Source organism: Phalacrocorax carbo, chromosome 1 (assembly GCF_963921805.1).
Source record: "Phalacrocorax carbo chromosome 1, bPhaCar2.1, whole genome shotgun sequence".
In the NCBI taxonomy this organism is placed as follows: Eukaryota; Metazoa; Chordata; class Aves; order Suliformes; family Phalacrocoracidae; genus Phalacrocorax; species Phalacrocorax carbo.
This window is the reverse complement of record NC_087513.1, coordinates 143,674,869-143,819,047: the sequence shown is the minus strand read 5'-3', so window position 1 is coordinate 143,819,047 and position 144,179 is coordinate 143,674,869. Positions and strand designations below refer to the sequence as shown.

The 144,179-nt window shown below is 41.7% G+C and overlaps 4 protein-coding genes and 1 long non-coding RNA gene across 9 annotated transcripts in view; 3 read left to right on the top strand and 2 right to left on the bottom strand.

Annotated features, from left to right (window-relative positions):
* The window catches only part of CYFIP1 (cytoplasmic FMR1 interacting protein 1), a 77,970-nt gene extending 12,521 nt beyond the window's left edge, over positions 1-65,449 (bottom strand). The window contains exons 1-26 of one of the 3 annotated variants that reach the window (XM_064438151.1): positions 65,207-65,449; positions 62,835-62,940; positions 47,075-47,198; positions 46,829-46,918; positions 45,393-45,470; positions 44,229-44,330; positions 42,813-42,994; positions 41,313-41,409; positions 41,047-41,175; positions 39,669-39,773; positions 39,400-39,491; positions 38,052-38,169; positions 37,210-37,332; positions 34,574-34,699; positions 34,095-34,261; positions 31,975-32,122; positions 30,440-30,587; positions 28,606-28,762; positions 27,943-28,039; positions 27,515-27,591; positions 27,313-27,421; positions 26,594-26,713; positions 24,603-24,802; positions 17,023-17,110; positions 4,248-4,391; positions 2,603-2,693 (exon numbers count right to left, since the gene is read on the bottom strand). In XM_064438151.1, coding sequence (XP_064294221.1) covers positions 2,603-2,693; positions 4,248-4,391; positions 17,023-17,110; positions 24,603-24,802; positions 26,594-26,713; positions 27,313-27,421; positions 27,515-27,591; positions 27,943-28,039; positions 28,606-28,762; positions 30,440-30,587; positions 31,975-32,122; positions 34,095-34,261; positions 34,574-34,699; positions 37,210-37,332; positions 38,052-38,169; positions 39,400-39,491; positions 39,669-39,773; positions 41,047-41,175; positions 41,313-41,409; positions 42,813-42,994; positions 44,229-44,330; positions 45,393-45,470; positions 46,829-46,918; positions 47,075-47,191 — 2,905 coding nt within the window. In that variant the 5' untranslated portion in view covers positions 47,192-47,198; positions 62,835-62,940; positions 65,207-65,449. Of the gene's footprint in view, positions 1-2,602; positions 2,694-4,247; positions 4,392-17,022; positions 17,111-24,602; positions 24,803-26,593; positions 26,714-27,312; positions 27,422-27,514; positions 27,592-27,942; positions 28,040-28,605; positions 28,763-29,982; positions 30,137-30,439; positions 30,588-31,974; positions 32,123-34,094; positions 34,262-34,573; positions 34,700-37,209; positions 37,333-38,051; positions 38,170-39,399; positions 39,492-39,668; positions 39,774-41,046; positions 41,176-41,312; positions 41,410-42,812; positions 42,995-44,228; positions 44,331-45,392; positions 45,471-46,828; positions 46,919-47,074; positions 47,199-62,834; positions 62,941-65,206 lie in introns of all 3 variants that reach the window. The other 2 variants (XM_064438132.1, XM_064438141.1) reach the window with 2 other exon arrangements.
* LOC135310493 (fibronectin type III domain-containing protein 9-like) lies at positions 9,921-11,814 on the top strand. Its single transcript, XM_064438234.1, has 2 exons — positions 9,921-9,975; positions 10,570-11,814. Exon 2 carries the CDS (start codon positions 10,705-10,707, stop codon positions 11,371-11,373), a length of 669 nt encoding a protein of 222 aa, XP_064294304.1. The 5' UTR covers positions 9,921-9,975; positions 10,570-10,704; the 3' UTR covers positions 11,374-11,814.
* A 7,723-nt stretch (positions 65,450-73,172) lies between the features above and the next one.
* TUBGCP5 (tubulin gamma complex component 5) lies at positions 73,173-99,862 on the bottom strand. 3 transcript variants are annotated; one of them, XM_064438087.1, is made up of 24 exons: positions 99,699-99,862; positions 96,580-96,633; positions 96,393-96,501; positions 94,286-94,382; positions 93,580-93,690; positions 92,942-93,021; positions 92,310-92,445; positions 91,162-91,279; positions 89,127-89,216; positions 88,493-88,586; positions 87,951-88,197; positions 87,534-87,736; positions 86,689-86,804; positions 85,088-85,356; positions 83,916-84,114; positions 82,268-82,456; positions 81,156-81,338; positions 80,794-80,878; positions 80,570-80,690; positions 79,414-79,592; positions 78,565-78,690; positions 77,889-77,977; positions 75,299-75,399; positions 73,173-74,247 (listed from the first exon to the last, which is right to left on the bottom strand). In XM_064438087.1, exons 1-24 carry the CDS (start codon positions 99,860-99,862, stop codon positions 74,201-74,203), a joined length of 3,207 nt encoding a protein of 1,068 aa, XP_064294157.1. In that variant the 3' UTR covers positions 73,173-74,200. The 3 variants fall into 3 exon arrangements, 2 of the variants coding, with proteins under 2 accessions (XP_064294157.1, XP_064294165.1); XR_010370545.1 differs by lacking the exon at positions 77,889-77,977; XM_064438095.1 differs by lacking the exon at positions 93,580-93,690.
* Positions 99,863-99,898: 36 nt separating this feature from the next.
* Positions 99,899-131,137, top strand: LOC135310476 (uncharacterized). Its single transcript, XR_010370546.1, has 4 exons — positions 99,899-99,993; positions 104,593-104,630; positions 114,759-114,993; positions 125,084-131,137. It is a non-coding gene; the product is annotated as an uncharacterized LOC135310476 (long non-coding RNA).
* A 2,907-nt stretch (positions 131,138-134,044) lies between these two features.
* On the top strand, positions 134,045-140,900 carry CHST7 (carbohydrate sulfotransferase 7). The gene has a single exon (XM_064438111.1). The coding sequence runs from the start codon at positions 134,283-134,285 to the stop codon at positions 135,675-135,677; it is 1,395 nt and encodes a 464-aa protein (XP_064294181.1). The 5' UTR covers positions 134,045-134,282; the 3' UTR covers positions 135,678-140,900.
* Positions 140,901-144,179: the final 3,279 nt, after the last annotated feature.

Here is a 144,179-nt window from a genome sequence, read left to right as displayed (position 1 = left end):
AAGCAGGAATGCCATATTCAAATAGTAGAAAAACAGCATAAGAAAACGTCACCTCCAAGATGGAATTTCACGTTTAAACTCATAGGCCAATATTCCTTTAAGAGCTTTAGTGACTTTAAAAGGTCCCTTTAAAAATCCTTATGCTTAATGTATTTTTAGACAAATAAAGACTACAAGATGAGCAAGTTCCCCACTGCTTTTGGCTGTTCCTATGGAAACAAACCTATTGGCAAACAGGAGTCCTGAACAACTCTGATGCCACTGTCTGTACCCTGCTCCTTTTAGAAGGAATTAATCATCGTTTAGGAATCCACAGGTCTAGAGGGCTGATTATGTAGGGCTCAGGGAATTGCAATCAACAGAGTCCAAACACAGCTCTCCAAAAAGTCTGAAGTGCATGAAATAGCTAGAGGCTTACATACTTAAATCACTTTGCATCTGGACCCTGGACTCCGGAAATCAATTCTGAATTGATAAATGCATGTTACATCCAGACAGACAAGAATCTACATATCTAATCTGTAGATGAGAATCAGTTTTGCTCTGTATGTATAGGCAGTGCCAATTATGAAGAAATGATTTGTCATGAAAGAATATGGAACATGTCTGTATCCTGCTTCTAACACTCAGACTTACTACTACAACTACTAACTTCTGCAGGAAGCTTCTGGAGGCGGGGGGGGGAACAGACAACAGTTGGCATGTATTAGCTTGCATTTTCTGTGGCGAACCAAGTAAACAAAGTGTGGCAAAGAATGCTACAGAGGAGAATTTAGCACAGAAAGGAGAGGACAGGGATTCAAATCAAGCACGGTTTGAGCCTGCCCTTCTACAATCTGGCAGTTCCTCTCAAGATGCCAGATGAGGGCTAAAATCTACAGCAGCACATTCCCATCGCAGAGAACATTTTCCTTTATGAATCAGAGCTGCTCCAAGGGCAGCAGTTCCATGATGGAGAAGTGTCAGAGGGCGCAACGCAGTTGTGCAGTGATGTGAGAGAGGGATGGAGATGTCCTGAGCTTCCACATGTGTTTTCTGTCTAGCGTCTTCAGAAGCAAAGGGAAAGAAAGGCAGTGTGACAGTGCTATAAAGCCTGTCTCTGCCATTTCTTGGAAGAGACTCTCTGGGAAGTTAAGCGTCCACTGCAAGAAATAGTTCGGAACAGGAAAAATACACATGTCAAGACAAAACATGTTAGTAACCAGGACAGTGAAGGAGGACAGAATCAAGCTGGGTTTTTAGATCCAGTCCAAATCAGGTTACTGTGATCTTCCATCGTAACACCAAGAGTTACCCTGGTGTCTCTAAACATACGGGATTTCTTTTGCAAGAGTAAATATGAGGTCAAAGCAGTTTGTGATCTCTACAAAACAGGAAAGCGATGAAGGATTTTAAAATGTTTTAATCAATCCTGTGAAGGCTACCACTGCACAAGTAAAGTTTTGCCTTTCCTATAGGATAGATTGCCTTCTCACCTCAAGAAAAAGTTTCTGCTTAAGTCCCTTGGGCATCCCCTGCCAAATACTTACTTCCTTACAGGTGAGGATTTCTGGCAAGAGACTATGAGTTTCCTAATACCACCTGCAGCATTGCAGACCCTGGCAATGCATAATCTGTATTTGAGAATCCCTACTGCTTCTGTGGTCAGACCTTAATGAGTGGCTAAAAACCTCAGATAGGTTATTTTTATACTGCTAACTACTGTGATTCATTCATTTCTACGCTTCAGGGAGAAAAACAGGAAGGAAACACTTAGTAAGTCCTCAATTTCGTTTAACATTGGTAATGAGCGTCAAACAAGCTGTGGGAAGCAGAAAAAAACCAACCTCATTCCAGTTGGAGTGGCATTTAATAAACCTAAACGACTCTGGAAAAATGAAGATGTACTCAGGAGGTGGGCGGCACATGGAAGGATTAATTTGTGTTAATTAGAAGTTGTGGAGGAGGAATATTTTGGAGGGAGGGGGGAAGCAGTTTCAGAATTTCAGTGAACAATGTGATAAATACTAATTAGCCAATTATTTCTCCATAGTGGCAAGCAGCTTTCAAAGTAATTTCTTCTGCAACTGTCACACCTCCTGTTAAGTGGCTAAGATGAGACCCACACAAACCTCAGATGTAACTATTCTGGCAGGACTGGTCTGCCTCTCAGCAGTAGCACTCCTTTTATCTTACATTTCATAAGGGCAAAGGGAGAGGGAATAGAGGCTTTTCCAGAGAATCAGGGTTATCTAAATTAGACGTTTAAACACAGCAAGTGTGAGAGGCTAACTTGCAGAAGGAAAAGCTCAACACACTTATGAGAAAGACTAGAAATAGAAACTATTGTGGGCATCCCAGCTGAAGATCAATGTCATATGGCTGTCTATATACAGACTGTCATCCTTTTATTTGCCCTAAGCATAGAAGTCTTAAAATTTTAAGTACTTTCAGAAAGCCCAGTGTTCAATGATTTTTGTTATGAAGAAAAAAGACAAGACCAAGTGCTGATTATTGTGAGAGACAAGAGAGGGAGGGAAAGAGAGAGGTACACATGATCCAGAAGACAGCTATTAGTGTCATCGTATTCAGGCTACTGTGGTAACACCAAATGTGAACTAACCTGGAGAACCATACTCATGTCTTGGTAACCTACAGATCTTAGGCATCACTTCCATTAGGGTCTTGACATACTGAAGAATCGTCCCTTGTAACTAAGAGAAAACAGATGTGTGTAAACATGTCAGTGTTATTGAACTAAGAAACTTTACAACAAATTGCATTCAAACTACACATGAATTGCACAAGCTCTAAAAATCCTGCATTTAATTGTCAGCCATCATCTTCAAAAAGGCAAGTTTTTCAAATGAATACAGTTGCCCTTTCCTTCATACGGCATCAGCCTCCTTTTGCTGGAGGCACAACAGCTAATGCCAAAAAGGTAAAAAAGAAGAAATCATGTTGTTCTCTTGCAGACTGGCTCTATTGTCTAACCAACCTTTAGATTTTTGGTGAAAAAGATGCATCTGAACGCTTTCAAAAGCAACAATGGAAAAATCCTTAACATCAGGTATGTTTGTTACAGCTTAAACTGGCTATTCCGGACATACCAGTTAAGGCAGAGTCCCAGCCTACAGCCAGTCTGCCTTCATCCCATAAGACACCTACCTCATCCCCATCTCCCTACATCTGAGCACTTGCATCAGGCATCAGCAGGATGCCCACCCCCACCTTTTAACCTCCTTTATAAATGCCCAAGCATTCAATGCTATCTTTAATGAATTGAGACGATTTACCACCTAAATAAATAATACAAAAAATCCCCCCCAAACCAGCAAACCAACACTTGACCCCAAACCACAAAAAATATCTGTGTTTTCCTCTTTTCCTGAAGATTAGACCACAAAACCCCTTCAAGTAGGCTACAGCCTTGCTAGAATGTCAAAACCATACTTAGAACATTGTGGGAATTTCTGTAAACAAAGTGCCACGTGTCAAGTGTCTGAAGTGAGATTATAAAAACTACAGCTATCCCCCAGTAGAGTTGGATTATTTTGGCAGCATGCTCCTTACAGGCAGCAGGGACAGGGAGGAAAAGGCCATTTCTTTGGCTTAAACTTAACTGCAATGCCTTATGAATGTATACGTAGTTGTTAATAATGTAGTGAACAGCCAGCCCCTCAACCTCCTCCTAGCTACAGAAAAGGTCTTTCCAATACAGGATGCCCAGGCTGTATGGATAACTTCTTCAAGATCTGGTCTGAGCACTCTTCTAAATAGTCTTGGCGATATCCATTGCTAGATCAAGCACAGAGATTAAACCTTCCTCGTTATTAAGGCGTCATCTCTTGATGATGTTATTAATGAAAGCCCTGAAGTTAGGCAAGGCAGAAAACACATTCCAGTGGTTCTCAAAAAAATATCAAGAAAGTGAATTTACAGACAACCTTTAAGTTGAAATCAGCCAATTTGAAACATTCATACTTTTCCGGAGTTTACCCAGGACCTAACAGCATAGGTTTCCAGAAATTTAATTCATCTCCAATGCAGAGTCCAAGGTTTTCAAAACTCTGCTTAGGCTACCAAGGCGTACCATCTGTTGCTTTCACAAGACCTTCAGTACTCCCAAACACAGCTTATAATGAACTTCAATGGAAGTAACATTTTAACTAGTTTTATCTGAGATTTTACTTTCACTTTGTTTTTCTTGAGCTATTTCCTATCAGAAGCCATTTGGAATAGCAGAAAATGAAAGACAATTGGCATACCAGGCTCTTGACAACTTTCAGCAACTCCTCCATCACCACAGCAATACCCTGATACCCAAGAAGTCTACAGATGACTTTGAAGTGAGGAGGTCCAACAAAATTCCTGTAGTTGCTGTAGATACTGGAATATGCGAGATTCAACGCCTAAAATGAGAGAACAGATGTGATTAATGACAATTTCAGCTGACTGCATCTCTGTAATACTCTAATTTAAACAGCATTTTAAAGCATATTAAAAATAAAATTTTAACTTTATCTCTCTCTCTCTCTCTCTCCAGGAAGCTAAAATAGAAAGCTTCCCTTTTGTAAGGCAGGAACTCTGACCAAAATTTCTGTATTAGCAAGAAAAATTTGTGAACGTATTTTTTTGTTTTCTACCAGGCATCTTCCACTTACTATTTATAAAGCCATGAACATTTCCTCTTTCGTATTTTTCTATTTACACATGTATAAAAGGATAAGAGTAGTCAATGCCAATGTTCAGATCCCTGAATTTAAAGCACAGCTTCTATTCCTGTCATCCATTTTATGCACAACGCACTTTGAAAGAAGTTACTTCAGTTTTCATTTCATAATAGGTCCTTTAAGTCTCTGAAGACTCAACTACAGAAGAACAGCCTTCTGCAGGTCCTGTCTTTGCAACTAATTAATAAGGATCTCTCTTTTTCCAATCCCTTAGCTGTACCAAAGATCAAAGCAAATCTAAGTCTGGGATGTAACCTCATGGAAATTCTTCCAGAGCTGTGTAAATGGGATCAGGTGCTTTGCCATATCAATGACTATTTCTTACAAGTGAACACAACTGTACAGACTGATGCTGCATAGGGATTTAGGAACTGTTTGCTGAAGCAGCAGATCGAAGGGGAGTTAGCTAACTTAACATCCTCCACTTCTGTAAGTGGCTTGTTCTCCTAATACCCTGAAATTTAATTTTAAAGGGGAATCTTGTGAACCTTTCTTGCAGAAGGTTCTGTTTTGTTTCCTTTTCTGCAGTTTTCATTCTCTCTAATCCATGCATGAAAGACAGCATACTGCTAGACTTTCAACTCCACACACATCAGCTGTAACAAAATTTTCCTTCACCAGTATCCAGGAAGAACACTGACCTTCCCTCCAATGCGGATCTTAGAATCATTAAGGTTGGAAAAGACCTCTAGGATTATCAAGTCCAACTGTCAGCCCAGCACTACCATGTCTCCTAAACAATGCCCTCAGGCGCCACATCTACACGGGTTTTGAACTCCTCCAGGGACGGTGACTCCACCACGTCTCTGGGCAGCCTGTTCCAATGCCTGACCACTCTTTCAGTGAAGAAGTTTTTGCCCCAATTATCCATGCAAGTCGACACCAGATACTGTAATACATGGCATTGCACAAAGAAACTACTAGGAATTCAAGTCATGAAAGTCTACCACACTCTTGGGGGATTGTAGTCTCATTATAAAAAAAAAGTCTTACAAATCATCTTTAGAAGAGATTGGGATAAAAGATACACATTTTTATGTATGTTGTAAATCTCAATATAAACACCAGTTTCTGACATGTTTTGAACTGTGGACTTAGAAATTTTAAAATTGGATTCTAGTCTGACTTGGCATCAGGTTAACACTTCTTGGACATGTTTTGTGGATGCCCTAGATGTACTTCACAAACCCTTGTGAGTCAAAAATTGTTGCATTATGAAAGACATACACGAAAACACAGGCTCAGAAGAGACCATCTAGGTCGTAAAAAGAGAACTAGAGATCCAAAACCAACTTTCTGAATCAGGCAACTCCTGACCTAAGTAGGAAATTTTGCATATGTTATTAAAACACACACACAGAAAATTACATAAATTTTATCATGCTTTAACAACCACAGAAAGTCATAACCAGCAATTTATTTCTGCAATGTGAAAACTCAAGAAGTTGCCAGTACTGGAATTCACTTAAAGATTTAGTTATATTTCTTACATGCCTGAACTTCCATCCCCATCTACGTGAAAAACTATACTGGAAACCAGCCTGACCTGCAGAAGGTGGGTTTTGGGGGTTTTTTGTTTTTCTTGTCTTGAGGGACCTGGTGAACAAGAAGCTGACCATGAGCCAGCAACGTGTCCTCGTGGCAAAGGCAGCCAACAGGCCTGTATCAGGCACAGCACTGCCAGCAGGTCAAGGGAGGTGATCCATCCCCTCTACTCAGCGTGAGTGAGAGACACCTGGAGTGCTGGGTCCACTGTTGGGCTCCCCAGTACAGGAGAGACATGGAGACACATGTGGGAGAGTTCAGCAGTGGGCCTCAAATATGATTAAGGGACAGAAGCATCTTTCCAGTGAGGAAAGGCTGAGGGAGCTGGGACTGTTCAGCCTGGAGAAGAGGAGGCTCAGGGGGATCACATCCACATGTGTAAGTAGCTGATGGGGGCAGTAAAGACGACAGAGCCAACTCTGCCCAGTGACAGTTCAAGGGGCAACAGGCACAAACAGGAAATCCCATTTAAACATCAGAAAAAACTTGACTACTGTGAGGGTGGTCAAACAGAGAGGCTGTGGAGTCTGTACTCGGAGATGTTCAAGACCCAACGAGACACATCCCTGAGCAACCTGCCACAGGTCACCCTGCTCTGGAAGGTCCCTGGGCCTCAGCCGTCTGTCAGTCTGGGAAGGTCTGTTCTATGGACCGTGGGCTTGTGGTGATTTTGTGGAGGAGGGCTGTTTCCAAATACTCAGCCATCTTTTCTGTGAACGCAAACTAAAATAGACACTTGGCTAATTACTAGACTCCTAATACACGACACAGTCCTGCTATTAGATCAGAGCTGTCTAAAAGGCTAAACTCCAAACACTCCGCCCACGGGGTGGACAGCCTAAAGCTGCATCCCTCTAGTACACCGTGTGCGTTTGCGTACCTCTCTGCTTACAGAAAAGGGGTGTGGGGCATCAACAGGGAAGAGAACTGGTAAAACCTTAAGCAAATATGTGCAAGATGAATGTCCCGATCACAAAGCATTTATAGAGTTGTCCCTAAAAGGCGAGATTTCGTCTTTTGCTTTTGATGTTTCCAATCAGGTAGGTCTCCACGATAAATGCATCCAAATGATCTATTTAAGCTATAGCACAGGGAGAATTTTACTCCAGTAGGTTAAAGCATTTTACTGCTGTGAGGTTAAGGGGAGGGAACTCCTCTTCACACAGCATAAATTTGTCATAGAAGAGCAAGCCCTAAAAACATGATTTCAGTATTTAAAAACTCACCAATACATAACAATAAGAAGCCAGCCAATCTAAAAACACATCTTTCTTTAATGTAAGCCTCATGGGGAAGTACCTAAAATGGCCCACCTGTAAGCGCTGGATTAGTGGAGCTTTATACACTGTGACAAGGGATCACACGCCACCGCTGCTTCCCCCCCATGATGCACGAAAGCATAAAATGTGTAGGGAAGAAGCCACTAACAAAGTTGGGGGGGGAGGAAGGGAAGGAAAGAGAAAGGGAGCTCTGTGGGTTTTTTTTAAGCTATGCTTGCTCCCTCCCCTAGTTAAATTAAATTTAAAAAAAAAAGGGGGGGGGGGAGAGTTGCTAGTTACTGATGTCATCAAAGTGCTAACATTAATCACTCACAGCATCACTGGTAGAGGCACAAAAGCATATAACAGGAATGTTCAGGCAGTACACTGTCCAAGGGCAGGCAAGCAAGAGACGGGGGAAAATACATTATTTTCCCTCCTGTACATTCTTTGAAAAGCACGGCAACAGCATCTTTAGACAAGATGTGCTCTTGCATGAATTTAAGTGGAAGAGACAAAGAAACCGTGCCACCAGCAGCACTGCAGAAAAAAACTGAAAGCACCAAGCTATGAGAATTCAGTCCAGGGAATCAGAGGGGAAGAAAAAGCAAACTGGCTAGCAGAGATCAGTAGGAAATCACTCATTTGAAAAAATATACAGGAAATTAAGTGTTTATGTAATTTTCGCAGCAGCATCACCATATGAAAATTCTGTTCTGAAATTTCTGTCAGGAAGTGACGGTAAGTACTGACTTTATAATCTATAATATATCAAATGGGTTTTCCAAACATTTACATGCCAGTAATTTTCTATCTTCTAATAGTCGATGTTTTGTAATAATAAAACCTGGTATTATTGCTGTTTAATTAAAATACAAACATTGAATTTACAAAATGCTGTGAGGATGAAACTATTGTTTTAGACTGTGTTAGGAAGTGTTCTAGAAAAATAAATTATAATTTTAACTAATTGGGACCTACCAGCTGAAAAGAAGACAAATGAACAAGTGAAAGTTCTGATTTGACCAACGCGCCCGATTTTAATATCTGCAGAAGCTGGGCAGATGCCAAAATGTGTCTAATAAGTTTATTCGATAGCAAACTCAACTGCTTTATATTTATATTTATATCCAAAAGGGTGCACTTACCAAATGATTAGAAAGGCAGCACCTACCCAGATCAGTCATATCTAAGGTTTTACATTGTAATGAAAATGAACGCACATCTTTTTCTTCCCACTTCCCAATAAGTATAATCCAGAAGTCTTGAGCAGCAATTTTCATAAAGTCACAAAATTCTTACTATTAACGTAATGTAACAATCATGATCCCACTAAAATACGATGTATTTTGCCAGACTCCTATCTAGTATAAAATACAATAGAAGTATTACAAAATAATTTCAGAATATGTTATGAGCATATGTTATGAACTTTCTTAATCAGGAAAATTTTGAATACTAAATTTTTGCTTAGCCAAGAGTCTTAACAACATCTGAAACCTGTTCATAATAATAAAAAAAGAAAAAAGTAATTTTTATAACAAAGCCATAACAAATGACATACAGTGTTACTGTCATGGGAATTTGTGTTCATAAAAAAAAGCAAAATACTTTTACAGTGGAAAAAAACTGTCACACGAGTGCCACTAGAAACTAAATATTAAACTACAAGAGAATCAGATTAAATTGCCGAGGTAGGCTCTTTTGAAAAATTTATCCTCACACCTGTAAAATTAAAAAAAAAAAAACAAACACCCAATGAACAAAAATATCCACTGTCTTTTATTAAGGTTTGTTTTGTTATTAAATAAAAATTTTAATTAAAAGTCTACCAAGGCAGAAGCCAACCTGTTGTACTGAAGGGAAGATATTCTTTAACAGAAGCCTTTAGAAAATTGCAGAAAATAGATGTTTTCCTTACACTACTTACAGTGGCAAAACAAACTTAGAATCTCAAAATATTGTCAGGTTTTCTAATGTTAATTTTATTATGAGGAGTAGTATTGGTTCGGGGCAGACAGATTATGGAATTACATACAATCACGTAACACAGAAAAGAGTATTAGTTATTTTTTTAAAAACCAGTATCTATCCAAAGAGCATGCTATAGTGAAAGCTGTATTTCACCAGCTAAGCCTAGCTTGAGAAAGCTTTTCCAAGAGGCTGACTAGCATCAAGGCTAAATGCTGTGGTACCGAAGCCATCAATGTACAATCACCACAGCCACTGCTCTAGCGGAGGCTACAGGTGCGCTAACTCACCAGCAGAAAACAGAGTTTTGGCGAGTAAGAAACTAACGTAAAACTATATTGGAGACAAAATAATAGCTGGTGATGTTTCCACATCCTGTTTTGTTTTTCAGTTGACTGTGACAGGCAAAAATCAAGACTTGTGGATGGCCAGAGGAACTTATCCCTCAAGATCCACTCCTCACTGCCACCCCTCACTCGCCACTTAACGTAAGAAAATTCACTGCTCACAAAAGCCAGCTTTGAGATTACAGATGCATCTGTTTAAACTTCTAATCATTCCTTTTTCCCTGTGGGAGGGATATATATTTCAGATGTACAAAGCATATTCACCTCTCCCCTTTATAGTTTTGAAGAGGTTTTGTTTCCCTTAATGTCACCTAACCACAAATTCTTGAAGACAAAAATATCCAGTGACCTTATTCTAGGGACTGTCCCAAATACGTAGGCAGTGTGTATACCAAAGTTGACATAAAGGCAAATTTTGAATGGGATATTGAGGGCCAGCATCCCCTCGTTCCCAGTTGCAAGTGCAAAGTCATCTGTAAAAATTCTGTGAATGGAAGTGGTTCCCCAATTGCAAATTCTGCGGAACACGCCGTCTCCCACAGAGAAAAGATACAATGATCACCTGGACAGGCAGCAGCTCCAGTTGAATTTTTGTAAGCACGTATCTAGCCTTTCACTTGAGAAAAAAAGTACACAGTTTAAAATATTCCAGACTTTAAGCCAACTCTCACTTTGATGCAGCAGAACCAACAGTAGGAGCATAGTTTCTTAATAAACTCCTTTCCTAAATTACAGAGCACTACGATTAAGATCCACACGACATCTCCAATCCTGCAACTTCTCAGTTACGTCACTGGGAAACGAATATCTCCGACTTCCACAGCGAGATCGGCACTGGGAGAGAAAAAAACCTACCTGAGCAACATCCTGATGGGAATAACTGTCCAAAACATCACGGGAAACACGGCAATGGTAATTTGGCCAAAAATGGCCAGTTGTGCCGACAGCTTTTACAGCGTCATGTACCACCCTAACTGGAACAGCATGCTATCGAGTTACTCAAGAAAGAGCTTTCAGAAGGAAGAGAGAGTGCCCACCAGTCGCTCGTCCTTTGTTGTTGAAAACCTAACTCCACTGACAACATACATCGTGTGCGTGACTTGCCAGTCCGCAAACCCCTCCAGTGACCAGTGCAGAGTTTTTAACACGCTGGAACAAGACCTGGCATCCACAAGAAACACCAAGAAAGAGCTGGCACTGGGCATCTGGCTCACCAGCAGTGTCTTGCTCCTCATCATCGCTGCAGTCCTCCTCTACGGCTGCCTACACCTCATGTACCGCAGGAGACGTGAGCGTTTGCAAGGGCAAAACAGGACTTCTGAACAAGACCATGGGAAGGCGTGGACCAAAAGCACGGCATACGCCTTGGAGGAGCTTGGCAGGCAGAGCCAACTGATGCAGAACACTGAGGAAAAGCATCCAGGTGGCATTCAGCTGGCCACAATCATAGAGAATCCCTCAGCATGCAAGGAGCCCATCATGCCGACTTCCAAAAGCTGGGAACGAGTGCCAATGACGAGTGCCAGTGCTATAAATTAGAAACCTTTTGTCAGGGAGATTTTCACTACATATGCCACCCCAACTGCTTCAAACACACTGTATGCTTTGTCACCGTTCACATCAAGGAGCTCCTATTGCTCACCACAGCGCTCCCGGTTGTACCTCCAGTGTCACGTCCCTTTCCAACAGCCCGGACACAGTCAGAGGTACTCAGAGGGAAAGGTTCAGACTCCGAAGAACTGAGCACTTCAGCAGCACTCCATTATTTAAAAATGAAGCATGTAGCAAGTAATTGGTTTACATTTTGAGGGGATTTTTTGGTTGCTTTTCTTTAGTCTAAAACAGCAAACATAAAAATGAATCAAAAGTGACCAAGAGATATTTTGTTTTTACTAGCATAAATTAAAACTGAGTAGAAGTTTTCAGACGGCAACCCAGACTGTTAACGCTACAGGCACCTGGAACATACACCCCAAGTGCAGTGGTTTGCCAGCGTGAGTTTTACCCCCGCAAACCCGACTGCTTCTCAAGCTGTACACTACAAACTACTACACTCAGACTACGCCCTTTGACGACCCTGGCACTCTCCATAGCTCCCCCAGTCTCAGCAGGTAAGCTAAACTCACCAGGACATTAACGGTATCCCCTTTGTCTTTCAAATTCCCCTCTGTCTAAAAACATACGCGAGACAGTGACTCTGTAAGGACACTTCTAATAAAACTAAGGGAATATCCTGAATTATTGTATTTTGCACTCTGTGCTTCCACCACAAGCTACTTTCTGCTCCACAGGTGAGTGACGCCCTGTAGGGGAAAGAGACTTCAGACAAGCAACTTCTGACTCTTCCTTCTCTCTTTCTCTTTAAGTTTTAATGATAAAACTCATTCACCAGCTGCAAATTCCCATTCGACCACAAAGTACGCTTTCTGTAATGAAGCGGCAAGGAAGGAAAAACACACCAAAACACATTTTGTTTTTGTAACAAGCAAATCTGCCGATCATCTTTCTTTGCCTTGAGCTTCATGGCAAAGTGCCAGGAAAGGCCCTTCAGACAGAAATCTGTTCACCCTCACAACACGATGCGTCTTGTCTGGCTTACATGTATAAGTCATCCTGTTTTAAATCTCTTAAGTGCATTTGTGTTCCATGAAAATATAATAAATCTTAGTAGTGCTGTATAGTATGGTATGTCTAAAAAACAAAGATACACTGAGACTGCAGGCATTTTAAACTGCTATCGATATGAACTTATGCGTAAAGTCAGCTCTTGTTGACGCAGCTCGGCTGTACCAGTAAAGGCTGGAGAACTGCTGGCTGGGCAGCTGCCATCCCTTTCCACCGCAACCTGGAAGCTGAGGCACTGTACAATTTTGGCAAGGGAGCACCCGCTGAATATTTCACAGCAGGCAGTGGGTCTTTTCAGCTACCGTATTTTGACAACACTTCCCACAACTCGTGAAAGACGTCAGCTCTCATATTGCTGGGAAGACGCGAGTTGGCATAAGTTTGATGCGTCATCTCTACTTTTTTCTGCTAGGATAGGTACGACATGCAGAAACGTGTGCTGAATAGGGGTGAGTATTACTTTTAGAAAACACTTCAAAAGGCATCTTTATTGTGTTAACTTAGCAATAATGTGTATTCTACCCCTTACATAGCATTTCCTCCAGCTGACACATGCCCTTTGTCTTACACACCAGTGTTAAATAAACTGTGAAGATGACAACAGTTTACTGCTATTTCAAATGAAGGTGGTTCATGAAACAGACACTCTTCAGAGCACAAAGCCAACACTACAGGTTTACTGCCAAAAAGGGTGGCTGGGTAGCAGGGACAGAAAAAAATGCTTTAAAATGATCTTGTAATCAAATTAGCAGTAACACTTCTCTATTATTTCATCAAGGAGAGAAACAATGATTTTAACGTTAAAGGATGGAGCCAAGAGACATATATTCTCATCTCTGCCAACATCTTAGGCACCTGAAAACCTGTTACTTCTCCGCATCTCTTTCCTTATGTGGGTTTTAAGGCAGTACAGTACGTATATTTACATGCATTTATATGTTATACACACATGCATATACCATAGTGAGAACAAGGAGCAGTTCAGTCAAAGCAGTTCTGAGGCAATTCACCCACTGAATTTTGTTATTTATACACAAACACATATATACAAAAAGAGACATGTATATATCAGATTGAGAAGGCAAGAAGCTACCGCAGAAGTGCTCCCAAGAGTAGGATTTAAATATACAACCATTCCACCTCAGGAGTCTACTGTGCACTACTTAGGTAAACTTTTGTATCACCTCACGAGCAGCAGACCACCTCGCACCTGCTGCAAATAAGCAATGCATAAGGAGCATCATCTGAATTCTGCACTAGTTTTGAAGAAGTCATGTCATCGCACACTCACAGAGCTACACGATTCTTTGTCTCTTGATCAGAAAGTTTTACTACAAATTCATTCAGGTTCATTCTGGCAATTCTGCATTTTGGTAGTTCACCATCCAGTTTTAATAGTGATCTAGTAAGGGGCAAACATTATAAGTGATTACTAAACTGATAACAAGATGCAACACAGTGCAAACTGATGTTAATTTGTGCAATGTTGTGTAAGCCAGAAAGGAAGCTCTTAAATTCTGGTCTACACAAGCTCTATAAAACCAGGTACTTCATTAACTTGCGAAGTTAGCTTCAAATCCCCCAAAGAGACCCTTTCTTATATGTACGTTATGACGCATTTTATGCATCCAACCCATGTTGCCAAATTTCAATCTGCTAACATTCATTTGATTAACCCTACACACATTTCACCTGAGTAAGGGGATTTCAATGACTATGCGCAATGGGCTTTTAAAGTATTCCAAGTACTCCAGCTCACTTAAAAGCCTGATGAGCTTTTGCAGCTTGGCTCCTTTCCCCCTGACAGCTCTGCTCCCATGTCAGCCCAGAGAACTAAGTTGTATCTGTAGGTTTCCATTTGGCTAATTGGATGAGATACCACTCAGAAAACTTCATATGCAACAAAGAATGTGGACACAACTACGCTGAGCATCAGTTTACATTAATATAGACCAAATACTCTGATCCATTTAGAAATATCTGAGAATACACGAACACTTTGAGATTAAAATAAAAAATTTCCTGAATTACTCTTAAGCAAGAACATTACTTGTGCAAAGCTTCTGCACAGAAAGTGTTTGTCCATTACACTCCAAGACGTGCATGTATGAACGTACATTTGTACAAGAAACCACAGTACTCTTGTCTCGACCTAAACATATACCATGGATTGCTAAAAAAAAAAAACCAACAACCTGAAAAAAACCCAAACCAACCAGCAACAGAAAAGTCCAATAAGGAAAGTAAAAAGTCCTATACCTTGGCTATATGATCAATATGAAGTGCTCACTTGAATATCTTGGGTAGTTCAAGAACTCAAATAAGACAACAAAATAAAAACCACATAGCTACTCCATACCCCACTATTATCAGGTCAGGAGGCAATTCAACAATATAACTGTTAAAGGACCCAAACAAGGATGTGGTCTGTGACAAGCCTGGCTATATAGTCCACAGAATAATATAATGCCATTATATCACATACTAGAACATGTAGCCTTTACCATGTAAAAATTACTGCCTGTTACTTGCTATATACAGTAGAAGTGTCCTCCTGAAATTCCATTCGGATATCCTCAATTCCAAAACACATCAGATTCAAGAATAAAAATATACTCCTGTAAAAATTTAAAACTACTGAAAGTCAGGAATATTTGCTAATATAGGCATATCTAGTTATGAAACTTGCTCCAGCAATGCATCTAAGAACCCCCTCAATTGCTTCTGCTCATAAAGAAAAATAATCAGATTTCTGAAAATGTATAGCTCTCAGAGTAAAGATTACTAAACTAATTTGAATAATGTAACCTGACTGATAAAAAAAAGTGTTCCCCAGTTAATCCTCTCTCACTCACCCCACTGTATCATCACTTAGATAAATTAAGATAGCAATCTCTACTAAATTCAGTGGGATTTTTGCTCTTTACACTGCATCTGGTGAGTTCCTAAAATAGTAGGGAACACAATAACTCTAATGTAAGAAAATCCCACTTTCCTATAATTTACTGTTCCCTGTTGGAGAACGGTTATATAAAATACTATTCACGGTACCAGACAATCGGGTGTTACATTCCACATTAAAGACATGTGAATCCTGTTCCACCCCCTTTATATTTTAAAAGCATGGAAGTTTTACAGACACAGCAGGTATGTTAGGACTGTAATTTGTAACTTCTGAGCTATCTCTTCAGCTCTCAAAAACTAGCTTGCTGGGCAAATCACAGAGATTGCACTGTGTAACTAGGATATGATGTGCAGAAAATAACAGTAAGACAAGGACTAATTGTGCTCATGTTTAAGTAGGAGCTAGTTAATGAAAGTAGCTAGACATGAAAATGACACAGTGCACTTGTGTAAATTACAAGAATAATTGAGTACTTCACTTTAAAACATTTTTTAGTCAACAATCCTCTAATTCGATCCTTATATTTTTATTGATCTTTTCCATAACTTCATTTTGCCTCCCTGATACTCAACAAAACAATGCAAAATTAAGAGTGACATCTTGATGTTCTCAAATTATTTGCTGAAGGTACCACTGCTGGTTTTTATTGCTGTTGAAAGTAGATCAATATTTCTGACTGGATATTAAAAATGCAGATGTATATTCACGTGCTATGCCTTTAACTGTCGTTAAGGCTTGGGTAATAATTTTGAAGCATAATAAAATAAATCTGCAGTGATCAGGGAGAATAAATCCATCCACCCAACATACATACAAGACTGCACACGAGCATAGCGTTCGTCCTGTGAACACAGGCTAACTTTCCTCACTTGGGTAGCTCCATGAAAGCCCATAACTATTCTCTCGCGCCAAGTACCCTCTCAATTTGTCACCCGCGTAAGCTTTCCAACCTTAGTATTGGGCATTGCCTTAAGGCACAGAGTACGTGACTGCATATCTTGTACACCTCTGCTGAAAGCTTGTATAAACCTTACAGGCAAAGCTAGAAAGATGATGCTAATACAGGAGATGAGATGGCCACAAGACCAAGTTCATCACAATGACTTTGAGGTCCTTGGGTTGAAGATGCCACAGAAACATTACTTCTTTTTTTGCTTGTTTGTTTAATAACTTAAACAGTTTGGTATCTGATAGTTTAGGATGGTCAAAATCTGTATTCCTTTTAAGTCAGATAACATCTGAAGCAGTTTTTCCTATTTAATCGCTTTCTCCTGCCATCACAGTCCTTCATCACTGTAACAAGGGAGCATCTGCTCCCAAGACAGGCTCTTGTTCTCATTTCACCAGATGACTAATTAATCTTTTCTTTCAGTCTACTCTGCCACTGTAAGAAACTGTGCAATGCAAGGTGGTTGAAAGAAGGATTTATTTTTAGCTATGTCAGATAAGACTAACCATCAGACTAATCACTTGCACTTTGGCTGAAACATATGGTGAGCTTCATAGCAAAGTCTGGGAAAAAGCATATGTTGAATTTAAAATACTCACAAGATGTATATGAGTCCTTTTTTAATAACTTTCATATTCCATAAATTCTATAATAAAAAGATACCTTTAAACATTAGCAAACCATAAATATAAAGGAAATTAGATCCGACCTTCGATCCATAGAGATACTGTGGCTGTGCATTAGGCTGCTTATCTCTCTGAAACTCCTGAGAAAATGGTAGCACGGTCCGAACAAACCTATAAAAACAACATAAATAATTCATTAACTATACTTAGGTTACTAAGTGTGCACCTAATATACCTTACCCTATATAATACTGCTTTTGTCTACACATAAAATCAAAGCCAGACTGGTAGCCTTTCAGCCCAAGTTGAAACTGAGGAAGTACAGAGCCTGCATTGCCAAAAACCTCGACACAAATCACAATGCAATTCTCCATCACTTACTGGGACCTTGTTCTTTGGTGGTGTGCAGGGGTCCAAAATATTTCTCACCTCTACTCTAGCCTAGCCCAGCAGAAAACAGAAGCAACTAATAAAGTAGCAATAACTTCTCACAGAGAGCAAGGAAGTTCCTTATGCTTCCAAAATTAAGTCCTTGAGAATGAACTACACCTTCAAAGAAGAACAAGGCATTTCTATTTAATGTTTTGGAGCTTCTTCCCCCCAAAGAAACTCAAAGCAAGAGAAATACTTTAGGTTAATACCTTTAAAAAAAGGTCAGGAGGAAGGGTCGAATAATAGAATGGTTTGGGTTGGAAGGGACTTTTAGAGGTCCTCCAGCCCAACCCCCCTGCAGTGAGCAAGGACATCTTCAACCAGATCAGGTTGCTCAGAGGCCTGTCCAACCTCGCCTTCAAGGTTTCTAGGGATGCGTCTTCCACTACCTCCCTGGGCAACCCATTCCAGCGCTTCACCACCCACATTGTAAAATATTTTTTCCTTATATCCAGTCTAAATCTACCCTCCTTTAGTTTAAAACCATTACCCCTGTCCTGTCACAACAGGCCTTGCTAAAGAGATTGTCCCCATCCTTCCTATAGTCCCCTTTGTGTACTAAAAGGCCACAATAATGTCTCCCCGCAGCCTTCTCTTCTCCAGGCTGAGCAACCCCAGCTCTCTCCGCCTGTCCTCGTAGGAGAGGTGCTCCAGTCCTTGGATCATTTTTTGTAGCCTTTTGTAATCCTTGTACCAAAACTGATGTTTCAAAAGTTTGATCACACTTTAGCGTGTTCATGTACTGTTACAAATCATGTTTATCTTTACCTTTGTATATTGTTAAGAGGATGACAAGAGAACTACAAAGATATGCACTATTGCAAACGATAGGATCAAACAGCCCACTCCAAACTGAGGGCCCCAGAGTCTGAAGAACGGTGCTCGGGCAGAACTCTGCAGGCACGAGCCCTCTTGCCAACAAGCAGCACAGACCTATTCCCCTGATGTTGCCTGTAAACTGTGTAATGCACATTTTGCGCCACTACAGTTTTAGGGCAGAAAGTAGTTAATCAACATCTGCTACAATTCTGATTCTGCTTAACATTACTAAACCAAGCAAAACTATTGTGCTTGTGTTTACCGGTTGGATGGCTACTTCATTTTTTAAATTGATAAAAGGGATTTCCTGGTAAATGGTGCAAAGCTATCTATACACAAGGAAGAGGAAAAACAGCTATTTAAGAAGGGTACATCAAATGTTTATATCAAATCAGGCTGTTCTGAGTGATAGCCGAATAAAACAAATGCATCTAGGAAAAGGTTTCAGGAAAGGAAGTTTGCAGTACATCATAAAATCATAAGATACAATTACATCTTGATTTGTTTTTGTTTAAAATACATTTGAATTTAATCAATACACAAAATAAGTGAGTAATAAATAATTTTTCCTAGAAAGAACATAGAAATTCTTTTTAATACATCCATTTTCTAGCTGAAAACAAAAACAGCCATGCTAGTAAAAAATTGATTCACTCAAACATGTTGCTTACAATTATTACCACTGTGTTTTATTTCTGAGTAATCTGAATCATTCTTGTGAGAATCTATAACTTCTGGATAAGGTTTTCTGCGGTTTTTTAACCTGCTCAAAAATAGGTATTCCCATATTTTCAGCTATGTGTTCATATGTATTTCACCCCTGTCTTTCCAAAAGTACTTGTACTTGCTGAGGTCCAGGAAGTGATTGCACTTACAGATTTTGAGGAAAAAGAGATCATTTACATGTATTATTTTTTATTTTATATATATACATATAATTTAAATCTTACATTAAATTTCCTCAGTCTACAAGTTTTCCTCCTTCTCTTTCACTTACGTAGCAACTGAAAACTCTTGAGATTACTTGAATCTGTTGTCTGCACAGATATTTCATTAACGAGTTTACCAGAGATGATGTAAACATCTGATGGAATTCAAAGTAATCTGCAACATATGACAGTCCCAGAGATTACTCTGTTCTGCCTTCTTTCTCTCCAAATCCCATTCCTTTTTAAACTGACATAGATTTTCAAGTCCTAAGAAAACCTCCAAAACGAAAGAAATCAAAAGAGATACTGTGTCATTTGAGATAAGACTGTGTTTCAACATGCAGACGTACTGGGCAGGAGGTGATTAAATTAAAACCCTCACAAGGAAAAGAGTGTTTCAGAATATAAATGTGGGTGCATCCCGTGACTTGGGAAGCTGTAATTATATTTCTTTCTCTTTTCGAAAGATATTATGAATATATTTGAACTACAGTGTCATTAGTGTCTGGGAGCTAACCAGACTGTATTTGGACTGAGAAGAAATCACAGTCTCAGAAATCAAATACCAGAGAAATATTCTGAGACAGAGTCTCCAAGTTTCATTAGCTCTGTACAAACACAAGTAACTGTTGTGTGTCCCCCAGTGCTCCTCTACACTCTTGGGGGTTTATTCATCTCTAACGTTTCAGAACAGTAGCAAGATAACCGTAAAGGTTTCTTAAAGACTTGAAGCAAGCACCCATTTTATACTTTCTTGAGGGAGGTGGGAGAAAGATACCTAGAGAGGAAGAAAGAGGTTAAGAAAAGGAAGTAGGGGCAAGAGACACAGTCACTTGATATCTTACAGTGGGGCTATGGTAAGTACTGAGGATACAACAGGGAAAAGAGAGCGCACCATTCTAGGAGGTATGTGACTAATCCCAACATAACATTCAGCTAAATACTAGAGATTTCTTCTCTCACAACTAGGGGCTATATAGAAACCTTTACAGTTCAGCATCATCTGCTATTCTTCAAACTTTTTCAATGTGTGTGTGTGTTTTCTTTTTGGCATCCTGCTGGTTGGCTTCCTCCTGCTCCTCCTCCAGGAAACAGAAACATCTCTTTGAAGGACAGAAGCTCTTTGAATATGAGTGCTAAAGCTAGGCAAATTTTTACTTTCCCTCGGACACTGCTGGATGCGGGCTTTGGCATACTCCAAGATAATCAGTTGTTTTCATTTTTTTATCAGTGCTGATGATCTCACAGCGATTTATCCATTTTAATCAACGCAGGTTGTAAGCCATCAAAGTAGATTAAGCAGATGAAAAGCCGGCTGGCTTACCCAAGCTTTGCAACAGTGATTGCTAAAGGACAACATGAGCTCCAAAGTAAGTATCTTAGGGACCAGATAATGTCACATCAGTGTTTCTGTGATACCTACCAGGAAGGAGTTCATGGCAAGCACTTTACAAACTAACCTAAATGATTCTATGATTCTCATTACCGTGATATATTTAAGAAAGTAAGGAGAAATCTGAAAGAGACCACTTTGGTCAATGAACCTGCTGCCTTGCTACTGCAGGCACCAGATCAGACAGAATCTCATTCATAAACTTTCTGAGCTCCATCTCAGAAGCAGGAAGATATCACAATCCTCGCTTCCCTGCTTATACAGAAAGTGTCCCTCTGCACTTCCCTTGTCTAGTTGGTGTGAACACTTCTAACTTCCAGTCTCTCAAATTAGCTTGTCCTGTCGACCAGACCTAAGCGTAGCCCTACACCTCCTCTCTCAGTGAACGCTACATCTAACCCACCCTTCTGGAACATGAATATCAAAATACAGAGAACAGGGAGGTACAAACTGAAGTGGAAGGAACAGCAGACAAAAAAAGAGCATGAAAGAATACCAGATATCTGCCACTCCACCACTATCGATTTGGCAGAAAGACAGCTTTTTTTTTTTTTCAGGTGGGGGAAGATTAGGTGCTTGGTGTCAAATTGGATGGATTATTTGACTACTGTCACCCCTCCTTTCCATAAGCCTAAATAACTACACCTTTTGGCTCTTTGTAGCAGAAACTAGATAGTTTTCACTGCCAGTGCCGCTTTTCAGGTTTGCTCCAGCAGTGTCTGAATGGGCTGTAAGTTTTTCTGAGCAGTGACTATCACAGACTATATGCAAGACAAGACGACACAGCTGTTCTCTTGTGAAAACTAGTCTCAAAAGCAGTATGAGAGAGACAGGGAGCTCATGAAAAGAAGGGGGATGCAGGCAGGAAGACGGAAAAATAAAAAGCTGGTCTTTTTGTTCATTCTGTGGCAAATCTGTATCCTCAGAAGAAACATGTCATACTGCATTTGGAGGAGTGCTATACACATGAATTTTTAGCAGAGAATACAGATTTGAAAATGTGTTGAGAGGAGATGGAGCTACAAGTCTGACTACTGTCTCAGAAAGTTTGTATCATTTGTGTCAAGAAAGCACAGAAAACCCTCAATCCAAATAAATGTCTAGGCTTGTCTCACACTTACTCCTCTGTTAGCCCCGAATACAAAACATGCTATCATGGAAGCACAAGACCAGCTTAGAATTAGTACAGAAAATAAGGCAGGAAAAGGAACATTACAGATAGTGGGAGCACAGAACAAAAATCTGGAAGTTGTCCTTGCATCATCTGAATCCTCTGGCCAGCCCTAGTCCTCTTAACTCCACAAAGATACAGGGGAATGAAAAAAGTACCGGGGCAGGCATAAGCATGACAAAGATTCCTGGTGTGGAAAGACCTTTGACTTGAAAAAACATGCAACTGAAGGGCAAAATGAGAGAAGGCTCTTAAAAAAAAGAAACCCAAGCAGCACAGAAAAGATAACAAGTGGGAAATGTCTGTTGATGGTCACTTTCAGTATAATTGACAGGCAACAACTTAAGAGCAAAATAAGAGATAACTTTTTCATGCAGCACACAGGTTCACTGCAGACTCCTCACTACAGCACTTCATGAAAGCCAAAGACTCACATGGCTTTAAAAAAAAAAGAACTGGACAAAGCAATGGGGGAAAAAAATACCTGTAAAGGGCCTGAAATGCACTAAGATCCTACCATTTTTGTTTTAAAGAAAAACCTGATCATTGCTAGAGGCTGGCACATTTCCTGGGAGAAGAATCACCACAAGCCTCCCTCGTTTTCATACTTGGCCTCTGCATGGCTGCTACCAGCATCAAGACACTGGCCTAGAGAGGGCTTTGACCTCACCTGCAGTTCGTATACTTACGCCATTACCCAAAAGTTTGTTCTCTTTCTTTCTTGATTGACAACAAGTAGATTAAAAACAACCTTGGATTTCACTGCTAATGCCCATCCACAGAGGTTCCCTCGCTCATGTCCCCCATTCACTTCACAAACAGTTGCACCTGAGCCTGGACACAGTTGTGCAGCTGGCCAGCACTAATGAGACTAAATTTCAGAAAACTGGCAACTGCAATTATTAAATTGCTAAATCTTAATAGCAACCTCATTGTTTAATCTCAGTACATTATCAGATATAAAAAACCCAAACAAATCCGAAGTCCCAAATAATTAAACATGCAACATGTTTCAATACTTCTGCATGAATAGCTTTAGTCTTTCAACCAAGCCTGCAGGGTTTCTAAACACTCGAACTCTTTTACAAATGTTTGAAATCATCACATTCAAGCATTCTTGGAAAAACAGCTTCAAAAGGTACTGGGTACAAGTTAATCTGACCAAAACACTAACTTTAAAAGAAGGACCCTTACACCTAGGCTGTGGTCAAATTAATAAAAGGCAAGCCACAGGTATTCAACCCCTCACCACCAAGCAACCTCTCTGCTTTTCATCATACTTATTTCTCTTTCTTCCAGCCTTTCATTGTTACTTTTCTTCCCTTGTTTACACATAGCTTTCATGCAAGACATTAATTCTTGACTCTTGATAGGTAAACTAGCAGCTCTCACAGAGCTCCTCACTGTGTACTCCTTCCTGTATTTGCACAAAACAACCTCTACAGCTGAATACAGAGAGAGCTCATCAATTTAAAGTTCATGCTACCAGTAAGGCAGCAACAGATATAATGAATGTGCTTAGGAACTATAAAAGGGCTAGAAACTGTCCTCTCTCCCAGCAAAGGTATCAATGGGCACTGTTTAGCATGTGCAACACACAGGGTAATTCTCTTCACTCTACTGTTTTTGACTGAAACAAAAGCAATTCTGTGATGAAACTGGACACATGGCACACATACTGCCTAAGATCTGGCTCCCTTATCATCTCTTAAATTAATGATCCTGAATTACTTATCCAACAAACTTAAGGATCAGCATAATTCAATTCATGCATACAATTTTTGAACAGACCAGCAACAGTCCTACAGGATCCAGCTAATGTCCTTTGGCTGTCCACGCTCACTTCCCAAGCACTGTGGTCTGCAGTACGGCAGTCCTTAAAGCCAGGATGAACATGGGCTGAATTGTACAGGAGCTATTGAATGCCTTTCATTAAAGCTGACAGGTGAAGGATCTACGTTTTACCAAGATTTTCTTCAAAAATTATGCTTACACAATTCTTAATGCACAGAATATTCCATTACCGATCTCTAGATACATCAACTGCACAGTAGCTTCCTTGGAAATACATTCAACCCTCCTGTGCAGACAGATTCATGTAACAGAAGCTCCTTGGCTAAAACTTAACCACAAATTCAAAAAACCACTCCTCCCCCCCCACCCCAACAGAATTTTGCAACATAGCCAATATGGAAGATGTCAGGGAAAGCTCTCCAAGGCAACAGTGATAAATGACAACAGGCTTCCTCCTCTTCCTTCAGTTCAATATTCAATACCGTTTTACTGTCACTTCACAGCACTTTAACCAAAACCTGGGTAAAGGCTAAAAGCAACACAAATCCTAAAAGCAGCCCACAAGCAGGAAGCCCAGAAATGCAAAGTCCCAAGCACTGTGCCTTCCACTTATTCAGACTTCAGATACTACCTTTCTCTATTTCCATTATTCACTGTCCTTAAAGGCTGCAACTGTAGTTGCAGTGAATGCTGAACTCTTCCATTCTCCAGTAAACAATCCTTTTCTTCACAAGAATGAAGAATCAGGAATATCACTTTATTTCTATCACCGCACAGTTGATGATCCTGTTTACCAAAATACCTTCCTGATATGCACTTTGCAGTATTTTTGGACACCCTTTATTTTTCAGCATATCAGCTGAAAAATTTCAGCATTTAGGCTAAGTCATTAAAATGTCAGAATTTGGATGCTGTGGTTACATTTGACTTCTATTGTGAACATATAACAGGCTTTCATCCATTTGACAGTACTTAGTAAAATTACTCATGCTGCTTCACTTCAAGTAAAGCATTAGAAGTGAAAAACACACTAAATGAATGGAGGGACTTGTCAGCATTTGCTAGGAAAGAAGTTGCAGGGGGGTGGTAGAACAACTGCTGAGAACAAAAAGCTCCCCTGCTAACCTGTTAGTGGATCCATTGTAGCAGTAGTTTGGAAGGAAATCATAATTGAGTTCCCAAAAGACATGAAGAGTGATTCTTCCATAAGGGGCTGACACATTGTGATTGGCTTCCCTGAACATGGCATCGAAGCTGTCCAAGGTCATATATCTACTCAGAAGCTTGTGAGTCATTTTGTTTACCTCTATCAAGCCATCCAGCTCCTACAAAAAACAAGAGGAAAGAATGTGAGCAGTGCATTTAATAAAGTGGAGAAACTTATTAGTTAAACTATTAGTATCAGTTGCTTACTGAGGAAACCAAGCAGTTTTCAGCAGAAATTATTTTGCATTTTAAAACAAACAAACAAAAATCCCAAAAAACAAACTAAAAGAAAAAAAAGGAGTATAGTGGGGGGACACTACCTTAGCCCTGCCACTTCATAACTCAAGAGAGAGAGCCTACGATCTAAGAAATGCATCAACAGTTTCTGTTCACGTAGCTACTTAGAAAACCCTTACGTAACAAAGAGAAACTACATTTAATTCATAAAAAGGCTATAACACAAGCACTGAAAAGTCATGAAAAGCCAGGCTCCTGCACAGCTGTATGGCCTCAGTATTTACCTTCAGTAAAGGATGAAACAAAATCAAGGTAGTTAACTGCATGACACAATCTCACAGGGAAAAAAAACTTATTATGGAAAGACCAATGGTAAACCTTCTTGCATAACTTTTAATTTTGTTTCATTCCAGCAGAACTCAATGTGTCTGACATTTTTCTTGGGGACTGCATATTTACTTGTCAAATTCATGCTGTCTGGAAATTCAATTTATTTGTTAGCATTTTAATCAGGAAACTTACTCAAAAAGGCACCTCAATATTGCACAGATGCTCACCTTCCACAGGCACAAGTCAGATCTCATTCTTCCGCAAAAAAAATTATTATTATTTCGTCAACGCTACAAAACCAAGCTGCCTGGATAAACAAATTCATTTTGATTCTACCAGGCACAGGGCTGTTTTGTTTTGGTCTGCAGTTTACCTATATGCATGAACCAATGTGGGCATTTACAAAAATTTAAATCACAAGAATGCTCATTTTCCTTGTTTCCTCATAGCCCCTAGTATATGCCCTCTCTACAGATGCCCTCATTTGTAGCACGTTTATGTTTTTCTGGGCAAGGAAAGAACAAGGTTCTCAGTCTCAACAGGATCAGGACTCGCACAGTCCCGTGTACAGCAGCATACTCCAGAGCACTGCATTAGGTCAGGCCAAAGCATGGTTTGAACTGAGATGCAGGCTAAGGTATGGGGTGAAAAAATGATAGCACGTCAGAATCAAAGTCCACAATACACTACAATGGCAACAGAGGATTTGCCAGTATAATTTATGGTATAGCTGCAGGTGACTAATTACACTAGAAAAAAATGCCTTTTGCAAGAATAAGCTGCTTCTCTGGTAAGGGATTTTGTCAATCTAGGCCTAGTAAACCAGACAAACTTCAACCATAGCATCGTATGATTTCATGCTTACAGAAAAATGAAACTAAAACATCGTAGTGAACCGTTTTGTTATTTTTCTAATAAGACTGCTTAAATTCCTTCCCATTTGTATATATATTTAACTAAGGTTTAGGATAAAACGAGTTTGCCAGTTAGTCACTCAGCCTTTCCCTCCAGGAATGAATATACAACTATTCACCGAGAGACTGTCTAGAGGACATCTAGCAAAACCTGAGAAAACTTTTTTGCTTTGCCATTAAAAAGCAAACACAGCTTTATAACGGGGGAGAAAAGTGCTAGATGTCTATCAATCTCAATGCAAATAAAAGAAATTAGAAAGTAAAACATAATATAAAAACATTAAATTAAGTTTAAAATAATAATGATGATAATTATGACGATAATACTAATACTACTACTACTAATAACAACAACAACAAAAATAACAAGCACTCTAGAGTCCTAACTGCAGTGTTAGCGATCTGGCAAAACTGCAACACAACACTCACCACAATGGAAGTCAAATCCTCACTTTCAAATCGACCAATTGCCAGTTCCATTGACCTGTACATGGCTGCTGAAATTCGCTGAGTGATCAGTCGGTTCAGGTCTATTGACCTCCCGAGAAGCTAAAGCAAAAATGCCATGAAGTTTTGAAGTGAGAGTCAAGTTACGAGACAAACTGTACAAGGGCTATGACACTCCACAGATTAACAGACTCTTACATGGTAAACTCGCATTCCGAACACACAGAAACAAAGCAGATGGATAAAATTTATAAATGCATGAACAAATTAAGTATTACAATTACATCCCAATTCTCACAAAAACAAGTAAAACCACATGTTCCATTTATAACTAAGTATTTATATCAGCATTTTATGCTTCCATGACATGGTGCCAACAACATATTGAAAACTGGTGAAAGACATTATTAGGAAGACAACGCTACCACACATGACATTCCCATTTGACTTGTGTTTCCTTAACTGCAACAGACATTTGCATTAAAACAGGATCTTTTAAGTTTGGGGTTTTTTTCTTAATTTACTCCTTCACATGACAAAAAAGCTGATTCTCAAATGTCAGTTATGCCACTTACATGACAGGACAAAAAGCACAGAAAGAGTTTCATATACCTACATTTATGTAGGTATATAAAAGCTACATTTGCACCATTGGAAAATTGCCAAGCAACTTGAATACAACAAAGTATGAGTTAACTCACTTGGACATGTCTCTGTTTCAGCAATGTCTCGTAGCGGTTGGACTGTAGCAACTGGATGGTTGCTCCCTGATTCTTGCATTCTGAACGTAATCGTTTATCCAGAAGCAGGCTATTAAGAAAGGAAGAAAATGCTTACAGTATATTAGACAGCAAAGCAGAGCAGAAATGCATGAATAGAAGTTCTCACTAGTGGAATAGCTACCTGCCAGCCATTGCCTTGTAGTATGCAAATATTTGGTCTGCCAGCTTGTAGACAAATTGGTCAAAACATAGGTTTACCTTGGGGGAAAAAAAAATTGTGCATTTAGAGATACTTAAAATTAAAGGAGGGGACCTTATCCAAGACCTCCCACTGTTCATCAAATATAATTAAGAAAGTTAATGGATGCAAATTTCCCTATACACGAGAAGATGACGTTCAGTCTTCAACATTAACGTGAGGCATTTTGCACAGGTCTACAGGTTTCCTCACAACATATCACCCAACCAGTTACCCATCTTCTAGTCTTTCTTCCCAGCTGGTCTATTACCTCCAACTGTCCTGAATCTCTTATAATAGGTCTTGGCCTTTAGCATAATTTTCACATTCAGATACAGACTATTTTTCTCCAGTAGGTAAGGTTACTTTACCTCTGCCTCAATCTCATCATAGAGGAACTGCTTCTTAAATTTAGTAAGTGCATAATGAGCACTGTCATTATAAAGGTCCAAAGAATACAGAACATACCTGAATGAAAAAGAATTAAAAAAAAGTTACACCTCTATAGAAATTATGATTCTTTAGGATGGTGCAATCAAGATGATGTAAGCCAGTCAATATTATAACCGACATGTTTGCATGAACCACAGAATCATTTTTGGTTGAGTTTTATATATAAAGAATCACACTTTCTCCTTTACAAAACTCTTTTGTTACTTCAAGAAATTGTATAGATAAGTTTGCAGTCTGAAACTTGTTTTCTAGATGTAGCTTTCCATCAAAATGGAACTAGTGCTTTTACCACTATGCATATTTGACATCTTTGAGGAGTAAGTAAGGAGAACTCACTCAGGCAATAATATGTTTGGCTGGTGCAATGATACTTATATGAAAGGTTTCTTATTTCAATTACTCATTTCAAAAAGTAAACTTTGAGAATCTGTAAATCAGCAAATATAAGAGAAGAATATATGAAGGTTTATAATACTTTCTCAGTGTCTGCTTGTTAAAACCAATTAAAGCAGTAACATTATAATACAGAGTGACTATTGTTAAGAATAATCATTCAACTGAAGAGCAGAAGTAGGTCTTACTCCATCATTGATGCCTCTTTGGTCTCCAAAATATGGTCTGTCAGAATCCAAGGCATGGACATCTCAATGGGAAACTGGATTCTTCTGCCCATGGTCAGCTCTAAGAAGAATTCCCTGAACCACAGCTGGGACAGATCACAGCATTGCTGCAGGGTTTCTTTTGGAATAAATAAGGAAGAATTACTCTTCTTACAGAAATAGATTAAGAACAATACAACTGTGATTCTGATGATGCAATGTGAAACAAAAAAGCAGGCCTGAGTAACTAGAGCTACACCTAGCCCAAATATGTAAACCAAATTCAAAACGTAATGCCCATTACTTTTTCAAAGAGTTCTGAACTTCATGTTGGCCCACAAAGTGGTGCCTCATTACAGAAAAAAGTGTGGAAGTAAACCAGGCTACCAGTTAAATGGAAAAACTATGTACACCAATAAAGGGGGACTTCTAGTTTGATTTCTCAGCTGGGGGCTGAGAAAGCCGTACACTGAACTTGGGAAGCAGCAGGTGAAGGAGACCAAATTGTACCAGATCCACTAGTACCATCTCTCCCTCTGGAGGACTGAATCACTCCACAGGTTCCTGTTGATCAGATGGGCAGGAAATGACAGACAGACACATGAAGGAGGAATTAAAACAGGAAGTTTTTTAAGCCGCTGTCAAGGACACGAAGGTGTGCTTCCCACCTCTCCAGGAAACACTCAGCACAAGCCTCCTTTTGCAGAAGGCTTCACAATCAAAATGGGAATGAACTCTTTGCATTAAGATCTTCTGAAGGCCTTTTGAAGCACTGCTCCCCGGCAGCATTATGACTGACATTAAGAGGCTCCCCCTTCTCTGAGGCCAAAGGAGTCCATTAGCAAAACAAAAATGAAAGACAACACAGCATGGTGATGACAAAGACTAGGTACATTCAATGTCAGTAGGTGAATTCTTTAGGACAGCATGTTTCCGATTACAATTAACTGAATAGTAAGAGTAGTGAAATGACATCAAATTTACCACAACAGAGAATTTGTTTCCTCTGTACTTAAAACAGAAACAAAAAACCCCAAAAAACTCAAAGCACAAAAACTACTTCCTTTTCAAAATTTCAATGTGTATAGGCTTATCTGTCCCTTGTTTATATAAATGCATACATTAAAAAAAGGGAGGTAACATATGAAGTTTGACACATTATAAACGAATGTATAACAAGTCAAAATAAAAATCCCACCACAATACTGAATATCACTTCTCAGAAAAAGTTCGGACAGACCAACGCTTTTGATAAATAAACCAAAGGTAAGTTGGCTTAGGCAATCGGAAACATTTTCCAGTTCGTGTTAGAGGTGTTAGGACATGCTAAGCTGGACACTGATCATCTACATATCTTACCACTGAAATTTATCAAATGAGTGTAGAAGAAAGACTCGCGATGGAATTTTTCTATGTCCAATATGGTGGGTCCCTCAAGGCTACTTCTCAAGGTTTTCTTGGAACCACTTTTGTCAGCAATGAGGGACTCTAACATAGTTCTCACCATGTAAAGCTGTATCATTAAAGGAAACAATTGTGGTGGAAAGGGGGGGGAAAAAAGGAAAATACACATGGTACATTAGTTGAGCAACACTGAGAATTACTATCAGTAAGCGACTGCTCCACTTTAAATTGAAAAATGGCACTGTGTGGGTAAAAGCCTTTCAGGCAAGAGGAACAGATGCAACGCTATCCTATGCACCAGCACGAACGCCTACCCATGCCAAGGGGACCTCCACTGACACTTAGCAGCAGACCATTTGCAGTGGAACAGTTCACATCACCACAAAAGTAAAAGTAATAAGTAATGTCTTACCACCAAAGTTTAAAAGAGGCGGATAGATGTAGGACTGCCTCAGAAACTTGTGTGTCACATGCATTAGCTTTTCCAGTCCCAGAGCCTTGAGCTGCTTCAACAGCTCAGCAGAGTTTAAGGACTCTGTCATAGTGCGAACCATGTAGAGCTAAAAACCAACAGACAGGGGCAGGCAGGGGAGAGAGAATCCGTTAATAAAAACACATGGGTAAATAAGAAAGGGGAAACAGAAGCAGAGAAAATGTGTTAGTTTGTTAAAAACGAAAAGCAGCACAGTAAGCATGCAGAGGAGGACATACAGAAAGGTTTCTTCAGAGTAATCACTGCAATCCGGTGCTCCCTCAAGCAAAAGGAAAAAGTTCCCGTTCACTTCAGAGGACGCTCAGAGCGCCATTAGTTTCTCAACTGATTTCCATGTATTACCAATTCATACATAGCCATTTTAGAACTGCATAAAACTGAGAAAAACCTATCTAAAAATCTATATATTCGTCTCCCCTTCCTCCCGTCAGCCAAGACAGACAAGTGTGCCAGCCCAAGAGCAGAAAAAGCAGACAGAACCTTGTACTCTAAATAGCCTGTTGCAGCCAGTGAAACAAAGCCTTTAAACAAACCAAGCACAGGAGAAGCACCATGGTGGTGACATTTGATTTTTTTCCACCCAGAAAATTAGAAAATCAAAACATTTTTTTCCAATCCCCACAACAAAATCTTTATTAAACACATCTTAGCACAATTTAAGCAACTTTTTATTACCAAGGTTATTATCCATACATGCTCGCTTCCCCACAGCTTAAAATATACTATTTACAAACCACAGTGGCCTTAAATTTTTTACCCTAAGTGCTCAGTACCTCATTTTCTCAGATGAGCTATGAATACCAGATCATACACTCTCCAACCAAATTCACAAAGAAAATAAAAAAGATAATTATATGGAGGTAACAAGAACAAGCACCTAGGTATGGGATTTCAATGACTATCACAGAAAACACACTTGAAATACCTCTTGTTTTAGTGGCAGCAGCAGATTAAACAGATTTTAGGGAGCGGTTTTATCATTCATTACTGAATAGTAAGAGGGATCTTGTCGGAAGCCAAATACTCTCCCATATTTTACAGGCAATCATTTATATTTTAAACGTATTTTAAAACTACATAAACATCTATTGAACAATGGGGTTTAACAAAAAGAGGAATTACCAGGGAGTCAGTCAAGAGGTAAATCAATTAATTCAAAAATATTAATTAATTAACATTAGGAGCTCATTGAGAAAATATTTCTTCCCAGTAAGTCAAATTAAAGAGATTGATTCATAGTTTTTCCAAGTTTTCAGAGTAGAGAGTGACAGCAACCCAGACAGAGGATTTTGATTAAGTATATATAAATTTTGTAAATATAAAACTAATCAGAGTAGGTTTTGAACATTAAGAAATAAAAAAGACCCTGCAAATTTTAAATCGTTCAGGCCAGAGAGAAAACATTTCATGCCATAATTGTTGACAGGTATCACAACCACCAAACAGGAAAATACCTGAGTGCTGGAGGGTCCCACTGCACGCCTCGGGACCTTGATGTCAAAACCACTTTTGGGGTCCTTCTCTCCCCTTAGAGCTGGGTCATTGAACGGCTCGTGGCCAGCTTCCCAGTCACAGACTGTCTTTCTGATGGCCTGCAAAACACTGAACACAATTCACGCTACTTCAGACTGGCATGCATCCCATTGCATTGAGGAGATCATTTTACTTTTTATGCACTCTTCCACATGCACAGAAACTTTGCCACAGCATTCAGGAGCTCGGGCTAGCTCAGAGCAGCCGCAAACGATTTCGTCAACAACTTCAAGAATGCCACATCCGTGAAAAGAAATCGCTTTGCACTGTTATCAGAAAGGATAGTGCAGAGCCCTTCTCTGTTGGAAGAAAGCTGACCTCTGAAATTGGTTTACCAGAGACAAAAGTCACATGTCAAGACATCACCCCTGCAATCCTTAGCAAGCGCATCAAGCCATTTTGTTCTTCTAAACCACAAAAAGCAAATTATTCCATCAAACCAAAGCAGATTACTAACCAAAGAGAGACAATTCAGGTTTGAAATGAAAAGAAACAGTAAAAATCCTGTTTCCTGCAGAAGCCCAGAATTCAGCTGGAATTTATATAGCCAGCCTCGTACTTCTAACTCCAAATACTGAACTGGACTTCAGATGCTTGACAGAAACACAGCCTGCCATGTCCTCTGCTGAGCTGAATGATCAAGCAAACATATCCTCCCAGACCTGAGCAGGTATAAAAATAATAGTTCCCTATTTCATGAAAGTCCCTGGAACAAACTCCAAGACAGACTCTCCCTGCAAACTTGATAATTTGAAGTAATTTGTTTATTTTTAGCTTATGATGGTTTTTTTGTGGCAGCCAGAGCATTTAGCAATAGCCCAAGTAGCCAAAGACTTTCACCTCTGAGAGCTTTGCAGTGAAACATGGGAGTAAATGGTAAGCAAGTCAAGATTAAAAGCAAACAATTAGAGACAAAAGATAAGGTCATGAAATGCCAACAGTCCCTGTGGGAAGACAGAGCACTTGGAAGAGAAGCATAAGGCTAATAAGCCAAAAGCAGCAGAAACTGAGAAAGAAGACAGGATGCTAAGAGGGCAGAGATAAGACTGTGGGGTGGGGTGTAAACATGAGACACAAGACGACACACTGGAGTCAAAGAAGGTGGACAGTACACCCTTCTTCAAAATAAAAATACTAGTCTTGCTTTCAGTATTACAGTATGTACCTTTCCTTAAAATAAAAATAAACTACAGGCCACACAGGACTTCCTGTGGTAGTCCTAAGTGGCTTAAGACAGCCTGGACTCTTACGGTAGCCATGTTCACAGCCATTAATTTTTGACTCAACTTCAGACTTCTTCCACTTCCAATATATATTCAATCAAGCTAACTTTGAATACCAGACTAGTAGGGGAGTTGTCCTGGTTTCAGCTGGGGTAGAGTTAAATTTCTTCGTAGTAGCTGGTATGGGGCCATGTTTTGGATTTGTGCTGGGAACAGGGGTGATAATGCAGAGATGTTTTAGTCGTTGCTAAGTAGCACTTACACTGGTCAAGGACTTTTTCAGCTCCCCAGGCTCTGCCGGGTGCACAAGAAGCCGGGAGGGGGCACAGCCGGGACAGCTGACCCAAACTGACCAAAGGGATATTCCATACCATATGGCGTCATGCTCAGTATATAAAGCTGGGGGAAGAAGAAGGAAGCGGGGGACGTTTGGAGTGATGGCATTTGTCTTCCCAAGTACCGCTTATGTGTGATGGAGCCCTGCTTTCCTGGAGACGGCTGAGCACCTGCCTGCCCATGGGAAGCACTGAATTAATTCCTTGTTTTGCTTTGCTTGCATGTACAGCTTTTGCTTTACCTATTAAACTGTCTTTATCTCAACCCATGAGTTGCCTCACTTTGAATCTTCCGATTCTCTTCCCCATCCCACCAGGGGGGAGCGGCCGAGCAGCTGTGTGGTGCTTGGTTGCAGACTGGGGCTAAACCACAACAGAAGTACAGACTTAAAGAGGCAAAATTTAACAGCTGTGCAATTCTGGGACAAATGTAGTAAGATTTGTGAAAAAGAATACAGGAGAAGATGAAAACAGGAATGTTACCTCTGAATGACATTTTTCTTCTTTTTAATGGCTTGTCTTAATGGCTCTCTAAGTGTCACCTGGGCAAAGTCTTGAAGAGCTGCATAAATGGTATGGCGAATGGCATGATTGAAAACACTTTCCATCCTTCCCATCAGCACCTGAAGACCTTTGATCATGGCAATCACCTAAAAAAAAAAAAAAAAAACCACACACCAAAACACCACAACTGTATTTTTCTTATTTTGTTTGTATAATTGTTCAAAAAGCCTCTTTTTAAATACAGAAAGTTATGAAAGGGGTATTAACAAATCCCAAAAGAAAAAGGACAGTTTTCCTGTGCTGCTCCTACAGACTGAATGGAGGAAAATATGCTCTTTCAGAGTCAACACAGGGCATGATGTCTTTTTGCACTGGGTATAGAAAATGCTTATAGAGAATGTTCTCCTTTGTATATAATTAATCTTTGGAAAATCTCTATAAAAAAAGATTTATCTTACCTCAACCAAAGCAAACTTCTCCTCACTAGTGTAATTGTATCTTGTTGCTCTTTCATATTCTTCCGCATTGTCAGGACAATCTTTATTAGAATATTTGTCAGTTGGGTGTACCAGCTTCCACGAATACTGCAGTTCACACAAGAGAATCGGGAGAAAAAAGATTATATTTTTTTTGGGGGGGGGGGGGGGGTGGGGGGGTGGGGGGGGTGGGGGGGCGGGCGGGAAGAATGAGAGAAAAAAAAAAAGGCTTGAGAACCACAAAACATAGCTGGACCCAAATAACATGCTTTAAGAAATGCTCCAGTGTTTTCAGTAATATCTGAAAAATAATATTTGGTACCATTCTTAAAACCCACATAAATTTTGAAACGACTATCTAGCAGAAATGCCAAACAGTAATTTGCCTAACAAATTTTCTTGAAAGCCAGCGATCCTGCCTTAGCTCAAAAAATGCAATTCACACTCAGCAGGTGATGCACTTCAGGGTATTTTTCACTGAGCAAATACTAGCATAGGCAAAAGTTTCTTCTCCATTACAAGCTGCAGAAACACAGAGAGACCTCAAAGCATAACAAAATAATCCATCACACCTACACACAAAAAGTGGAGCTTCCAGCTTGGCCAAATGTTCACATTTAGAATTTAAAAGACAACTGGAAAACTAGCCATTCTGGGGCGGGGAGGTGTTATTGTTTACTAGGCTTAAAGGTGTGGAAGTAGCTTTATTAATCTGTGACAATATCAACTGCACAGCATGCATTTCTCTTTCATGCTGCCTTTTCAGTTCACTGCAAACACAGCTCAAAATGTTCCCGAGCAGTGTCAGGCTGATCTAATATCCATCAGGGTGCTTCTCGTGAAAATCCTAGTCACATTCAAATATAATTTTCTCACAGTTTGAGTTCAGCCAATAGTAAGGTCTGGTTGATACTATCTTTGCAAAAGTGTTAGATTACAGAGCAATATAAATTTAGCTACTATCATGGATTAATGTTTGCACCAATTTACCTGTGGTAAAGAATAGCATCATGCCCTGCAACCTAAGTGCTACAAAGAGGACACTGGGGAAATTATTGATCAAAGATGAAGTATTTTGGGGGCATTACGTTCATGGGGTTAGGCTGGACATCAAACGTATGCTGAAACTTTTTATCTGAACACGATGCATGTAACAGAGTTCGTGGATACTCATTGAACGCAGAAGACAGGTAAATAAATCGGATAATCCAGAGCAGAATAAATTCTCAGTAGGAGGACAGGGACAAGGTGAACATAAACTTATATGAGAAGTACTTAAGGGAACCTATACAAATCAGAAAGACAAAGAAAAACAGTGATAACAGGCAAAACAACCTGCTCTGATCCTCAGAGAAAGTTTGTTCTGGAACTGGGAGGACAAAAACAGAGCTAAGAATGACAGATGTTCTACAGGGGTATAATAAAATAGAATTTCTGCAGAGATATAATAAAATAGGAAGATTGCCACTGTGAAGAAAAAGCCTGAACGCAGCAATTTGTGATGACAGAAATAAAGGGACCAAGTCTGGGAGCTGCAGAGGCCAGAAATAGATGACAGCAAACTCTCTTAAAGAGAAAAGGAGAACAAGATTTTCGCTATAAAAAAACACTGCTGATTTAAATAGGAATAGGATAATACAGGAAAAAACATGACTCATCTACTGGCTTTTAAAAGAGGCAGTTAAAAATACAGACGAGAAAGAAAACTGGGTCTTTAGCTATGCCCACTGTGACCGCACTGGATTCATACAGTGCAAACGGCTTGATGCTCCCTCAGAGGCAGAGGAGGAGCAATTCTCGTCTTCTCTCATACAACATGTCATCTGTTTCAACCCTTCCTAGAACACGCACTGGTGCAGATAAGACATGCAGCTAAGTGTCGGCAGCATAAAAAGGACTCCTGCATCCTGGCTTAAGCAGTTTCTTATTGGAAAAAGAACACAGTCACTTTTCTAACTGGTGTTTTGTTTTAAAATACATTATTAAAATACAGAGAAACAACTCTGCAGGTTCTTTATTTCCCCTCCCTCATCTCCTCTTAAATTTTTCTTCCCCCACATCTACTTTCCTTTCGGCTAAAAACCTAAAGCCAACGGGAGCCTTCCCATTCATTTTTGTGCCTTTGGTTAAGGCCTTACATGCTTCAATTTACTAAGCAATGATGTCCAAACATAGCCAGTTGAAGCTGTACTGTCACCTCCTGTGTGACTGCATGTTGGATGGATATTGCTAACAGAACATAATTTTAAACAACATTTAGAGGAAAATAATGAAGCCTAAGTCTACAAAATGTATGTATCAAGAGCAACAAAAACACCTGGTCAAGGCTCACAGGTGATCACCTACTCATTAAATATAACGAGTTGAACGTACTCTAAGAGACTACATGCTACTGGATCTTCAAAGCAGCAACATTACTTCTACACTCTAAAAACTTCATGTGCCTTCCTCTGAGAATCTGGTTTGGAGCAGAAGGAGAAAAGGAGTGAAGGAAGAAGGAAAGAGGGGAATTAAGGGAACAAAACACAACATGCATTTTTCATTCTATTAAAGCAAAGCCTGTCCAACCTCACCAAGCCACCTCTTTTGCACCTGGTGTTATTCCCCAGATAACATACCACTTCCATGACATGTGCACTCCACTGGGAGAGAAGCTGCAGGCCTTGGAGAGAGAGATCAAAGAGCTTCCGATACTCCGCATCTGTTTTTTGAGCTTCTTGTCGACCAGACCCAGTCACCACCTAGAATATGATTAAACAACAACAAAAAAACCCCAAATCCACATCAGAACATGCTGCATCCAGCATCCATAGCCAAATTTTTAAACAGATTTATTCTGCGCATTAAAAAAGCATCGTGTACCAACTCCTGCATTAATATCAGCTTTTTTTTCCAGACACTTACACATCACTGAACTTCACAGATTTTGGTCAAGTGATGGAAATCACTGGTATCCCTAATCACCAAATTACTTTTGTAGATGAATTCATGACATTGATTATGTATATTATATATAAGTTATAGGTTCTATATATGTATACATGTGTGTATACATGTGCGTTTGGTTTTTGCTTTGGTTTTTTTGTTTGTTTTTCAGCTGATCTCTTAACTTTTAATTTAATTTAAACTCGTCTGAGTGCCCATTTGGAGTAAGGGCTAGACAACCTATTCCAAAAGACACATGCCAAAAGTTCTAGCATATATATCCTAGATATAGATATACAGATATATAAAAAAACGCAGAGGAATACTGCAGTTGCATAATGTATCATTATTTTAAATTTTAATAGCGTAAATATCATACAGAGACTGGGTACTAGCCTTGCAGCCAGCTTTGCTTGATTCAGGTGATCAACCTTTGTCATTTACCTAGCCTGAGGTTTACCTGCTCTTCAGATGCTTAACAAAGACTGTTAATCAGTGACGTGAAATTTGCGTGAATAGCTCTAATCCCACACACCTCACTGTTGCTGTAACGAGCCAGTTCTGATATGAAACGCATATGGTCTTCTCTGATTTGGATCATCTGCTCACATATATTGTACTGGGGACTGCTGCTGGAAGACGTGCATGTCCATCTGTTTCAGATGACAAAAAAAAACCACCTAAATCAGTTTAGGCAATAAACAGTACAACTGATACTGCAAAGAAAGAACCACAATACATCACTTTTTTAAAAAATCTTCCTTTCCTCTATTTGAAGCCTTTACTCTCCTCACAACTCTGACTCTGCACAATCCATTAGCATTGGATTGCGTTTCTGAGTTCAAACAGCACTTCTTCCAAGTCTTAAAAAACCCTTTTCTTTTCTGTATTTTTTTAAAGGCTGTTGCTATGAAATACAAACCGGCATCTCTCTTCTCGAGCACACACTTAGGGACAGGACTGAAAAGTACTGAAAGGCAGGGCAGAAGGATAGGTATAGGCTGCAAGGCACATCTAGCTACCTTCAGATTGTTTTTCATTATTCTTGTTTAACTATGAAGATCTTTCAGTATCCTCCCAACTATAAAAAAAGGCATTATTAAGTACTATCAACACGTTATCAAGAGGGACACAAAAGACATGCTACCAACTATGTCATGTTAAGTAGCCTCATTTTTAGTAGCTCAGTAGGCCCACCGCTGTTGATTTTCTCTTAGCAATTACATGCAGGTTATGTGGGTTTTTTTCTGCAGGAATTAAAATGCAAAGCACTACATTCTAAATTCATGTAACTGCATGGAGGGAAGGTCTTGGAGGAGCATGGAAAAGTTCACTAAAACCAAGCAATAACCATAAACCATGGAACCATTTATGTAAAAACTGGCTGCATTTTCTAGCCATTTTGCTGTGCTGCACGCCTAGCTAAAAAAAAAAAAAAAAAAAAAAAAGAGGGGGGAGACAAGCTAAGTTGCTGCTTCATATACAGTATACACATGCCTATTTACCCATGCACTACTACTGCTCACCTTGCTTAGTAAAATCCTTCATTTCTTTTAAAGAAAGTTTCATATTTAAAGGAAAAAATAAAAATGAAATTAGTGTAAGATAAAACTAATTTCCTCCAACCCAGGTGATAAGAAATGTTACAGATGCAAGAATGATCTCTGCAGCATAGAAAGGTCTTCAAACAACTTTAGTTAGTTATATCTATTACATGAAGTACATTAATAGTGAAATACCCACACCAAAAAGTAGACCAAAGTGAAAATCATATTAAAGTAATAACCACAGGCCCTAGACTAACATGATTATGAAAATATACTCCAACGGTCAGACTTTCCCCAGCCCACGCACTCCCTTCTTTGTTTCCTTCTCCCCCTTACCTGGATTTGTTTTCCTCGTAATGGGCACTGGTCTTAATGTATCTTGCAAGTTCAATCTGCATGTCACCAAACAGTGGGACAACCTGCAACTGCTGTACACAGGGAATAAATCAGATTAGATAAATTATTAAAACACAAATCTTGGTGAAAGGAAGCCATTATTTACCCATATTATAGTCCAAAGTGATCTTTATTCAATTTAATTATATTTAAAATGCAAGGGGAATTACCGTTGAAAAATCACATATTAAGATCACACCTTAACCAACCTTAAAGAACTTGTCTATTTTGGTTAAATTTATCCTTTTCTTTGCATCCAGCTTATAGATGTTACTGACATTTCCATCCATCAGGTACAATCCAAAGCCCATAACCTGAAAAAGGAAAAGCAAACCTCAACGCAAAAGGACCTCAGAGGCAAAAACATGCTCCAGTAAGACCATTCTTCTTATCATTACAAAAAAAAAAAGTAGTATTTTAAAAACACAGTCCTGAAACACCCACCCTCCTTCAAAGAGAATATATTTTCAAATACATACGTTTCTGTAGTATTCTTTTATTATATGTATATTAGTAGGTTTTATATTAACATTAGCTTTATAAGATGCTACTTGTTTGGATGAAGCGGTAGCATACAAAAAAATCTCACTGAAACTAGAGTCTGGCTATTTTTAGACAGGTTTTTTTTCACTTCCATTTTATTAAAATTCTGTATGTGCAAACTGATCTGTAATAGAATTTTAGATCTAACATCTGAGCTATAGTTTTTTATGGCTTTCAGCATATCTCTGAATTATACACACTCATGCTCCAAAGCATCCAAAAAACTCTGTTTTGTCCAAATCATTCATTAACATAAAGTTATAATTCAGTTCTTACAATAGCAGGAGCTGAGCATTACTCAATTAATATGTTCTAAGCACACATTTACCTAATAAAAGGCCTAAATATGAAAGACACGTTGGATATCCTTGCAGACAGAACACAAATGTTCCAGAGTGCATATATTGTGTCAGGATGGTTCCATTTGTTCCTAATAAACAGAGCCCTTCAGAATCTATACACTGTAGTGACTCTAAATATTTGTCATGAGGCAAATTTTCAATTCTTACCCTATACCTTTTCATCCACTGCAAGACATGCAGCTGATAGATCAACCACACTTCACATTGCCCGGCACTCTTATTACCTGTACATATTCCAGCTAACTAAACTTACCTACTTACTAACCCTAATTTTAAGCTACTTGTTCTCTGAAATCTCTGATACACAGCCTCACCTCCAAAAGCTTTTTATACAAACTTGCCACATGTCAAAAAACAAAACATAGTCGTTTTTCTTCTGTTGTCATACTACACAGAAACACAATTTCATAGAACTGGTGTCCTAGCAAGGCTGTATTTCAGTTGGGTCAACTTCAATTTATGAAATACAAAAATGGATTAGAAACTTTCTAAATAGATTTAAGATGCAATATAATAAAAAAAGACAATGGAGAGGAAAAAAAAGGCAAAAGGAATAATTTATTTAGTTAACCTGGTGTTTGTTTTTTTTAAAAAGGGCAAAGCAAAAAAAACCCAGGAATTCAGTCATTTGTGTCCTGCCTGAACAATTATTTTTTTCATTTTGTACCAGAAATAAACTTACTTTCAAAAGCATATGTTTCTCACTGGGCGTTAGATACATTTTGTTCTCATAGTAGTCCACACACAAATTTACAATATCTGCAAGCAGTTCTTCATAGCCAACGATCACCTCCAACTGCTGCTGTAAAGACTGGAAAAAAAGAAAAGGCTATTAGTCAACTAGTTATACTCCCTGGGGAACAACAGTTACTACCCAAATGGGAAGAGTTTTATTTTAATAGTTTTGTAAAGCATCAGGTATTTTGCAAAAAGACAATTAAAGCTTACTTGTGTTATCTTGTTGTGGTTGGCAAGGAACATGGAGAGGTTCTGGGATTCTTGAATGGACTGAGGATCTGCCATTTTCCGCAGAAATTGAGCGGCTCTTTGAAAACAAGAAAGAACAGTATGTCTCTTCAGCAGGACTGCTTGTAACCAAATCCGTCCCCTCTCAATAGAAACACACGCGTCCCCAAATCCACCAGGGGAACTCTAAGTTGTCAGCACATCTTGAACTGCCAGTACAATGGTGTAACATTTCACTGCTCGTACAGGACTGTCAACCTCAGCACATCTCCTGCCTCCAAACTCCTGAATCAAGCAGAAAGGGATCTTGGCAGACACAGCCAGTACTTTTTTGTCACAGCTTTATAAAAGTAAGGTATCCAAACACAGGCTATGGAGTCAACAAATCTGCGTCAAGAGGCTGTTTCATAAAAGATAAAGGGAAGGCTTTTTAGGAAAATAGCTGAAAAGAAAAGTGAAAATTCACTATAAGAGAGAGATGGACTTAATTTACACCAAATGAACCGTTTTCCAATCCCAAATCCCCCACTGCAGCCTAGTTAAAAGACCCAATCCAACCAAACCCAAAAACCTTTGGGTATATCCCTCAACTGGTGGGGGCAGCAGTGGCTGTATAGATCCAAGCCACACAACAACCCAGGAAAAGTCAGCCTTCCAGAAAACGGTTTGTCCTCCAGAAGCACACCTCCAAAGAAAAAAAAAAATGCAAACCGACTAAGTTTAAGAGGTCTCCAGGCACAACAACAACTACAAAAGGCAGCTACTGGTAGAGGTAGAATTTGAATCTCATTTAAGTGGAAGCAGCACAGATACAATTGGCTAGTCATTGCCTGAACGGTTTTCTTTATGAAAGACCACAGATGCTACAGCTGGCATAAAGACTGTCTTTCCCTGATGCTCTGACCACAGTGTTCGACAAAAGATACCCAACACCATCTGGCAGCTCAAGCACAAAACTTGGCCACTGATATCCCGCCTTCCTCCCCTCCCTGCTACACCTGCGGCCATGACAAACTTGAACGGCAAAGCTGAAATGTCTTAAGAATAAGTGTAACAACTCTCAACTACAAACGCCAAAAGTAGACGCCACAAATAGAATAGGACAGGATAGAACAGGACAGAATAGAACAGAAGTGGCACAAGCGACCAGAAAGCCAGTTTCCTCTCAGACTTAAAACCAAAAGCTTTACTGAGCAAAGTACATTCATTACATTCAGCGTACACCAAGACAGAAGTATTTGGCAGATTGGCATTAAAAGGCAGAAGAACCTTTTGCTGCTGGAAGAACAGCATAAAAAGAGCAGATTTATTCAACTGCCTAACTGCAGTCAGTGCATCCCTAGTTTCAAGGTTATCTGTCCCACACATGAAGGAACTACTTTTGAAGAGAAATCTGTCAGAAAAAGAGCAACTGCTGCCATCTCGTGGGAGGTCTGTACCCTGGTAGCAGAAAACCAGGTCCTGTTGCTCCTTGCCACTTACCGCTTGTAGGCTGAATGGTCGTTCTTCACACTGCACTTCATATTTTTCAGCTCATCCAATACCGCAAACATGTTGATGAATTTGCCCAGCGTGATCAGATATGCTTCGGACACAAAGTCCTTCCTCCTCTCCGCATGGCATAAGCGTCTCACCTCCCCACAAAATCGTTCAATTGCATTTCTCTAATGGGGAAAAAAAAAAAAGAATTGGGGAATAAAAGCCATGATGTTTCCAGGAAAAAAGTTTCATCGTGTAACTGGAGACAGTCCAATGAAAAGCACCACTGAAGCAGAGAAGTGTTTAAAGCATGTGAGGGTAACACGGCACCAGCACAAACTTTCCAACTCCACCTCCATGTACTTGCTGTATGCTGCATCACCAGTGATTTCTGCCACAGAGCTTGCCTGGCACAAAGTACAAGGTTCTTCTTTGCAGATTAAAGTAATAAACTTTAAAATCCCTTTGAAACAAGTGATTTCGTTTTCTTTAGTGAGAAAGCATATATGCATTAAAGGGCAGATTATAGGTATATTCTCTTAAAACAAAAAAAACCCACAGTGCACTGATCAATAGCAGTAAATTCCAACTTGTAAAATCATCCTGCCACATATTTATTTGAGGGCTTATTTCCAAGTGCAAATCAGGGCCATTTGAGATGGAGATTACAAGTACAGAAAAAAGACAGCAACTTTGAATGTAGAGAGGAATCTGTTCTGAGTTCAGAGCACTAATCTACTTGAACAAAAGGAGGTTGTTCGCAGTCAGTAAGATCTGCCAGTTGGGGAAGACAACAGGAAATATTACATTTCATTCAGTCTCCTCTTCCTGTGTGCTCCGGGGCTTGCAGGCTCTAGCTGCTCTGGCTCCCTCCGAATAATGCCTGGAATAATGTCTATTGAACCAAATGGCAAGCTGCCGGCACCGGAGGAGAAATCAAGACAGACTGCTATTCTCCAGGGCTCATGTAGCTCAAGTGGCTGGCAGGTCACAACAACTGTGTTAGCTTGACTCAATTATGAGTCTCTGTAGCAAAGTTGCACCTGCTGCTCTGGTGTCCAGACATGCGGATCCCTCACCCCCCAACAAATGGTTTCTGTGCCGAGATGCTTTTATATATGCACGTGAAACACATTCTATTTCTATTTCCTTTCTTCCTAAAGCACCAGAACTGTCCCCATGTGCTATGTAGGGATCATATGCAATAACCTTCAATTTTAAGCTAGAAGTCTTAATGGAGATCGCCTGAGGTTTTTAAGATAGGCATCAGAAATTTTCCCCTTCTGTGAGACAATATGGGGTTTTTTTTCAGAGTATAATGACTTCAAAGTTCAGTATCTGAGCACACAGTGCCAAGCATACAAAACAGGAATATAAAGATACAAGCCTACTGACAAATTTTGTTTCTATTCCTTTTACCTGAAAATACATAAAATTCATCAGTTTTGTGACTTCTGGCTCCAGAACTTCCACAGTTTTCTCATAGATTTCTACCCTGTTAGGCTGCTCGTTGCACTTGACCTGAGGACAATTAAAGAGATCATTATATTTGGGACTTTTCCTGATAAAGCCTCAGAAACTAACATCCCAATGACAACTTGAGAAAATGTATTATCATCCTGAAGAGACAAACTTAAGGTATAAATTGCTGTTTCAGTAATTTTATGTTAGTCTTCTAAAATTAACAATGGTAAAAAACAAACAAACAAAAGCGCCCACAAAAACTAAAACCCAAAAAACAAACAACTAAGATTTTTCTCCCTATGGTTAGGACAATATTCTTTCCACATTATTAAGCCACTTGCTGAAAGTCATGAACTAAAATAGGGCCAAAACCAGAAATTAAAATAGATTACCTGATTTCTACTCTAAATATTTAAACCACAGGATAAGCCTTTCTTGCATTTCAGTGCAAAGATAATTGCATTTCAAGCTCCTTTTAAAGCAGGCAGGTGTCAGCTCATGGTTATCGTGTTGTTCAGTTTTCTGATGCATGTTAATATTCTTCCCACCCCACCTCTGAACAAATATTCCCAGACACCTGAGGCTGCCTGTAGATTTCTCATCTATTCATAGGGTTTTAATTCGTGTACAGATCAATAAAATACTGCATAGCTCTGACAGTCAGAAAATTACTACTTAGGATGCTAGAAACTTAGATGTTTAAACCTGAATTGTAATTATTACATGCTATGCCACCTGCTAAATCTGTTCTGAACTTAAGTATTAAGTTGGGGGTGGGTCCATTCTCTTGAATGAAATTAATTAAATTTTTACCTCAAACAGATTTGACAATCAAATATTTTCCTTCTAGAGCACATTACTCCTATACTACTCTTGAACCAATAAGTAAGATTAACACAAACCCCATGAGGTATTGATACAGCTCCCTTAAAAAAGAGAGACCAACTGGTCCCCAAGTGCTAAAAGACACTATGGCATGCCCAGCTTGCCTGTTTGGGAGTCAAAGTAGACTACATTTCATAGCCCCTTGATAAAGCTATATCCATACAACTCCACACCAAAAGAAGATAGAATTTAGAAGTTCACATGATGAGTGACAGTTTAATTTTCATCCTTTACCTGAGGAATGGCTCTTGAGCAGCTTCTCCATGTGTATAACATGACTGCATATTCCTGACCCTCTTCCAGCATTTCATTCTGCAAGACAGACACTCAACATAATTAGGCATCATACTACAAAAGGGTCAAATCCACTTGTCTTCCATCATTCCAAACCCTTGCCCAAACAAACCCATTTCTCTTATCAAAATATATATGTACAAACACGAATATATTGCAAGCTGAATGATACATCATACTGAATGTATGCAAAGCAATATTACCATATTTCATAAGCTCAGCTGGCACATTACATGCATTAGAGCTGACCAGCTACTGAGGTCCAGCTTGGCTATAATCCAACGGCTAAAAAAAAAATTCATTTATTCTTAGTCATCTGTTTTAGCACCCAACCTAATTCTGAAAGAATTCACATCATCTTCTTCATATCACATAAGCCAACAAACACTATCACCAAATCACTATTCAACAACTGCAGCAATTATACCTACCTAATGACAAAAAAACCCTATCATCTCCCCAGATCAGATTGGTTTTTGTGTTGTTCTTTCTTCCCAAAACTAGAGACACTGTGATCTATCAAAATGCTAATCTGAAAGTGGGGTGGGGGGTGTTTGGTTTTCTTTTTAAACTGGGGTACGGCAGGAGGAATGGTCAAGGATGAAAGAGTAAGCACATGCAGAGCAATATCCTTTTTTATATGTCAAAGGAGAGGGCCTACAACAGCAAGACAGGCTGAGCAGTCGCCAGATAATTTTAAGAGTAAGTAGACTGGTGTAAATTTACATAATTTTCAGCAGCATGTAGTCAGGTTCCAAGCTTCCAAGAGTGCCATGAAACAACAAGTTCAGTACAGACCAGCATTTGCAGCCTGGAAGTTCTTTTTGTATCTTTTGTATCCCAAAACAGCAACACCATCAGCATAGGTGGATGGAGTTACTAGTATGAAGTCTTATCTTATATTGTGGAACTGTTAAAAACCACAAAATACCTTACACAAATGCATGCCAATAAACCACTAACATATACACTCCACAGTGAGGAAGCCAACAAAAACCCTTGAACACAACTAAACTGACTGAGTAGTAGTGAAAATTTCAGAGGAGGGAAGGTAATTTTTCACTCAAGTTACAGAAGCTACCTGTCAATACAACCAGCTCACCTCAGAATACTGAAAAAATGCACAATGAAAGCAAGAAACTTTTCAGCCACATCGGTTGATCAAGATGACCGACCATTTTTAAATTATCAAGAAGTACCTGTATGAATAAAGAAAAGGCACACACTCTTTCACCTCACTGCTTTCTGGAAGTGTTGTAGGTAACCTGATTTCTGGTTTTCTGTGACCATGGTTCTTATAATGAAATACAAGAAGACATGTTACTCTCCTTTTTTTCTAAGTTAACACAAAAGTATATATCTGAACATCTACTTACCATGCTAGAATGGACTGTAGCTTGCTCGATGTATCTTGCAATGCCAGTGACAAACGCATTTCTGTCCTCAAAATTAGTGTTGAAGTTTGGCTGCGGAGAAAGCAAAATGCATAATTTAATCCTTGATAGGAAAAAGAATTTTTATCTATATTGCAAATAAAAAAATACTTTGGGTTTGGTTGGTTTTTTATTTCCTTAACAGCAACTGGAAATGGAAAAACTCTTTTTCCTGCAATGACAACACACCTGGTAAAGCAGAGATGATGGTGGGGGTTCAATACACGGTTGCTGATCTGGCAATGGTAATTCTTCCAAGAGATCCACGTTGGACAAGGCATCTTCCAGTGTTACTTGAGCAGTCATTTTGTACCTGGTTAAAACACACATGCATACTTACAGATATGTGTACATACATACAACTTTTCATGTGTTATTACATACACAGAAAGCAAACGAGTAATATGAAGAGCAGGGAACTACTTAGGTTGTGGGAAATGTGCAGTTTCCTTTCAATCACAACAAAAGGGAAACAAGTCAAACGGAAACCCAGCTGGTTTTTGTATACAAGTTTAAAAATGACTTTTAGGACTAACATCCTCCTCCTTACTTTTCTGAGTTGAGAAATGTTTCTCTTCCCCCATGGCTGCACACCAGAAACACACAAAAAATAGAGGAAAGGATGACCTCTAATCGCAGTAAAGAAAGGAAATCTACTATGTAATCTCCTCTGGTTAAATTAGAAGGAAGGTTATTCCATGGTCTGCTTCAATTACAATAAACAGAAAAATCCTGTAACAAGCACAGGTATACAACTCCCCTGTAAGGTTTCCATTTTGAGCCAACGAGTCTTCAAACCCTTATCCACAGATACTACTGCCAGCCCATCTTCAGGAGACCTGGCTGCCAAAAGGTGCCAGCAGTCTCCAGTGTTTCATGCCTTAGGACATCCAGATCCGCTTTGAGAAGTTAGTGGTAGAAAGGCACAAAACCCCTCAGGGTCATGGTGATCTCTGTACATCTCTGACTGCTGTCACTGCATGGGGGTTTGAACCAAAAACAGCAAGAAGAAGAAATTTTAGGAAGAAAGTGTGGGTTGAAGAACAACTCAATCATCTGCTTCTGTAGAATGACCTACTCATCCCCCTCGGTGGAGTCATTCCTCATTTTTAAGGTAACACCTCTAATCAAGCTGAGTCTTTTTTCCCTATGGGGCTTTGCAAGTTATTTTCCCCCATTTACAAGAGCAAAACCATGCACCTACTATGAAGGAAGTGTCTGAGTGCAGCCCTTAGCTCTAACCAGGAGGGCAGGAACACCACCTGAAGCACAAGCACCCGCACCCCGGAGGGGCAGTGCCCTGCATGACACGTGTCACCCCCGTGGAGCTGTGCCACCTCCGTGTGCAGTGGGGGAATGAGCAGATCTCACTGCAACTTTACCGAAAGCTTACCCAGAGACACACCTAGGACGGGCAGGCAATCCCCCCACTCGCTGCTCTTTTAGCGGCCTGGCAGAAAAACCTCCTCACTTTCTCTTACCTAATTAAGGTTTCCTGGGGAAAACCCCACAGAAACAAAGGGCAAAGCTGACAAAAAACCCCAAAACCCAAAGCAAAGGGAAGTGATTACCTATCTATCTTCAGAGACCAACCCTGCATCCCAAGCCATTGCCACAAAGTTAATAACGCACCATGTACAAAGAGAGCTCGCCGACAACTTTAAACGGCCACCATCAGAAAGGTCCACAGGCTTTTTGCTTCTTGAAACCCCAGCCCAAACCTTGCTTCTAGCCTGAGCATCTTAGTTTTTGTTAAAATAAATAAATAAATAAATGCTCATATTGTGCAATTTGCAATCCTTGCTGAAAAAGGAGGAAAGACTGGACTGACAGGAATGCTGGCTGGCAGACCTGCACCGGGACACTTGCCCAACACCTGCCTTCACCCAGCTCAAGCTCCTTCACAAGAACCACAGTTATTCTCAAACTAGAGACCAGCAAAAACCTCCCTTCAATAAATAAACAAATGCCAAAAAATTTCCATGTCTGGGCAAAAGTCCTGTGAGGAGGTCAGACTCTCAACAGTTTTACCCTAAAGGAAATGGAAGAGAGTTGCTAAGAAGATGGAGCATTTCAAACAGACAGTATTTTAATTCTTGGTCTGAATATCTATAGATCAAGCTTTAGGTAAAAAAACAAAACAAAACAAAAAAAAGAAAAACACAACATTTTACATAGGTTAGTCTGACAGGCTCCTTCCAGCTTGAAACTCTTCCTCCTCTTCGCTTCCCTATCAAAGCAGAAACACCTGACTGTGCGGCTGCTCTGGGACATCCAGTGGTGGGACCCATGGGCCCACAGCCCTCCCCCCACTGTACCACAGGGCAGGCCAGCAAAATGCTGTCTCCAAGAAAGCACAACAGAGGCATGCTACAAAATACTGCTCCACCTGTGCTCCAAAATCGATAGTGAAAAATGGCTGCCCATTCTACACCAAAAATTACTGCCCTTATCCACGTAAAGGGGAGCTGCCACTGAGTGCCAGGAAAGTATCAACACCCTCTCCCCAATGCACACATCTTCCCTCTCCTCCTAAAACATGATCCATCGGTGACTCAGGTCCCTGGTGCAGGAGAGAGCCAGGCATCCACAAAACCTGACTTGAGCTTCCCCAGCACTACAAACAAATATTCTGAAGATAGGGCCCCTAATCCCCATACATGCTATTTAAGAAAGCACACCTGAACACTTTTGCCTCAACATTTATAATTGCGCAGGGGTTATTCTCCAGCATCAGCTTTCTATGTTCACACTGTCAGCCATTAGACTATGTGTGAATATTTTTTTTAATACTGGGAAAATAGTTTTAAAATAGCAACCAAAGCATAAGCAAAACCAAAATCGCATCTCACTTACACTGCCATCTACTTAATAGCACACATCTGGGAAACCCCCGTTAGCAGGCCAGAGGCACCAGCTATGAAACAGAAGCTTCCTGCTGTCCTCTGGGTTGTGAAAAGAAATACAGGAAAGTGCATTTTGCCAAGGCCTTCAGCACAATTTCCTAAAGACGGATCAGCATTTTTTTGAACCACGAAAACGTAAGTGATCGGGCACATACTGTAACAAAAGCCTTCTTGTTTTAAGGTCGCTTGCTGACAGCCCCACTTTGTAATTCTGCCGAAGGTATCCACACACCTGGCGTTTTGTTGGCCCAGTTCAACACTCCTGTTTCTCCAGCTTTTTACTCTGGTACCCAGCAAGACGTGGAGGAGAAAGCAGCACCTTCCTGTCCAGCTTTGACACATTTGCAAACGTTGCGATGGCATGATTCACCCTTCCCCCCTGCCCCAGGAAGCCAGCAGCAGGCAGCAGCGGCGGGGGGACAGCTGGAGCTTGGCCACACTCACACCATGTTAGCTGAGAGACAACGTCCCACAGCCAGGTGACACCAGAACACGGTCCGAGCCACCTCCTCACCTGATGCAGAAGCCCTGGGACCAGGACAGAGATTTCCTTTACTTTGGGGTTCCCCCCCCCCTTCTTTTCTGCTGTTGTTGTTAATAAAACCAGCTCCAGAAGACACCAGCTGTTTCTAATGTACAACAACGGAGGGCTGGCATAACAATAATTTTCTTTTCCCCTTAAGTCTCAGAAAAATTAACTGAAGAAAACTAACATTCCCAAGACACAAAATTGGATAGTTTTGCCTCCTTAAGATTCAGTCACTACGAGTTACAGGTGAAATTACTGGGCAGGAGAGCTAATGCTTTAACAGACTCCTTTATGGTAGAGAACATAAGAAACTTCAAAGACCTACTTAAAAAATTCAGAAGCTGCAGTCTGATTAGGAGTTTACCTAAATGAGAACAGCTTAAAACACTGTAGTCATAATTATAGTCATGTCAGTAAATTTATCCAAGCTATGAGAATTACCTTCTTACTAAAATCCTACAATGTTGTGTTTTCAGCTTTGCACCTACCTGAGATTTTCCAGGATGGTTTTTCTCAGGTAGGAGACATGTAAGAATTATTTCTGAAATAATCCTCTTTTTCTTTTTGTTACCTTTGTATCAGGACCCATCACTAGAGCAGTAGAGACAAAATGCACTCCAAGAATGTGTTTTTCTGGACATACACACAACTTAAAAACCATTCGTTACCTGACATCCTCTCTCCAGCAGAGAGAATCACATATGCAGGAATGCTCTTTTGCTAAATTTTGGTGTTTGATGAGCACGCCCAGCTTTCTAAGCAGGAGACAGCAGCATCTGTGCTGATTCTCAGCCACTTTTTCTGGATTTCAAAGCAAGAAAATCCCCGTCTCCTACACAGACAAGCTTCAGCCTTACAGTGCCAAGCCTTACCACGTCCAAGGATCAGAGGTATCAGGGATTTTAGGGAAACTGAGTAGGTTAGTGCAAGTCCACTGACTAGCTTAAATTCATATATTCTTCCTTTTCTTCAGTTCTGAAGGAGATCAGCACTGGCTGGGCTTGACCTGCTCAGAAAAGCTCACTGAGCCACCTTTATCGCACTTTGTCCATAAGAAAAACAACAAAAAAAGGCACCAAACCCTGAAGACCCTTTCGTGTTGTTTACATTTCTGTTTTAACTTCAGAGCTGGGTTATTATTGAAACATATTCAGACAAAAGATTTGCCCATCTTTTTTAAATGTCGTAATTCTGTACCGTTGTTCACAGCCATGTTGTATGCAGTGCCCTGCTTACAAAAATTGCTCTGGTATTTAGAGGAGAGGAGTGTCAATCCTAGCAGAGACACCATTTCCACATCTCCATCCTTGCAGAATAATGTTGAGGTCTGTGCAAAAGATCTATATTCTGGAGCTTACAGGATAGTGTTACAGAATCACTGCTGTAATACTATTCAGGTCTCAAGCTCAAAATTAAAAAAAAATTCCCCCAAATTCTAGGGAGTTAGGTAGTTATAAAAAAAAAAAGAGCTTTTAAGATTTCTTCCAGTGGCAGAGTTAAGCAGGTCAGATTGTTTATCAAAAAGAAGATCAAAAGATGACTCAGTCTATAAATAGCTAAAACAGGAAAGTTATGCTTGATGATAGGAGATAGTTCTTCTATGTGTTCAGCAACGGCGTACACAATCCAACAGATGTAACTTGTAGCTCACAACTAAGTTTAAAAAAAATAAACATGGGTAAAGCAAATGAACTTAGGTTACTGCAGGCTTCTTGAGACCTTGTTATAAATGCAGAAATTACCATGCGGTTCCTCTTTAGCCTCAGCCACAACCATTCGTCCAAGACTTCCCCAGAAACAGCCTCTAATGGCCCTAAGAATCTATCCAGCTGAGCTTTAAAAAGACATTGATTCCCAACATAAAAAGTTCAGCCTCGAATAACTGGGTTTGATAATATCTACTTACAGATGAGAAATAAAGCCCTTCACCAAAAAAATTATCAGATGAAATTCTATGGCTGTGTCAGACAAGACCAGGAGATGATGAGGATGGTATCATGTTATCACAAAACATAAAAAAAAAAATCAAAAGGTATATTGAGTATCCTGAAAATATATAGGTAAAGAACGGGAAGTAACTCCTTAGAAAGCTACAAGTACATATGCTGTTGCAAACTGGCATTATCCCCTGGACTAAGATTGTCAAGTGACCATTCCTGCAAAAAAAACAGAAAAATAATATAATTGAGCCCATTGGTTTAAAAAAAAGTAGAGAGTATCAAGCTCCACTGAAATCAACCTTTCTTCAGAAGACACTATTACTCAGCAAGCAGAGGCACTCACTTTGAGGCAATCCTTGCCTTCCTTTTTGGAAAAAGGAGTAACAATGTTAAACTTCCCTCAAATAAACAAAAATAATTAAAACCTAAATATAGCTGACAGGAGTTTTCTCCTTTCCATCACTCACTCAAAGATTTGACACCCTGGGAACACCTGAGCACCCTCACCTTGAAGTTTTAAGTTTCTAGCCCCACACAACCATCAGAGCAGTAAGCCAGCCGTATTCCCACTTGACACATGCTGGGTTGCCACAGGTAACAATCTGGATGTGGCAACAATTTCCAGGCGGTTGCTGAAAACTCCTTACACACAAAAGATGGCACATCTTTAGCCATACTGCTGCATACCGGAAAGGATCAGACAACAAACACAACTGGGTCTATTGCTACCACATGCTCATCTTGTGCCCTGGTAGGTAAACTTCCATGGAAAAGAAGAGTTCAGCTGAATAGCACAGCAAGGGAAAGATCAGGGGAGTCAGCAGGCAATGCTGCAGAGAGGGAACCCCTCCCCAGCACCGATATTGCACATGGAGGTGCAGCAGCCAACCTCACAGCACCGCCCAGGGCACTCAAGCTGATAAGGCGAGCAAAGGCTCATCTCATTTAGGCAACAGCTCAGCTCTTCAGTAACAGTGATTTCCTTTTATCATTAACCTCCGATTTTTTCAGCATACCTTCAGCTGAATTACCAGAACATCCCAATAGTCTGAGAGTAAAAGTCTTTGCTCAGCTGGCTCGTCAAGCTGCCCTGGCACAAAGGGCTACAGCAAGCTAATAGTGGTAGATGAAAAAGTGATGGATGAAATAATTTCCTGCACTCGTTCATCCCGCTTTTCAGATGGAGTCTGAAAATGGGTGCTGAAAAATGAGGTGCGTCCCACCTGCTCCTGAACAAACCGCCAGCCGCCTAGGCTGTCTGCACGGCAGCGATAGCAGAGCAAACCCCTCCGGAGGACCTGTCCTCTTTGGAGCAGCCCATCTACCACTGCTTTCTCTTTTGACAGAGTCCCTCCCTCCCTGCCCCAAACGCACACACCACAACCTCTGGCCGCACTTGGCCAGGCAGGTGGGAAGAGCTAAATGGGCAAAGAGTTAAGCCACGCTGAATCTCAGGGTGAGAAGAGTCAGACAAGTAACAGTATGGGCTGATCTTCCTCTGTAATTAAGGAAAAGCAGCAGGACGCAGAGGGAAATGGAAGGGCCCAACTTCACACAGACAGCGTAAGTGCTTTTCCTGGAACAAGGAATAAAACAGGGTCATCGTTCAAATGCAAAAGAGAGGGTTGAGCACTGAAATAATCATAAACTCTTCGTTTTCACAAACTATACAAGTCAGACCACAGGGACTCATTTTCTTCACCATTCTTGGATGCCAGTACCTTAAATACAGATCTCAAAAAACAAACATTTTCAGTCATTTAACCATGAGTTCCAAGAAAACTTAAAGTTTAAATGAAGCATGAATCCATTCAAAATGCACTTCAAACAGCCTGAAACAGGACAGGAAAAACATATCCTATGGCTACCACAAATGCATGACAAGTTCCCACTGCTCGAGAGGAGAGGTTGGGGCCTCCAGTGACAAATGGCTGGATCAGCAGTTCGGGGCTGCAGCTGGCAGCCAGGGGCCCCCAGCCACGCTGTGAGCTAGGATCAGCAAAGCCTGACCCACTGAATGCTGCTGTTCTCTCTTTCTCCAATGCAGGAAAAGCTGCCCCAGTTTGTTCAGCAACATGTTAGTGCAACTGCACAAGTGGGGCAAGAAGGGATGCTGCCGCGCACCCCACCTCCTGCTGCACAGAACGGGCCACAGTTCTGCACAGCATACATCCAACACCAATAAAACACGTGCAGATATTAGAGTGAGAATACAGCCCGTGAAAGCAGAGGTGTTTTGGGATGTTCAGGGAATCAGTTTTGGTAAGACCATGCTCTATGTAACCCAAAAAGGTCTCAAACACTGCAATTTATAAGTGGAAAAAATTATTTCACATCCAAAAACATGGAGAAGAATCATGCCAAAAAGTGAGATAATTAAGGTGGAGTCTAAACAGCTAATAAAAAATTGCTGGATTACAGAAATTTTAGACTATTTTATGACTTTGCAGATGAGAACACAGTTTCATTTGATGGAAAACAGGTGTTGGGAAGGGATGGCCCCTGTCTTTTTGCAGTCCACTGGACACATTTTTCCATTTTGCTTTTAAATAGATGCATTTGATATCCAAGTGCTTGTACATGTTCCCAGGCTCAAAATAAGACAAAGAGGAAGTCTGTCTGTACTTCAAACAGCACTTCCTTTGACATTGCCTCTCTTCTTTCCTAATTCTGCAAAAGCATCTTTGAAACTTAAATTAAAACAAAATCTCAAGCCTGGCCCGGAGACTGAAGATTGCAATTGCCATGCAATCTGTGAATTGAAATATGCATCCTGATGAGTTGTTTTGTCTCTTTAAAACAGGCATAAATAAATACATAAATACATAAAGCAAAGCTTACCCTACTTTACAGGACAGAATACCATGATGAAAATCAGGAAAATTCTATGTACAACAGTTAGAGGGACAAGAGAAGCATATCCTTCAAAAAGGCATTCCGCAGTCCATGCATAGAAGGAGACAAATTAAAATAAGAGATAAATTGAAAAAGATGACTGAATAGCCTGATGAACTGGGGTCTATGGGATCAATTTCAGTGAACTCCAAGGGATGTAATGACAACACTCCCACAGGAATAGGCTCAGTCTCCACAGCAGCAGAAGTTTTATTCCTATAGCAACACAACACTTCCAGGTTTCTTCTGTTCCATTGTATCATCCCTCCATGTTACTGGTTTGCAGAAAATCGATTAAATAATTTTTCTGCGAAGAAAATTCGATTAAATATTCTGTGTAATGTTCCTACTCAGGTTAAACCACGAGACTGATCACAAAAGGCCCTTGTAAAGGGAAGAGCTAACAAAAGTAATGAATCTTCCAAGAACAGCACAGCAATTACTATAATATCCACTTTTCTTTCAAACCTGCACGATCTCTCTCAAAATTTCCCTTTTAGTTCTATTTCAATTAAACCTAGCAATTCAGACTGAGCAGAAAACATTTTAACAGACTGATAACTACAGTGCTTCAGAGAACAGCAATGCACTGGATCTTCTCCATTCAAATGCTCTTTTTCCATGCTCTGGACAGCACAGTCTGCCTTTTTGCAAAAGGGATCAGCATAAGATGTTCCTTTTGGGACTGGAGCTCCTCTTCGTTCCTAAGCAACAGATTTGCATAAACTGAAGGAGCAAAGAAAAATGCTTTTCACATCATTTCCTGGCCTGCCTGATTAAAGTAAAAGACAGAAGAAAGCAAACAGCAGCTGACAGTCCTTTGTGCAACAGATTTGACATGCTGTTAAGCTTTCAAAAATACCTCTGTGACTGGAATAAAAAAGGCTCAATATGTGCAAAAAGGAAAACAAAAATTCCTGCGCTGAATTATGCCACCCCAGCACCACAGCAAGTCCCAGAAGAATGGCCACAAAATGGAAACAATTAATTTAATATTAGACTCCTACGGGGCAGCATGGCTCATGTTAACTGCTTTGCCCTGCCATCGGAGGAAGCAAGCTTCCAAGAGCAGACACAGATTTGGAGGAAAACATAATGCTAACGCACAGAAAATCTTTTTTTAGAAACTCTCAACTTCCCAAACTGAAAGCACTTTGCATTCAGTCATGTGTAAATCTTTCACGCGACTTTCTTCATTAAGGTAGCCTACATTGTTACCAGTGCAGCTTCTGTCCCATACAGGGAAACATCATGACAAGAGATTCCCGTCTCTTTCCACAAGCAATAACTATGCTATGACTGTGCAACCAAGGTTCAAGCGCTCAGAGATACAACAGTCTTATCACTTCGGACACCGAGTTCTGGGCAGCATCAGATACTTCGGTAAGCAACAGCAGCACCATTTATGAAACCCAAAAGCCACGCTTTCATGAGTCAGTACTGTTCCTGCACCATAATCAAGGTCAGGAGGACACTGCCGCTAACAATGCCATCACGTAGCTGAAACAGCTCACCGACACGCTGACCACCATCACTCAGATGACAATTGGTCATGCTTGTCAATTAACTATTGGCGTTTCCTCCCAACACCCTGGGCAAATTCAAGCACATTTCCAATGACATGAAGGTCTGACGCCCTACTATCATCACAACAGGTTATGCATGGGAACTCTCAGGCTCTTTGGGCAAAGCCTACATCAAGAGTGGTGAGCCACAGTGGGACAGAACTGCCTTTCTTGATGCCTGCTACCAGGTTCAGATCTACTGGCTACTCCTTTTTAAAGCAGCAGTAAGAAAACTCTCCCATGTTAGAGAATATCATGCAACCCTAGCACTCCCGTATCACAGCACAAGGCTGGAGTCACTAAATTCTTGCTAGCAAGTTAGCACAAGAGTGGGTTTACCTTTTCCTGCTGTGCTAGCAGCCAGCAGTGACACATGAATGAGCACGTACCAATTCTACAGCAGCAGTACCTGCAGTGGACGATGCAGCGAGTAATCACTCAGTATTTCAATACGCTGCCTGGCTAGTGCTGTGTTTCTGCAGTATCATCCCACATCTCGAAGCTTTGGAGGAGAGAGGCAACAACCTGATGATAAAACATAGGGCCAAATGCTATCCCCATGCAGGAACCTCTAGAGTAGCGCAGTGCACACAATTCCAAAGTGGAAAACTGATTCTGCTTGTTGCCATTTGTTTTATCTGAGAAGCCATTACAATGATATGGGAGAAGCCTAACCCTGTAAATTTTGCTCCAAAGGCATCCCATGTATGTGAACAAGGAGGAAGGACCTGTCACTGCAGTTTGGTCCGCAGCATGCAACCCTCTCTGCAGCGGCACTTGTGCTTGATTTAGTCTTATCTGTGTAACTAAGCCTGAAGTCCAAGATAAGTTGCCAATATAAAATAAAATTTAAAAATCTGCTATTGGTGGAGCTAGATGGCTGAGGGGGCTTGTGTTGATTTAGTAATTAATTCTTACTTTTCTTCCATGTTCACTCGGAATACTAACTCAGCTCTGCATAAATCCTAAATTTACATACATATTAAAAACCCTTCCACAATATTTAGCCTCTCTTCAGGCTGGAATTAATTTAAAAGATTTAACTGTTGCCTCATTCTAGGTAGGTTGCGCTGAGATCTGTTCTGTGTTACACTTATTTGCCTCACCCCTTTAACACTCCCATGATGCTACATCTTTGACTTGCATCAACTGCAACTTACGTTTTGCTTGTCCTTCAGCTTCCCGTTCTTTTTATTGCTTCTTGACTCACTCCTTCCCCTTCTCTTTTTCATGTTCTTTTCCTCTCACCCAGTTTACGCCTCCCCTCCCCCACTGTTTAATCTTCTCTTCTTGTTTTGCCCCTTTGGCCATCTTGCCGTGCTGCTGCGGAGATCTCCTGCAGCTGTCCTCAACGCACATTTCTTCCATACTTTTGTTTCTGATTTTTCCTGCTGTTGCATGGGTGTGTTAGGAAGCAATGCTGCGCAGCATTGCTTTGGGCAAGACTAAAGTTTAGCACTGAAGCACAGCGCTTACGGCATGTTTAGCAGTTGGGAAAAACTCTCTCATTTTTTAGCAAGGATAAGATTCCCAAAATAAGGACTCTGTAAAGAACAAGGAAGGAAGCAGCAAGAGCAATAACCACCCCAGAAAGCAGAAAGCATGTGCGCTCTGAGTTAACTCGGCATTCCTCAGACACAGCACGTTTCATCCCACAGAAAAACTACCGTCACAGATTGCTCATGCTCATGCCTATTCAGCGTGGGTTTGGTTGGTTGTCCTTTGTATTTGGGGTGGGGGTACTGCTGTTACTTCAGTCAAAAAGGGTGCATATGCTGAAAGAAGCAGTGGATGGTGGGCTGAGCATCAGTCTGTCACACTGCTGGTGAGGGAGATGAGCCACAAGGATCGAGAGGAAGACAAGAGTCTGGAGTATTTCAATTTCTATTTAAGTAATAACGGAATCCCTCAGCCTTAGACAAACTGTTTATTTAAGCATGTGAGTTCTTGAACTGTACTTTCTTTTCATAAGGCTGGGGACAAATAAGGAAGAAAATGCTGTTTTCTCAGGGGAGAGAGAGATAGCACTCTCCTCTTGAGCCCATTTCCAGACATGGTTGCTCCAAGGCGAGTCTCACGGCTTCCTGTTGGAGCCCACCTGGCACCAGCCCCAGCACCACCAAGGCCGAGGCAGCCATCGAGTTTCCCTTCCGCAGCACCTCCATATTATGCATCCAGCTCCATCTTACAGCATATGCTCCCGATGACATGACAGGCATTAATTATATCCAGCAGGTTTTTTCAATGCAAACCTGCAGGTGAAGCTCTGGCTTCAACACAGACTTATTTTTAAGTTTAAAAAGTAAATGAAGGCTTCAATAAAAATTACTCTTTAAAACAGAGGCTGTGCACTGTAATTCCCACTCCTTCCCCCTACCTGAAAGTCTTTACTAAAATCAGCAGTACAACTCCCTCAATTTTCATTGAAGAAAAAAAAAAAGTATGCTTCTTTATCCAAAAAATAAGTTGGAAGATATTTTAGGCAAATAGATATCATTCATGCTAAAAGTAGCTTTTTATTTAGTATCCAACACAGTACAAGAATAATGTATGATGTTGCGAAGTAGCATACGATGTATGGTACTTAAAAACGGGCTTCAGAAGCTATGAAAAAAAAAGTACCACTACATGCATTTTAGGGAGGAGGGGGAGAATCAGACAAGAAGCGAGTTATAATTTGATGGTTCTCTTAAAAAATCAAGGAAATACTAGAGGACAGAGTGGAGGAGAAAACTGAAATAAGCAAATAGATTTTTATTTTTAAACTTTCTTTTTCCTCTAAAAGAGGTCATCATCTGTAACATTTTGTACTTTCATTTATACATGAAAGTACCTTTTTACATTATTCAATACATGAAAACATGCAGTTTCAGTGAAAAATTTATCAAAAGCTTTACTTCTGATATCTATCTTGAGTAATACATCGTGATATTTTACCTGGACTTTACATTCAGAATGTATAAGTCAGTGTACTCTCCTTATTGATTTAACATGTCAGTGAACCCACTTAAAATAATTAGAGCTATACTGAAAGACAACTATAAATCAAGTTCAGGTCTACAGCATTTTTATTTCCTGCCAATAAAGAATCCATGCCCCTATCAGAATTAAAGTATTTTAAAGCGACATACAGCCCTGCCATATTTTTATCTAAACCCTAGAAACAAATCTCTTGTATACCTGCAGTGTATAAAGTAAGCATCTCCAAAAGCAACTTGTACCATTTACACAGCTGCAGTCACTACTTAGCATGTCAGCTCTGGAGATTCATGCCCTAACATAAAACCACAGTACTGGTTTTGAAATCTGAGAATTTGTTTCTAAAACCAAAAGCACCATTTATTTTTTTCTTTTACTTACTATGGTATTAATTCATATAAATATTACTAAGGTTCAACCCTGCTATTCATTGGTAGAGAGTACCATCTAATAAGCGTAAGTCTACACACTGTCTGAAGTCTTAACAATGCCTTTCGGTGGAGGGAGGGGCGGGGGAATGGCATTTTTTGCTCCAAATGAGTGATTCTTGGCTTTTGAAAGTTGCTTGGGCATTCTACTGCCTCCTGACCAACATTCCTGAAAACCAGACCTGCAGAAACCAGCCCTGTGAGAGGCTTGCTGAGAGACACACCGTTAAACTGAGAAAATCTCCCAACATCTGGTCCAAGCATGGGGAAATCATGCAATTTCACTCCACAAGTAACTGCTTTGTCAGCCAGGGAAAGGGGGCCACCACAGCCTCCTGCCACGGCATTTACCCCTAATAAAAGCAAGAAGTGTCAGTTCCTCATGTGTCAGTGTTACCCAATTATTTGAAATAAGAAAAGCTTTATTAAAGTTAGTAGGTAGAACCTCCCCCCTCCTGGGGAGGTCATTCACTTTAAGGTGCACCCATGCCAGGGCACCTGTCCCAGCAACACACAAGCAGAACCAGAGAGCAACCACCCAACTGAAGGACCACCATGTTCACCTTTACTTCTCTCAGGTTATTGAGAAAAGACGGCCTTGCTGCATGACTTGGAGGGTCACAGATCCACAGCCAGGTAAGCCCCACGAAGGGAGCACCCAGCAAGCAGCTTATTTGGCTACAAAGGGTTTTCCATCCCAGACAGCACTCCCTGAGCTCAGTGCCTCACCAAGCCATGAGGCAGATGCCCTGTTTGGGTCCCTGACAGCAGAGGCAGAGCACTAGTGGGATGAAACAGCTACAGACGATGTGGGAAAGGGATATGGCAGCACAGCACAAGCATTGCTCTTAGCCATCCCCGGGACCACCCGCCCGTCACGGAGGCCTGCATAGCTGGGGTCCCTCCTCAGTCAGCTCTGCTCTCAGCTCTGCTGCCCACAACCTTAATTCACCTCCCCTACAATGGTCTTCCTCTAGAAAGGCTACACAGCTATAAATTCACTTGCTGTCCTGCCAATGGCTAGCCTGAGGGCAGGGGGGGTTCTGCTGAGGTGGCAAATGCCTGAGAATTATTTGTGCCGTACCCACGATCACCATCACCCCACTTTTTACAGTTTGAAGGCCCAGACTGCAACTTTTCTCAAAAAACACTGAACTGTTTGAAGACAGGATTTTTTTCCACAATGCACACATTTATGAATGCACATGTATTTATAGGCATAATAGAGGTAGAGAGCAAACAGTAGATACTGACACAGAGACAATCTTTTAAGTCCTATGAAGAAAACAAGCTTCAGGCTTTTTTACCAGTGTGTTTACGAGAGATAAGGAGCTACCCAAAAGATGAGTCACAACATTTTTGGTGCCAAGAGATAGAAAGATTATCTGTTATTTTGCACCCTCTGCCTTCCTGTAGCAAGTCTCATCAATGCCTCATACATTAATTTTACCACTAGAAAAGCAGGTGATGTGGATTAATAGAATAAATCAAGCAAATCAATACACACACTCAGTTATCAGTATTACCAGCAAACCATACCCTTAAGCCCTACAAACATCAGCTTCTAAAGGCAGATGTAAAGAAGAATCCTAAACTGATGGCTGTAGCTTAAAATATAATACTCTTACTATGTCGTCAGTAAGTTTGTGTAGGTATACAATCACATTTCACAATGCCAAAATATACTTCTTCCATGTTACTGCATCAGATCTGCACACATGCACAAAAAAGGCCCAATGTCAGCGGCTTTCGTTTGTTACGTATTCAAATAACAATGTAGCCAATAACTAACAAAATGCCCTACAAGAATAAGGTCTGCCAGAGGCTGCTTGTAACAAGGTGTATGCTCTAAATGTCAATAGTTTCTAAGTATATATGCTATCTCCGCCAAGTGATCTGAGAGCATGTCCAAATGGGAGTTCAGTGCTGTTTAAATCAATTAGGTTCCCAAGTGGATGCACTGATCTGACCAAACCACTTCACTGACCATTCACGCTTGGGTTGTGTCAAGCTCCTGCAGCACCCCTAGGTAAACAAGTGCTTAATTTGGTTCAAAAATAATTGCTTATTAAGTTGGGGCTTGCCATAGTAACTACAGCTATTTAAAAATATATAAACAATAAAAATTCAGAAACTCGCACTGTTTCAAAGGAAGCTAAGTCAATCATACGGCTGACTTCTGATTCACTATAGCATAACATCCCGCCCAACATGAAAGTTTATTTTACTTGTTGGTACAGTAAAGGAACCACATGAAGAACTTGCCCCGAGAAGGCAGAGCAATGACTGTAAAATGAGACCGTCTTGATGCACACATAAAACATGTGTGGAAATTATGCTACAATTAATTCACTCTTGTACAGCACTGCAAGCGATTCTAGCAGCTTTCAGGCCAAAGGATGAATAAAACTGAATCCAAGAAAAGGAGCTTCATGAGGATTTTTTGTTCCATCTTTATGTTCCAACTTTGCAGCTCCAATCCAACCACCCTGAAGCTTTCACCTCAGCCTGAATATCTTGGAAATCTTTGAGAAAATGGAAAATAAAAATCAGATGATTCTGAGAAGAGAGTTATGACAAGATTGTGAAACCTACCCTCAGGAGCGAGCCACCTTCCAAAGGACCTCTCTCACAGAATGAATAAACAAAGTACTAACCAAGACTAAGGAGCGTATCAGACAAACTTCTAATGACATAAAACACATACCTTGAGCAGATATCTGTTACTTATTTAACTGTGCTTTAAAGTCTGCATAATGGGCCAAGAGAATTCGTGGGTTCAAGCCGAAGGGCCGATTTCCACCTAAGGCAAACTGAAGAAACAAGAATTTTGTTCACCAACACTTTGGATATTACCAGTACATCACATCACTAAAGGACTACCAGCTTTTGTAAGTCACACATTCAGGAGTTAAAAACTGAAAAGTGTGGATTGTTTGTGGAACATTCCCTTTCTTACAGTGCAGTTTTCTTTTTCGTTTGTTCGTTTTTAAACAACTTACATAATTCAGCTCCACTTAGGTTTAAATACTGTGATATCTATTAAGTCAGAAGCTTTAAGCTAACACATTTCAAATACCACTCTGCTCTCTTCATCATGACCCTCAACAGGAATTGACCAAACCCAAGGTCTGTAACCAAAACACACACAGTCTTACTCATCTTCAGCAAGGCAGTTGAAGGCAGGGTAGAGGGGGTGCCTTGTTTATTTTTCTAAGATTCTGAGAGGTTTATTCTTTAAAAAAAATAGGTATAGCAATCTGAAAACCATAAATTATAGGTAAGATATTCCATCAGCCACAGGATGCTTTAAAAAAAAAAAAATTAAAGCTGCTGCAGAGAATGTACAGTCTGCTGTACATTTCTTAGAAGGCAAGCTGAGCAAGCTTTGATGATACTGGGACTAAGCCTTCCTGCTGTACCCCAGTGCTGTACAGGCTGCTTCTGAATTCTTCCTCCTCCTCCTTCCTGGCAGCTACAGAGACACTGGCTGCCTACACCAGCCAGACTTCACAGACCAGTTGTCTGGGAAGACTTAAAGAACCTTTTACATTAGGTCAGGAGAATGTCCGTATTTACAAATGCAGAAAAAAGAGTTTTTGAAAGGTAAAAGTAAGACTTAAAGCCAAGAACCAGAACACTTAAGTAAGGACTAGCAATACAGTTGTCTAGCGCATAGCTCAGAGGTACTCAGTCTGAGCATAAAACAGTTTGTATAAGTGTAATTAATATACACATAATCGAGAGATCACAGAATTGCATTACAGTATTGTTAGAAATTCTACTCTGAAAAACACGCTAACCAGCAACACTGCATGTGCGCATATAAGTTTATATTTTAATAAAGTTATGGCAGATAAGTAACTGGAATGCAATAAGGACTGGAGTCACTCATTAGCCCCAGCTTTCCATTTCCCACAGTTTACAGTACAGTGTTGTCTGACTTTCTAATTAAGAAGAAATTCCTCCTGCTCCAATGCACACTCTCCAGCCACCACTTTAGGCAGACTGGCTGCATCCCACAAAGACAACATCCTCCTAACAGCCTCCCTGGCACAAACATTTACATGTCTAAATGCTACTCAAACCTGTCATCAAACGACGCAGGAATAAAAATGAAGGCAATGAGAGCCTACTGAAAGGCAAAAACGATTAGCAGCGTTGCTGATGAACTACAGGAGTTCTCACGCAGATGAGGCGCATGCCTGCCTTCATCTCTTTGCTAGGAGAGAGCCGGGATACCAGACGTCCATCTGGGGAGTTCCATGCTTACATCGCTGCAGCATAATTATTTTAACTGGATTAAACTCAACTTCCTCGAGAAGAAGTTACTCTATGTCCTTAGACAGACACTAGATTATCTCCTCCATCTGAAGAGCGGGATGAACTCGCACATGGCTTCTTACTTTTTTTTTTTCCCCCACCTGATCCGCTCCTGGACAGCCCAGGAAGCAGAACTCCCACCTCCCCTGTGCTACAGGCACACGGGCTACGCGTGAGAGAGAACAATTAAGACCCCACACCCAAAAGAAGAGACTAAAATCATAGTTTTTAGGTACCTTTCAGGTAACTACCCCAGAGGCTTTACGCACCGGCGGGGCCCACCTGAGGGAGCGACCACCCGCCTGCCGCCGACAGCCGCCTCGCAGCGCCCGCCCAAGCCGCCTCCCGGCCCTTCCCTTCTCCCGTCCCGTCCCGTCCCGCCACAGCGGCGGCTCCGAGGCAACGCCCGCCCCGCCGGGGCCCGGCTCCGCCCAAGCGGCGGCAGCGGCACCTCCGAGGCGGCGGCGCTGGGGAGGCCCCGCGGCGGGGCGGGGCGGGGCGGGCCGCAGCCTGCTGCCAGGGGGTCAGCCCGGGGGGCACCGAAAACACAGCGGGGGGCAGAGTGGGGGGGGAGAGAAATAAATCGAAAAGAAGCGTATCGGGGCGGCGGCCGTTAGCCAGGGGGCGCGGGGGGAGGGCGAGGAACGGCCCGCCGCCTCAGAGAAAGCGTCGGTAGAGAGAGGAGGGGGTGAAGCCGCCGCGGCGGCGGGAGGGCCCCCAGCCAGGCCGCTCCGGGCCCGGGGAAGCGCTGCTCACCCGCTCGCCGCCGGCTCCCGGGAACAGCGCTGCGCGGCGGCGGGAGGGGCCCGTCTGTCTGTCCGTCCGTCCGCCCGCCCCGCCCCGGGGGCTCCGCTCGGCCCGGCCCGGCCCGGCCGCCGCTGCCGATGGTCGCGTCGGGCCGGCGGCTCCGCTCCTGGGCCGCGCCTGGCGGGGAGTTTCCTGCCTGAGTCACTTCAACCGGGAGCTGCGCAGGGAAACACCCTTCCTGCCGCTCCAGCTCCTCCTCCCGCCTCATCCCAAACCTGCCGCCCCTTCCTTCCCTCCCACCCCGGCAGGCTCCGGCTCCTCCCTCCTCCTCCTCCTCCTCCCGGGGAGCCGGGAGCCGTCAGCCGTCCCGAGGCTGCCGCAGGCGGCGGAGCTGCGCGCTCGGCTGCCGGGGGGTGATCGGTCTCCCTCTTTGCTTTTGATGAAAGCGGCCTTTTCTGGGCCGTACGCACAAGGGAAACCTACACCCAAGAAGACAAATCTATACGTGAGCCGACGGTGCCGCCCCCGCCGTGCCCGTACACAAACCAGAGAACGTCCGATCCTGCAAAGTGACCCTCAGACGGCGCCGCTCGAGCGGGGCCGGTGCCCCCAGCATCACCCTGAGAGCCCCCGGAGGGAAATCCACCGCCCCGAGGAGCCATGGGGGGGCCCGAGCTGGGCCCTTGGGGTTTTTTCCACTTCACAGTTTTGGCAGGACGGCGAGGGAGAGAGCCCGGCCGCCGGGATGGAGGACCTAACCTTAAAGAAAGCAGAGGGTATCCCGCAGGAAACCCTTTCAAATGTCCTCTAGAGGGTGCTCACGCGTATCTTCTTCGTCTCCGCAATGCCACTGTCCACCCAAACTAAAAATAGAAAAAACAAGAATGGCTGTTTTTCACTGACAACCTCCCACTCTGGTTTTTTTCTGTAAAACAGAACAAACATGTCTACTTGCTCATTTTAAGGTGCGCTTACCTTTTCCATGTAATGCTCTCCAATTCCAAGTTCTGTTTTTCTTTTATTCCTTCAAGATTCATCTAATGAACTCGATGCTGCACCACAAAACGAAACTGCTGGCTCTTTTTCACTGAAGTTTGTCAAGATTGTTCTTTCCGTCCACTGTTTTATGGCAGACAGAACCCACAAACCTGCTGCACATAGGGGTTAGAGGCAGTTGCGTGCAAGGGAACTTCCAAACAATTTCTCCTCAAAGCCTATTTGCTTGTATTTGACTGCTTGGCGTTGCATCTAACGTTTTATTTACTCTTGAAAATCCTCTCTAATCATCAGCAAACTACACCGTACTGCTGTAGCAAGCAAGTTGAGGTCTCTGTTTTCAACAGCAGTTAGTGGGACACTGCGCTGTTAATGCTTTTTGTGCTGAGAACAGAATAATTAGTCCTTTACTTCACCTATTGTTTTTTTCAAACAGGTTTCCACTGTATTAATTTCCTTAAATAACCTCTTTGTAAGGGCATCTACAATAAAGCCTTTGGAAAGCAGGAATAAGTTGCCAAACTCCCTAATTCTCATCAATTCAAGTACTCTCTAATCCAATTATTACACCTATTCCGTATCATCAGGAATTCCCACAGCTGTGGAGAAGCTATGCATCACTGCAAAATGTTAGCATTACCATTTCATCGTATCACAGACACATCTTCAGCCATATTTTCCCAGTGCTGCGATACAGTCTTTTCTACGAAACAATTTATTTTCTAGGTTGTGGCTGCTTATTCTTCTCTGACTCTTTGTATATATTCATAAGCATTCCAAGTGCATATACCAGATGAATGAATCTCACCCATCACCACTCCTTACCAGCCTAGCTTCTAAACCCAGCTCACTCAAAACTGTAAAACACAACCAGTGCTGGATGCTTCAGTTCCTAAAATGGCAGCTGATACTGTCCCATGCAATCCATCCTACACACCCTTCTCCACAAACCCTGCTTGGGGCAACGAGCTCCCTAAAGAATAACTCACGTTTGTAACGTGGGCTTGGGTTTGTTTCCTTGTCCTGGGTGAGTGCAAATTCAGAACAGCCTTGTCTTAGTGCAGCCACTCGGCCTACATCAGCAGCGAGACCACCAAGCCACAACGGAGCAGCAAGGACAAGGAACTTGATCCAAGCAAAGCCAGAAGCTCCCAGCGAGATCTGATCCACAGCACCTTGTCCCCAAGATGGATGATGCTTCGAGGCGCTCCTGTGCACGACCTCCACCGGAACTCCTGTACTTGCTAAAAGCCACCTGGTGCCAGAAGCGGCTGCTTTGCATGAAAGCAACACACTGCCAGTTGGCACCACGCTGTCCGAGCAGTAACGGCTTGTCCTAAGGCTTGGCTGATGCCCCCGGTCTTGCTGTGCTCCTTCTAAAGTAACTGAGTGGGCAAAGGAGCTACTTTCCCACTGCTGGAACAGCCTGCTCTTTACCAACATTCCCATATTCAAGTTTATAGCTACCCATCAGGTCAGATACAAAATATTGATGATGATACGCAGCTAGTCAAGATTTGTATTGGTTCTCTATTATTTAATATTGGAATTAAAGGAAAATCACATTTTAGCACATGGACGTCTATGTTCTCAGGTGGCATCAGGCATGCTATCAGAACCATTTTTAAAAAGCCCACATCACACCATTCCAGCTGCCTGATTTAATCCTCTAACGCCCCCATGACTCCCTTTCCACTACTGTGCAATTCAAGTACAGCAATGACAGTACTTGATTAAAGGCATTTAACGGGTCTCCATGACCTGCTTCTCCCTCTACTGTATCCATCCTTCTTAATTATCCTTGCCACACTGAACGCAGGCCTTCTGGGCCTACCTAAAGATATATGTACCTATGTATTCCTGATGATCGAGCCATTAACTGGTCTCTTTTCCACTGGAAGTTAGGTGTGGGATTTATGAGGCCAATGGCTAGATTTCAGATCTCAAACAGCCCTTTCACGGGTGGTATTTATTTAAACCTGGTATTTAACCCATGCCTTACAATGATTTATGTACCCTACAACTAAACCATATGAACATCAGAAAATAATGTTAGTAACAAGCTCAATGCAATTGTATGAAGACTAGATAATGCTGTTGGTCAAGGCACTATGCTTAGCCACCCACAAGCCTATTTCCTGACTTCCGGCTATCTTCATTTTAATTTTCTTTCTTTGGGCTTTATAATATTTATCTAAAGTCAACGACAGAAAATCTTCCACAGGAGCCCACAGGAATCCAAAGAAGAGTTCCACTCCACAGCAGCCCAAGAGCTTGAACAGCAACCTTTTGGACCTGCCACAAGGTGTCTCTAAGATGCTGCTGTACTCTGGTTTTGCACCATCCGCTCAGATATTTAAGTGATCAAGCTTAATAGCATATCTAGCTATTATATTTTTTTAAACCTGCTGAGTCCATAGAGATCTTTTCATCCTCAGAACTGAGGTGAGGTAAGGCAGCACAGGAAGCTGTCATGACCTGACACAGAAACGTATTTATGAAGCCACAACGGGCAATGGCTGCAACAACCCCAAGAACAGGACATCATGCAAAACTGCAAAGAAAGCAAATAGGTAATTGTCTATAAATCACTTTAAAAATTGAATCCAACCTCAGGCAACATATCAGCCACCTGTCTCTAAAGGACTGGACAAGATTTTTCACACAAGAAGTCAGCACAGACCCGATTTTGTGTCAGACGTGGCAAATGGTTTAAAGCATAGCAAGTCTACAGAAAAATTATATGCTTCCACACCACATATAAGCAAACCTGTTATTTCAGCTCTCAGGAGGAGATAGGCACCTATGTAAAGGGCACAGCACTTCGGAGAGTTTAAGCAGAAGAGACCAAGCAGAACGGAGCAACTGTCTCTCAGAGGTCTCTATGAGCAGCCAGCTCAGAAAGCAAGAACCGGCCCACAGCAGGAAGCCTGGCCAGCTACCTGAAGACCTAACTCATACCATCACTCCTACCAGGAGCTCTCCACTTCACAAGGCCTTACGGAAATGCTGAGTGATCTGGTGGTCACCCACACCAACCTCTCATGCCAGAAAAACCCAGATTCATATCCCTGAGAGCACATGTGCCGCCAAGAGCACAGCTGCCAACAGCAAGCGTGCTGCACGTTTGTAAGTACCCATTAGGACATGACGAGACGTGTAGCTCTCCAGTCCTAGCGCTGAATGCCACCATCTCAAATCGATCTGAGCAGGCAGGGTTTCCTAGTTCTGCTCCCTGAAATGCTAGACAAACGTTCTGTTGCTAACTCAGAGGCATTTAACTCTATCTGTAGAACGGGCCCATGTCCCACACCCCACTTTCCAAGAATGCTGCATGCGGTGCTGCCAGCCACGCCACAGTCCTCCCACCAACTCCCTGGCAGACAGGAATAAACATTAAATCCTGTCTTGTCTCAATTATAAATTACATTCGTTTCGCTCATGCAGGACATCCGCACAGAAACTAGGGCACACATGTTAGGCAATTCGTCCCGCCCACTCTTCACCCCAGCCCTGGACCTCTAACGTTGGTAACTTTATTAGCTATCTAGGCCCCAAGACCGTGATCCCCTACAGCCTTCCCAGAAATAAGTCCACAGTGCAGCAACAAGCTGGATTGTGCAGCTGCACAATCCAGTAAACATGAATTGTATCAGCGAGGAAAGGTCTTCTCTAAGTGTGCAAAAGAGTATAGGAAGAAAGCTGGAAAATTTGTAAATCTCTACAGTTAGTAAGATTAAAAAGTGCGTCAGAGGGATTTTTTTAACATTTTTTTAATCGGCCTGCAATTTAGAGATGCTGTCTTTAATCCATGCTACCATGGAAACCACACAATCAACAACTGATAACTGACTTTTTTTATATCAATAACTTGACACAAGCAAAGGTCCTCGAGGACACAGTGGTTAATTAGGGATTATTAAAACTAAACAGTGAAGAAAGTATTAGAGAATTTACCAAATCTGTGGTAAAATGTGGCCTGGAGATTATAGAAGCCCATAGGAAAGAAAAGAAGGAAGAGAAGTACTGAGCCAGATAGATAAGGGCTTCTGTACCACAGCTTTTATTACAGAGTGCACCCAGAAGTTAAAAAGAAAGAGTAAGGGTGGAAATGAAGTATAGCTGAAACTGTGACAGCATCCAATAATGTTGTGTGTTCTTTTCCAAACGCTTTTTGACATCAAGCATAACATCTTCCCTTTTTATAGTCTTCTCTAATACCGGCTAACCAAAACCTTACTTTTAAGCCCCCAAATCCATGCTTGCAGTTCCCACCCATTTCAGTGCTGCTATTTAAAGCCATTCACTTCTCCCTCATACATCATTTAAGTACATATTCTGATGTTTCAAAAACCCAAGCAGGCCTTTTTGTGCCTCAGCATAAAATAAAAGAATATGGCTGAGACCAGGATCTAAAGTTTTTTCTCTTTCTAGTTTCAAGTCCTCTAGTATCAGAATAATCTGGCTATGACTATAAATCAGATTATGTTTCTTCTCCTTCAATAATTCATTAAAACATCATCTCCATAAACAAGAACAATTTTTTTAAAACTATAAAATACTTATTTTTATATTATGCTTTTTAGATCAGACATATTTAGGGGCAAATACATGCTTTTTCTCATTTAAATACAGATTAGCCTTTTGATGTTATATGAAAGGAACAGCCCCGAGCTCGGAAAGAGATCAACTCACTAAAAAATTCCCTTGAAATTTTAATACCTGCCACGTAGTGGGCCTTTTTAAAAATGCGGTTTTCAATTAGAAGATACCCCCTTAGAAGATTGTTTCACAGAATCACAGAATGGCAGGGGTTGGAAGGGACCTCTGGAGATCACCTCGTCCAACCCCCCTGCTTGAGCAGGGACACCCAGAGCAGGGGCCACAGGAACGTGTCCAGGCAGGGTTTGAATGTCTCCAGGGAAGGAGACTCCACACCCTCCCTGGGCAGCCTGTGCCACTGCGCTGGCACCCTCACAGGGAAGAAGTTTCGTCTCATGTTTAAGTGGAACTTCCTGTGTTCCAACTTGTGCCCATTGCCCCACTGCTTTGCTGGGTATTTTTTTCACGCTTTCCTTTAGCTAGACTTGACAATTTATAAAAGAGAACTATGGCAGAACCCCCTTCAATCTACACACACATACAGTAAATTAGGCTTCGTTTTTCTAACATCTCTGCAGTTGCTTACTTGAGATTTCAGAAGTGCAAGTAAAGCATAGTCAAATGCTAGGTCTCCTCCATCAAAGAGGAAGAACATCCCAAAGTTCAGATTCAAATCAATTCAGAGATAACTGATAAACATGGGAATTTGGAAACAGGGTCAAAAGCTGTCCAGAAGAAATGGACTGAGGACAGAATCCAAGTAAAAACACTGCTCTGTAAATATATCATAGAATCATAGACTGGTTTGGGTTGGAAGGGACCTTTAGAGGCCATCTAGTCCAACCCCCCTGCAGTGAGCAGGGAGATCAGGCTGCTCAGAGCCCCGTCCAGCCTGACCTTGAATGTTTCCAGGGATGGAGCATCCACCACCTCTCTGGTCAACCTGTGCCAGTGTTTTACAACCCTCATAGTAAAAAAATTTTTTTCCTATATCCAGTCTAAATCTACCCTCCTTTAGTTTAAAACCATTACCCCTTGTCCTGTCAAATCAGAAAACTTTACAAGGGAATTCGAGCAAATAAATAGCTAAAATACCCCAAACGTCATTAAACACCTTTTTTCAACAGGTAAACAGGCGTTTTAGCTGCTGCCTGGGGACTGATGGCATCACAGGGCACACACACTAACAGAAAGGACTTATTTTTCTGTGATTTTAGGACCACAGAAAGAAGAAAGGATGCCATGAGATGGACTCATTCAAGAGAATTTATCAGCTGAATCTTACTGACACACAAAAAGCTAAGCATGGAGAGCGTCCATGACTACAGTCGGCCAACACTGCCAGAGCTAGATTTTCCACTGTGCTTTTGTGACAACAGAAGAGCAAACAAATATTGCAAGCTGGCTGAAAAATGGCATGCAGGCATCACCCACCTCCAAAGTGCACAGAAGCCTGTCTGCAGAATGCAAAGTTAATTCCTAAGCAGGAAATTGGGTGAAACAGGAAATTCTTTCACTGGCACGGGGTCTTTCAAATAAAACAAGTAAAATCTGCAAAGGAATTTACTAGGAATTATTGTTTCAACAACATGAAGGATTTTTTCCTCCTGTATTTAGCTAATATATCCAAGGTAAGTCTACAAAAGCAGTAATTTCACTGAAGGTAACCACTGTATAGAAAGGAGAAATAAAGCAACCACCTGTTAGATTTTAAAAGCACAGAGTACAAAACATACAAATACTCAAAAAGTAATGAACCAGTGCATACAAGCTCTGAACTTCCTAGTACAAGTATGCCTTTTAAAACTATCAGAGTATGCTATTCAGTTTTACTCTGAGTGAGCAAGAGACAGCTAATAAAGAACATACACTGTCTCTGCATGCAATAAATAACATGGAATCTCAAATAAGAACCAGTCATGCTAAACTGGAAGTACAAATTACTTTTGTTAATAGGTGTCCACCTACCGCAAGAAACATCCACTTGGAAAAGTGTGTCATGTGGTAGTAGAGGATAATACAAACAGTGTTCTCTAAAGCAAAACTTCCACTCAGTCCAACAAAAAAGAACATGCCGTGGGGCAGCAGAAGCTGTCCCAGTGTTATACTTAAAAGGTTCTTCCAAGCTGCAGCCATAAAATGTTTTCAGGGGGAAAAAAAAAAAAAACAACCTTTTTTGAGATCTCCTGTTCAAACAGGAACCCCAACATTCATTTTCATACGAAGTAATTATTAGTTCACAGCTGAAAAAAAGTAGTTTTATAATATGAGCCACACAGTCTCACAGTTGAAAGTAATATACTTCATTTACCTTGCAGGAACAGCCCTCAAATGTTAAGTTACTGACTGGATTTCAGCAGAAACACACACACAATGGTGAAATTCCGATTATTAAACCCTTTATTTATTAAAATAAACAAACAGGTAAATGGCTATGACTGATTTTCTCTTCTTAAATGCAGGTGTAGTGATGCCAGAATTACAGAGAAACTTTCATGGGGAGGAGACAGGTCAAGTCATCTTGTGCAAACCAGGTTCCACATTTACTTCTCTGGAAACTTACCCTTCTGTATGACAGTCTACCACTTTACTTGTAAATAACTTGTAAAACTATTTGATGGAAGGTTTGTTAGCAAAAGGCTTTGAAGGAGGATAACGGTCAAGTCATACCTGACCACCTCTGAAACACCTCAACAATCCAATAGTTAAAATTAATATATTACACACTGTGATCTTGATCCTACTTAAACTGTCAAAAGTTACTGCTAAAATTAATCAGCATTTGGTCATTTGACATGAAAAATATTGGTATTTTATGGTCTGCAATAATCCATTTTGATAAGTTAATCTTGTATTTTTTACATCAGCTTATTGTAACAGTCATAACTGTTCCCAAAGAGTTCTTAAGAACCATTAAGCAAGTAAGATGAACACTTCTTAGCCTTTTTCCAAAGGAAAAAAGGCCAAAAATTAACTTAACCTTTTGAATAATAAGAGTTGAGTCACACAACTTCACGCTGCCCTGTGACCTATTCACAGCTGCAAAATTAATGGAAAAAGTAAATTGGCAATTAGTCATCATTAAACAAAAAATAAATCCTTTTTACAGCATGAAATACATTTTGTGTATTTTCCAGTAAGATTGTTTACACAGGATGAATTTTACACTGTACATGTTTTTTGATGTTGAAACATATATATACAGAGAAAAATACTGCCACAAACAGTACACTAGAATACCTGCACATTATTTACATTTTAAAAGATTTTACGCAGCTCCAAAGCCATCAGCGTCATTTAGCTATACACATTTCAAACTGGAGTGTAAATCGCTTACAGTTTTTTAACACAGGAATTCCAACAAACGCTCCTTTCAGTTCTTTATCAAGTCAATGGACTCAGGTGTTAACTTTGTTCCATGCCAGCCATCAGTGACAAAGCTAAAGATTCCACTGCAAACCAAACCATAAAGCGTAGTTAATATTTGCATTTGCAGCAGTCTGCAAATATTTATTGCAATATTCAATTCTGTAGTTTAAAACTTATTTTTTAAATTGTATCTCTTGGCAGTTTAGCAATATCTCAGCACTTTCATCATCAGTTATCCATTCGTTATTTCAGGTGATAAGAACTGGTAAGAAATTAGCTCCTTTGTTTGAAATGCTAACTACTGTACACAAAATAGCTCAATAACCGTTGGGGGGGGGTGGTTATGCAGTAAGCCATTCTCACAGACAGTTCTTCCAGACAAGCTCTTGTAGACTGAGTAGCAGTGATGTCAGATATTATCTCTTTTAGAATCACAGAATCTTTTAGGTTGGAAGAGACCTTAAAGATCACCAAGTCCAACTAGCACTACCAAGTCCACCACTAAACCATGTCCCTAAGTGCCACATCTACATGGGGTATAGACCTGCTAGAACGTGCATCTACATCCCAGCAAACCCCACTCAGCAGTTGCCCCTCTTACTCAAACTGGCACTGATTAGCAATTTAAGCTAATATCAGGCTGCAAGTAGAAGCACAGACATGCCGCCTTCTGCTGTTTCTGCTACCGAGGAAGTAACTTCCAACAGATGGGCAGAGCCAAGTGCTCAGTGCAATTGCACGTGAGGCAGCATAATACTAGAATTTTATCTGTGCAAGATACATCACAGCTGTCATCCAACAACAACAAAAAGAATGTTCTTCTATGCCCCCCAGAACTTAGTTTCGCTCATTTGTTTAGAAAACTGCTTTTCACTTGCTTGGCTACATCAGCATCCCCTTGTCAAGAAAACAGGTAAACTGAAGATAGCTGTCATTAAAGAAGGCACGAATACTAAAAAAAAAAATGAAGTTAACTTATGAAGAAATAAGGTTTCGTGTCCCTCTATGGATACCTCACAAAATGAGATTCTTCAAAACGTACTGACAAACACTGAAAGATTAAAACATGAATACATTCCTAGTAAAGCTTGTGTCCCAGTAAGTGCAAGTATGTGAAAAGCCTCATGTACTTACAGTGAGGAAAAGAGCCTCGACAGACAGCTTTGTTGAGAACAGTGACAAGAAACATGTGACAGTTTTTAAAATCAGATTCCATCTTCTCTATGGATTCCATCCTACAAAACAGTTAAACAGAGGAACGCTTAACAGACTAGCCACTATGTTATCTTCAAAATATGACCAGAACTTCACAATAAATGACAAAAGTACTCTTTACATAGCATTCTGGCTTGAACTTACAATGTTTCAGTTATGCCTGTGTATACTACTTCTAGAAAACAAAGGTAATTTTGACAGGACCATCTGAGCACTATCACAATGGCATTGATGAGGAAGTTATTATCTTAGAAATCTCTGCAGTGACTAGGAGGAACTGTGCGGTTCCCACTGACAACTCTTACTCCTACATAGTTTTGCATTACAAGACAGCCGTTTCTGGTCTTTGTTGCTTCAGAGCTCCTTGGGGTAAACCCACACTGCCAAATAACACAGGGACACCCACACTGCTTTACTATCAGCCAACTCTTGAATTCTACTTTGGACTGTACCAGCTAGCGCTCCCCAGAGGAGGGAGAAGATGTAGCTCACAATAGTCACTCCTCTCCTTTTCCCCTCTCCCAAGCGGATACGGACGACACTACATCAGCTATGACTTTTTCCTGCCACATCAAGAGCACACAGCCACGCACCCTGAGTTTCTGTCTTTATCATCAGAACTTCACAAATTATTTATGACACTTCAAATCAGAAAAGCACTCCAAAATTAGCAACTTCCTAATGGCACAGAAAAGCGGGATCCAAGCTCTAGGTAGCACCTGTGCCATAGAGAATTAGCCCTGAAAAATATGGACATGAGCCAGTCCACACCAGCTGGCCTCCGGGCCATAGATCAACCCTCGAGTGTTAGACATAGCCTTGGAGACTTGCCCACTATCATTCATCTTTCAAGCAGCAGGTTACACAAGCAGAAGTATAAACTGGGACAGAAGTGGCTGGAGAGCTGCCCCGCAGAAAAGGATCTCAGGATGCTGGTCGACAGCAGGCAAAATTACAAGTCAGCAGTGTGCCCTGGCAGCCAGGAGAGCAAACCACATCCTCAGGTGCATCAAACAGCCTAGCCAGCTGGTCAAGAGAGGGGATTATCTTGCTGTATTCAGCATTGGTGTGGCCTCACCTCGAGTACTGTGTCCAGGTCTGGGCCCCACAATTTAAGAAGGATGTGCAGGTGCTCGAATGTGTCCAGAGTAGGGCAGCAAAGCTGGTGAAAGGGCTGGAAGGCATGTCCTGTGGAGAGTGGCTAATGACTCTGGGTTTGTCTAGTTTGGAGAAAAGAAGGCGGAGGGACGACCTCATGGCTCTCTACAGCTTCCTGAGGAGGGGACGTGGAGAGGGAGGTGCTGAGCTCCTCTCCCTGGGATCCAGTGACAGGACCCACGGGAATGGCTCAAAGCTGCATCAGGGCAGGTGCAGACTTGACATTAGGAAGCATTTCTTTACCGAGAGGGTGGTCAAACACTGGAACAGGCTTCCTAGAGAGGTGGTCGATGCCCCAAGCCTGTCATTGGACAATGCCCTTAATAACATGCTTTAGTTTGGTCAGCTCTGAAGTGGTCAGACAGTTGGACCAGATATCATTTTAGGTCCCTTCCATCTGAAATAGCCTTTTCTATTCTAAAAAAAAAATCAGTTCTTACTTTTAGTGTTGTCTAAGGGATGGCTTAGAGATGCGCAACTGATTCACACACCAACACATTAATCTTACCTTGGAAATTACAGGTGGGTTTCTGACTTCAGTCATGGCACATAAGGAAGAACACATCTTTTCTAAAAATACGAACTACAACACCCATCCCAGGTTGTTCCTACTATAAGGTTTTACTATAAGGTATAAAGATACTATATGAAGATAGACCAAAAATAACTTCAGGTTTTACCAATACCACAAAATCTGAGCATTTGAACTAATGGAATCAAACATTCTGCATGAAAATCGTAACTCCAAAGTCAACGGCAGATCATTCATTGACTTCAACAGCTTCACATTTTTACCACAAATTTTTCACAAGGGCTTTATAAATTGGACAACCAGATTAGAAAAATAAGGAGGTTTAGAGATTAGATTTAGACTTTTTTTAAAAAGAAAAACAAGTTCATTGCCTTCTAGAATGAAGCACAAACTAAATAATCCCACTTTTCAGAAATCAGTTAATGAATGGCAGCATCTAGCTGCCTAGAATTTTTAATCATCACCAGAAAACGTGATCATAAACCAAACCTGCAAACCTCTCATTTTACCATTATGAACAAGTATGAAGGAAAAGAAAACCTTCTCTGTTACTATGCTCTACAATCTTTTCAAACACTTACAAGTTATATATTGGCCACATTTTTAATTAGAAAGTACTGAACACACACTGAACAAGTGCATGAAACTTGTTAAGTTCTAATACAGATTTCATTTTACCTAAGAAATAGCAATTAGACTCTGGTATCTGCTGTTAAACACTGAGCAAAGTCCTGTTATTTCACACACAAAAAAAATCTCGGTATCTTACTCTGAGCTGTGGAGTTATGAACATGTAGAATTTTAGGTATGTATACTTACTTCCAAGCCCCCAAACCAGCCTGCCAACGGTCTGCAAACATCAGTACTAAATTTAACACTTTCATTATAGCTTCTTTCACAAAGCTCACCTAAAATAACAATTCAAACAAAAGGAGTAACAGTCAGAAATCCACTGTTAAGCATAATAATTTTCATTATTAAGCTGCAATACAAAGATAACCCATGCCATTTAATCTGATCTGTAAAAACAATCTCCTAAGTACAATGTGATTCTTCCAAATATAAGATGTGTTTTGTATTTGCTCTCTAATTCATTTCATGGGTGACTATTTCGATGAGGACTAAACGCAGACAGTATGTGGGATAAAAGGCTACAATGCTATCCATGTACCTCCATTTCCTGCCATACCAGTACGTGCAATCCTCTTTACATTACAAAGCCGCAGAGATGGGAGGATTTGAACAAACTTAGAAACAAATGAGTCATGTAAAATCCAATATAAAGATTTTATCTTCTCTCTGTGATAGAATTAAGCTGATGCTTGCAAGGGAAACTGGATCTCAGTGTTAACTCTGGAAAAGCTACCATCTCCTCAAGAGTACCTGTATATTGCTTAGTACATATGAACCGCAAAATAGGCAGCATAATTAGTACTTAGCTACCTTCTTGTCCTGCTAAACTCTGTATCAAATAAGCCAGTTCTTTTTTACCCACCTTTTCTCTCAGTAGGCAGCGATCATGGATTGTAGATAAGTATCTGTAATGAATCTTTATCAATTGATCTAGATCTTTGGCTTCTTCTACCTGATGCTGAAACTCCAAGCCTGTACTGTGAAGAATCTTAAAAAGACGACCATAGCTGTTAAATTCCATGTTGCACACAAGTGCTTGTGACTCCCTCCCAATATTGTTTTTTTTAAGAGCCTAAAATTGCCCAATTCGTTCACTCCTTCCTTTCAAATTTTAGGATCACCCTCCAAACTACCATCAATGTAGCAAAAAATTCAAGCTCTTCTTCTAACTGCACAATGACATTCCTCATATAAATAGGAATACTGCTGCTGCATGAGAGCAGACAGGATATCCCCAGAGGAGCTGACCGGGAGTATACTAATTTTATTAAAGGCAAAAAAGGCAATAGTAGAGTAGGCATACACTTTTGCATACACGTACTAGGGATTTTTGAGGGGGATCCATTTAGCTAAAATGTCTGTAGTAATACTTTGTGAGCATAATTGCTCTTACGAGAGTAACAGTTTACAGAAACCTATTTTTACATTACTCTGCTTCAGTTATCTAGCACTGGGAGAAACAGTCAAAAAGAACTAGTAATATCCAAAGACCAATCATATGCATGTAGAACTTTTAAAGCATTTTTAGAATTACAGATTTAAAACTTCCAAGTTAAAACCAAAACATGTTTAGCTGGAAATTATTTTGCAGAAAGGACATTAGACTAAGATTTTGCTTTCTATTTTTGTTCTTTATGTTCTAAATGAAAATTAATACTGCATCTCCAGTTACAAGTTCTTAATATAAATGAAGCTGTGATAGAAGACCAACCCTAGTCATGATGTAGTTGTGCAGGCTGTTAACAAAATGCATAAGTTTCACTCTTAAGAGGAACATGCGATGTATTTGTTGTTTTATACTTTCTGTTTGTGGTCTAAATAGAGGAAGCGTTCCTTGTTCTAATGAAGTTTCTTCCTTAACCTGTGGGTTTTCTGCAGCACAGACTAGTTCTAAAAAGAAAAGGCAACAGTATTACATTGAAGTGCTTATGAAGACAAACTGTAGCTAAAAAGTCACTTCAAAAATTAAATTTGTTATCTCATATTCTGCACACAAGACTGATATAAGGTTTTTCTTGCTATTCAGATGTATTATTAAAACACAGCAACAATATACGGAATAGTTTTGACAGTGTACGTACAATGCAATTTGATAAATAGCATTTCCTATTCTAGTATTTAAGAGCTAAAGATTATGTGCAAGGATAAAAAAATTACATTAAAAAGAAACGCATATACTACCTCCACAAAGGGGAAAAGCCATACCCATAAAGTTTAAACAACAGAAAACAACATACTTTTAGGAAGAGAATTACTTAACTGATGTACAAAACAGAGATGAACCCATCAACTTTCTAATTTATTTTTCTGGGACATAAAGTGTGTATCCACTTCATATGGGACAGACGAGTATAAATATTAACCTGGTGAAGGAGACACTAAGACATCTCTTCCTACAATCCTCAGATATTTAAAGAGTAGCTTAGTATTCCAAACTATCTAGCTTACTGTTTCAACCTGTATTAAGAGTATTTTTTCATCTTGTTTTCTTGACTTGTTTGCAAGGTATTGCTCACAAAAACTTGGACGATACATAAAGCAAAACATTAGGGTGTGATAAGACAGACCTTCTTTCAACAGCAAGGTCTGAAGAATGAAGTAACACATTTCCAATATAACTAACTAGGTCTGAATCAAAGAGACAAAGAGAATGCATTAATAAATAGTGTTGTCCCTGAGGCTGAAAAGCAGTGAAAAAACATGCCCTGCTTAATATATCTAACTTGAGAAGCTAATAGAGATTAATATTTTATAGAATGAATCAAAATTCTGACTGGTTTATACTACTTACTGCAGAAAGCAGCAGACTATATCCTTAGACCACAGAGCAAATTTTTAGAGTACCTTTCATTAAGGAAGTTTCTTACCATCAAATCGTAAAACATCTAGACTATACTTGGCCCACTTTATTTGCAGCAAGAGCAGAAAAACTTGATTGTAAATTTTTTGGCACTCTAAGCTTATAACTATATCCACAGGCCAGGGAACCTAAGAAGAGGAGAGGATGATCAAGACAGGAAATGTAAGTCACTTTAATACAACATTTCAAATTTGTTCTAGAATAAGAACTACAGCAATATTAACTCTCTACCTTGTAACTCAATGTCAAACCATCTAAGGTGTGGACAGGGAGTTTCTTCTTTGCTGCATCAACACTTTCAAATGATATAGACAACCTATGCAAGGAAACAAGTGATTTAATTGGTGATAATCTGTTAAATTGGTGGTTAGTTTCATTGATTTTTTTTTTTTTATTTCTTATTGCTAAATACCGTCTGATTTAATCTGGGGGCTTGGGGAGAAGAGATGACAACAGCTCAAAACTTCATTAAAACAGATTCTTTCAATGAGTGTGCAATAATTAGTATTGCATTATACAAGTTAAGTACATTAGTATAGGTAAGTGTGAAAGAAACATAACTAAACTATATTTTGCAGGATTTTGCATTTTACCTTGCACTGTCCTCTGGATAGCGTTGCCCAACTGCTTCTTGAAGTTGAACATTTAAGAAAGCAACATTCTGCCAAGTTTCCTTTTCTCTAATTTTGTCAAAAATAGATGTATAGAAATCATACATGGTATCTCCAGCTTCAAGTAAGAAAAAGTTTCTCATTGCCTGCAAATATTCTACAAGCCTAAACAGGAACAAACATATAACATTTCCTCAGTCTTAATCATACAAGTGAAATCAAACACAACTGTTACAGAAAGAAAAATCTTAAACACTCTTCACTACAAGAACTCAGTACTGAACACAAACTTCATTAAGTCCTTTGCTTAACCCTCAGATTACCTTCACATACGTTCAAATAAAATAACTAAGCCGTGTTTTTCTGTAAGCTTGAAGAGCCCCGTTAACTTCAACATAAGTGCTCATGGTATTCAGCTATCTTACAGGCTAGGCAATTTTCAGAAATAGCTTAGGGTTTGGAAATCCTGTCCCTCTCCCTAAACAGAACTTAGGGAAGGAGACAGAAGTCTCCCTGAAACTGTGTCTAAGGAAAGACAATAATATGGAGCTGCAGAAAATTATTATATGGATTTTCCTTTTCTGATAAAGTAGAAAGAATAGTACCACTACAAGTATTGCAAAAACAGTGACTGTATGTTAAGTATTTCAGACAGATTAAAAGTATGACAACTTATGATCACCTAAAAGGTAAAAGGAACAGGCCATTTTACTCTAAGTAATATAAAAATACTGTAAAATATTCTTTTGTCTACTCTACATTTTACAGTAGCATAACTGGATCTCATCTTAAGAATATTCTAGCTTCCTAAAATCTACCTTCCAGTTTCAAATGACAACACTATTAAAAGTACTTTAAAAACAATTTCCCTATTGAACATCCACTTAAGGCAAATGATAGCTTTGCTGCTGATTTAAGCTAGACCAAGTTTTCACCCAGCATTCTATCATGTTAGATCCCCCTTTCCTCCTTAATGATTTTATTGTTGGTTATCAAACTGGAGTAGAAACACAACATAAAATTACTGCTTTTAGTGTATGCCGTACCACTGGTAATTAAAAAAAAGTTACAGAAAAACAAATCTACTTTCTCACCTATAATCCTTCTTTAAAGTTTGCATTAGATTACCACAGCATTCCAAGTATTGCTTGTCTATGTGCGGATAAAGGCAAGACCTCAAGGTCAGTTCAAAAGTCTGGCAGGTGACGGATTCTGAGGATCTATCCACACAAACATCCCCACCAGTAAACTTCTCGTGAAAGTCACTCTGTTCCAAATATAATCTCCAAAATAAAACATACTACTTAGGGAAGAAAGTTAATAATTCATACAATATATATGACAAAAATGTCATACGTTCAAATATTTTAATCAAAATTGCCCTAAAATATACAGTGCAGAAGTAATAGAAGCTGTTTCTTAACTATAGTACGTATCAAGTCTATTAAATGATCCTTCATACTGGTTTTGTATGAGCAGGCATAAGAACATCAAAAAGGATGGCATACTATAATCACATAATTGCTCAAGGAATAATTCTGAAAAACAACATCAAGTTCAAACGCTATACAGCGTAATAAAAAAACCTATTGTCATAGGAACTTTTAACACTATATATTGTGCATATACAGCAGTCAGATGAAGTTCCCAGGAAAGAAAAATAAAGACACAAAGTAAAAATTTGAACAACAAAAAAGCAAAACCCAAACCCCTCAAAACAACAAACCAAAAACCAACCAAACAATAAAAACCCACCACGCACACAGAGAATTGTTTTGAGGCACCTTAAATATGAGTCTCTATATATTATCTGTAATATTATATCATGGGAAGAGAGTATCTGCAGTCTACACTTGGTAAGTTTAATTATTTTGTCACAGTAAGGATGAAATTGTTATAATATTTGCAAAAAGCTACTTGATAGCTGAATCCATTGTAAGAGAAAGCCCAGCTCATAGCAGCTATTGCCTTGACAGACTGGATGAGTCAGACATTAAATTAACCTATTGATTTTGACAAATAAAATAGTCCCAATGAACAATGGAAGCAATAGAGTCTTATCTACTATTAATTATGATTTCTTTAAAACAAAGCCTTTAAAACAAAGGTTTAAAACAAACCACTCCTATGAAATTAAAATTAAATGAAAACATGTATATCACCAACTAGTATTTAGGAGAAATATAAATAGCTATTTATTTTGTAATTACAAATAAGAGAGTTTGAGAGTTCATCTTTCCTGCTCATTTCCAAGATGTTTATAACCTCTATATGACTTCCCTCATTATGAGGAATGAAAAATTTTTATACAGTTAACATGAATTTTGGAAGGCTTTTAAAGTTAAATTATTTAAGCACAGCCTAACTGAAGCTGCATTCTTCAAACACTCTACTCGGTGCAAATCAAAGGCATTGTGTACAAATTCCAAGCAAACACACTTAAAAGTTTAGATTTTACAACAGCATTCACTATTAAAACACTTATTTGCTAAAAGTCTGTTATGATAAAGACTACTCCCATTTTCTACACTGACAGATGTGAGTAGCAGATTCTTTCCTTATTTTAATTGTTTTTAACTAAGCACAAGGGTAGCGTTTATTTAGCTTCTGTCACTGATTGTTGGTGCTCCTCTTTATTCTGCGCTCACTCGCTTTCAGCAGCAGCACTAAAAATTTGGTCTACCAAATGTCACCAGGCAAAACACTACTCTCAACAAAACAGCAAGATGATCATTCATTTACCTGGCAAAATTAATAGCCAGCAGTGGGTCATGGACATCATCCAGCTCCAAGTGTCTTTCTGCTATAGACTGCATCTTTATCAGGCTCTGCTTTGTGGCCTGCTGTTCTGTAATAATATCTGGAACAGAATCTTCCCCATGCCGCAGGCGAGACTGCACCGATTCCAAGAACAGTGTATACAAACTCTTTCGTTCAGCATCTAAATTGGGCAACACATTCCACAGTAAGATTTGTTCTAAGAGAAAACACCACCTGAACTAAAAGAAGAATTCCATAGTCCAACTTGCTAATATTTAACATACTAAATTTAGGCAACTATTCAGGAAAAAAAACTCAAATACTTATTGAAATAAGCTGCTAAAATGGTAGGACTAGTCCCATGCCTAAGGTCAGGCAGGTGTTCAAATGGATTGCTGAACAGGTGTCTGAAATATGAAATATTTCACAGACCGTTAGAGAACTTCCTCCTTCAGGTGCAAAGGCAGTTAATCCTTGGCACCTGAAACAACCGTTCAGTATTCACTAGAACAGATTATATTCTCACAAAGGGGGAAATAAACCTAGAGTCTCTGAAATAATTTAACTATCTCTACTTCTAAATATCAAGAAACAGCAAAACAAACACCAAAAAAAAGTATTTTCTTTCCCTGTGCCGCCCCCCCCAAAAAAAGATAAAAAAATAATCAACATTGGTTACACTGTTGTACTACATTTTACAATCATTCAAGATAAATATCCTAAATATCCAAATATCTTTCATCTAATTATTAGTAAGCTTTTTAAAAAAAAAGTTCCACATGCTATCTCAGAATTATTCAACCACTTAGTAATGTAAAACAACTATTTATTGAAACAAAACAGCATTACTACTAGAACATATAAGCTGTTTTCATTTGTCTCATAACAAAAAAAATGTTTTGCAAGCACATGAAAACAAGTTTAAGAAAAATTTAAAGCTGTAATAAGCAAAGGGAACATTCAATCTTTATTCACTTTGCTCTTTTCACTTGTTTGCGTTGGAAGAGCGTTTTCAATCGGACCTGAAGTTACCAATCATGATACTGACACTCAGAGCATTACATTATTCTAAACCCATGGAAACACTACTACAAAAGACACACCCATACTGTTAGGTACGTTAAGGCATGACAGTCCGCAAACTGACATCTCACCTCTGGACGCGGCCTGCTGCGGAGAGCCATCTTTGCATTGAAGATTCTTCAGCAGCTGCATGGATTTTCCAGCCATGATGATTTGCTTTAGCACAGGTTTCAGAAAGGAGACCATAGTGTGTTGCCTGCTTGAAGGGGCCTGATCACTGCCAGAACTGGCACTGGCATTATCACTCATTTTCTCTTCATTCTCAGTCTTCTCTGACACACTATATAACGTGTAGGTAGCATACCAAAAATCTCTGTGATTAACTGGAACATTTTTGTTTCTGCGAAGAAATAAAAAGCTGTTGAGTATTTCCCTTTTCAAAAGGTGAAACTTCATTACTAGAAGATGCATATCACCTTTGCTCTGTGTTTGCCTTTCTCTTAAAATAGTCAAGAAGCGCTTTCAAAACTATATAAAATAAGCTCATTCATATTACAAACTATCTAGACACCTCTAGAAAGGATGATGGCTTTAGCAGCATAAAGAATCAGTTCACAGGAGATAAAACAATTGTATAATCGAATAAACCCCCAAAACAAGGCAAATAGAATAATTACATTTGTCCAGGAATTTAACTATTCACAGTGCAATGCACCCTTAATAACAAAATGATCAGTGATTGACTTGCAAATTTATTTAAAACCCACAGTGAAACAACTACTACTGTGAACGCTGAAAAATTCTAGAGTAGGTGAAACTCAGTTCTCAGTTGACTTTGCTTTTTTGTGTTGTTTACATCAGATATAGAGTTTGGTCTTTGAATTCAGGTGGAAAACAACCTAATTTAGACAATTAAAATGAAACAAATATAAATAGAAGTAGAAATCACCCGTTGGTAGCACTGAAAACACAACTACAGAAAGAAAAGTCAAGTAGGACATAATAAGGATGTTAAAGATCTCAGCTACTAAGGATTAATTACAATAGCACTAGAGCTGTTCTCTTACTTCATGCTCACCTTGACCTGCCTTAACAGACAGAGGTTCGATTAAGTTTGGCAGAGAGCAGGAAACAGATTTGTAATTACAAGCCAAAATTCTAATTTCTATATTCACTTTCCACTTCAAGCTGTCAAAAAAGGGACCAGCAAAATGTAGCATACAAACAGAAGAGAAATTAACAGCTCAAATAATGTTTAGGATATGTGCATGTTACTCAAGACACCGTACGAACTTGTACTACAAGTCAGAAGCAATGAGTGTTGCTATTTAGAATTACATCTGATTTATAACAACTATTGATTAGTAGAAGAATTAAGAAGTAAATTTTGTAAATTTTGCAAATGCCTTGGTTTTGCAAGATGGTTAATTGTTTTTAAAAAGTCCACACACTCAGAATCAGGCTTCTGATTATTTATTCTTGATGGAAAAAATAAAACAATTGATTTCTATTCCTGAACAATAACTGGTAAGGCTCCATATCTAATGCAACTTCCCTAATGTGAAGTTTTAGACAAGTTGTAAAAGTATGATTAATAAATTAATTCTACTTAAAGTAAAATAACAAATGCAAAAACCTACTTTTATTGTCACACTTTACCTCCTAGGTTCTACAGCAGGTTTTGCATTCATACTTGCACAGTGTTATGTGTATCCAGTACCAGCATCCCTACCTCTGAATGATAAATTCCTTTGCAGGATCAAACAAATTACCATGGACTATCCACTCATCCACTGTCTGTAAGTATGGCCTCACAGTTTCAACCCAGAGAGAGAACAGAAGAGATACCTGAATTTAAAGGGGAGAAGAAAAAGTGGCTGAATGTTTATATACTAAGCATTAGAAGCAATATGGCAAAGCCTAACCTATTAATTGTTCAATTATAGTTCATAAGATATACATAACTACACTTAAGGATTTTTACAGATAAAATCTTAAACTAAAAATTACAGCTTTAGTAGTTTTAATGGAAGCCTGCATTGTGCATGCTTCCTCTTGTTACTTTTGTCATCGCATTTAGACCCAAACAGCAGTTTTCATGTTTTTTTTTTCACCCTAACATCTCTTAAACAGTAAGGGATAGTCATAAAACATTCTGTGGTTTCAAAATGTAGAAAACAGGGACACAAAAGGACATAATGAAATCTACTATATTTTCAGTAGTATAATTAACAAGTTACTGTAAAAACCCAAACCACTACATTGCAGCATTAACTGAATTATGCAGCTGTAGAAATAGGAGGGAAAGCTATTCCAAAGCTCGCTCTTTCTTTACAGCTTCCTGGCCTCTGATTCCCCACAGTTCCTCCCCTCAGTCCTAAAAACACACTGCTGATCTAATCTGAGTTTGTCCAGGTTGAGTGAACTCATGTTAGAAAACAGTAATGCATTACAGCTACCAAATTTGTCCTCAATCCTTGGTAGCTGAAGGCTAGTGTATTCCATCACCATAAAGAAATTGAAGTTACTAAATATTCTAGTGTGTCGCTCTATTAAGGAAGGCATCATTTCCCCTACCGTTTGCTCAGATGCTTCTCCAACACTGTCATATTCAAGAATAGCTTTGTAGAGAGTATTAAGCAGATGAGATGCTCGTACAACATTTCTAGTGTCAGGTGGCACTTCCGCTACTCCTGTGCTGAAAACTTTGTGAAGTACCTTCAGCTGTGCCAGTCGGGGAGACAACTTATCTATTACTATTGAAAGCGTGACTGTTTTATCTAGGGGGGGGAAAAAAAAACCAAACAACCAAATATATACAAAAGTAACACCCAACATAAAAATCAAATTTTGTCAGTGCTATTAATGAGGTTTTAAAACATAGCATGGCATCTTTCACAGTTTCAGAATGTATCTGTGTAACATTTTTCACATTTCCCTCTTATAAAAATTTCCTTGTGTGCTCCCTCTCATAAAACTTCCCTTGCACCGTACCTTTGTTGATTATGCACTTTTCAATTTCGGTAAGTTCTTCTTTAAAACTAATGAAATATTTATACAAGGCCCACATAAAAGCTTGGTAGGTTCTGAACGGGGCTTCTGTAGTTTTCTTTGGAGTAGAAACTGTTCCATGCATTATGCTTTCCGGGCTGTGTCCCATCACCTCATCAATAAACTTTTGTAGTCTAAACACAACTTGACCATATGCCGCTATCTGCTCCAATACAGATCTCAGGCAATTCTAGGGAAAAAAAAAAACTTTTTAGAATCAGCTCATAAAAGTTTCTATTTTGTAAAGCCTAAAAATTAAATCACAAGATATTTCTATGGATTAAAATGTAATAAAATTCTGCCACCTCTATCACTTCATTTTTATTAAGTTTTATTAAGTCAGTTTTATTAAGTCAGATGTTCTTAATTTAGTCAAAACACAATTGTGGAAATGTGATTTTCCATACGTTGTTTAATTTCCTATTCCCCAAAATTACATCTTCCTAATGACAGATATATTCAGCTGAGATTCAGAAACAACTTACATGGGTTAAATGAGTTACAATAATATCATTCCGCACAGCCACTTTTCCATCATTCAGCTGAAATATAAAAAGCTTTTTCACTCCTGAAAGTAGCCTTGAAAAGAAACAGAGAGAGTAGTAATTTTCCCCCTTAACAGACTCATAACTATATATTAATATAAGAATTAGCTCTCCCTTGCCTAAAAGTTTCTTTTCTTCAAATAAAAGGGGACCACAGATCAACTACGACGCTACTGGTACTGTAAGCTGTTGCTAGAACAAGAACAATAGAACACTGGCATCAAGTAAACAGCTCCTGAAATTCCTTCCCAGCTGAGATAATTTCCAGCTGCAGGATGACTCAAACCTACTTTCTAAAATTGGACACTGTATTACAAATCCACAGGGGCAGGATAAGAACAAGTTGGTTGTTCTTAACAGTTAGACTTGAAGAATCAATGTATCCAAGGATAGTAAGCTACTTTGTGAACCTGAATGGTTAACACACATAAGCAGCATCCTTACTGTCAGCAACTGTGTAAGATAAAAGCTCAGCAGTAACTCCTTCTTCAGACACAACTTCAAAGATAAATGTCTCATTTCCTTGAGAGAAATACCAGAAGTTAAAATGCAAGCTTTGTGATGCTGCTCTTACCAAAGAGTTTCCCGTATAACTTGAGTTTCAGTGACTAGTGTTCTCTCTTCTGGCACATATAAAGGATCACTGGTGTACAAATGGTGGTCCCTTAGGAAAAAAGGAAATGAAAACAATTTAATGGCTGACATAACAGCTGAATCACCCGTAATTAAGAATGAAGCAATGATCTTAAGGCTCAGTTTTGTTCTAATTTTATGTGACTCTACCTTCGATGTTCATGGGAGCATATTAAGCATATAAACAAAAGCAGTTTGTTTTCCTATTGTCAAGCAAAATACTGTGGAAAGCATTCAAATATCATCTAGTTATACATAGGAATACAAGCAATTAAGTAGCACATACTTGAAGCACTGTATCTGCATTGGTTTAGGGTTAGTTTTTTTGGTTTTTAAATTCTTGATCCTTGACTATTTTATAGTTTCTCATTCAACACTGTTAAAATTTATAGTTACTTTCTGTCAAAATTACTAAGCTAAAAACTAAAACATCAATTTCCCTGGCCCGTATAAGAAAACTCACACTTTAGCTCAAAAGTTTACTTAAGAAATGGAAACTTTCACAGCCACCTAAGAACCTTACCTTGCAATCCTGTGTTAAGCAATTTTTTGTAAACCTTCCATAGTATTTTTCTTATTTTAATGAAGTACAGAATGATAATTCACATTCGTGGTATTTTGACTCATTAATATAATCAGTGGCAAAATTTACGCCACCATGTTCAAAATTCAAAAATCCAAATTAAGTAATACTGGTTATAAAGTATACATGCATACAGCATACATCTGCTAACAACACTGCAACAGAAACAGCGTTGCTTTATTTATGTTACTGATTTCCTAATATTCTCTGTAAATTCTGGTTCATAACCAGCTAGATAAATTTATTTTGGTGTCAGTTGGTTTACTCCTTGATTAATAAATTCATTAAATTAAGGGACCACAGACAAATCTAATTAGATGCATTACTGCAGTACTGACACATCAGAATTAGGGACAGAGGGAAGAATCAGCCTTTTTTTTTTTTTTAAACTGAACTTCCTTCTCATTTTTTTCCAAAACCACAGCAGATCATGACGATATACTGCTTTACATTCCTTGCCCACACAAAATCTGCATTTAAACTAACTTCATGTCCTGGTTTCAGCTGGGATAGAGTTAATTTTCTTCCTAGCAGCTGGCACAGTGCTGTGTTTTGGATTCAGTATGAGAATAATGTTGATAACACACTGAGGTTTTAGTTCTTGTTAAGTTGTGCCAGTCAAGAAGTTTTCAGCTTCCCATGCTCTGCTGGGTGCACATGAAGCTGGGACAGCTGACCCAAACTGGCCAAAGGAATATCCATACCATATGATGTCGTGCTCAGTGTAAACTGGGGGGAGTTGGACAGGGCAGGCAGTGACCGCTGCTTGGGGACTGGCTGAGCATCGGTCAGCAGGATGTGAGCAGTTGCATAATGCATCACTTGCTCTGTAGATTATTATTACTACGACTACTATTTTACTTTTTTCTTTTAATTTCAATTATTACACTGCCTTTATCTCAACCCATGAGTTTTCTCACTTTTACTCTTCTAATTCTCTCCCCCATCCCACCAGGTGGGAGTGAGCGAGCAGCTGGGTGGTGCTTGATCACTGGCTGGGGTTAAGCCACAACCCTTTGTAAAGGAGGCACCAACAACAAACAAAAAGTTAAACTTTAGGGAACTCCTCACTTCCAGGACCACTTACAACCCAGCTATATTAATTCCTCAGAGACCTTTGTAAGGTTCAACCCAAACAAAATGCAACAAGAAGATTTGCTTCTCTGAAAAAGGATATGACAAACGCAATAAAAACTGAAGACAAGGAAAAGAATCTGTTATTAGAAACAACAGCTCATTTGTTCATCTTAGCAATTCATAGCCTTTTAATTGTTTTTAACTAAATCAGTGATAACTATACTATCTTTATGCTTCCACAGTGAAGATGGTTAATAAAGTCATTATGTAGCACTATACACCAGTAACAAATATGCAAGTGCTACTGTTTTCTTACCAGACTGCAGCAAGGTTGGAATGCAAGTGCAAACTATGTGAAAAGCGGGGAGCTCTTCCTGTCCAGTACTGAGGAACTACATGCTGCTCCAGCCAGCTGCGGGCATCAGGTTCACCAACTGTGAAAACACATGACTGTCAGCGAGGTATTTTTATTTATTCAGGAAATGCTTATAAAACACAGGAAAAAGGTATTAATAAACCTATCCGCACAGCTGCAGAATCACAGATCTTTTCAAATAAGTTACAATTTACAAATATTTACACTTCACTGCACTCATATACATGATGCCATCCACAAATTAATTTACATAGAAATGGCTCATCTCCTAAAAGTTGCGGAAGTCCTAAAAAAATAAACTTGGAGATTTATGTAGTTTCCAATTCCTCCTCAGAAAACGTGCTCCTGTCTCAGGCAGTTCTCAAACAATATATACAAAACCAAACTGACTTAAAAAACAGACTGCCAAGTATCACCAAGTTTGTCACTAGATTTCTTTTTACTACACATATAGTATGTTACCTAAAAATGTTTTTTTGTTAAATGTAATTATCAGGGAAACTTTTCCAAATCCCAGTTAGATGGGTACTGCTTATACAACATATGGCTATTATGCAGTCGTCTTATACAAGGTATCCTGCATCCCACAATATTCTATGCAAAAATACACAGCTACAGTTAATACCCCCTGAAGCTATTCAAGAGTAAGTCACTAGTGTTTTAAATACACAAAACTATTTTTTCAAAAAATGCTTCACACCTAGAACCAAGTCAAATGTTTCTGTTGTCAACCAAATTTTGTTTCAGCATTCTGATACTTAATAATAAAAATTTACATTATATCAATAAAACTACATGCTACATTTACTGTGTAAGTTTTCATTTCTATATTGGAATATCCATGTATATTTCCACAGAATTAAACAGCATTTTTCTCCATTAACAACAAGAGTAATCAGATCAAACCTTCCTTATTGCTTCTTTACTGTTAAAAATAAAAAGAAGCAGTAGTGAACAGCAAGCTGCACCTTAAAACTACAGTTATAGATCTAAAACACAATGCCTCACTGAAGAATAAATAAAGCTGCAATAGCTTGCTAAATTTGAATATGTATGACTATATCAGAAGAACTGTAGCTTATTCTAACCTTTCCAGGAAACGTTAGGTACTGTTTTCTTATTTGGATCTTGGTCTTCTAAAGGTGTCCTGTCTACTTGAATACCCGAGTCCTCCCTGCTTAAAGGCTGAGTGTCTTCCTCCTCTTCACTTTCTCCAGACCAATCCTATTAAGTGCAACAAAACCCAGTATGCTTCAGTACAACATAGCAGACAGATCTATATTTACTTCCTACTCAAGCCAAACAAATTATTTTCTTCTTTCTTCCACTATAAAGTAAATTCAGGACACTAAGACTAACATAGCTGTCTGCCAGAGACTGGTTTAAGCTATACATAAGGTTAATAACCGGACAAATCAGAAAACTGAAAAAGATCACAGAACTACAGCAAGTTCTGATTAGGAGCAGGCAGCGGTCAGCAGAATGAGCCAGTTTAGTTGCAGGACTAAGTCGAAACATGGTGAAAACCACATCATTTGTATTATTATTACTCTGCTTGGGTCTTTGTCTACTTCATGGTATTAGGTAAGAAGCAACATATTAGGGAATCCTGTGAGAAGCAGCATGCAGAGCATACAAACTAGGACAACCCAAACAAGTCTCTAACATACTTCAAAACGATTTATACGGTTTGGGTTTTTTACCTTAAGAAATTACTTACTGGTGTATCTATGCCTGGGCCAAAGTAAATTTCTTCTCCTTCCATCAGATACTTTCCCCAATCAAATTTTTCTTCCTTTTCTAAGAGAAGTATAAATATAAAAATAGTAAGTATCACATAACTCTGACTTTCTTTTCTTCTAAAAGTATTTCTGAAGTTAAAATTACCTTGTTACTCTAAATCTAAAACAAAAGGCATTCCTGTCCACTTAAGGTTACACCACTGTTCCTTTAACAAGGTTCTACACTTTCAACATGACATGTAAATTGTGACGTATCAACCACACATATTCCTTATTTACTAATTCTCAATTTTGTTGCTTGTACACTCAAAATATGCAACACAGCGTGCCATCAGCACATTCATCTGTATTGCGTTACACTACCCTACACTTCAATCCTGGAAAGACATGCAAGAACGCAACATATCACTTATCGTGACTAGTCCCGTTTAGCTCGCTGGAAACATTCTAAATGTATAATGTACATATGCACAAGGATCCTGGACTGTAAACAACATAAAGAACTGTCTTTAATCTCAAAAAAAGACACCACATATCCATGAGGTGATGTGTAATACTTTAAAAATAACAATCACACTTATAATATATTATATCTTAAACATGAAGTTTACTCAACTGTAATTAGTGTTGTTTGAGATAACCTCTTCATATTCACATTCCTGGAATGGGCTGAAAGTGCATTCAAAACACCGCCGAGGGAATGTGCAGAGATCATTCAAAAAGGAATCTTAAGATGCAAGATTTTCTTTAGGTTAGTCTGAAATAGTCTTCTTTCAGTCTATGATACAACACTGTAAACAAATGGGGGATGGTATCCACTCAAACTTAAGCACAAGCCTCATTTTTAGGCACTGAGTGAAACAGCCCTACTTTAGAAAGCAGGCAGCTGGGACCTCCCTCTGGAAAACTTCAGAGGTATCTCCCTTTCCCTGACTATGAATATAGGAATTTACATCACCAACGCTGTTTCAACAGACCTCCTATTGAGGTGCAAGACAGAGACCCGAGGATAGAAACCCGCTGTCTGTCTTTGAGCATGTAAGCACTGCTGAACTGGTGGAGAACATTAGTAAGTGATAGCGGTACAAGCCAAAAAGAGCTCCCAAGGTACTTTGGTGGCTGCAAGACTTAATGAGGCGATGTAGCATAAACGGGGGTAGGAAAGATTTGCAGGCTATTTTAAATGTAGAAATCATAAAAAGGCAATCAATAAAGCACCTTGAAGTGAAGGAGATAATAAAATGAAGAGAAAAAATGCCGTTCTTATCAGATTGCATTAATGGATTGCTTTCAGTAGCAATATAAGCATCTTGTAAACTTACCCACTTCCTTGACTCTTGGCTTTTCCACATAGGTGGTGTTAGATGGAGAATCAGACAAACACAACAGAAGAGACAGTATGGAATAGTGTGTATCTGTCTTTAAAACACATTTTAAAAAAAAGCAAATCAGTAAGTGGTCTAAAAGATCTCGGTTAGGAACAAACTCAGCCTACTACCTGCATGAACGCTCCCCATTAGTTCCCATTCCCCAGACCCAAATTACAAAAATAACATCTGCAACTTGATATTGAATATTATCCATTCTCTTTGTCTACTAATTAGCCAATCAATATACAAATACTTCAAAAGTAGCCAGAGAATATGGAGACAGGTAAGAGGAACCCTGAAGTACTGTGAAAGTAAGAAGTCACCAGAGGACAAGGTATAATGGACAGCTGCACTAACACAGATGAGGCAGAAGGACAGGCAATGGGCCTGCAGGAAACCAAGTCTTACATTCCCTTATTTGTATAGCTGATTAGTTCAAACAGAGGCTAAAATGAAGCTAAAACACTTTGCTAAAACCGTTCACATTATCTTCCCTCATCTGAAAATCTACACAAAGCATTAAAGATGCATCTTTAACTCCAATATTGCACTAATGCAGTTGTAAAACACAGGCCTTCAATCAGATTAGAATATTGTGCCAACACTGGTATGCTGCAGAGGTTTGCATTATGGTCTATTCCCTAATATCAGCTCACAGCACAATCATTTCTTACTAAAGAAAGATTTTTCTTTGGCCTGATTCTAACTTTCCGAAGTTCTTCAACAGACCATTTCATACCTAGACACATGGAGACTCTCCTATCTACACCCTATATGCTTTGACACAGATACACACACTTACAAAGCTGTTTCGGAATGAGATCCACTTGTATTAAAAAAAAAAATTCAAATTTCTGATAAAGCAGAATCATACTCATCTAGTATATATGGTATATGTTCCTGCCAAACATTACTGACTCCACAAGAGTTTGTCAAAGAACACCAGTAGGTCATTGACAGAATCACATGTGCGAGCTGGTATTTCACTTGCCAGTCATAAAGCTGGTAAATAATCTTCCCAGTCACATGCCACTGCTAAAAACTAAATGCAGTTTACCTTTCCAATTATGAGATATTATCTACCTTCAGCTATACCCAAGCTGCATTTTCAAAAGAAAAAAAAAAGGCTCTTTCAAATCTTAGGATACTGCAACATTCAAGCCTGAAGTGCTTGCTTGGGCTTTTGTTTTCATTTGTTTAGCTTTAATTCTATTTGACTCTCAAAACAAGTACAACTAAAGGTACTTTTTCAAAAATATACAGTATAATAACTGAAGATATGTGTAAGTTATTGAAGGTTCCACTGTTTTCCGTGTAAATTAGAGGAAACCTACAACAGTGCAAAGAAAGGTAAATGTCAGTTCAATGAGAAGGAAAATTGGATTACAACTCGGAACACACAGCCCTATTAAAGAATATCATAATAGGGAGCACTACCTCTTAAATCGCAAACTTATATTTCCCAATAGCAGGAACTCACAGTTTTCAAAGATCAAGTTAATTATTACACTACCACAATGGAAAGCGTCAAAGTAAAACAACTTTTGCCATACCCATCCTGAACTGATTTCATACAAAGTGTATCAAAGGTGAAACATATATATAGTCTCAATAAGGAAGCTACAGGGCAGGAGCACTCCATTTGGAAATACTAAAATCAAAACATTCAGATGCATTACTTAAGGTAAAAAAATTGGGCAAAGTGTAAGAACTGCTCAGTTCGCCATTGTTCCAGAACAGACGGGAATCTACATTCACCTAGATTCTAGCTACAACATTTGTACAATGTTGACCATAAAACATCTGCTCTGCAATGAGATGTCCTTAAGTCATGAAACTGCACGTGCTGAAACCCTGACAAGACAATAAATACATTTCTAAAATAAATGCGAAAACTAAAGAATACAAACCTGAAAATCCACGACCTGAACAGCAACTGCAAACTCTACTGCTAAGTCATCTGACATTTCCAATACAATATTACAACTGAAGTCCCCATTGTCAGTATAAATGCAAGAGTGCTGGAAAAAAAAGAACAAGGAAGTTGCAACATACATACCTTTGTTTCTTCAATACTCGGGAGCGGGGAGTTCAGAAACTTTTCTGTTAGTCTTTTCCAGCTTGCAGCTTTTCCAAGGTCAGAATGAACTATCAATTTTTCATGTATTCTAATAACAAAAATAGTATCAAAAATACTTCCAAAAAATTTAACTAATGCATTATTAATCCATAAGCATAAAACTTACCCTTCTATTGTCCTCTCTACTTTATGACTGTTCACATCAAGAAAGCGATGAAATCTGTGTAAGAAATCTGTATTAGAATATACTTTAAAAGGAAACTTAAGTAAGGAAGAAAATAAAGCTGATTGACATATAAGAGGACAATATTATTAGTTTAATGATGCATGCCTAATTCAGCAACAGCATTAAATATAAACAAAATTTAATCTCAGTGCTTCTTAACTCAAGCAGGATTAACTACAATTGACCTTAAAGATGGAAAAATGGAACGCAGGTCACAATTAACTAGCACTTCAAGCTGAATGGAAAATTACTATTGTATCAGCAAACTAAGCAATTAAAGCATACTGTCAGTTAAGTCAAGTGGAGCAAGGAGATCAAGAACTGCATTATCAAAGGCATCCTTGTCGAACACACAAAAATTATCTGGGATTTGCATCACAAACACAGGCAAAACAAACACCCACACAGGAAGGTCTCTAAACACAAATAAAGCTCCTTTATAAATAGTAAAGGAAAGACCTGAAGGATAAGAGAGCTTAATCAAAAAGAAGGAAGATATACCACCAAAGCTAGCATGTATAGGGACAAAGTATGAACTTGTAAAAGGTATGATGGACTTTGCAGAAGAAATTAGAATATGAATAAGGTTCTTCAGTTACATATAGAGAAAAACCAGAGAATGGGATGTGACAGCAGTGAGCACAAGGTCAAGATACTCTATGCGTAGGCCCTCAAAGCCAACCTATTTTGCCTCAGCTTCCAGCAACAACTGCACAGGACACAGGAGTAAAACTCTCATGACCACAGACAGAAATGAAAACTACTGCATCTAAATCAGGAGCAAAAGTTAAGCTAAATAGACTGAATTCAGAAAGACAATCTAAAATCACCTCAGTGTTAAAGTAATAAACTAGAAAAACTGTCAGGCAAGTAGCAGGGATTTTTAACAAGCACCATTGGAGGATGCCCATATTAAAAAAAAAATAAATTACTTTGTTAACTACAGACCCATTAGTCTGATTTCAGCTGTGTGTAAGGCTTTGGAATAAAAGCATTATAAAATGTAATATTAACTAGGTAGCTGACATTTAGGCTAAGAAAATATAGCTTATCTCATTTATTCCGGCACATTAGCTTATATAGGAAATCATTAGTTCAAATGGAAAATGGTGGCACATACAAGAACTGGAAGATTTAGAAAAACAGACTGGAATGACAACAAAAAAAGAATCTGCACTGAAAAGAAAAATTAAGCTGCAGGGAAGTTATTAGTGAACCTCCTTTAGTCTACCAGTACTTAAAGCTTTAATTAATGACCCTATCAAACACACACAAAAAAAGTATCAGTTTTTTTAGGCAAGTTGGGAACATCATGAACAGAACTGGACTGCCGGGCTGCACGGGAAGAAACAGATGAGTCTGAGAATTACAGCACAGAAACATCATCAAATCTAACAATACAAACCACAAGTTTCACAGACCTGAAACTAAAGAGCTTCTACTACAACCTAAGGTGCCATGGTTTGGAAATACCATATTAGTCAATCTCAGGCTGAAGTTCCACATACATTTTCTTAGACAACAATTCTGGCATAAAAACCTTCCTCTTTCCAACCTTCCCTGTGAAAACAGTTTGCTGTCAACTCTACATCACCCCCTGTGTTTTCCTGCCCAGTTGTTTTTAAAATAAAAAGACCCCAACCCAACAACTCCCCAATCTAAAAGAGTGCACAGCTACACAAGCAACTGGGTCACCAAAACAGAGCGAGATGTCACAAGAGGAGATGGAAGACAGGGCACATTCACCTGGTTCAGGAAACCCTGCTATCATTACCAATCTGCAGACTCAGAATAACGACTGTTACAAGCAACTATTTTGATGCAGCTACAAAACCAATAAATGCAATCCTATGATGCATTACACAACATATTTCTGGTAAATATAAAGAACGCAGGGGGACAGCACTTACAAATACCGTATTCCTACATTCCCAACATACACAACTAGCCTCCTCAAAACTTAGAATTGAACTTGTCAAAACACCAGCTACAGGTCACACCCAGCTCTCCCACACCTCAGATTCACTTTTGCTGTTGAATAATGGCGATTTCGTTACTAAAGCAGTCTTATTTGAGCCTATTAGTAGTTAGGATTCACCATCTGGCTTGCTGCAATGCAGTTATGCTATTGCTCATCCCCAAAAACGTATTTAATAACGTTTAAAAAAAAAAAAGTAAGTAGCATTGATTTTAAATGAATTAGGTACTTGTTGCATGAAGTTAAACAAGTACATAAGACTCTAAAGAGGCAGCAGTTAGGGATAGTATGGGAAATTGGAAATAGATCATGTAAAAACTGGCAGATGACACTGAAATGATAACCACGATGACTGAAAAAGCAGTAGGTAAAACTTAAGTGAGGACATTTTAGATGGCAGTGTACTAGAATTAAACGGATACAGATAATATATATTACAGGTTAATAAAAACCATGTTTATTACAAGCTCAAATAACATCAAACACATCATCTTCTGCAGATTGATAGCCTTTCATATAAGCAGCACAGTATTCTTGGCCAGAAGCTTTATCTCTATTCAGTGGAGTTCTCTTTATTTGCTCGTTACATAGAATGATTATTTCTTTACTTCCCTCCAACAAACAAAATTCTGGATGGCTGAAGGAAGGTGTTGAAAAGTACCTTTTTTCAGATCAGGCGAAAAGCCCTGAAAGACCGTGATTTAAAAGCGACGGAGTAACAGGCACAGGGCCCCTGCCCAGGGCTCGCAGACGCGCCCCCCCCCCCCCCCCGCGCTACCCCCGCACCCTGGGGGAGGGCAGGGCAGGACGCGGCCCCGTACCCGCGCCCCAGCAGCCACAAGGCAAGACACCCCCCGCGTTTCACGGTCAGCGGGCCGCACCACACCGCCGTCCCTCAGCACGGAGGAAGGGCCCGGCCCAGCGCCGGCCCTACCGGGGACTCCTTCCCCCGCGGTGGGACCGGGGCGAAGGGGCCCCGCTCGCTCCCTGGTCCCCAGCTCCGTTGCTGAGGGGCACCGCGGGGCCGTCGCAGCCGCGGAGCTTCTCCCGGGGGCGGGCGGGCAGGCGGGCGGGCGCTGACCTGAAGTTGGACCAAGCGAAATTCAGCGCCGTCTGGAACCGGCCGCCGCCCAGCTCCTCCTCAGGCAGGCCGGTCACGCTGCGCACCAGAGCACGGACAGTCCGGTCCTGCTCCTGCTCGAACCGGCTGCGGTGGCCGGGCGAGACCAGCAGCGGTGCCGCCATGGTCACAGCGGGTGGGGGCTGGGGGGGACGGGGACACCTCTGGGAGGCGCCACGGAACCTCCCCTCACGGCCGCGGCCGCGGGCCCGCGCTTCTCGCGAGAGCTTCCCCTGGGACTGCGATGGCGGAGCGGGTGCGCATGCGCGGGGAGGATGGCGGGAGGGGTGGCGTCTTCCTCTCAGGGAAATCTCACTTGTCTTCGGAAACGCCCCCATAAAGGCATGATCGCCCGGGATGAGTAATTAGCTATTAGTTGCCTTCCAGATAAGGGCCCGGGCCTGGCTCTGCGTTGCAGAGTTCGCTTCAGCAAACCAAAACGCAATACCTGCCTTGGCAAGAGGTTGGTTAGTTTGCATAGAGTGCTCCATCGCTCTGAGGTGTTCCCAAAAGATATATGCTCTGCATCGCACCGGCCACCCTGCGACCCTTCTCAGTCATACTTATTTAGTATATATTAAAGAGGCTGCGTTTCAGTGTCTTGCTGAGACCACCCTGCACCAACAGGCCCGGCTGCCACCCAGCTCTTCTAAGGCAGCTGGGTGTATACCTCCCTGACTGAACCTCTGCTCTTGCATGGCTGGGTAAACTGCCATTAGTGGAGTACGCAGAACATGAGAGTGTGTGTGTTGGGTGTAGAGTAGGAAACCAGCTTTATCTTAGCTCCATGTCAAACATTTGCTGAATGGCTTAAAATGTTTTTGAGCCTCCATATGGTTTTATAGGGCAGCAAGGGCAACATTCTGGCTGGGAGCTTCCCCCTCAAAAGAAACTAACTGAATCAGTGGGAAATGTTATTCTTGACTGATTCCTGTAACAGTCCCTGCTGTGCTGCAATTGCCACATCCTTCATAGTTGGCCTTTGTCTTGCTCGATCTCATCAACAAATATTGGAGTGTAATTCACTCCGCCAAAAGTTTTTATTCTTCTCCATTAAAACATTTATATTAGCACAATGAAAGGAGTAGCCAATGGATCAGGAGGAGTGGCAGAAGTGTCCTTTTTACGTTAAAATATATTTAATGTACCAACATAATGTGAATAATTATGTAGAAATAATGTAGTTAATGTCGTTTCGTATTCCCAGCAATAATGACACTGAAATGGCATCAGGAGTGGCTGATATGCCAGAAGGCTGTGCTTCCATCCAACGAGACCTGGGCAGGCTGGAGAGCTGGGCCGAGGGGAACCTGATGAAATTCAACAAGAGGAAGTGCAAGGTCCTGCACCTGGGGAGGAACAACCCCAGGCACCAGGACAGGCTGGGGAGTGACCTGCTGGAAAGTGGCTCTGTTGAGAAGGACCTGGGAGTGCTGGTGCACAGCAGGCTGACCATGAGCCAGCACTGTGCCCTTGTGGCCAGGAAGGCCAACGGTATCCTGGGGTGCATTAAAAGGAATGTGGCCAGCAGGTCGAGAGAGGTTATCCTCCCCCTCTACTCTGCCCTGGTGAGACCACATCTGGAGTATTGTGTCCAGTTCTGGGCCCCCCAGTTTAAGAAGGACAGGGAACTGTTTAAGTAAGTCCAGCAGATAGCTACGAAGATGATCAGGGGCCTGGAGCATCTCCCTTATGAGGAAAGGCTGAGAGACTTGGGTTTGTTCAGCCTGGACAAGAGAAGACTGAGGGGGGATCTCATCAGTACTTATAGATATCTGAAGGGTCAGTGTCAAAAGGATGGGACTGGACTCTTTTCAATAGTGCCCAATGACAGGACAAGGGGCAATGGGCACAACTTGGAACACAGGAAGTTCCACCTCAATATGAGGAAAAACATCTTTCCTGTGAGGGTGCCAGAGCAGTGGAACAGGCTGCCCAGAGAGGTTGTGGAGTCTCTTTCTCTGGAGACATTCAAAACCCTCCTGGACACAGTCATCTGCCCCCTGCTCTGGGTGTGCCTGCTCAAGCAGGGGGGTTGGACAAGATGATCTCCAGAGGTCCCTTCCAACCCCTGCCATTCTGTGACTCTGCAAAATTTTTATAGTGTATTAAGAAACACTAGCCTGTTTTTACCTGGGTAGGCTAAATCTTACCAGAGGATTCGGATGCAGAACTGCAAGGAAGTGATGGCCTCAGTGCACCTGTGGACAGGATGCTTAGCATGAGCATGAGCTCAGAAGGGTTGTGCTCCAGGGCCTTTCTTATAAAGCCTTAACTTGCTAAACATTCAAAGGAAAAGTCTTTAAAACTTTACTGGTGTTCCTACACCTCCTCTGACTTTGTATGTGTTTCCTACTTCAGATTAGCAACAGTCTTTTTACTCTGTAGTTGACATAGCCAAACAATGCTTTGAGCCATAATTTGTCACCCTAGATGTTAACTAAAGGTCTGCTCAGTCAGTAGACGCAGCAATGTATGTAGAGTAGTAATTAATAGCTGGAATACTGTGAATGGCATTTAAACAAAATTATTAGATATTAAGGCTTCAAGTGTTCTTTATACAATGTAGCTGTGGTTATCACTTAACTCCTATATATTTAAACATACCTGTGCTATTGCTTTGATCGTTGTTCAGAGTGGAGGTTCCAGGCTTTGCAGCATGACAGGAGCATGCATGCGTCACCCGTGCCCTTTGTAGCGTGAGGAGCATGGCACCCACCCATTTCAGCACCCCATCAATAAAACCAGAGATTTTTGCAGTGAGAATTCCAGATCTTAACAGCTGCCTTGTGATGAGCAGAGTACTATGAAACATGGGATTAATGACAGCGCTGTCTGAAAGGTTTCCTGCTTCCCGGCTGCCCCGTACAAGTCCATTTCCCCTCACACCACACCCTCAGCTCTTTTTTTTTTTGTGGAGCAACACAGTGAACAATATCAGGGAATTGATCCAGGTTAAAAACAGTCTTGTTTCTGTTTTCCCAGCAGTTCTAACCCAGGTCAATTTGCTGATCCATTCCCTTGGAGGCATAAAGAAGTGGGGGAAGAACCATGTACCCTAAAGCCCCCAGGCAATGAAAGTACACGCTCTGTAGCTGGTGAATCAGAAATCTGTGGCTGGTTATCAAAACAGGATACAAGGGCTGGGACAAATGTATAACATCTGTGCTGCCTCAGTCATAAAAGGCTTTAATGCTACAAATCGGGTTTTTTTTTTCCTTTCCCTCATCTTAAGCCTCATTTCTATTTTCATTTTGCCAATTTACAGTAGCAAGGCTTGGCATTTGATTTCAGCTGGAGGAGGGAGCACTGGGCAGGGAGAAGGCTCGAAGGCCCTCTCTAAAAGCAGATTTAAACTAATTTTTAAAAATAAGATTTAATGCTAGGAATAGTTTCTTTTATGTTCCTTGATTTTCATGTGGTAACTGTCACTTCCCACCCAGCTATCCTGCCAGGTCACACTGCTATGAACTAGATGTATTTCAGCTAAGATCTCCCTTGCTCATAGGTTTAGGTCATATGTGGGAGATGTGTCCCCCTCTGTAACGTCATGTGAACACCTGTGTCCCGTCACATATTGGAGGAGGAATTACAATGCAAGTCTTCTGCTGAACTCTGTGCCCTCTAGAGAAACTTCTCCGAGCAGGCAATCTCAGAAGCACTGCTTCTCAACCTCAGTTGATGAGGCAATTTGTCAAGCAGGATTTGAAGGCAGGAGGAGGAATGCATGAGGTGAAACGTGTGAGGCTGCAGTGGACCATTTGACAAGCCAGCTACCTGAGGTTCACGCTTCATGCATGAGACTAGTCAGGTCTTCCATCACTTTCATTAGTCACCTCTGTTACCAGCAAAGCATAGGATAAATTCCACAGGACTGATGGAAAGTATATTTAAAAGACTGTGTTTAAAGAAGTACTTAAGATTTTGAGGTTTTTTTCATGTTCAGTGTATCTATAGGAATTATTATGTCATAATTAGCTGGAGGGGGTTACAGAAAACCGTTATTTATCATAAACATGTTGTGGCTATTCTTCCCTTTAACTCTAAATTTAGGATGTACAAGACTAAAGTGAATGCTAAACTATCATTAAAGAGTAAGACCTGCCTCTATGGTCATGCAAAAATCAATCCAGGTGATGGAATACTGGGGGCGGTTATAAGCTCATGATTTACACCCGAAGTTATGCAAAAATACATATGAAAAGCAACAGGAAGATGATGTACCTGATCTTTATCCTTAACAGGAAGGTTGTAATCTGATAACTTTCTACTACAATAGTTTTTGAAGTGCACCAGAACTTCTTACTCTCAATTCTCCATCTGATGGTATTTCACAACTGAATATAACGGACAGATTTAAAAAACTGCTGAAACTGACTTTAAGTCTGAAATTTATAATGGTTCATGCTTCCTGTTAGTTGGGTATATGTTTAAACAGACATTTCAGGGCCTTAGTTAAAAGTATCATTAACTGCCAGTCCAACAGATTTTTGTGTGAGACTGGTAAAGACTTGATGTAGCCCTAAAGGAAAAAGAGGATATAGGAGTGCAGATAAATTCTAAGAGTACCAAGCTGACTAACTGAAAAGAAAACAGTAGGTCAGTAGGGGTAATTTGAGGAGTTTGCTATTATATTAACATCCTGCTTAAAAATCAGGATTTAATGTGCAGTTAAATTTCCACGCAGGGGTCTGTTTGTCTATTGAAACAGAATGCACACTACCAGTCTTCCAGTTACACCATTATCATCAGCTTCAGCAAAGACCATTGCACAGTTCTGATGCACCTGAAGCATTATTTTGACTAGAGTAGGATATTAGGTAAAATTCTGACTATGTGTAATTTTTTGTTACAGACCTTGGAGGACAGACTGGGCCAGCAGTCACCCTTCAGGTATGCATATTTCTGAAACCTTACAGACTCGTATAGTTTTCTTTATACATCAACAAAAAAATCCACAAACATATATGACATGATGGGTAAAGAAAGAGATAGAAAGCAGATTCTGGAGGCCTTGAGGGATGCAGGCAGCAAATAGAGAAAAATGAAAACAAGAGCTGGGCAGGAGACTTCAAAATAACCTTATTTTTAAAAAGAAAAGAACAGGCAAGGGATGTGTGATATATAGTTTGGTACAGATTAAATAACATAGAGGGTATCAGACTGTAAGGTTCAGTTGAGGTTTATGTGATTCATCCCATCAGGGCAGTAGTGGTAGCGCTGTAATACCTCGCGCTGTTTGGTTTCATGGAAGACTCAGCCACAGAACATAGAATTCATGTTGCATCCTAGGTCACTATCTCGCTGTCAACAGCAAATTGTTAGAATATTGAGATATCTCTAGTGTTACTGAATAATTACACCTCAACAGTCAGGTTGTAGCTTAGTGAAACTGGATCCATGGAAAGCCTCTTTGCTGAAATTGTGACACTTTGAATTTTTACTTGGATATAATGCATTTTCCTTTGGTAATATAATTCCAAAAGGTGAATGCCCTGGACCCCAGGTTTTCTTACCTGTTTGTGGATTAGGCCGAGGAACCGTTCTTTTACTCCTATGTGGGAACTGGGCTTGACCTTCATGAATGCTAGCAAGTGTTTCATTTTGTGGAGCCTGTCAACAGCCATTTATATTCTGGTTCTGCTTTCTTCACTTTTCCCACCCATTGAAGCCTTCAAACTTTCTTAGACAGTTTTACCATATGCTGCTTTTCTTTTTGCTAAAAAATGTAGATGCTTTCTTCTTTTAATGTACCCTTTCCAGCTAAAAATATTTTGCTCTTCTAGAACTGTCTTGATTTTTCTTTCCATTGTAAATGCAGCAGCTTAAGTTTCCACCCATGACAGATCCTTCTGGGAGTATGTTGCTATTCTGTTCCTATGTGCAGAAATGTTACAACTTGTTTAGCAGTATGGTTGCTTGATTTTGTCAGCTGCACTGATGTGCAATCACTTTATCTATAGAGAAACAAGAATGTGCTAACAGCTTTCTTCCCTCGTACATAAAAAGTACCTTATACATGGGCTTTCAAGACCATCTAAATCTTCTCAGATTTAAATGCAGATTTCTCTTCTTTACAAAGGCATCTGGCCATATAAGCTTTCTTTGTAAAACTCTTGAACCTATTAAATAGTGGAGCATCTAACTTCCAAAATCCCCCAATTAAGTTTCTTCAGGCATGTACTAGCCTGGTAGACAAGGGGAGAGCAGTGGATATCATCTACCTGGACTTTAGTAAAGCTTTCAAGATTGTCTCCCATAAGATCCTCATAGAGAAGCTGGTGATTTATGGGTTGGATGAGCAGACAGTGAGGTAGATTGAAAACTGGCTGAACAGCTGGGTCAGGGGCTGGTGATCAGCAGCACAAAGTCTAGTTGGAGGGCAGTAACTAGTGATGTACCCGAGAGGTCAATCCTGGGTCCAGTCCTGGTCAATGTCTTCCTTAATGATCTGGATGATGGGGAAGGGTACCCTCAGCAAGCCACAAAATGGGCAGGAGTGGCTGATACACCAGAGGGTTGTGCTGCTAATTAGAAGGACTTTGACAGGCTGGAGAAATGGGCTGACAAGAACCTCAAGAAGTTCAACAAGGAGAAGTGCAAAGTCCTGCACCCGGGGAGCAATAACTGAGCACCAATATATGCTAGGGGTCACCCAGGTGGGAAAGCAGTTTGGCAGAAAAGGCCTGGGGGTCCTGGTAGGCACCAAGTTGAACATGAGCCATCAATATGCCCTTGCCATGAAGAAGGTTAATGGGTGTCCTGGGCTGCCGTAGGAGGAGTGCTGCCAGCAGGCCGAGGGAGGTGATCTGCCTTATGAGGTATGGCTGAGAGAGCTGGGACTGATCAACCTGGAGAAGAGAAGGCTTAGGGGGAGCTTATCCATGTGTATAAGTACCAGAAGGGAGGGTGCAAAGAGGACAGAAGCAGGCTCTTTTCAGTGGTGCCCAGTGACAGGGCAAGAGGCAATGGGCACAAAGTGAAACACAGGAGGTTCCCTCTGAACATCAGGAAACACTTCTTTATGGTCAGGGTAGCCAAGCACTGGCACAGGTTGCCCAGGGAGGCTGTGGAGTCTTCATCCTTCGAGATATTCAGTGTGTGGACATGGTCCTGGGCAACTGGCTGTAGGTGGCCCTGCCTGAGCAGGGGGCAGGGACCAGCTGGCTTCCAGAGGTACCTTCCAACCTGAGCCATTCTGTGATTGTGTACCCATTGTAACCTCTATCCACCACTGCCTGTGGGCCCCTTCCTATCTTCTAGCACTCCTCTGCATTCACTAGGCTTTTTCCCTATCACCACAAGTTTTACTATCACTGCTAGAACTGCGGCACAGCGTGCCAGGGCATGCGTCATGGGAGAAAATGTCCAGTCATTCACCTGGGAAGAAAAAAGCTCCAGAGAGATCCTCAACTACTGTAGGTTGTATAGCTCCATGATCCTAACAGTTCACATTGGCTGACACACTGATACCAAGTCCTTGACCACTGTTTCTCACATCAGGTACACCAGCTAGTCAGAAATGAAAAGCATGTGTTTGCTTTTGGACCTGTCTGCATTTAAGAAGAATCTAATGACAAGCAAAGACAAACGATAAGAGGGCTAGGATTTTATATTATGGTACTAGTAAGCACTCCCTGTCCCACTTGAAACAAGTAAGCGGCCTTGGTCCTGGTACCCAAACACACCTCAGTCATCTGGTCCTGATTTTCTACTGCCTTCTACCTCCTGAAAACGTGAGAGGGGAGCGGAATACTACTAGGTCCCACTGTCTTGCATGGCCTGCAGAAGATTCCAAGGGGTGCTTTTTGGAAAACACCTCTTTATACCTCTCCAAAAGAGCCTACATAGTTTTCGGTTATTTCCAGGCATTAAGCTCAGGTAAATCTGTTACTAGGTCCTGGGTGTAGAGGTAATCAGCAAATCTGAAACCATTTCAGGTGTTATGCTGGAATGAGCAATGCCTTGTCTATTGGGCTGGAGAGGTTTCCCGTTCTGAGCTGTGACAGCATTAGTATTGTTAAGGGTATTTCTTCTTATTCAGCTGAGTAATTGAATTGCAGCATGTTGTTGGGGCTCCAGTGATGGTGGTGGGGTTTGAATCTGATTTCCAGGCATAGAATGGAAGACGCAGTATAAGGGTGACATTCAAGAATAAATTAAGTACAAGAAATTAATTTGGACTTGTCCTTGAGCTGAAAATTTCTAATGAACATATAGCAAATGACATAATTGCTATATAATAGGCTAAATTACAGAAAACCTGGTAATTTAATATGATTACAAGCTGGATTAAAACAAGTTGAAATAATTGGAGCAAACTTCATTTTTCATTTGAGAAAACTGTGAGAAATCTACAATTCCCTTCATCTGAACTGGCAGCAGGGATCAAGGCAGCCTTCTTACCCAAAACACTGGTAATATCCCTGCCTAAAAGAAAGAAAAATAACAGCTGCTCAGAAGTTTCTCAGGAACTACCATGGGCTTTCTAAGAACTGTTTTGACCCAGTGGGATCTGGAAGGATGAGAGATAGTCCAGATGGTGAAAGAGGTAGGCAGACCTCAGAGCAGCCTAAACAAACATAGCAGCATGATCCTGAAAAGAGATATTTGTGGGGTGCTTGGTGAGAAGGAGCTTGGTGATGAAAACTGTGCCAATTTGTCTGACTCTCTGTATGTTCAAAAAAGCAGAACACTGTATGTTCGTTTTAGTACAGAGAACTGTGCTGGAGATTAGAATCCTTCATGATTTTTCCTTTTAAAATCAACTCAACTGCACCAAATCCCACACGTATATACCGCAAAAACCTTTTACATTAGTGGGGATGAAACCTATGTCTGCATGCAATTTAGTCCCATGACTTGTGCAGGTAGTCGGTAGAAAAAGGTAGTATCTGCAATAGATCATGACTGCAGTTTTACAGACAAATTAGCATTTGCTTTATGCCTTACAATGTAGCTGGCTTACACATTTTGCTGAGCTTAGCAAATATGTCCCTTTGGAGATGCTCAGCAAGATAAATTATATAAATTATGAAGGTTTTACTAGCCATTTTGTCCAGGTGATCTGGGAACTAGGAATCTTCATCCAGATGATCTATGACTGAGATACCACAAGTGTTTAAACCTGGGGAGCAGGGATGAGGAATGTTTACCAAGTTACTTGTATGATTTTCCTTGAGAGTTATGGGGCTAACCAGAGTTTACCCACCATGACCTCACACAGCATTGCCAAAAAGACACAAGCAAGGAGGGAGGATTTGGGAATGCATAATAATGGGTTTTTAGTAGGTCATTCCCAGGTGATAAACCCCAGCTAGCTCTGTTGCTAGGGAGGCCGTAGCTTAATCTGAAGAATGCAATGGCCCTTTGCCAAAACACAGGAGACAGCCAGGACCTGAAAAGTCCTGTAGGCCACATCAGTAATGAAAAACTGAAGAATGTAAAATTAATGAGGGAAACTGGTAAAATAGAGCGCTTTTAATATCCTTAAAATTACTATAAGTAGGTGGCCCAGTTAGAACAAATTATACATCAGAACAAAAATCACCGTTGTCCACTTCCAGAATTTCTGTGACAGAAATCTAGCAGCGCTGCCTCAGGGCTCTTGGAAACAGAGCAAGCATTGACTCAGAGAGAACCCCTCAGTGAAAGAACTACTAGAGTTTATTTCTAGATCAGAAGAAAAGAGCAATCATACAGTATTGAATACCCGTTTTTAAAACAGAAAAGGTGAGGGTTCTTGTTATAACTTGCTACAGCATGTGTTCCTTCAGGTCTTTAGGAATGATATCTAGTGCCTAGGTAGCAATTTTAATGCAAAATAACAATGATGGTTTGTTTAAAATCTTGGGCATGTTTGGACTGGTTCTGAGTCTAGTCAAAATGGTGAATGATTGAGTAAAATTTTGCTGTGTGAATACACTGTTGGTTCACAGAGCTCTACTTACAGATACAAAAAATGCCATGAAACTCTCCAGAGTGTGCTGCAAAAAGTCACTTCTAGAAAATCTAACAATTACAGGCAAATGTACATGCCCTGTTGGCTGACGAACATGGTCGTGACACCAGCATGTAACTCATTTAAATGGAGAGGGCCAATAGGCACCTCTCCAGTAGTCCACCAGTAAAAGACAGAAACACTAATGTTTCAGCTACAACTGAAGAGCTGCTTCAGTTTCATAACAGCAGCTGCAAAAAGAAAAACATGCAAAAACATAAGAGAACTACTTTTAAAGTGGGGAGAACAACAGCAATAGCAAAACAGCTTAACAGGAAGCAGAAGAAGAAAGAAGACCAAAGCAAGCTTCATGAATGCAAAACAGGTAAAGAGAAAAAGCATTGCCCAAAGAATATCCTGAGCTCTGTATAGAGCAGCTAAGCAGGCCACCAGGAGTGGCTGGAAGGTATATCGTCTGCCTGCCGTTTTCTACTGGTCCTATATAGAAGAGTGGTGCAGGTGCAGAGCTGTACAGGCTGGTTTCATGCATGTCCCACTAGCTTGGGTGCCAGACAGTATGAATGTAGCTATGTTGCTTTTGGGATCAAAGTCCAGAGACAACATGAACACTTTCTCATTACTCTGAACCCAAGCGAATAACCTGAACCTGTCAGGTTCAAATAGATTTCTACACCTAGCTTACACAGATGTCTCTGCGCCATGCTCCAGCTGCGATAAGGAGCCCAGCGCCATAAGGAGCCCAGCATTGCAACACTGAAGTGTTTCTTCATTGAGCTGACACGCAGGATTTGATTATGTCCTTCCACTTACAGACTGCCTCCATACAGACTAAGGCAGTGAGCTCTGCACGGCAGCTGAGGTACTGGTAGGACTTACGAGCTTGGACACAAGCTGTACTCACAGAGCGTGGCACCTGCCACTGATAACTTTTCCAGAATTAGAAGTGTGATGCACATCACCCTAACTGCAGTATTATTTCTGCCCTACTAACCATGAAGAAGGTAACTATAGCGAGCAGTTGGATTTCTTTGGATTATCTTAATTATTCGAATGCCCTGACCTGTTAAAAATATTAGTCAGTGCAAAAGAAATTTGTTCTTCAATAAAAGAAATCAAAGTGTATTGCTATACGCATTTCAAAACACCCAGATGCATAGAGAAGTATTACAGGAAGAACAGGAATAAAGTAGTTTTACTTATCTGCATAGGCAATAAGCAATGAATGTCTAAGCAGCAACCAACCTTCATAAATTAAGAACGTCCCAGAAATACATGTTTTCAGTGCAGACCTCATACTTTTCGGTGAGGGGACATAGAAAACCACTAGGGTAACTAATAAAAAGATTGACCTATTTCAAAGTAAATGCTCCTAGGAAATCCTCAGAGAGGATCATATGACAATATCAAGAATTCTAACTAGGACAAGCCCACATCAGCATCAAGCACAGCAAGACGATTGACAGACACATTTAGGACAACACCAACATGACTTCCATAACAAGTGATGATATGGATGCCATCTGGAAATCACAGAAAGGGAGTTGGATGTGGATGAGCTTCTGTCAAAGTTGATCCCTATTTTTTTCCTGCTATTTTTTTGTGCAAGTTCCTGACTGTGATTATTTTTATATAATAAAAATTCTCTTTCTTGTACACTGTCTTAGCATACTTATGGGCAGAGAAGTTCTGAGAGTTAATGGCTTTGGGGGAGCAAATGTTTCATTTTGCAAGGTTTCAGGGAAAGGACCTAAACTGGCTGACTTTGTCGTCATTTGTCATGATGGATCCTAACAATTTTGAAATGTCTTTTTAGCTGCCACAAGCAGCAGAAAAGCTGTAGAAGGGTTGTGGGTGCCAGAGTATATTGCAGGTTATTCTTATGATCGGGTATACATTAGTAACTTGTACTTCTGTAGGTCCCATGAGCCATACGAGTACTTAACTTGCCTGAAGACAAGTCATTCCTGCCCGCCTGGTTGCATATGCATGAACTTCCTTCTGAGGCTGGAACACCTGCATATTTTCGTTGGACTTAGTTCTGCTTTATAACACTGAGATTCTAATCCTTTTAAGGAAGAACACCTTATTTTATGGCCTCCAAATTCCTACAAGCCCCATCAAACTTGTCATCTTTCTGTCAGAAATATGGGAACCTGCACACTGTAATCAAGGCAATCCCCAAGTTATCATAATTACTCTTTATCTAAAGCTGGTAATAAGCTAAGTTTCTTGTTAGCACTGAAACGGTCATAAAATAAGTAGCTGTTGGGGCCTGCAACATAGGAAATGTATATGCTTGGCTTCTCATAAATTCAGCTCTTAATTAATGTCTTTGTCAACAGGGATTGCACTAGGTAAGTGAACCGTCCATTGATAAGTTGATACTGACAGAGGGCAGGTCAGGTGGCCAGCCTGGCCTCTCCAAAGCGCAGTGGCAGATCGTAGACCAATGCTGAGACATGTTTCACAAACTGGGGAGTCATAAATTAGCACTCTATTTAAAACTGAAGTGTTGTGACCGTGGGATACAGGATGTCTCCAGAAGTGCATTTATATTCAGCTGAATCGCCAGTGTACCGAGAAATTCATTGGCAGAGCTTTGCTGTACACAGCAGGTTGTAGCAGGGGAGATAGTGCCAGGGCATACAGCTTGTCAAGAGAATCAGCTCCTGGCTCCAACCAGCCACAGACATGCCCCGGCAGCTCCTAGCTGAACAAATCACAGAGAGGATTTTGGGAATCTCTCCAAACACAGAGAGCCAATAAAATTTGTGGCCGCTCTGTTTCTTTTTGTTTGTTTTCTGAATCTGCTTACTAGTCTCTTAATTTATTTTACTTTTCATCTGGTCATCTGGCAAATGTCACCTGGTTTGGAAAACATTTTCAGCGTGAGCTGGCAACAGCTCAGGGGCCTGTCTTCAGGGGAGAGCAATACAACAAACTTCCACTGAATTGCACCTATGGTATTCAGCCCCACATGCTTAAATTAGAGTCTGTCCTGCTGCCATCTGAAAGAAAGTAGTGCAAGGAGAAGCTGTGAAAGAAGAGTAAGAGTTGCCTTCTAAGCAGGCCAAACTAGGAGAGCAGGCTAATACTGGCTAAATAAAACATGAAATGTCAAAAAAAAAAAAAAAAAGAGGTGGAAAGTGAAAAACTGTAACAAAGATTTAAAAAATCAGTCAGCAATGCCATGAAGTTGTTGACCAAGAAGCAGATAGCAATAAATTGGGACAGTTCCAAGATTCATGGAACTAAGATAAGGAAGCTCAACACCGAGAAGATGATCTGATATCAGAGGGCAGATGTAACTCTTTTCAGGTTACTAGACACTTGAAGAAGTTCTCACGAAAAGAGAACAACTTGGCCACCTTAGATTTTGACCAAATGCTCAAACTGTATTCTTGTGTCCAAAACACAGTGAAGTTAACACTATAATAACAGAAGAAAATTTTAAAAAGCAAGGAGAGGCTGAGGAGTGGTTTGCTTTACTGCAGGTCGGTCTCCAGAATAAGCCCGGCTCGGTGCTGCACAGGCTGAGACATCCGTCTCTCATCTTGCATCTGCTCTCTGTGTAGGCGGGAGTCAGAGAGAGCCTGCCTGGGGGCAGGAAGAGGATCTTGCATCTTCCAGCCTAAGCATGTCAACCCAGTGGGACACTTACAGTCAAAAATACTGGAAACTTCCTCACATGCACAGGAAATATGCAGAAATACATTTGGGAGACACCAGATTCTTAGAGAGGGCTGCCAGAAAGCAATTACACGGTTAAGTGCACAAGTTATGTCTGGGAGGGGGTATTGCCCAGTGTATTTAACATATTAAGTTCTTTCAAGGCAATAAAAGTAGAAACAGATTGCTCTTATTTAACGGGTGGTTAAAAAGGAAGAAGCACTGGACTCTGTTCTTCAGCACTCAGAAAAAAGCCACTTAGCTGGAAATGGCAAGAGAATTATTGAAGGTATGCATGAGTGAAAGTAGGAAAGGACGTGCCTGAAGTGTGATAGTATCCCATTTTCACTTCGCCTGCCAAGAGATTTCTTGGACTGTGCTCTTCTTGACCTGTATGGTCAGTATGCAGAGGCCCTTTTCATTTCTTTAAGGACTCCTAGTAAGCAAATTCTGGATCTGAAGGTGCACGGGAAAATTCTGCCTTCATCACTTAGTGGGAATTTCAGTACGCTTACAAGAGGTGAACTAACTCAGACAGGACAATGCAGGTTTAACCCAGTCTTCATGGGTGAAGTTTTCAAGTTCAGCAGCAAGGAGGAAGACCACAAAGAGTGTACAGAGCTGTGTCAGGAGACCTTAAAAGACAAATACAAAGATGAGAGAGGAGGCTAAATCTGCTCAGATTCTACATTCCCAGTACAGACATCTGCTCTGGCATTGGGCTCTCTTTGTAGTCAATAGAGAGCAACAGTGTTTCTGGGCATGACTTGTCCCATCTGAAAACTGATATTTGTACTAGATCAAACAATCTGCCACTTTCTCTCCATTGACTGCAAAGGGTAGACAGGGTGATCGGCTCAGCTGTAAATGCTTCCAACAGATGTATGAACCCAAGTCAGGAGAAGTGGGCGTTGGACCAGATGACCTCCATGTGTCCCTTCCAGCCTCAATCATCCTGTGATCCTGTGAAGCTCCAGCAGTACCAAAATGTAAAATTGGAACAGCCAAAGGCAGCTGCCCCTCAAGGCATGTACCCAAACTAGCTGTAAGTCCAGTCTTCTGTAACATTTGAAATGATAACAGGACAGTCATGAGGGGGCAGTGATATTGTCACTGTTTATTCATCTGGGTAAGATATGCAAGCTTTGACAAGATAGTTCATACAGAATCTTATTAAGATATTGTCAGGAAAGTAAAGGAAGACTTACTGAAAGGTCGATCCTATTACAGACAGCCCTAATTTTGTTAAGATATTGATCTGTCTGCCATCGGTCATCGTCAAGAACAGATAGACATGAAACTGCGGCACTTGGGAACTGAATAAACAACCTTTTACATTATGAGAGTTAGCCAATGACTAAATAATCATTTTTTAATCCCTGTATGACTAGACCAACAGATGTTGAACTGATGCCCAAGCTGCTGAGGAATATAAAGTGCCTTGGGCTGGAGGGAATAAATGTGCAGCTGCCACAGAAAAAGGGAAAATTGAGGCCTGCAAGCAAAATGGCGTGTTTCTGAGGAAACCGTAACGGCCAAAGAAGAAACTATCTTGGAAGAGGTCACCTTATTTGCCTGAAAGTCTCATCCTGACACTAATTTCTGGAAATAGATCGGCTCAGAGGAGTAAGTGTAGTCATCTCCAAGCTGTTTATGAGTCAGAGATTAAAGTGGGCTGGTAGGGTGTGAAGAAGTATGGAGGTGTGAGGAAAAGAAAGTGCTCCTCTGCGACTGCTGTCAGATACAGCATCTAACTGCCCATAGGTTGACTGCATTACAGAGGGAATGTTATACCCTTTGTAATCATCATAGGATTTGTTTTTCAGTGTCCCTTAGGTGTTTTGATGCAGTTGGCTAGGCCCTCCAGGAGCACCTTGACATACGGTGGCCATAATTCCCACCCAAGAAAACCATAAAAGGTCCTCCATACCTTTCATGAAATTGAAAAAAAGAAATCAGAAGTAACCTTTCTCGTGCGTCCAAAACACTGCTAAGTACCAGCAAGTTACATGGACGGAAGAACATCCATGGCAGCTGTACTGGACTAACAGCTGCTCAGAAAGAGGAAAGAGTTTATATTGCTTTATATACTCTTTCTCTTTTCAGTGCTTTCAGCCCTCACAATTTTATCAGTAAACCCAAGGGAAATATTTAGGAGTACAGTGACAACAAATGAATTTGTTCCCTAATTCCACCACCCCACCAATCCTACCTACTGTACTCAAGACCTAGAGCCCTCTCTGAGCTGCAAGGTGAGGTATGCATTCATCCCCAGAATACAGTTTTCCCTCTGGTGGTTAGCATTCCTTTCCAATTCATATCCCAAAAATGTACATTTACTATGCAAATAAATGTTTTAACCAAGCCAGAATGTGGCTGACAGAAAACTGAGGAGAGAAGGAGGAGGAAAAACAAAACGTCAACATTCATGGTGAGTATTGAAAGTACTCCTTGTCTTACTCAGAAACAGGTAGAGAGAGAAAGATGGATAGGTTGGCAATCGGTTAAATTTTATATTTGTTGTGGTTTAGTGCCAGTCGGCAACCAAGCACCACGCAGCTGCTCACTCACTCCCCCCTGGTGGGACGGGGGACAGAATCAGAAGAGTCAAAGTGAGGCAACTCATGGGTTGAGATAAAGAGTGTTTAATAGGTAAAGCAAAAGCTGTACATGCAAGCAAAGCAAAACAAGGAATTCATTCACCACTTCCCATGGGCAGGCAGGTGCTCAGCCATGACCAGGAAAGCAGGGCTCCATCACGCATAAAGGGTACTTGGGAAGACAAACGCCATCACTCCAAATGTCCCCCCCTTCCTTCTTCTTCCCCCAGCTTTATACACTGAGCATGATGTCATATGGTATGGAATACCCCGTTGGTCAGTTGGGGTCAGCTGTCCCGGCTGTGCCCCCTCCCGGCTTCTTGTGCACCCGGCAGAGCCTGGGGAGCTGAAAAAGTCCTTGACCAGTGTAAGTGCTACTTAGCAACAACTAAAACATCGCCGCATTATCACCCCTGTTTCCAGCACAAATCCAAGACATGGCCCCATACCAGCTACTATGAAGAAATTTAACTCTACCCCAGCTGAAACCAGGACAGTATCCACCCCTTATTCCATACCATATACATCATGCTCAGGTTCCACACTATCCAATACAACCTCATTAACCTCCACCCTCCTTCCCATCCTTTGATAAAATGCACAGATATCATTTAGTCCACAGCTTTGGGCTCCCTCTGTTCTGGTGGTCACTCAGGACAGGAGAGGTGGTGTGCTGCATGGAGTTACTGGGCACCAAAGCCAGCTCAGGTCGGGCCACTGCTGCACTCGCACTGCTTCTTGAAAGGCTTGTCCTCCATTGGTTCAGGTGGTTCCTGCTGTAGTAATTCCTATAACATGCAACTCAAATCACAGGTTACAACAATTTAAAGGTATATCCATTACAGTCTCCCCCCCAGCCCCTTCGGGCCAGGTTATAGGTTTTAACATTGCAATGAACTCCTCCCCTTGCTCCTATCCTGGCTAGCAACAAGGGGTTTCTGCTATAGTAATTTCCATAACATGGAACTCAAATCCCGGGTTACAACAATTTAAAGGTATTTCCATTATAATCTCCACTGTTTGGACCAGACCATCAGGTTTAACATTGTAATGAACTCTTCCCCTTGCCCCTGCTCTGGTTTGGACTTACACACAGACTGTAGTCCTTTAGGGTTGTACCTCCTCCAAGTAGAGCCTTACCCAGGAGCCACAGTCCCTCCAGGGGCACACCGGCTGCAGCATAGACTTATCCAGAGCCATGGTCGCTTTGAGGTGCGCCTGTTCCAGCGTGACCTTCTGCATGGGCCTCAATGCTTTCAGAGCTATACCTGCTCCAGCATGGCCTTATCCATGGCTGCAGTCCCTCCAGAAGTAAACCTGCTCCAACACGGCCTTGCCCATGGATGCAGTGCCTCCAGAATTAAACCTGCTCCGTTGTGGGCTTATCCATGGCCATGCACTTTGAGGTGCTCTGGCATGACCTCATGCACAGCCACTGATGCTTCAAGGTGTACCTGCTGCAGCACTGTCATGGTTTTAGCTGGGATAGAGTTAATTTTCTTCACTGCAGCTGGCACAGTGCTGTGCTTTGGTCTTAGTATGAAAACAATGTTGGTAACACACCGATGTTCTGGTTGCTGCTGGGTAGCTTTTGCACTAGTCGAGGACATTTCCAGCTCCCCACGCTCTGCTGGGTGCACAAGAAGCCGGGAGGGGAGGGGGCACAGCTAAGAGAGCGGATTCAAACTGGCCAAAGGGATATTCCATATCATGTAACGTCATGCCCAGTAGGTTACCTGGGAGGGGCTGGCGGGGGGAGGGAGGCAGCAATCGCAGCTCGGGGACTGGCAGCGTTGGTTGGTGGGTGGTGAGTGGTTGTATTGTTTGTGTTTTCTGGTTTTTTCCCTTTTTCCCTTTTCCTTTTTATTATGTTATCATTACCGTTAATATTATAATATTATTGTCGTTATTATTTTATTATAATTATTAAACTGTTTTTATATCAACCCAAAAGTTTCCTTTTTTTTTTTTGCTTTTACTCTTCCAATTCTCTCCCCCATCCCACAGGGGTCGGGGGAGTGAGCGAGCGGCTGCGTGGTGTTTAGTTGCTGACTGGGGCTGAACCACAACAAGCACGGACTTATCTACAGCCACAGACACTTTGAGGTGTACCTTCCCCAACATGGACTTAACCTTGGGCCACAATTGCCTCAGAGGCATACCTGCTGTGGCACAGATGTTCAAGATGCCACAGATGCTTCGAGAAATACCTGCTCTGGCATGGGCTTATATGCAGCCACAGATGCTTCGAGGTGTCCTGCTCCCACATGGACTCAACCACAGGTCACAGTCCCTTCAACTTGAGTTCACACTGGAGTTCCAGCCTGTCCTGTACAGCAGCACAGGAACAGCAGTGGGGCCTTGGCCACCTGCCAGCCCAGGCACCTGGCCATGGCTGTTATCAGAGTGTTCCCAGGCACAGCAGAGTAAGGTGATAAGCAGGACAGCAAGCAGCAAAAGCAAAAAGCAGCCACTAACGAGCACTAGACATACTATACATACAGTGTATGTATATACAGTAAGGCAGGCAAGCCCCATAGCAAGCATAGAAGCCTGCCAATTAATAGCTAAACAGCAATAACCGCTATAAATTCCATCTAGCACATTCCAATCAAATCTGTCATTATCTCAAACCTTTCATGCCCCACGTTGGGCACCAAAAAGGACTGTTGTTGTTTAGCCCCAGTCAGCGACCAAGCACCACGCAGCTGCTCACTCACTCCCCCCTGGTGGGACGGGGGACAGAATCAGAAGAGTCAAAGTGAGGCAACTCATGGGTTGAGAAAAGAGTGTTTAATAGGTAAAGCAAAAGTTGCGCGCAGAAGCAAAGCGCAACAAGGAATTCACCACTTCCCATGGGCAGGCAGGTGCTCAGCCGTCTCCAGGAAAGCAGGGCTCCATCACACATAAGCAGTACTTGGGAAGACAAACACCATCACTCCAAACGTGTCCCCCCCTTCCTTCTTCTTCCCCCAGCTTTATATACTGAGCATGATGTCATACGGTATGGAATATCCCTTTGGTCAGTTTGGGTCAGCTGTCCCGGCTGTGCCCCCTCCCGGCTTCTTGTGCGCCCGGCAGAGCCTGGGGAGCTGAAAAAGTCCTTGACCAGTGTAAGTGCTACTTAGCAACAACTAAAACATCGCCGCATTATCACCCCTGTTTCCAGCACAAATCCAAGACATGGCCCCATACCAGCTGCTACGAAGAAATTTAACTCTACTCCAGCTGAAACCAGGACAATATTCAACCTTTTTATTGCTTTCCTGATATATTCAGTTCATGAGGGATCTGATTCTCCACTTTACTATCCAGTTTTAAATGAGGAAATCATGGAAGGTAATACCTGTGTCCTTCACTGTGCTAAATGAAGTAAGCCAGCTTACCTAGCAAGGGAGTAGACGAACTAACAGACCTATTTACTTGAATATTTTAGGTTAGTCCCATTTAATTTTTCAGTTCCTCACAAAAGTGTTTCCTCACATTCCTAGCCAAAAGAAAAGTTCGTGGCAGCCAACAATCACTGCCCTGAAGGAGCACACAGGCTTTGCTGCTGGTCAGCACTTGCAAGTCGCACATGTGAGATGAGCTAAGGAACAGCAGCAGATGTCACAGCAGGACCGACACGAACCACAACTAAATCTCAGAAACACGGACTCCTGTGCACAGCATCAGCAAGGATGTGGTGCAGACACCGGTCACTTTAAAATACGCTGTCCTGTATCTTGTAGTGCCTCCAGAATATCTGGCCCTACAAACAAGCACAGTGCCTCCAGACCTGGCCAGGGAACCTTCTGGTGTTTGGTGCACTCAACTCTAAAATCACACACATGCAAAAAACCAAGAAAAGCTTTGCTGGTGAAAGCATTGCAGGAGGAGCTTACAGCCTTCCAGAAACTATAAAAGCAAAAAATCTGCAATTAATAGAAGTCTCTTTTCAGCATGCTTTAACAATCTCCATTATTTAGGTGATTTTCTATCTTGTCCCAAAGTAGTTTTCCATGTTTTGTCGTTTCTCTCCCTCCGGGATCTGCTGTGATGCTGTCAGTATTTACACACATTATGGGCGGCAGACCATGTTTACACCTTCTCAGCACCCCAGCCCTTCTCAGCTCCTGAAACTGGGGCCTGTCCCCTTCTCCCCAGAAATTGCTGTGGACTCTTTCCTAGGCTGGCAGGGCCACTGGCTTCCATCTTCTTGGCTGAGCTCAGATTTACCACTTCGTCCCCTCACCCCCAAACGTGACTCCCTCTTTTAATTTTTATTCTCTGCTTTCTGTGCTGGCTGAACTTGCCTTAAATTACTGATCCCCACCACTTATTTTTAAACAAAATTAAAAAAGGGGGGGGGGGGGGATGGTAAGCACTTTAAATGGAGTGCCCCTAGATTTGACCGTCAGCTGAATCCTGCGAAGGTTAGCCCACATGACTGTCGTAAAGGCAGCTGCAGTTGCAGGCGCCCGGAAAGGCCAGCCCCATGACCCATTTTAAACACACAATCACTGATTCATGGTAGAAATCTCATTATGGACAATCATTTTTTTAAGAACTGCTGAGCAGCGGATAACAGCATATCTTCAAATTAAACCCAGTTCAATAAATAGCGCAAAATTAAATCATTCAATGTCTGGTCTGCCTTGAGCTATACTTAAGCCCTGTGCATGATTAACAGATTAGAATGTGAAAAAAAAAGCAGCTTAATCTGTCCGCTGAAGAGATACATTTATTCCCCTGCACTGCAAATTGTTTTATATCTAGATACTACACCAGTCAAGGTCTGCCTTTAGATCTCAGCAGATGGTGTGTCTAGAGAGCACTGAATTTCCAATTTATCCTGAAACCTGGATATTTATGTTGTGTCCTTTGAACGATAATACTGTTTTCAATTCTTGCAAAGAGCTACATATTTGTCCCTATTATATTTATTACAGTAGTATTGCCAGTCAAGATCAACACAGATGAACAAACGCTGAGAGGCTCAGACATGGGAAATGACTGGTCCCAGGCCATGCAGTATAATTCAGTATGAAAGAAAAAGTGATGGCATCCAGGTATCCTGAATCCTACTCTAATGCCTTATCTGTAACAACACACTGTCTGCTGTGTGGCTGTCGCTTACCCTTTGAATCAGTGCTTTCTATTAGGACATTTAAATCCTAAATGTCCCTCACCAGGAACTTCAATTAATTAACAAAGCTGGTGTTCCCAACCTTTATTTTCTTAAATGGAGACTGGTTTTAATTTTTTTTATAAGACTGCATAACTGACTACACCACTGCACTTCAAATAAAAGTAATTATGGTAGGTTAATATAAGGCTCAATCCAACAGAATATCAACTGAGTTTTTCTGGTGCAGCACTTTCTCACTTTCAGCAAAGAGAGGTAGGAGCGCTCAGCATTTTGCAGGATGAAGCCATGATAGACTTGCAGTGTTCCATACACTGTATACAGCTCTGGTGACAGAGAATATCAGGCATTTATTGAGACCATGCTCAGTCGCCTGGAATATCAGTCTTTGGCACCTAAATAACCAGAACTTCACTAGCCTCATTTGCATTTCATAACTGCAACTCACATAAATATAGGGGCATATCAGAATAACAATGAGACACACTGGCATATTCATATATTTATAAACATGCAGAAAAATCCCCCTGCTGTAGCTGGTGATGTTCTGCAGTCTCCTCTGATACCCTCCTTCATTTATGCCAGCTACTTCCATCAGATGTTTTCTGCCAAAATGCCTGAACAAATTAGAAAGCTGCTGGCACAGGGGATTTTTCAAACTGAGCAGTGGGATTTTAATTTAGTAATTCTTTTTGATAACCAATGTAACACCCTCAAACCCCTACGTGGGCTTACGAGCTACACGGCTGAGTCAGGCTTGCCTCGGGTGCAAAATCCCAATGACAGTCAGCCTGCGCCAGCTGTAAAAGCAGTGCGGGCTAATGAGTGCCGCAGCGGGGTGGTGGTACCTCACCTGCAGCTGCTGAGGCACAGGCTTATGTGAGAAGATAAAAGCTGGCCTAGGAATAGGTTTATATGTCAAATGGTTTCCTTCTGGTAAGCCTTTATGCAATTTTCCTCGACCAAGGTTTCAGAAATGAGTCAGGTGATCCATGACCCAGTTTTAAACAGGAAAGTTTCCCCCCCCTTGCTATGTTACCAAGAGCAAGGATAGTCATCTTGTTTTAGGTAACACCAAGGAAAAGCAGGTAGTTCTTAGTTGTGTTTTTCTGATTAATTTATGTTTGTACAGCTGGCTTTGTTGTGTAAGAGGTTATTTTCTTACAGTAATTTCTGTAGTGACTTCTAAAAAACTAGCAACATGTTTTTAATACTACTCAGAGTGATAAGGCTGTGTTGAGAATTTAAAAACCTGTTTCTATCGTTTGTACTGTTTTTCTGGAGAAAGACATCAGAACAGAGTCTGTAATGTGGAGAACGGTGAGCAGTTTTTTCTCTTGCTTGCTTAAAAATAACTGCGTTTTTAGAGACCTACTTCAAATTCAAGTGGCCATGAGTCTCATACCTGATTGATCTGCAGATCTTGGAGGCTGGAGTGTGCAAAATTCCGTAAAAAAAAGAATCAAGTGAGGCTGAGATGTCTGATATTTGAGGAAAGACTGACTTTCCAGACTCTCCAAAACAGAAAACCATGGGAAAAGAAAACATCCTGATGTCAACAGCTAAGTCTGCCGGATGGTCTCCAGTTCCCCTCAAACCAGCGAGAAGCACTGTGCCAGAAAATGCCATTTTATGTGACAAGCTCCTTGCCTGCAGTGCCAGACACTGCCCTTCCAGAGTCCCGAGGGCTGGGGAAACAGAATAGGCGAGCCCCCGGCTTTTCCCTGTTTTTTCTCTTGTTTATTTATATTGCTGAAGGGGCATCCATTCCCATGTTCTTTTGTGTGGTTTTTTTTTAATGTTGCCACAAAAGAAGTGATAGCTTTGTGCACGCCACGTGTAAGGAGCACGTATCTATATGCAGCCCAGCCAACATCAGCAGCCAACGACACTAGCGATCAGGCCACAAAGTCTCAGCATCTTTTAGACCTGACAAATTTGCTGCAAATACGCAGATCAGCTGGGCTCCTGCAATCGGTCTGCACATGTCCAGCAAGCGTTAGTCAAACCAACCATTTTAAGTTTGCCCAGGGTGCTGGCACAGGCAATGGTGGGGGCCAGCAGAAGTTCAAAGAATGCAGAAGCTCAGAGTACAGCAGCAGCGCTCCAGCCAGAGCTGCAGGGAGGTCCCAAACTGCTAGAGTGATTTTTAGAGTTGAAGGCTGTAGGGTTGGGCAGAAAAAAAGAAAGCTGTCAATAAGGCCAATGACAGGAGAGTGCAAGTGAGTAAAATTTCCTGATACTAAATATTTTCTTAAAGAGAGCCTCTGGACTGTTCTATGCACCTAAATGAACTTAAAGATTGGAGTCTGTCATGTGCTCTTGTTTCATTAAGGGTTGTTAGGGTCCTTACTGAAACTATTTTGCTCATTTTTGTAGTATAAAGGCTCTGTGACAGTAATGTGAGAATAACAAGAATAATCCCGTCATCGTAACAAAAACTAAAGGGAGCTCCGTAACTGGTTCTGAGTTTGTGATGCAAAAACAAACAGTTCTGCTTTTCTGTTAAGCTACATTTTATGTTTAGTCAGTAAAATTCTCTAGTCTAGACTTCCTGATCAAACTCAAAGTCATTTTTCGAGTTTATATAAGGAAAGGTACTCTTGGTATTAACAGAATGATTTTGATATCGAATTTATTGTACTGAGCATAGCATAGTAAAAAAAAAATAACAAAGACCTGACTTTAGTTTCATTTAAACTTTAATTGGTTTTATTGCAGCTTAGTATTATAATACATCGTGTAGCTTTGGTGACATCTTTTCTTGATTTAATTTTATTGTATTTCAACCTCTAAATACAGTTTTCTATGTCAGAAACACACAAGAAATTGCATTTCTGTCGATAGGTGACACAGGTAACAGGAGTACATCACCCTACCACACTGAAACTATAGCTGTTTTGTTTTGTGTTGATAAGCTTACAGTTCTTGCAGCCTTATCCACAGAATCGCCTTCTGAGCATGGTGCTTCTGGAGTGATGCAGGCTGATGCAGAAAGGGATAGTGTGAAGGGCAAACAGAGTTAATACAAGCAGAAGAGCAGGAGAACTGCAGGGTGCAAACAGGAAATCGCCCTTCTGGTTTGGTTATAAGTAATTTATTTTAGTCTGTTGCAGAAGCTATGTTACTCAAAGACAGATTGAGAAAATGAATTATTTTCTTATTCCTGAACTGCAAAATTACGCATCTTAAAACCATAATAGAAAGACAGCAGTCCAATTTGATTGGCAAATTAATTGGGATTGAAATATTAGTCATGTGCTATTTCATTTGGTCTGGGGTTTTCCCAAACTGGAATAGATAAACCTATTTTGAATTTTAAAATCCTTTCGTGCTTTTATTTTCCTATAAATACTGTTTAAGATGTTTTGGAGCACAGTAGAAACCTGTGTATTTTTCAGCTGAGAAGCTATCTCCTTACCTACTGATTGCTGATGAAGGTACTGATGACTGACAAACGTCCATCCTTTGAAAACTTGAGACATATCACTATAATCTATTAAACCTATCAAATTGTTTTAATTTTCTTGACTGCCTTCTCATTCAATGGCAGCAGAAACTGAGACACACAGCATTCAGCAAAGCCACACGGTTTGGTGTTGATGCCAGTTTTACTTTCATCATGAGTCAATTGGAGGCATCGTTAATTAAATCAGAAAGGGCGTTAAACGCTTTCTATTTGAGCACATTGCTGGGCAGAAGGAATTGTGGTTGAGGCAATAAAACTCCATCCTGCAATATGTAGGGCTGGAACTCGGATCACAGGGAGCTCTTATTTGGGCCATGCAGGGAAGGAAAACAGGTCTCCTAACACAAACACAGATAATTTTAATTACTTTAATTGTTTTTGCAGGAGCCCTTTAAAGAGAAACTCAATTTTTTAGGACTCCCACAGGATAAAGATAAATTAACCAAGTAAATAGACACAGGGCATCTTAGATCCCAGGCAAAACATTTGAGCAAACTGATCTATTTGACTTCCTTGCAGAATAATCGTCAGGCTTCCCCAGAGGAAAAGGGACGGCACTGAGCAATCCCTGAGCAATCCCTAGGCGTCACCTGAACCCTTGAAATCAGTAAAGCCAAACTACTGTGAAAAGCAGTGATTTAGATTTCCCTACAGAACCTTTTTGTCAGTACCATAAGGTGTGGTATATCAAAGCCGAAGATACTCTCGGATGAAGACAGTTTGTGCTGTAAATTAACAACAACAAAAGTTTTATAAGAAGAACAACAAACAAAATGGATCAAGAATGAGGGAACTGAGATTAAAGAGCTTCCCAAAGTACCAGGCATGGGTGGATTGACTGACACCCTGATGACTGTCAGTAAGTCAGGACGCCAGGGCTCAGGACAGCTGGAAGAGGACCAAGTACTTCTGACCGAGTCTGTGTATTCAAGAGGTGTCCCTCAGGAGATGACTCAAACCAGAGCCTCAAAGAAGATCCACAGTGTTCATCAAGTGAAAGTCTGCTTGGCTGAGTTACTCAAGAGGTGAAGTGACACCACTGCTAAAAATCACCTTTATTTCAAGTCATTCTGTAGACTGTGAGCTTGGGTGAAACCCATTTGGGAGCCCTATCACCAAGACCGTGTAGGTAAAACCTCAAAATAGCTGAAATGTAAGGGGCTGATAGCTACCTGGTCCTGCTCAGTTTGGGAGCAGGCATGACTTCATGGCAGAGAAATGACTTGACTCAGTCCCAGTATTCCAAGAGGACACCCTGCCTCCTTTGCAGAACCGCTGTGCGTGCATCAAGAAGATATACCCTAGCCACGTCTGTGTTATGCTTACTCTGGGGATATACAGCCAGTAACCCACTAGTATGTTTCTATTCTTTTAGCAATTATTAGCGAGTACAGATGGGAGAGCCCGGTTCTTACAGCAGCGAGTCAGCTCAGATGTAGGTGGGTGTCTAGCACATCCCTCAAAGTGACTCTTGGCAGAAATGAAAGCTGAGAGTGCAGAAAACCGTCAGTTACAAAGTGCTGGGCCCCCGAGGGCACCAACTGTCCCTGCCCAGCCCCACCAGGCTCCCCCCACCCTCACATGGCCCAGGACCCCATTTCAGCCCAGTCCAGGGCCATCAGTCAGGAAGGTCCCGATCAGAGTTACATTGCTTGAGGTAATTTGCCTTCATCAGAACTCAGAGAGAGGCAGCTGTGGCAACAATTTCAAATATTTAAAATATTTGAAAAATTAGTAACATTTTCTGCCTGTTTTACCAGAAGTCTTGCAGTGTTTTCAGGGGGTGTTTTCCAACAGCAGATTGAAGGGGAAATCACAAAAAAATCCCCAAACAGTAAAACCACAAAGTATGGCAATTTGTCAAAACAAGATGTAAAATAGGGGCTTCCTTCCATTTCACCCCAGTACAAAAACAAATGTGAACAGCTCTCTATAGCTCCTGCCTGGGCAGCTGCTTCAGCCTCAGCTGGTCAATGCTCATCCCTGGAGGTTGGGTGACTGGACCATACAGCAAGAAGATAAACAAAAAAAGGCCACAGATAAGAGGACCGAGGAAGGAGGGAAGGACAAAAGAAAAACCAACCAACAACAACAAAAAAAAACATACAGCAAAGGAAACTAAAATAAAGCTTCCTGTAAGCAGAGCAGACCTATAGGGCGTTCAGACCTTGGCTGATGAACCTCATGGCCTGATTTGACCCATTCAGTCCTGCAATCTCTTCTCCGTAGAACCAAGACCAGCAGCTAATGAATGATGTGGGAAGGCTGCCTGGACAGAGGATGATTCCAGGAGGTGCAGAGATCATAAAAAACATTACTGTAGTTGGCCTGAAGGCAATAGGCAGATGGGGCAGGAATTTCTTCTGGGAGGAGAACATGAGGAGTATTGCAGAAACTGTGCTGAGATCAGCTTGAAGTTTTCAGGATGCATTTAAATAACTTTCTGTTTGAGCTGCGTGGTTGAAATGAATTTGCATGGCAGCTCTGCAATTGCATGTAACATTTTTTTTGTTGTTCAGCTAGAATATTAGTTCTCTCTCATTTGTAAATTAACTGTAATGACCTTTTACTGTGTGGTTTTCTTCTGTTCACCCATTTGTTTAATGAGTGGCATTTGTGGGTTTTCTTTTCATTGTTATAATAGATCCTGTAAGAGTGAAGCTACTGCGAAAGCAGAAGAGCGGATGACTTCTGCGCTAAAGCTTTAGTAAATTTTGTGAGACAATTTTCACTGTCATATAAAACCTAAAATTGCATTAAATTGTCTACATAGCTAAAGCAGCAAAAAGCCTAAACAATTAATGCTTGTTAACTGCCCAGAGTAAATTTAAGCAGTCCCCCCTTCACAGAAAACCTGTGTAAGCATTTTGTCCTGATCACTTTTTTTCTGCCAGGGCACTGATACCAAACACATCCTTTACTTCTCACTCCCACCTAAGCTCGGTCCCGACAATGAGAAGTGCAGGTAGCAGACGCCTGTCGTGGGACTGCAGGACAGCAGAACCCTGTCCCTGTTCTGCAGCTTTGAGAAGCAAATCTCTCTTACCTGACAACCACAAACTCGATAGAGTGAGTAGGAGTAAAATATCCACGATAGCTGATGTGCATGTCAATGCAGTTGTCTCTGGTAGTTACAGGGCTTCTCAGAAATGCATCAGTCTGCACATGTGGGCATGCGTCGGGGTCCTACCAGGAAACCTTCTGTTGTCCTCACAGGCAAATAACACAGCTTATTGCTTCCAGTTTTTAGTATAATAAACTATATGTAGTTAATTTTAAACCTTAACCATTAAGATTTCCTTTTAAAACTATTGATATCTAGCAGCTTATGATCAGCTTGGGCTCAGCTTCGGTGGGACATGTCTGTACTCATAAAGACCTCTGTTTAGGAGCCACAAAATGAAATGGTGCCACTGGAAACTTAAGCAGGGTTGTCCTGCAGAGCCTGAGGAAGTGTGGTTAGCTAGTGTGCAAGTTCGTTGCTGATAAAGGCTACAGTCAAACCAAAACAGTTTTCATAGAGTGTTTTAAGCATATGGATGCATCACTAAATCAATGGTGTGCTGCAGCTACCTAGTTATGCTCTGATCCCTTTGGCCAGGTTTTGTAAGGCTTGTAGTCAAGGCCCAAAGCAAGACGCTACCGCCAATTTTTAAATCTGTGGCACTCATTAGACAGCTGAAAAAAGAAATTATGGACTGCTGACTACCATTCAAGTTGGGAAACTCCAATTAACAGCATAACAAACCCAGGGAAGACTTCCTCATTAATAACCAGTAATGACAGCCAGGGATCTAAACTGGTTCCCAGAGGTTCCAGGAATCCAGGAGTTTCCCAGAATTGCTACCTTTTTGCCCGCTAACATTTTCCTCATCAAAGTTAGGTCATCTGAAACAGGCATCTACAAGCGTGAATTTCAAGCGACTTGTTGTACATTCTGGCATTTGTCTTTCTCCCATACAGGCACAGCAATGGCTCCTGGAAATCATTTGCATCAGAAATTCGGAACTGACAAAATGATCTTTAGAAAACTTGATGAGACAGATTTATAAAGTAGGTGCAGCAATTGAGCCCTCAGCATTTTCATTTGCACGTGCCAGTATGGATTTGTGGATAAGACTGAAATGAACAAAAAGGCTGATAGCTCTCGGTCCAAAAATTATATTCTGTGCATGAAAGTGTTGCCTTAAGAAGGCACAGGAGAGCTGTATTTTGTTACAGTGGCTGTTGGAGGGGGTTTTTTTGGGAAAAAAATAATCCCCAGTTAAAAATAGGCCTCAAATTTCCAGTTCATTTCTTCGCTTGACTGAAATATAAAAGATTTAGTTCCCTAATTATACCGACACAATGGCTTAACTTGTTGAGTTGCAGAAGCTTGCTGTTATTCTTAATCAGCATCTCTAACTCAGCAATAGTCAGTCTGTGACAATGGGAGAAAACAGAAAAAGATTCACGGTTTCTGCCATTAAAAACAATTATTTCCCACGCATTTTAGCGTTGAGGCACTTCTTGTACTCGAAGCTGTGAGACCCCAAACACATTACCATCGGAATAATTTTCTTCGGCAGCTACTGTAAATTGCCAGGCAGCAGGAGGCTCGACGGAGGTGCTGGCTATTTGTGTAGCGTGAGCCCGTTTCTGGGTTGAGATGACTGTCTCACTGCTAATGGGATAACAGAGCACGCTCTGCAGGGGAAAGGCTTAAAGACTTGAGATTAGAGTCATCCTTGGCGTAACTTAGAAATACTCAAGTCACATTAGCGTTGAGTTGGATCGCAGAATAGAGGTTTTCTTCTTTTATTGTTACTGATGTGTCTGAATTTCCACTGTTATAAATAACGATATATTTTTCTTTCTGAACTTCCTCTTGAGCATCAACTTGTTTTGCTCTGCCTTCTACCTCCTGCATTTTCTTGTTGCATTTCCTAGTAGCATTTTCTATCACCTTCAATGCGGGCATTATCTTCTTTTCTTAGAGGAAGTTAGAGGCATAAAAGGGAGCATCACAAGATCACTGATGACATAAAAGGGACCATGACTTAAATTTTTTTAAAACCCTGCTTTCAATTTTTTTTTTAATTTCCGCCATTTCAGTACCCAGGTCTCACATTCTTGGAAAAGTCGCATCTTGGAAAACCAGAGAAGCCAGCTGAGACCACAGGCAACCCCCACTCTGACACTTAACAGTGTAGTATATTAGCAATAGGTTCGTCTTTAAAAATCAGAAGCAGAAATGAAGCGTAGCTCTTCTTTCAGGTGCAGAAGAGCTCCCCTAGCTGGGTACCTGTCTGGCTGCTGCAGCCAGTTCAGGGATGCCAGACTGTGCTATCAAGCATCCCTTAGCCCAAAAGCAGGCTGCAGTGCTGGTTTTCACTTCATCTGAACACCTCCCCAGCTCACGCTCTGCGCCCAACTGTTACGTCAGGCAGTGGAGAGCAACAGCACACCTAACTTTACAGTTAACTTTACCAGTTCTCAGTGAGAAGTGGAGAAATTTGGGAGAGAGGAGCAAGGAATATGCCTCCTCCCTTCCAATTCCACATGGTCCGCAATCTCAGCTGCCAGCTCCCCTCAGTCTGGAGGGGCACTGAGGGGTCTCGTACCTTGCTGCTGCCTCCGCTCTTTTGCAGAGAGCCATTGGGTGGTATGGTTTGCATGTGACTGATTGATTATATTAACCAAAACCTGAAGCTCTACACCTGCCTTCTCTCAAATCAGCCCACAAACTCAAGGTTTGAACTAGCAGAAGGAGTACACAGACCAAGACAGTTGTGAACCCCAGGTTTCCTGTCCCATTTCCTGGTCTTTCTTGCAGGTACTGAAGAGTGACCTCAGAGACGTGCAGAGAGCAGAATTACAACCTTCTGCACATGGCTTTGCATCTGAAGTCCCTTCCACCCAGCTGCTCACCAGCCGCTGGGTTAGAAGTCTCCTCTCCTTTTGTCCAACTTTCCACTTTATTCATATCCTGTAAATTTCCACTGAGTCGCTCAAAACTTCTGTGTTATTTCTGACCTTTTGCAGGCTCTCAATCTCTGTTCCGCTTTGGGGGAAACCCCACTGTGAAAAATCCCTTCAGCGCTGGCCGCCTTGCCTGGACCGGCTTCTCCATCCCGCTATTCTCAACATGTCCCTTCTGAAATGTGAGCTACTAAGACTGGTCTCATATGTGAAACATGTGGTGTTGCACATGTTGAAACATCTGATGACAAAGCAACTTCAAAAATAAAAATATTGTCCTAGTCTGTCGGCTTCTTGAAGCTTTTTAAGCTGCCATTAACCATTGACTTCCTTTTGGCCGAAGCCCGTCAGTGGCAATACATACAAGCACAGCACTCATTAACAACCAGGATGTTTGAGGGTGGTGCTCCCTGTGCAAAGCATATTTAATTTTATCAGCTATTTGAGCTATTTTTAATCACAAAGTGCTCTTTGAGAACGACAAGAGCATGCAAGTGCTGAAAGATGGTTACATATAGAGGCAACTAATTCTGTTTTGAAAATTCTGCTGAGGAGATAAAAATTATTCTGAGGCTGAAATGTGGCATTCCAGCGTTTGCTGTCTCTCCTGTCAGTAGAAGTACTGTGAGAGATGGAAAAGCAAAAATTAAGGTAGAGAGATAATACACAGGAAGCCAATGTTATGTAGATTAAAAACAGCCAGTACTTTCAGTGACAAGCTTGGAAACTAGAAAGGAAATACTGCTATACTAAACGATGCAGAACATGTTATGCCCATATTCTTTTTTTTTCCCCTTTATAAAATAATGTAAAGCACAGAATTATCACCAAAAAATGCAGGAGCTAGATTCCAAATGGGCAGGCTGCTTGGCAGACCAATGAAGAAGAACCTGGCTGCCTCTCTCGGGTACTGAACTGTCCTGCTCTGGGAAGGAGATGCAGAAGATCATATATATGTAAATGGTGTCATTATGGTTCGTAGAAAAAGCCTAGATGAGGGAAAATCATCACCCTTATCTGTGCTGAAGAGAGAACAAATTAATACAGAACTGAAAAGCAAGAAAAACGAAAGCCAATCTCTTCCCAGCTCTGTTCAGACCAGCAATGCTCAAACCGGGTACTTCACATGACCCTTCAGGAAGGCTGGAGCTCTGCGATTTCAAGCCTAGCTCAGGCACCTGCTGGGTGGCAGAATGAATACTGGCTTTGCTGGAACCTCCCCACGCCAAAAAAGCCCTAACCCAAAACAACCAAAGTAAACACTTCCAGGCTAATCCTCTTTCAGACGAGGAACCGATGTGAAGGTGCAGAACAAAACATTTTCTGTGATTCTTTTCTGGTTTGATAATCTTTTAACAGCTGACTGTGTTTTTACCTTAGTAGAGACATAGCCTGCAATAAAGCGATTTGCATCGTTCACTTTTTCCAGAACAGCTGCCACAGAAATTTGCAGCTCCATTGTCTGAAAAAAAATCAGCGTAATATACGTAGTTTTATTTCTGAGGTCTCTCATTTGTCTGGCAGGCCATCTTACTCAGTGAGTTGTTTCATTCTTTTCAAGTCAGCTTTACTTTAGTTAGGCAATTTAAAGACCTTGATTTAAGTTTCTGGACAAGTACATGTCATAGAAACCAATACAAAATTAGTTTAAGGTAGCATGTACTGCACTGTGGCTCCTTTGTCAGTGGTGGTGCTGATGCTACTGCCAACTTAGTATTTTGCTTACAAAGGGGAAAGCCCAGCAGCTCAGAGTTATCCATTCTCCTCTGCGCTTCTCAGGACCCCAGCTTGGTAAATCTTCCAAAATTACTATTTTGCATGATGCCAGAGAAGTCAACTACGCTGGAGATACCTCTCAAAGTACTAGATATGCATGTTCTTTGGATAGGGGAAGGTTTTTTGGGAAGACTGTGACCTGGTTTTGGCAAGTGTATTTTTATTCTGTTGTCCTCCTTTGGTTGCTTGAGGCTCTGTATGAAATCCTGGCCTTTACCGAGTCAGAGCTGAAACCCACACTGGTGTATCCTGCCGCTTAAAAAACCCAAAGCCATGATGAATATAAGTGGTGAAAGGTATGTTGGGGCAGAATTTCCTTTCCAATGCCATCATTTCTACATTCTTCTGCTCAGGAGCCTATAAGCCTTGCTTGGCACCATCTACTCACTCAGCACGCCATAAACTGCAGGAAACCCAGTCTTTAACACTTACTTAACAGAGGTCAAGTAAAGTGTTAGCAGGCAGACTGCTGGCTCACCACCTGGAGAAGGGAAGCATGCTTTTTCTCTCACATTGCTTTGTGCTCCTCGTATTTTGCCCAATAAATTTGACAAAGATTATCCTTTAATAGCTAGACATTCAGACTACATGCAGCAGCTGCAGACTCCGTATCTATACCTCTATACTATAGAAGGAACATTTTTAGAACCTATGTATCTAGTGGGTCATTTCTGTGCCCTGTTGTATGTGAAACCATTGCCTAAGGTTGTGTCATATGCCTTACCACAGGTGCACACAAAGCATCGCACGCTGAGGGTGAGAACTGTGTTATCCTCACTGAATTTTACTCTGCACCCCATACTGAAATATCAGTAGTGTTTTACAGAGGACACCACTCACTGCCTAGAGGTTAGGACAGTCAGCAGGAAGGGGACATTGCTCTTCTGCCAGGTGGAAGCCTTAAGCAGGAGCACAGGATTGTGATCCCTCTCTTTCTGTGAGCGTATTCCAAGGTCAGGCAGGGGCCGGGCTGGAGATTTTGAGACTATACATTTGAATTTAAACACCTGAAGTCAACCTCTTGCTGACTCTCCATCCCACAAGCGATTTATTTAAACTAATCTTAGCTGTCTAAAAAAACTAGAAGTGTGAGCCAGTAATGTTATGCTCCCACTGTAGTTAATAAAGAGAAGGGTTACCGGAAGGCTTTCAGACATCCAAGACAGATTGGATGTCCCATTTCTTCCTACCAACTGCAAAGGGTGACCAGCTCGGGTGGACGCAAAACTTTTAGATTCATAAACTGGAGCAATGAGTCACGATCAAGATGTCCGTATCCCGTCAGCACGCACACATAGAGAAAAACGTGGCTGAGAAATCCCACAGCTCTCTACAGCGCTGAACTGCAGTGTTTCTGAAACCTGCTGCAGATTTTAATAGCTGCCATCCATCCTAAAAATACATTTGCACCTCTTTTTGTTACTGTAGCGTGTTCTTTATCTGGAGACCTGGCAGGTAACAGGACCAAACGCTCCTCCTCAGGTCAGTCTCAGCTGCAGGGCACCTGTCCTGGCTAACGTACCTCCTTTGCGCTGCTCCCTTTTCCGGGCGGGGGCGACTCCCGAGGTGCCGAGCCCGCCTCTCCGGCCCTGCCCGGGGGGAGGGAGGCCGGGCGGCCCGGCGGCCCGCAGCCCGGCACCGCGGCAGCGGGAGCCGCAGCAGCGGCGGCGGCGGCGGCAGCGGCGGCTCCTCAGGCGGCGGCGAGGGCAGGTGCGGGCCCTTCCGCGTCGCGCTGCGAGGAGGAGGAGGAGGAGGGGGAGGAGGAGAAGAAGGAGGAGGCGGCGGCGGCGAGGGCGGGCGGGCGGCGGGGCCGGCGGCCCCGAGCCTGTCCGTCGTGCCCGTGGGCGTGCTCCCCGGCGGGGAGGGCCGCCCGCAGCCCACACCCCCCGCCGCCGCTAACTTTGCCTCGTCGGGAAGAGCCGCCCTCCGGCAGGCTGAGGGTCGGCAGAGTCTGTCCGGCGTCCCGGAGCCGCCCCCCGCGATGAAGGGCCGGCGGCGGTGGCGGTGGCGGGGCGAGCACCGGCGCTTCGCCGCCGTGCTGGTGCTGTACACGCTGCTGCTGCTGCTGCTGGTGCCCTACGCGCTGGACTACGGGGCCAGGCGGGGGCGGGCGGACGAGGAGCCGCTGCTGCGGCGCTGCCCCAGCCTGGAGGAGGCGCTGAGCGAGTGGGGCTGGGAGCAGCAGCAGCCGCCGCTGGAGGAGGAGGATGAGGATGAGGAGGGCGGCGCGGCGGGCAACGGCAGCGCGGCGGCGGGCAAGCGGCACATCTACCTGCACGCCACCTGGCGCACCGGCTCCTCCTTCCTGGGGGAGCTCTTCAACCAGCACCCCGACGTCTTCTACCTGTACGAGCCCATGTGGCACCTGTGGCAGGCCCTCTACCCGGGGGACGCGCTGAGCCTGCAGGGCGCCCTCCGCGACATGCTGCGCGCCCTCTTCCGATGCGACTTCTCCGTCCTGCGCCTCTACGCCGCCCCGCCCGCCCCCCGCGACCCGCTGGCCCCCGCCCCGCCCGCTCCCGCCAACCTCACCACGGCCAGCATCTTCGGCTGGCGCACCAACAAGGTGATCTGCTCGCCGCCGCTCTGCCCCGCCGCCCCGCGGCCCCGCCGGGAGATCGGCCTCGTCGACGGCGCCTCCTGCGAGGAGAGGTGCCCGCCGCGGGCGCTGCGGGAGCTGGAGGCCGAGTGCCGCAAGTACCCGGTGGTGGTCATCAAGGACGTGAGGCTGCTGGAGCTGGGCGCCCTGCTGCCGCTGCTGCGGGAGCCCGGCCTCAACCTGCGGGTGGTGCAGCTCTTCCGCGACCCCCGCGCCGTCCACAACTCCCGCCTGAAGGCCCGGCAGGCGCTGCTGCGGGAGAGCATCCAGGTGTTGCGCAGCCGCCACCGCGCCGACCCGCGGGGGCCGCCCCGCCACCAGCAGCCCCCGCTGCCGCCGGGCCTGCTGGGCGGCGGGCGGGCTCCGCAGCCCCAGCACCGCGCCGAGTTCTTCCTCGGCGGCGCCCTGGAGGTGATCTGCCAGGCCTGGCTCCGCGACCTCCTCCTGGCCCGCCGCGCCCCGGCCTGGCTCCGCCGCCGCTACACGCAGCTGCGTTACGAGGACCTGGTGCGGGAACCCCGCGCCCAGCTGCGCCGCTTGCTGCGCTTCGCCGGGCTGCCGGTGCCGCCCGCCCTGGAGACCTTCGTGCTCAACATGACCCGCGGCGCCGCCTACTCCTCCGACCGGCCCTTCCTCATCTCCCCCCGCGACGCGCGGGAGGCCATCCACGCCTGGCGGGAGCGCCTCAGCCGCCAGCAGGTGCGGCAGGTGGAGGCCGCCTGCAGCGAGGCCATGAGCCTCCTCGCCTACCCCCTCAGCGGCGGCGACGCCCGGTAGCGCCCGCGCCCCGCGGCCGGCGGGGAGAGCCCGCCGCCGGGTGAGGGCCGGGGCCCGGGCCCGGGCCGGGCAGGGAGCTGCGCCTGGGCGGGCGGGCGGCGAGGTCCGGCTCTGTCATGGCGGCCTGAGGAGAGGCGGCGGGGGCTGCGCGGTGGAATGGCGGCGGCCTGGCTCGCCTGGATGTCCGGGCGAGGGCAGCCCTGGCAGAAGCAAAGACGCCCAGCAGGGCCCAAGACCCCCGCTTCCCGCCCTTGTGGTCGGTGGGGCTGTGTGCCCTCTGGGGACCGCGGCCGCCCTGCACCCCGGTGTGTGGAGAGGGCACCAGCGATATTTCACTTCAGAGAAGGATTTGGTAAGAGGCGACCTCTGGACAAGGTGTCTATCTCGGAGCCCCGGTAATGTGAAACGGCCACCATGTGCGAAGCACGGGTGTTATTCCAGAAAAACTGCCTCGAAACCTAAAAATCCCCCAAATGAAGACTCTTGGCAAGGGACTAGAGGGCTTGAAAGGCATTGCCATAAGAGTGTCGCCCTTCCCGAGTGCTGAAGCACACTCGGCTCTGTCATATCGCTGCTGAAAGGCGTACGAGGGGCTTCTGTGAAGGTCGCTGCCGAGGTCAGCGCAGGCCTGGAGCTGGACAGGCAGGAGGGTGCCAGCCGCCGCGGAGGAATGGCCGGCCGGTGGCCCTGTGGGGCTGGGCTCTGCCCTGTGGGGTGCCGAGGCTCCGGGGAGGGGGGTGCCCGCTGAGGGAAGGGGAAACCTGTCCGACTCCCTCTGTCTGTTCGGAGCAGCAGGGTAAGCGGTTGTGCGGAGGGGGCAAGCATTTGCCCACTTATGTGTTTCAAAGGTGTTTGTGGCAGAAGTCTTTGCTTTTCTGAAGAAATCTGTATTTCTTTTTAAAATAGGGATTCTTTGTACAGCATTGATCTAGTTAGGTGGTGGTACTCATGTGACGTACAGGTGACTAACATATTTCTTGGGGACGTGTATAGAGGTGACTGTAACTGGAAGGCAAACGCTCGCTATTTCCATTTTGTTGTCTCAGCCAGATGGGAGAATCACTTTTCTCCCCTCACTTCCGGGCAGATACATTGTGCCGTGCACAGGGTCCTCCTGGTCACATCCCTTCCGAACAATAACATCCTGTCAGCTGGCAACTCCTGGACAAAAGCAAAAGTTTCCTCACGAGGCCAAGACAAATTAATCACAAACTTCCCAAATAAAAACTTCTATTACAAAAAGAAGAAAAGAAAATAAAAACTTAAGTTTCATTTTGGATTTTAAAATGACATTTTCCTTTAGACATCCCGCAACTTTTATGAGAACACTGTATGTCTGCGTATGTGTATGTTTGGGTATCTTTTTTTTTTTTTTGGTCTTAATTTGGGGATGGATGGTTCAACTGTAACTTAGGGATGTAGTATTTAACTTCTTAGAGACCGCTTTTGAGTCCGTTACAGTCTGGCAGCATTTAAATGGCCCCGTAAGAGTATCCAGGGTTATAGGGATGTTTACAAGCAGTCCTCAAATACAAACCAAACATGAACTTCAATTTGGGGATAATCTAGGATCAGGAAGAAAGCTATATTTATATGAAGTGCTGGAAATAAAGGCGGTTCAAAGACGTTATGTTATCTTGGAGGAAACATTTGAGTTGCACTGTAGGTTTTGGTGCTCTGAATATTGTGCTGTAAGACACGTCAGTTAGTTAGGATGAACCTTCATTTATTTTAGCTCCTTTTCTTCCTTGACCTTCCCACCTCAGAGTACATCGGCACAAGAAGCAGGTTTCTTTCATTATCTGACGGCAAAACGTCATAAAGAATGTTTTTGAGTAAATCTATCTGTTTCACGGTAGCACGTTTCATACAATTCTGCATCCTTTGGCTTCTGCTTGAAGTAAAAATCGTAAAAAACGAAGTAAAAATTTTAAAAAACCTTTCGTATTATCCAAGGGATGTTTCTGCATTCTCTCACAGGCACCGTGAGAGCAAAACTTGTCTCTGGGTGTTCTAGTGGTATTTAATAATGACATCTGTATAGATGGACAATACCTGTATTAATGCCTTGGTAACCTATGCTGGGTAGCCTAATTTGGAAAGCTTTTCTGGGAATACACCCAGCCTGGCTTGTACCAGCAGGTTTGGGAAGAAAATAAGATATTTTTTTTTTTGCATGCCAAATGATGATACGGTACTTATTTTCTTATGTCGGATGGCAGATTAAAGTCCAGTATATCTTGCTGATTTGTTTTTAGCAAGCTGCTGTCACAGATTTGTACGGTGCAACTGTTAAGCATCCGCTTCACCCCAACAGGGAATTTAATTTTGCTGTTTCGGGTGGTAAATGTCTTTTCGTAAGAAGTTTTTAGAAATCCATGCTTAGTTTCGCTTACACCAGTTCATCATGATGAAGAAAGAAGTGTTGCCATCTAGCTTAACTTGAAGTTTATAGCCAGGAAGAAATCCACTAATTGCAAATTATTTGTTATTTTCTGAAGCAGTTTCCATGTTTGATACACATGCGTTTTCTGTATCAAGACTTATTTCTCTCAGCAGAAGTTGTTCACTGACACAGTTGCTCTTTGTTAGTGATTAATTCAAATTTTTTTTCACCCGAAGCTGTTTTTCTGGGGTTTTGTGGGGTTGGGTTTTTTTTTTGTATACTGTGAAAAGGGCTCTGTCTGGCAAAGCGTACAAAATATAGCAAGTGCAATTCCTGATTTGCATTCAGGTCGCCTGAGTTCATTAGAAGACTCTCAAACAATCTACAAGAAATATCCAAAACTGAAAAAGGAGTAAGTAGCCCAGAGTGGGATCTTTGAGCAGGACGTGCAAGAGCATCTAAGACTGCATGACGGTTACTTAATGACTGATGTTGCAACGTGTGTGCTTTGGTCACTAGAAGGCTTTCTAAAATCCCCTCGCCTAAGGGGGACAACCAAGGCTCACCAACAAATGCATCCCATTTTTCTCATCAAGGTGTTTTGAAGGTGTCTGAAAGCATCGTTCCAGATGCTCCCAGCATATCCTTGTCCGCCCTGTAACCTGTAGCTTGAAGAAAAAAAGTACTGTCAAGTGACAGTGTTGGTACTTACCTGAAAAGAGAGAAACAGGTCTGATTAGGACGACCAGTGTGGAGTTTCACTGGCAGAGGTCTTTGGAAGTAAGCAGAACCTGCTGAAGGCAGGACACCCATGGCTAAACCGCATTTTCAGAGCAGCTGGAGGTTTATGGCTCGGTCACCTGCTTTTTTTGGTTTTTTTTTTACTGTTACTGTGTTTAACTGAGATTTTGAACTGAAGTCCTGGTTCTCCTGAATGATGCAGAAAACGTCATCATTCAGAGCAGAGGATGGCCTGATAAGCAAGGGAACAGTACACACGTCTTGCAGCCAAGCTGAACTTGGCAGGCTTGAAATGGGAGAGCAGGACTGAGCCACAGAGTTTTAGTAGTTCAGGCTGAGATTTGGGAAAAATACCTATTTGTGCTACATTACATATCATGAATTAACAACTTTTTAATATACTAAAAAGTCATAGTGGGAAATGGGAACAGAACTGACAAATGCTCACAAGACTCATTTCTGTCATCTTTTTTTACTTAACTTCTGGTCACCATGTGTTTGCCTTAAGGGAGGTGGAAACTTGAGTGCTGTAATTGGACATAGAAGGCTGTGATATTTCCATGCTGGAATTGTTAATTACTCTCTTACAGCATTCTATCTGTATTTAAATTGTTGCTTTTGGTGAGGCGACTGTAGCAGCATACTTGTGAGAAATGCTTGAAGCCCAGGGTCAAGAAACACTTAGCCCCCGGCATTACTTGCACACCCTGGAACGTTACTGATGGAGTCCTTGTGGATACCCATGGTATGTACTCACACACTTCAGGCCCAACAGAAGTAGTTCAGTAGCTCTGCCGGCTGCAGCATCCTCTGAGAGGTGTTAAACGGTCATGAGTTACGTATTTAACAACTTCAGTATCGCATGGGTCGTTTTATCTCCCCCTCTGCCCCATCAGTCTGTGCATCAAGAAAAGTTCAGAGTTTCTACATTAAGTTCTTGATATTACCGCTTTCAGTAAGCCCGATGATAAAAAAAACAGTGCGGAATTTCTGGGTTTATTATGGTAATGCAATTAAACAACATTTCAGTGGAGAACCAAGCTCCTGAGAAAGACTGTGCGCGCCAACAAGTCTGACAGCACGTTCTGTTCCCTTCTTGAACACGAGGAGTTGCCACTGAGACTCTGTGATGGTATCTGGAGCACAGGGACAGTAAGTACGGTGCATGTCACTTCTCAGAACCACGCTGCGATCCATGCAGCGCTGGGACTATCTTGGGCATTATTTTGCCATTCCTATCTAACTTGTCACCGACCACCCTGGAGAAGGATGTGGGAAAAACAAGATTGTCAAAGCAAATCTTGCACTAGCAGAAGATTTCATTGCCTCCCTGGCTACTCGCGTGTGAGTGAGGGGCCGGGGACCGGATTGTCCTTCCGACTGTGATTTAGAGGTGACCGTTAAATCCAACCTTGTTACGGTGGTGGTTCTCAGTGACTGAGGGACCTGTTGCTTGTTGCTGAGGCGTACCTTTGGCAGTCTCAGCACCAGGCAAACAGCTGAAAGCTGATTAACTCTTCAGTACTTGGAGCGTGTCTGGGTATTGAGTCCTGGGAAATACTTGCTTCCAGCACTGAGGCGTTAAGCTCTGCTGCTGACCTACAGCACCTGCAGTGCCATTTCTTGGCACTATTAAATGGGAATTGGGTCTTTCCTTGGCACTTCCACATTTGTCGCCCTGTTTCCAGTTGTCGAACTTTGCCAAACTTCAGCTGCACGTAGGCTGAAACTTAAGGTTTAACTTAGGGTTTATGTCTCTTTGGGAAAGTTCAGTCAAAACCGTACGTGTTCTTTTGAACCCAGGGTTAGGATGTGATGGCCTTTTTGCTTATGTTCAAATACTCAAAGATGTTTCTTTGAAATCATTTGTCACTTCAGTGCTTTGGGACAGGAACTCCATTTGAGGTTGGGGAAGTGACCTCTGTGTAGAGGATGCCTGCTGCATTTTGGTTTTACCTCTGCCTTCTATTCTGATTTGGCCAAATATATTAATGGTTGTTAAAAAAAAACAGCATGTGCTCGGTAAAAAGTGGTTTTGGTATGTGTGTGTATCTTTTATTTTATACCAAATAAAATCTGCATTGGTTTTATCTTCAGTGAGCATGCTCACACCTCTCTTTCCCATAGGAAAGCTCAATGTGGTATAGAACATGCAGCAGTGGGAATCAAAGCCACGTAACTAGGGCTGGGGCTGCGGCGCTGGGGCTGTGCATGGAGGAGTCTGCCCTTCCTGTGCTCCCACTCATGCCTTCTCCTCTAGCCCCTCTTTCCCTGTTGCTGGTGGTCCTAAGGAAGACTCCTGAATCCAGCCTTCAGCTTTCCAGTGCTTAATAATGGAAAGGGCTATAGGTGAGAGGGAGATGTAGATGATGGGTGGGGTGAACATGGGGCAGGGGAAAGGAGTTGCCTTTGAGTTGTAGAGAGGGGGATTTGTTGTCAAAGGGCTTGGGTGGGAGAAGGATGACGGACTGGGATTTGATGAGAGGCAGCTGGAAGCTGTGACTGGTTTAATTGGAAAAGGCAGCTGGGAACATGTGGGAGGGAGGGAAGGGACATGGAGAGCAAGCTGGGGGGCAAAGTAGGGCCAAGAGCTGCACTGCAGTGAGGCGCTGAGAATTGTCCCGAGAGCTTTCTTTGGAGGAGATGGAGGGGGAGAGCTCAGGGGGATGGAAAGCCAAATCAGAACTAGAGGAAAAACCGGTAGCTCTTCAAAATCAGGTCTTCCCGCTTCTCTGTTCAAATGCCTGTGCAGACAACTGGCAGCAGACCAGCCCTACCGGTCCACACAGCAACGGCGACTTGCCTTCCGCTATCCCTTTCTTAGCCCATACAAATACATTTCTCCTGCAAACCAGACTCCTCTCTTCTGTGCTGCATAAGGAAGTTATTAACTGTCCCGCAGCTCCCCTAGCAGCATCAGGATGGGAGGCATGGGAAGAAGTGCTCTCCTGCAAAACTGAATTTGTAAAGCTTAAGCTTGTAAAAATAGAGTCCCCCCGCCTCCTGATACTGTCAGGCTCAGCTTGTGAGTGCAGGGGGTGATGTGAGAGCTGCCTCATCCACCTGCGTTTGCCTGAAGTGCATTTGGGAGCACCTTTGCGGTCCCTTCTGCAGCAGCCACCACCACCAGCTGGCAGAGCAGAGGGGTCTGGAGGAGATCCTTGCCCATCGCCCTGGTGACAGATGTTTGCACATTGGATTTAAAAGTCCCAGTTCTGGCAGTGAGTCATGTGTATATCACTGATATCTATTGATTTCAGTATGAGCTTTTTTTAAAAAATGCCAGGAAACCTCTTGTATGCACACACTGTTACAGAGACATTCAATGTCTGTGCTGCAAAGTCAAGCACTGAAGGCAATCCGCTGCCTCCCCTTTCATGCGCCTTGACAGTCCCCTATTACAGGTGGTTTGTTTTTCTCCTCTATGGCACTTGGTCAACGCACAAGATTAGCCCCATCCGGGGCAGGAACAGACCATGCGGCAGGTCTGGCGCCATGAGCATTGCCTGGTCAGTGGCCAGTTAGCGCGCAGGAATCCAGTAGGAGACTGGAGGAGGAGAAAGGATGGGGGCAGTGTCTCATGGCTGAGGTATTCAAAAGCTCTCAGAGGAACTGGACTCGGTCCCTGGCGCCAGACTCTATCTGTGAGATGTTAGACAAATGAGTTAGCTCTTCTGAAGAAGCCAAGTCCGTATTGGGCTGCCAGATGCTGAGTGACACTTTTGGTATGCTGGAGTTGGCTTTGCAGAGCTGCTGTAGCAGCAGTCAGCACGTGGGTGTGCCTGGTCGGGGAGCACCGGCGGCTCGCGGGGGGACTCCGAAGCGCTGAGCGAGCCAGTCGGGAAAAGGACAAACGTATGGTGGCATTAATGTGTTCTTTCTCCTAGTCGTCCAAGGCCCAAGCGGGTGGGTTCAGATTTTTAATAGATAGAGAGAAATGTCAAGTGAAATAACAGCCCTCTGTCTTGGAGAAGACCAAGCTGTGTGGTTTATTTAGCCTCAAAGTCAAGGTTGAAAGAGGACAGGGGTGCACGGCAGCATGAGCAGCAGTGTGGGAGTGAGGTAATCAAGCCATGGACAATACTGGCATAGGAACAGATGTTTGTACACGAGCAATAAATCACTTCAGCCTGGAACTTGGAAGAAGTTGGGTTGTTTTTCTTTTTTTTTTTTTTTAACCATGAGAACAGCGTGGCTCTGGAGCAGGATGGGAGGGAAAAAAGAATGCGTTTTAAGAGACAACTCCATTAATTTAGAAATAGAAAGGAACTGATATGGTAGACACACATGTGATGGTAAAAGATGAAGCTGTGTGATCCAGGAGCCCTGTGGAAAGTTCTGTACAGAGTGCTGAAGACTTCTGGAAAAAAAAAAAATCAGCTTTACTGTACAAAAAAGACCCTAGCCCCCTGTTTAAAGATGCTTTGTACATTTTGTTTGTGCTGTGTGGGAAGGAGGCAATGCTGACCTTCATGGAAATGTTGTAAAATAGTTTGTTCTGAGTGCTGTGCAATAGGTTAATGTCTCATAACATTTCCTAGGAGGAAATCTGGTAGTTTTGTCTTTGCCAAGATTCGAATAAAATATATTAGAGCTGTACAATAAATCAAGAGAACAAACCCCACACCATTCGCTCAGTAATTTTTGCCCTGTTTTTTTGAGAAGGCAGGCACTGATGGGAAAGGAGAGGCGGTGTGTGTTTGTGTAAGAAAAACCTGTGTGGTTGTTCCCTCGCAATGGGTAGACATCCCAGCTCTGTAGGCAAGCGTAGGGTGTGGGTTTTGCCATAAAGCTGTGAAAGGCTTAGCCCCTTGTTTATTTATACACACGTGTGAAACAGTTCTAGTTTCAGGTAGTCAGGATAGCATTTAAAGTGCAGCAAAGATTAAGTGCACTTGTTAAAATGATGGGAAAGGACTGGGGGGGACCAGCCTAAGTACAGCAAGGGCCTCTCTGATGGAAGTTTTGGAAAACTTTCCACAATCATTTCAGCTGCTGCTTGAGCAGGGGTGACTTGGGTGAATTGTCGTGTCTCTCCCCCTTTAAAAAAAAAAAAAAAAACAACAAAAAAGAACAGTTTAATAACAATTAGTAATACCTAGCTTTATCTCAGATTTAAAGATGATAGGGCAGGACATTTGTCACCTGTCCCAAGTTCTTAAAATCATTAAGGGTGGAGACTTTCCTATCCTCCAGCTGGCATTTCGCCCATTATGTCAGTACGGTCACTGTTAAAAACTGCTCTCAGTCACCTGCTTGAATCATTCTCAATTCAGTTTAAGCCTGTTACTTCTCTTACTAGATGTGGAAAACAGGCTGCTACCATTGCTCTGTGCTAACCTGGTCTTATCACAAGCATGTAATTGTATGTTCCT

What these genes read in the sequence shown, in the direction of transcription:
- LOC135310493 (XM_064438234.1), top strand. Translation starts at nt 10,705, where the DNA reads ATGGGAATAACTGTCCAAAACATCACGGGAAACACGGCAATGGTAATT.
- TUBGCP5 (XM_064438087.1), bottom strand. Translation starts at nt 99,862, where the DNA reads ATGGCGGCACCGCTGCTGGTCTCGCCCGGCCACCGCAGCCGGTTCGAG. An exon ending in AAGGAATTTATCATTCAGAG is followed by an intron (nt 85,357 to 86,688) that starts GTAGGGATGCTG and finishes ATTTCTTCGCAG; the next exon opens with AAACAAAAATGTTCCAGTTA. An exon ending in GTTTGACATTGAGTTACAAG is followed by an intron (nt 80,691 to 80,793) that starts GTAGAGAGTTAA and finishes TCCTCTTCTTAG; the next exon opens with GTTCCCTGGCCTGTGGATAT.
- CHST7 (XM_064438111.1), top strand. Translation starts at nt 134,283, where the DNA reads ATGAAGGGCCGGCGGCGGTGGCGGTGGCGGGGCGAGCACCGGCGCTTC.